Source organism: Cupressus sempervirens, chromosome 1 (assembly GCF_028749045.1).
Source record: "Cupressus sempervirens isolate cs-2001-9-10 chromosome 1, ASM2874904v1, whole genome shotgun sequence".
Taxonomy (NCBI): Eukaryota; Viridiplantae; Streptophyta; class Pinopsida; order Cupressales; family Cupressaceae; genus Cupressus; species Cupressus sempervirens.
The window spans coordinates 627,085,935-627,230,113 of NC_143118.1; the positions used below are offsets into that span (position 1 = coordinate 627,085,935).

Here is a 144,179-nt window from a genome sequence, read left to right on the forward strand (position 1 = left end):
TAGGGTATTTATTATCATTTATAATCTTGGGTTTAGAAATTAAATTTTAAGATTAAGGTTAGGGTTAGGGTTTGGATGTACATGTATGTTATATTCATACCTAGATATGCAAATTAATCTACATTCTTATATATGTATAAGTTAGGATCTCCCCTTAAGACATGTCATTGAATTATATAGTTAATTATATACTTCTAATTATTAAGACATTAAAAATAATAACATATGTACATTTAAACATGAATATTGAAAACATATGTATGCACGTCTATATCTAACACATGAACATATTTACATTTACATTTATGAAATAAAATATACATTTTAATCTACATTCTTATGTTTTTTAAAATGTTTTCTCTAATGTTTTTATAAATTTGTTTTCTAAATTTTATATTAAATTATAAATTTTCTAATATTTTTCTAATATTTTTTAAAATTTTTTTTCTAAAATTTATATTATTATAAATTTTCTAACATTTTTCTAATGTTTTTCCTAAATTTGTTTTCAAAAATTTATATTAAATTATAAATTTTCTAATGTTTTTGTAATGTTTTTTCTAAATTTGTTTTCTAAATTTTATATTAAATTATAAATTTTCTAATTTTTTTGTAATTTTTTTTTTTTTAAATTGTTTTCTAAATTTTATATTAAATTATAAATTTTCTAATATTTTTTCTAATGTTTTTCTAAATTTATTTCCTAATATTTTTTTAATATTTTTTCTAAATTTTATATTAAATTATAAATTCTCTAATATTTTTGTAATGTTTTTTCTAAATTTGTTTTCTAAATTTTCCAATGTTTTTGTAATATTTTTTTTCTAAATTTTCTAATTTGTATTAATGTTTTTTTCTAAATTTTCTAATTTTTAAAAATATTTTTTATAAATTTGTCTTCTAAGTTTTATATTAAACTATAAGTTTTCTAATGTTTTTGTAATGTTTTTTTCTAAGTTTTCTAATATTTTTCCTAAATTTTCTAATATTTATTTAATATTTTTTTACTTTTTTTTTTCAAAATTTCTTTTCTAAATTTTATATTAAATTATAAATTCTCTAATATTTTTGTAATGTTTTTTCTAAATTTGTTTTCTAATGTTTTTCCTAAATTTTCTATTATTTTTCCTAATGTTTTCTAAAATTGTTTTCTAATGTTTTCTATATAATATTTTTCTGTTTTCTAAATTAATATAAATAAACAATAAAAATATTAAATTAACATTTAAATATACTTTCAAAACCATTAAAAATGTAAATAACATTCAAAAATACTTTTAAAACATTAAAAAAATGAATAGAAAACATTAAAATCTACTTTAATAACATTAAAAAATGCTTTAAAAATATTAAATTAATACTATGTACACATACCTGATGATGAGAATGAGAAGAAAAATGATCGGATGACACTGAAAAAGGTACACAAAACACACGTTTGCCCCAACATTTTCCCGATCAACAACCGCCGTAAAAATGACTTCTAAAAGTCAAAAGAGGCAATTTAAGTGCTGAAAAGCGGCGCTAAACATGTTCACGCGAACATGTACACTGTGCATGTTCATGCGAACATACCTTTTTAGGTGTGTACATGTTCGCGCGAACATGTGCAAGACACATGTTTGTGCAAACAGGTCTTTTTTGTTCGCGCAAACAGTTACCAATTAGGAATCCAAAAATTTGGCAAATTTTCTAACTTTGTTCGTCCCACTAAAGTGGAACCCATTATTGTGGGTTCACCCATTGATGAAACATTGAATGCTATAGGATGATCATGCAAAAGCCTAAAATAATCTATCTATTTTTGAGAGATCAAATTCTATTTGTATTCTTTAGCACAACAATCTTGCTTGATGCCAAAATTCACAGTGTCCCTCAATTTATAGGTGCATGATAGTGTAACTTTGAACCTATTGATCTTGGCATTGGATTGTTAGTTTTGTTAGCTCTAGATGGGTAGATGACCCCTAGCAACACCCTTGAAATGACCATGGAGAGCCTCCATAATTCACAACCACCCCATACTGAAGAGTCTCCAAGGTGCTTTAAGTGTGTTTCGAGGTTGATCTTCCAAGGGCCATAACTCAGAGCTTGTGAGGGCTATCGATGAAATGTCAAATGCTACATGACAGTCATGCCAAGGCCTAAAATAATCAATCTTTTTTTCAAGGGATCTCATTCCATTTGGATTCAACACAGTGATCTCCCTCGATGCCAAAACTCGTAGTATGCCTCAATTTTTAGTGCATCACAATGTAACTTTGAAACCACTAATCTTAGCATCGAATCATTGGCACCATTAGCTCCAAATGGGTAGGAAAACCCTAGTGACTCTCTTTTCTGGCCATGGAGAGCCTCCATCATTCATGGCCACCCAGTATCAAAGAGTCTCCAAGGTGCTCTAAGTGCATTTCGAGGTCAATCTTTCAAGGGTCATAACTTGAAGCTCATGAGAGCTATTGATGAAATATCAAATGCTATAGGATGGTCATGTTGAAGCCTACAATAACCTATCTCATTTCAAAGGTTCTCTAAGTGTGTTTGGGTGGGTGAACCATAGTGACATCTTAAGGGATTGCAAAGATTATTTCAAATTAAACACTGCATCAAATTTTGATAATAAAGTTTGTCAAAATGTGATTCACAAATTTTTGCACTTGAATCAAATATAACAAGCATGATGAAAGTTAATGATATTCCATAAACATAAACAATACACATGATCCACAATAAATTGAAGAATACTATACTAAATTAATATGTATATCATTGTGCACATAAATGATAAAAATATATATTAAAATATATTTATCCATAGAAAAATTACTCAAATATATATATATATATATATATATATATATATATCAAAGTTCATGTATCCATAGATAATTTATGAAAATATATATCAAAATACATAGATCCATATACAAAATTTGGTTGATCATGCCATCAGAATGTGTATAATATCAATCTTTCTATATACAATGTGGCATATGCCATCTCAAAATGTCTCATGACATATCCTATGACAACTATACTATCCTATGTTATTTTTGGATGATCAAAATGTAGCCTCTTTGCTACACTAGGTGGATTAGGAAAACCCAAAGTTAGACTACTAAATTTATATGATTCTCTGTATCTAACATTGAATTACTCAAATGCATAATAATTATTTTTTAATGAAAATTTATAGTATTAAACTTTCAACATAAATATCTCTCTCATTGACCTCATGTGCTAGTCAAGAGTCCTCCCATATGTGTTTGAAAATGCTTGAACCTCATTGATTGTGGCCTATGTATGTTTAGTTGTGTTTGTCAGATGAATCTACAACTTAGACTATAACATTATAATTCATAAAATGTTAAATTTATAAAATATAATCAAGAATTCAAACTACAACTTATTGTGTCAACTCCTCCTCTAGATATAATGGTTGCATTAGCAAAGATACAAAACTCTGGCATCCAACCTTCTGTGACTAGGTGTTTCCTATGAGATACAAAATACTAGTTGTTAATATCATATAAATCTATTTTAAATTTATTTATGAAAATAAGGAAAATAAAAATAAATGATACTTATACATACAATGGGGCTCTCAATGTGAATGGAAATGCTAGAGGGTCTATGACGTGGAATCTGTCTAGACTCATCACTAGTAGCCATGCCCTATACAATAAAGAATGTAATTAAATTTCATTACCAAATTTTTTTTACAAGAATGCATTGATAATTAATCACTTTAAAAGCACCTAATCACCTTTCCCTTATCAATGGGTTGTGCCTCATCCCCCATGCTTTGCCCCCAACTGACAGGTGATACTTGAAAGAGAAAAGAAAGATAAGAAACCATATATGCACCAATATCAAATAGAAAAAAAATAATGAGAACACAACATAATATACTATAGATGGCTCAAGGCCAAATTAAATAGCAAGGAGCATGACATTATTAACCTATTTGAGCTCCTCCTAAGTCATCAACTAAACATGAGTGAAGATCACATAAATGTATAAGTTAGTATGGGTTAAAAATTAAAATTACTCTATTATAAAGATTATCTTTAAATTGCATATGTCACAATAAAAAATGCATACATGTACTAAAACAGAAGGATTCCATGCCTTTGCATGCCCCTCATCTCTCACACCAGGGTGTGTAGCCTCTATACGTGCATCTAGTGTATCCTTGTCAAATACAAACTAATACTTAAAATGATCACCTATCGGACCTAGACAAATATTCTCGCATGTTATGAAAGTATGGGACACACAAACATGTGATGAGCTCACCGATGATGAACTTGCACCAACATCATCAACACGGGGAGGCAATATTGACCTGGGCTAGGATATCAATAGGATACTCAATCTATGAATGATTGTAATAGTCTGAGAGCTACCCTCTGCAATGATATTAGGATGTTGTACTAGAGGAGGGGGGAGATATCAGTAGGGGACAAAAGTGCCACCTTTCTTCCACTTGGCAAAGGGTCTATTTTGAGGAGCTCCTCCTCCTACACCCATGTTGGGCCTCATGCTCCAATAGTTCACCTTGAGGTGGAACACAAATTTGGAATACAATTTTCTATTGAAATAAAATGGCATCTCTAAATTTATGTGTAGAGGGATGTCAAAAACCATCCACCAATGATTCCAAAAGTTCACATGCATAGCCTAATTTGTGCACCATTTAATTGATAGTTTGGGCTTTGTGTGTTCTACTTGTTTACTAGTTTTTAGGTCAACAAAAAGGCTAACTATATCATCTTTAGTAATATTTAGGGCCGTAACCTCATCATAGTCCAATCCATCATCAAACATGGCATGCATTTGGTCATGCCAATGAAGAGCAACATTTTGCTCATTGGTAAGTGTTTCAATATTATCCACTATGGTGTTTAACATGGATAACATGGGAGCTAATGTAGGTATAGTGTTATATGTGGTTTGCATAACCCTTAGTTCAGTGAGATTTTCAAATATCAAATCTTCAATTCGAGGAAGGTTTTAAGGGGTTAGGTGATTGTTTAGTGGATATTTTTGAGAGGGTACTAGATCATTTGGTGGAGAGTTACAAGGAACATTTTTTCCTGCCTCAGTATCATCATTTGGGTTTTCCATACCTATTAATTTCCAAAACATAATTTATATTAAAAATAATCTAACTTTCAATAATTTCTATTAGAAAACACCTAATTTTTAACAAATTCAACTTAAAATAACTAATTTATAATAATATTAATTCAAAACATTAAAAAAAAAATTACCTTATCTGATACCCATTCTAAAATTTGATACCCAAATGGACCTCCACGCTCAAACAAAAAAAAACACAATGTAAAAAGAGCTCTCGGGTTTTTTTTTTTCTAAATTCTATGTTATAGGTTTCAGGTATCCAATTTCATATTGATTATTTGATTTCGTATCAGATACCCGATTACTAATCAAATACCCAAAAAGGCTTGGTCCTAACTTTTTAACCCTAGTATCAGGATGGGTGGAAAAAAGTTAGAGGAGATTTTTTAACACTTTTAGACATTTTCAAACTACACTTTTTTCACATTGCCACTTTTTGGCACACCATGATCCTACACATACCTAGTTCTCACATCTAACAAAATTTCTTAAGATGCAATAATCAAAAAGAGTTCTCACATATAAGGAAATAATAGTCACTTTCCAAAAAAAGGATTTCTCACATGTAACAAGATATCTGTAGATGAAGTGGTGGTTAAACTTTGGGAATGTTTGCATGTTGATTAAAAAAAAAGGGGAAGGCACTAATTGCCTCCACCTTTTGTAGAATATAAAACAACCTTAGCTATCCTAACAATGAATTTTCAAACTTAAGAATAATCAAAACCCTTGGGATCTTTTAATTTGTCGAATATTTGGAGAGATTTTGCTTCTTGTTGCTCTCGATCATGAGAAAACTAGGCCACCTCCATTGTCTATAAAAATGTCATCTTGAAAGAAGAGGAAAATCATGGTGGAGCATTATGTAGATGTAAAGAGAGTGTTTTTGAAGATTTTGAATCTTTAGCTCATTATATTTGTTAAAAAAATGTAGATTTGTTAAAACAAGAACATTCATGTCAATGAATACTCTAAATAAACCAAAAGATATCTAATACCTAAACTAGAACTAGAATGAGCTGAATACCTAATAAACACAAAAAATGCCTAATGTAGTAGGCAAGGGCACATGAATAGAAAGGTAATGATAGAGCAAGGGCATGGAAAGACCTTCAAGGGCATGAGCATGGAAAATGGGGCATTGATCCAGCTTATCTCCACTCTTCACAGCTATCCAATATCACAATCGATCAAATGCATGATGATTTATGCTGTGTTTTTTTTTTAAATATTCACATGAGTATCACAATTGGGAAACCATCAGGGATAATTGCAAAAAAACATGAAAATTGTCCACAAATTACCCTGTCATTGCAATTTGACCCCAAATATTGTAGTGAGTTACGCCTAAGGGTTTTAGGTCCTTTTAGAGATAGACGCAACAATTGGAAGAACAAATACACAAAGGAGTACATCTTATTGTAAGGGTGTATGTGCAGGATCATGGTGTGCCAAAAAGTGGAAATCTAAAAAATCTGTAGTTTTGAAATATCTCAAACCATTTCAAAATCTATTCCAACTTTTATCCCACCCACCCTAATACTAAACGAAAACAACTAATATCTTTATAAGGTCTATTGTATCTTTTGATACCAAACCTATATGGTCAACTTTATCAACATCCTAAACATGTGCTTTTGGCCTATTTTTATGTGATTTTTACTTCAAACATGTAGCTAACAAATTTATTTTCACCAAAAATTGATGAAATTAAAAGGGTTTCTTAAGAATGTTCTTATCTTTCTATAAATTTAAAATTTGTCTAATTATGAGTTTAGTAACTATTAATTATTTTCTAATGGAGTTACATATAAAGTGCCAACAAACACACTTCTTGAAAAATAACTATAACTTTCAAATGGTAAAACATTTTTTAAATCCAAAAGATGCATCAAAATTTATGTTTCTTCTACTATAAGCATAAATTTTTTAAAAAAAATGAATTTTGTAGAGTTTTGAATTAGTTAAGGTGGTTACACACGAGAGTTTTTTTATTCTAAAAATAATAAAGTCAAAAATTAATTTATTATTATTTATTTACAATAAAAATACCCAAAAAATATGTGTCACATCCAGGCATGAGTCTACTACCTATATCTAGAATATTATTTAAAAATATTATCATTTCATTTTGATTAAGGTGGTTAGACATACGTCTACTTCTTATTTTTTATTTGAAAATTTGGTAATATTGCATTAAAATTCAAAATTTTGACCAATCAATTTTTTTTTTTTTGAGATAATTCCTAGTAATTTAGAAACTAGATTCAATTTGCTAGAGATTCTTTTCTCTCAACTTTTTGATATAAAGTTAATAACAAGTAGAAAATTTTAGAAATGCTTTAGAATAACTAAGAGGGTGGGGGGGGGGGGGGGGGGAGTTGAGTCAGTTATTCAAGGTCCAAATGTCATATTCAAACTTTTCACTAAGTGTAGTGAGCCCATTCAACTATTCATTCATCTAAGCTTTAACTTTCCTAATTAGCAAGTTACTATAAATCAAAGTACAAACATAACACATAAGAAATCAACACATAACACAGTGATTTATGTAGCAACCTAATTTGGGAAAAACCACCAGTAACATGCTACTCAATTCTCATTCTTCTGAAGTGATGCCCTGTGAAAGGCCTGCCCTATTAAAGGCTTACAACACACTGTCAAATGTGACCTTGTTAGAGGATTTAACCACTTGTAGGGTCCATTTGCCGTTGCACCAAAAGCCATGACTATTAGTGAACATGGAACACCACATAATTAGCCACGTGTGGGCAGGGGAGCGCATTGCATCACCCAACAATCTCCCCCTCGATGCGCATACCAGGTGCTTACGCGGGTCGGGAAGGCAGCGGGGAGATTTGAACCCATGACCAAGCCAAAACCAGGCTCTGATACCAATTGTTAGGATAAACCATGGACAGAAATAAAAACTACATGCAAATATAACTAATAACAGAAAAATAATAGAACACACAAAAATGAACACAAGGCACCAAGATTTAACGTGGTTCACCCAATCCCTGGGCTATGTCCACCAAACAGCAAGTCTGATCTTATTACAATCTAGTGATTACAACCTGATTACAATCCATAATCCCTTACAGCTCAATAATGCCGCAAGAACCAATTTCGCATCACAACACCACCCTGTTAGAATTGGGCTTGGTTAGAGGACTTTAGAACATTTTCTTGGAATGTCACCCTATTAAAGGATTTACAAATGGCTATTAGGCCAACCTAAGTCCATAGGATTTTTAGATCGAATAAAATTGCTAGAGAGTATTAGAAAATCTTTACCTAACTACAACATACAACTTATCCTACATATCTCAAATCACTTCTCAACTCATACCCTTGCAAGGCCTTCAATCACTACAACTCTAACAGCTTGTCCTCCTTTCAAACTTAGTCTCCTTGAGTCTCCATGCTCAATGTACTAGTGCAATCATCTCTTCATGACCACTTGTAGAAGTAGAGCCTCTATGCTCTTCCTTCTCCGAGATGTCACTTCCTTGACACCCTTCTAACTACTTCACAAATTTGGCTCTTCAGCAGCAACAATATCAGCAGCTCTTTGCTTCTTCATCTATGACTCCTTAAATAGAAGTCTTGGAGTTCCTTTCTCACTCGATTCTTCCATCCTTTAATTTCAATTTTCATGGATTAGGTAGGATTCATTGCATCTAATCCATATTTTGATTCCTCTAGAAACTTCTTGAATAACCCTTTAGAATTTACCCAAAAGTGGTTTACATAGAATTTTGTGCCACCAACTCATCATCATTATCTTCCAAATGATTCACAAAATTCAAGGTAACCACTTCATCAACTTAGATTTGGGGAATCTTCCTCATTTAAAATAATGTTGTAGCTCAACACTACTGAAATACTGGTGCTCGGCACATACTGTGTTACTCGACATCAACTATATTTTTCCTGATGCTTGGTACCTAAAGATCACTTGGCACCAACTAAGATTTTCTGATGCTCGGCACTTGAAGATCACTGAACACACACTAGAATTTTACTATTACTCAGCTCCTACTAAGAATTTTCTTGGCTTCAACTAACTTGCTCGACACCCACTAATGATCTTAGTTTAAGTTTTGCATTCCACCTTGTTACAACTTCTTCCTCCAATGTTTCTAAGTGTGACCAACCTCTATATCTTTGAGTATGTTATAAATACATCATTTGACCATTATCTCAACTGATCCTTGCACTTCATTTCAACACCATAACTCAACCTTTCCAACCTCTGTATCTTTGAGTATTTTATCAATACATCATTTGACCATTGTCTCAACTGATCCTTGCACTTCATTTCAACATCATAACTCAACCTTTCCCTTAGGCTCTCTTGTTACATCTTATTGATCAAATCCTCTTCTTCAATCAACTAAGTGATAGTACTTGGATCATAAAAGAAAATATCATTCCTACAAATAGCAGGTTTGACATCAATGGAAAAACAATGATTGAAAATAACAATCTTGTTTCTTTGCAACAATCTCCCTCTTTGATATTCAACAATGAGCTTTTCAATCAGATTTCTAATAGAAAATTTCACATCAAGTTGACATAACCCTAATTTTATAATTTTTTATTACCACTTAAGAGCATAGCTTGATTGACCATGATCCTACACATACCCAAGGGCTGAAAGTAAAGATGAAGAAAAAGAAGAAGAAAAGAGACTTTTAAAATTCAATTCCAAGATTGCAAAAATATCTAAGTTTGAGGTTCCCATGGTTTTAATAAATCTTAATCCTTAGGAGTTGATTGATTGGATCAATGAATTAGAGGAGTACTCTTAATATGAATATATTGTCAAAGATCTGGATAGGATCAAATTTGTAAAGTCCAAACTCAAGGGTCATGCAAAGATCTGGTTGTAGGAGATCTAGTTGGAGTGAAATAGGAGAGGAAAGGAAAAAATCATGAGATGGGATTGGATGATAGAAAAATTAAAGTGACAATTCACTCCTGTGTATTATGTGCTTGATATGCTGAAGAAAATGCAAGGTTTCAAGGAAGTAAGAAGATCGATTCAGGAGTACACCAAGGAGTTCTACCAAGCTCTCATCAAAACGAGTCATCCAAAACCTGACAAGGAGAAAGGTTTATGTTACCTTAATGGGTTGAAGTCAAGTATTGAAGATGAATTGAGTCTCGTTTGAATGAAGAACATTGAAGAGGCATGCCAATTTTCCCTAAGAGTTGAGGAAAAAATGAATAAGATTTTGATAACAAAAATAGCAAAAGAGGTCAAGGTAGAAGATCTGGAAAATGATCTTATAGAGGCCAAATTAATGGTCAAAAGAATAAGGATAAGACCAATAGTACTACCCAGAGGAGATGTAATTTCAATCATTTCCATGATCATAAAAATAGAGATTAGAGAGGAAGAGGGTAAGTAGCTTGAAGAGGAGGTTTCTATTGAAAATGTTTGGACAATGGACAAAAAGGGCATCAAGAATTTGAATGTTTACCAATGTCATATGTTTTTGGCTAAGCCATGGTAGATTGATAGGTGTGCAAATACCTACACTCTAACAAAAGATAGAGTGAAACACAAGTTGAAGCCATTGAAGGGCAAAGAAGAGAAGGAGAAAAGTGTTGCAAGAATATTTTTTGTTGATATAAAGGAGTCTCTCAAGGGCATAGGGCATGAACATTACTATTTTTTGTAATCCCAAAAGATTGTAAAGAAGATGTCAAGGAGGTTCCTCAAGAAATTACAAATTTTTTGGGAGAGTTTATTGATATTGTGTTAGATAATGTACCTAATGGGTTACCCCTAGTGAGGAAGATTAGTCATTAAATGGACTTGATTCTAGGAGATAATTGAATAAGACAACATATAGAATAACACCAGCCGAGAGTAAAGAGTTGAATAGACAAGTGCATGAGTTGTTGTAGAAGGGGTTAACTTGAGATAGTCTAAGTCCGTGTCATGTACTAGACTACTAATAGTATTGGTACCTAAGATAATGGAGAGTAGAGTATGTGTATAGATTCTACATCTCTCAACAAGATCACTATTAAGTACAGATTTCCATTACTGAGGATGGATGATATTATGAATCTGCGTAGAGTTGTATATTTCACAAAGATATATCTAAAAATGTTGGTACCATCAGATACACATCAAAGAATGAGATGAGTGGAAGACTTCCTTAAAGACATGAGAAGGATTGTATGAGTGGATAGTCATTCCTTTTGGGCTAACCAATGAACCAAGCACTTTTATGAGGTTCGTGAAAGAGGCATTGGAGGAATTTATGGGTAAGTTGGCATTGTTTACCTTCATGATATTTTTATCTTTAGTAACACATTGGAGGATCACTTGATGCACATTCATAAGGTCTTTGATAAGTTGATGGAGGAGAAATCACTGATAAATTTGAAGAAGTGCATTTTTGTGAAAAAGGAGCTAGTGTACTTACAGTTTGTGGTATTAACAAAAGGTATAGAAATGGACCCTGAGAAAGTGAAGGCTATCTTCAAATGGCCTACTCCAAGGAATGCAAGAGAGTAAAGATGTTTTCATGGACTAGCTAGTTTTTACTAAAATTTTATTAGAGGTTTAGTAGTATTTGTGGACCTTTGACTGAAATAATGAGAGGAGATAGGAAGAATTTAAGTGGACTATAGGAGCTAATAAGATTTTTAATCTATTGAAATGGAAACTTATAGAGCAGCCTGTATCAACACTTCTAGATTCTAATATGGTGTTTCAAGTAGATTATAATGTTAGTGGTATTGCATTAAGAGTTATTTTGAGCAAGAAGGTAAAACTCTTTCTTATTTTAGTGAGAAGTTGAAAGATTCCAAAAGGAAGTATTATTTTATGATTAAAAATATGACTGTATAGTTCAAGCATTTCAAACAAGTTGAGACACTATCTTCTTCCTAAGGAGTTTGTTTTCTATACTGATCATCAAGCTTTGTAATATATGAATAGTCAAGGAAAATTGAATCAAATTCATTTGAAATGGGTTGAATTTTTGTAGAGTTATACATTTATTTTGAAAAACACCAGTGGGAAGTCTAATAGAGTTGTAGATTATCTTAGTAGAAGACAAGTTTTACTGATAGAAATGTAGATTGAGGTGATTGGGTTCAAGGAACTTAAGAATTTTTATTTGGAGGATCCTAATTTTGGTGAGGCTTGGAAAGCTTGTCGAGAACCTCTAACACTTGATAAGAAAAAGTAGTTTGATTTCATAATCCAACATGTTATTTTGTTCAAGGGAATTCAGTTGCGCATTCCCTAAAGTTCCATGAGAGAGAATCTCATCAAGGAGAATCATAGTAGAGGATTGTATGGACACTTTAGTAGAGACAAATTCAATGCTTTAGTTGCTAAGAATTATTACTGGAAATAGTTGTAGAGAATGTCAAATGGTAAAAGGGGTGAAGTAGAATATGAGGCTGTATCATCCATTAATTGTACTTAAGAAACCATGAGAAGATGTTAGCATGAGTTTCATTCTTGGTCTACAAAGGAAATAGTGAGGGCATGATTCAATATTTTTGGTCGTTGATAGATTTTCCAAAATCGCACATTTCATTCCCTAGAAGAAGACAAGTGATTTTGTTAATGTGGAAGAGTTATTTTTCAAAGAAGTGGAGAGACTACCAAATAGTATAGTTTCTAATCAATATACCAAGTTTTTTAGATATTTCTAGTGTAGAGTATGGAAGAAATTAAAGACTACTTTGAAGTCCAATTCATCACATCATCAATAGACTAATGGAAAAATAGAAGTTGTGAATTAGAGTTTGGAGAATTTCCTAAGTTTCTTGGATAGAAATAAACAAAAAGGTGGGGATTTGATTTTACCATAGGCAGAATTTGCATACAATAATTTTATCAAGTGGAGTACTAGTAAATCACCACTCCAGATTGTGTATGGGAGTAGTCCCATAAAATTCTTCTAAATTGAGAAATTTGGAAAAAGGAGAGATAAGTACTACTTACAAAGATAATTTTGTTGAACATTTGGAGAAAATTCATGAGGAGGTGAGGAAGCACATTACAAAGACAAATACATAGTGTAAGAGTAAAGACAAATACATAGTGTAAGAGTAAGATATATGTGAAAAGGAGGTATAACCTGAATTTTAGATTGGTGATGAAGTTATGGTTCATTTGAGGAAGGACATATTTGCAATGGGTACATATAATAGGTTGTAAATTAAGAAGTTTGGACTATGCAAGATGGTGAAAATGCATGATTCTAAAAATGCATATGAAGTAGAGTCATTTGTTGAATTGAATATTTCACCAGTGTTTAATATTTTAAATTTGACAAAATATTATGAGGGAGGTGATGGAAATGAAGTTGCAAAAGCACAATGGATTATTCCAATGTCTACTTCAGCTACATGGGAGATTAAGGTGATATTAGATAATTGGGTGGTAAGAAGCACACAAAAGAGAACCTATGAGGAGTATTTGGTCAAATGGAAAGGGAGGCCAGTGGAAGATTCATCATGGCTAGCATGGTAGGAGGTTGATCATCTTGGTTTTAATTTGAGTACTTGAGATTTGATAGGGTGAGTTCACAAATTACTTTGTGTGTCTAATGTAGGAGCATCTTGGGTGTAAGGGCAATCTTGCATCGCCCAAAAATATTTCTATTTCCAATTTTCCAATTTTTTTACTAAAATTGTGTGTCACTAAAGAGAAGATAAATGCAAGGCTCAAGAAGAAAGATAATTAGCTTGACATTTTTGTGATAAAATAACAACATGATGCATTATAAGGCAGGAGCATCCCCAAAGGAGATGTCCTAGCCCCCAACAAATAAACACATAGCGGAAGCACAACAACAAGAAGCAATAAGGAAAGATCTGATATCAAATCACAATAATTTATCCATAAAATAATAGTTCCATTCAATGTGCTAAGTTGTAAGGCTTTCCCAATTATGGCCAAATATAAAGCAATTACAATAATAGTTCTACAAGATCCCTCAAGATCCAACCCAAACACTAGCTAGTCTAGATCCACACTCTGGTAGAAACCTCCAAGGAAGATCTCAACTTGTGTTCACAAGCCCACCAAGTAATGTCCTTGTTTTCCATGCCATATCTACTATCTCTACTCCAACTTCATCTAATATCCAAGAGTAAACTAGCTCACATTTGGTGCTCTATCCATACACTCGCAACTTCATCACAATCCTATTGTAAAATACCTCACATTTGGTGCTCTGTCCACATACTCAGGAAAACTCACTCTTCAACTGATCCCACACTCACTTCTCTTCCAAATGAATGATTCATCCCCTCGTGAATGAATAAAATACTCTACAAGACCCCTTAATTATACCCAACTAAGTCATGAGTCAACCACAACACAAAGTAAATAAACACACATAAATTAAATGCCAAAAGTTGACCTCCAACAACAATTAAATGCCCAAAATTGATACCAGAGAAAAAATGTGAGATCTCTTAGATCTCATTGAATTAGAATTCATTCTTTGAATTTTAGGTATTAAATTAAGTCTTGTACAATCCCTTAAAGTCACAAAGGCTAATTCCTTAACAATGTTTTCACATCCATCCTGAAAGTCATGTACAACAACCTATTGTGCAAACTACCAGAAATCGATACTCTAGGAGAATTACCATATCTCCCAACTTATAAGGAATTATGATTTGCACCTTGTTCCATAGATATTAATCTAGGCACTCTTCATTCATTGAAATTATTATCATCTAATTCATTTCAAAAAATAAGTTACATGGTCTACAACAGGCACCTAGAAACTAGAAAAATAGAGTTTCAACAACAAGGTAAAAGTAGTGTAAACTTCAACTCAATCCATCCAATCTCTATCAAATAATGAGGAAAGGTTCCCCAATATGTATCCAACACATCCCTAATGATGAAAATCACCACACCACAAAAATTCAATCTCGATGCTCCTACATCAGACTCCCTAGGTAAATAGAAAAGTATGTCCCATGCTTTGATGCCCAAAGAAAGATCTACAACCAACTTCATCTTCACCAAAGGCTTCCACTTCATCAAATTCAATAGAATAATTCCAAAAATCAACCATCTATGCTTCATCCATTGAAAAATAAGAATCACATACATATCATCAACCCTATCAGCATGCTGACACCTAAGAACAAACTAAACATAATGCTTCAACAACAAATCCTCATCCTAATTAGCAACTAGTGAATCCATACCAACAACAACAACCTCCATGTTAGTAGTAAGATGTAGATCTCCATCAACACATTCCAAATTGACAACACCAACAATCTCCTTGCTCATAAGAAGATGCTCTACAACATACAAGTTACCACCAATAACAACTAGATCTTCCACAACTGGGTGCTCTACAACATACAAGTCACCACCAACAACAATTAGATCATCCATGACCAAGTGCTCTCGTGTCAGACCTAACCAACTGATCATGAAAACCAATGTCCATTACAACATCAATAAGCTTAGGAATATCCTCAACAACAACCTCTATTTTCTCTACAAGTTCTATATCAGACTCCGCAAAAAGACCAACAAAACTAACCTCTTCCACCTCGACCTTGCTATGCCATCTTCTTTCACGAACAAGTCTCTTAACTAGCCAAACAACACTCTTCTAGATCGGTAGACTCCAACTTCATAAACATCTATAAAATTCCTTGTTTATCCTATCCTTAACTCGATCATTCAAACTAGTTTCAAACTAAGCAACCACCTCCTTAGCTCGATCAGCTAAAGTAGCTTCAAATTGAATAGACATCTCAAAAAACCTCCTCTCTAGCACATCATGAAGATTCATAATCATCTCAAGGTCCAATTCTCTAGGAGCCATCTCCCAAGACCTTCGTAAATCCTCTATAACAAATCATTTCTATGCTTCTTGTGACAACCTTGAATTATTTGAAAGTCGGATCGCAACATGCCACCTTCTATGAACAATCAAGAACCACATCACAAGTCCAAGACTAGGGATCTACAATCCACAAACTCTCTATGATCATGCCTCAACAAGATTATTCTTCCATCTTTGCATCCATTGATCCATCTGCAAGCCCTTTGTAATTGCAAGTCAAAACCACGATCTACCACCTTGCAACCAAGAGATCTAGGACTCTAGAAAGAAAATACACCATCAGATCAAGATTAGCTTAGATCTATTTCTCCAACTCAAGCCTTGGTGCAAATTTCCACAGCTTTGGTGATTTGTCTACACACTTAGTAACAACCTTTGTTCTGATACCACCTGATGCAATGTAGGGTAGGGAGAATCCCCAAAGGAGATTTCCTAGCCCCTAGCAAATAACCACATAGAAAAAATACAACAACAAGAAACAATAATGCAAGATCTGATATCAAATCACAATAATTTATCCATAAAATAACTATTACATGCAATGTGTTAAGTTTTAAGGCTTTCCCAGTTATGGCCAAATATAAAGAAATTACAATAATAGTTCTATAAGATCCCTCAAGATCCAACCCAAACACTAACTAGTCTAGATCCACACTCTAGTAGAAACCTCCAAGGAAGATCTTAACTTGTGCTCGCAAGCCCACAAAGAAATCTCCTTGTTTTCCAAGTCACACTACTAGCTCTACTCCAAATTCATCCAAGATCCAAGTGTAAACTACCTCATATTCGGTGCTCTATCGACACACTGACAACTTCATCACAATCCTTCTATAAATTGCCTCACATTCAGTGCTCTATCCAGAGACTTAAGAAAACTCACTCTTTAGCTGCTCCCACACTCACTCCTCTTCCAAATGAATGATTCATCCCCTCATGAATGAATAAAAGACTCCACAATACCCCTTACTTATACCCAACTAAGCCACAAGTTGGCCACAACACAAATTAAAAACACATACATAAATTATATGCCAAAAGTTGGCCTCCAACAATAATTATATTCCCAAAATTGATACCCAAGAAAAGCTATGATATCTCCAAGCTCTGATTGAATTAGAAATTATGCTTCAAATTTTAGGTATTAATTTAGGTCCTCTACAACCCCTTAAATGTGTAAATGCTGATTCCTTAATAATATTTGTCCATCTATCCTGAAAGTCACATACAACTACCTATTGTGCAAACTGCCAGAAATTGATACTCTGGGAAAATTGCCATATCTACCAACTTATAAGGAATTAGAATGTGAGGCTTATATCATAGATATTAATCTAGGCCCTCTTCAATCCATGAAGTGAGCATACTCTTATTTATTGTGCAAAATTAGTTACATAGTCTGTAGTAGGCACCCAGAAACTAGAAAAATATAGTTCCAACAACAAGGTAAAAATAGTTTGAACTTCAACTCAATCCATCCAATCTCTATGCAATCATGAGGAAAGGTTCCCCAATGTGTCTCCAACACATCCCTAATCATGAAAAGAATCACACCATGAAAATCCAATCTCAATGCTCCTGCATCACAACAATTGGTTCAACCTTTCTTTTAGTTTCTCTTTGATGCAAGCCTATTCTTTTGAGGTGAAGTAGAGTCTCTAGTATTCATTTGAAATAGTTGTATGTTATGAAAAGAAAATATTCTTACATTTCATTATGTAAAATATTGTAATTAATTTAGCTCCTTCAAAAAAAGAATCTCCTTTGTAACAAGCTTATACTCCAATCCCATGTAAAGTTTTGTGCAAGAATGCACAATAATAGCTAAACTAGGAAAATTGGATCTAGCTAGGAAAAATAAACCTTTAGATGCATAAATAAAAAAATTATAGAAAAAATAAAATGAAAGAACTTCTCATTAATTCAAAGTGAATGCACATTTATAAGATATAAACTTTGTAAAAATAAAAAATGAAACTGATAGCTTAAATAGCCATTCCATTATTAATCTCAATTGAAATTTCATACAATTGGTCTTAAAAGTAAAGATAATATACTTTCCTAATTATAAAACATATGTTAATTGATAAATAAGGTCCATAAGAATACCCTTAATTGCTTTATAAACACTATAACCTCAATGATATAAAGGGTTATAATAATCATTCATAAGAATCTCATGAAGTGAAACTATATCAATTAGCATAGAACAAGATGTTGAAACATTAGAGTGACGATTAAGCATGTACATAAAGTTTATTTTTTGAATCATAGAACTCTAATGGATATAATTGATCAAATTGATATCACTAAACACCTTTTCATACCAACATATTAGGCCATCGAATTAGTATATTAAGTCATACCTGAGTAGGATATTTGTGAGTTAAGTCATACTTAGTGGTATGAACATATGCCAAACCTATATAATTATACAAGAAGCCTAATAATAAACATAAACACAAAATTAAAAAAATATTAAGCAAATTTGCACCAAATTTTAGCAATATATTTTTATACAATAAAATATGTATAATGATGAGATTTAATATAAATCTATTATATTCTTGCATGAAGCATATTCCCTATGAATTTATATTATTTTAAACTACATACTTTACAAGAAAAATAAATAATTCATCATTTCAATGATCAATATTTTTTGTATAATCATAAGTATCATTTGAAAATATTTTTAATTTGAACAAATTATTAATACTCTTACAATCACGTACTTTAAGAAGATGTAAAATCAACCATATGTCATTGCAAATTTGTTAAAAAATAGTAATAACATCTATAGATTATGAAACAATCAAATATAATTATATAAGCTTAAAAATTATATATCATGATCACAACTTAAAGATACAATGAAACAAGTGTCACATAGTGACATGTATTTGCCATAATTTTTAATAGCTTAATTAGATATAGTGAAGTTAAAATTTTGATAAAATTTTATTAATATTATAAAATTTGATTAATTTCTAAATTTTTAAATTATACTTTTACATTGAAAATCTAATTTTTAATTTAGAAAAATTATACTTTTACTTCTCTTTTGTATTACATAATCATAAATTGAGCTTTGATGGCCATATCTACTTCTAACTAAACTTTTATATTTGGATAAATAGTATCTTACTAATATAATTCTTTAGTTATCCTAGCTAAATATTAGAACTTCAATTTTTTTTTAAAAAATATTTTATTAAAACTTTACTAATTAAGAAAATATTATTTCTATTTTTTTAAATAATAAAATATTTAATTATATTTGAATTCTTATAATAAAAATAAAATATTTTTTTTAAAATTTAACTATAATTTTCTTAAGAAAAGGGAAAAAAAAGAAGAAAACGTTGAGTGAACCTTTTCATTTATAAACCACTGCCCAAAAAAATCCCTATAATAAAATTAAAATCTCATACAAAACTATTGAATAGCATAATTTAGATAATAATATTATTGGAATAAAAAAAATGTTAAGTTGAAAATGTTAAAAAATAAAATAAAATGAGAACATACAAAACACTTATGCAATATGCAATGTCAAAAATAATAAGCATCTATTAGGAAAAGAATATTTGGATGTGCGGATTATGAGCTTTGATAGTACTGAAATCTTCTCCGCCTTCCTTTTAACTTCTCCTCCAACTCCCCACTTGCCTGCCCAACTTCTATGACCTTTAGTCTCCTCAACCGCTCCAATCCCTCCGCAACTTTCTTCACCCGCGGGCAGTTTTCTATACCTAGCACTTCCAGACTCTGCATCGCTCCCTCCTCCAATGCCGGCAACTCCTCCAAAAGAGGGAAGTCAGTAATAACCAGCCTCACCAGCTTTGGAAATCCCCCGCGCTCGCCAAAGTTCATTGACAGTTCTCTGCATCTCCTATCACTCTCTAACACCAATTTATGCAAGTTGAGCATGTTTTGCAGCGATGGATAATCACTGCACTCTGTCAATGTGAGTACTGTCAGATTTACCATACCACTGATCCAACTCGGCACCGAGAAACGCTTCAGACTAAGATGTTGAAGATCTTTCATAACATTCATTTTCTGTGGGAATGATGGAAGAATATCACCCTCCCTTGAAGAAATATTATTTCTAACTCCAAGAAGTCTCATTTTTACCAGCCGCTCAAGGACACCATCTTCTATAATTCTTAACCCACCTACATCTTCTACTGATAAAGCTATTTCCTGAAGATTGATCAAATTGCCGATGTCCTTAACATTCAACAATTCACTCTCTTCATCAGAGAGTGGGATGTAACCTGATCTCAGTGTTCTCAGACTCACCAGATCTGATATTCCCTTGGGCATATGTCTCTCAAGTATATCTGAGCAATTCCTTACATCGAGATGGGAAATAGAGATAAGCTCACCTAGCCAGCGAGGTAGACGTTTGAGGGCAATGCATCCAGAGACATCGAGGAACAGAAGAGACTTGAGTCTTCTCACACAATCCGGCACTTGTGTGATCTTTGTTTGAGACAAATTCAAAACCTTAAGCAGCTTCAATTTCCCAACACTGTTTGGCAATGCAGAGATGGCAGTGCGGCTAAAGTCGAGAACCCGGAGTAGTCTCAGACGATGAAACAGGTGTTGTGGAATGCAAGTAATATCTGGATTCTCAAAGAGGGAAACAGTTCAAAGAAATTGGTGACGATGAAGGGCTCCTTCTGGAAGTGCATCATCCGTTATACCTTTCTTCCCCAAAATTAACCGGCGGCAGCTGCTGTCTTGTAAGGGAAGATGAAATTCGTACTTGTGTTCTTTGCTTACATTAATAGCCAGGTCATGGAACAAGTCGTGCACTGTGTAACAGTAATAAATTTGGTTTACTTCCACCAAACATAGGTTTAGAAGTTGGTGCAAGTAATTCAACCCAACGTCCCACTGGTTATTCTCATTTTCTTGTGGAACGAAACCTTCTGCTATCCACAAATATATCAAATAGTCTTGCTGTATATATTCAGGGTGTTTGGATCTAATAAAACATACCCGCGTGTCCTCGGGAAAGAAAGAAAAGTAAGCAAAACAGCATTTCAGATGGGAAGGAAGAGATTTGTAACTGAGCTTGAGGATTTCCATCGTCTGATCCTCTGCCCCTACCACATCTTTTAATTGCCTCAGTTTTGATTCCCAATCCCCTGGGGCCACAGAACTTGACATTGATGCTGCGACCGTTTTAAGAGCGAGGGGTATTCCTTCACATTTTTTTACAATTTGAAGAGCTAAGCTCTCTAGGTCCTCCGGGGGCCTATTTTCAGCACTGGTTGGGAAGGCAAAAAGGCAAAACAGCGTCGAACTGTCTTCCTTCGAGAGCTGCTGCATCTCATAGATATGATCTCTAATGTTCGCAGCAACCTGTCTACTTCTGGTAGTAATTACAATTCTACACTGGTTATTTCTGCCGCTGGAAAGACCAAGCCTTTGTATAATGTTACCTTCTACACTGCTGTCCCACACATCATCTAGAACAATCAAGCAACTTTTCCCCTCTAAATGCCCATGAATCAAATCAGCCACAAGCACGTCACTTATACTAGACTCTACTTGCAAATTAATCTGCTTGGCTAGATCACATTGCAATGTTCTAAGTGAGCAATTTTGTGAGACAGAGACCCAGGCAGAATGGTCATACCTCTGTTTACTTCTCTTGTAGAGATGCTGCATCAGAAATGTCTTTCCAAGCCCGCCCATACCCACCACGGCTACAACACGGACTTCGGGCTGCTCTAACAATCTCTCTATTTCTTCCGCCTTCTCATCCAGGCCCACTGCTCGTGGATCTTCCTCCAAGATAACACCGCCTCTTCTGAACTGGGCTCCTCTCGGATCTGATGTACCACTTGTTGAGGGCTGATCTAAACGGGTCTGGTGGTTGCCAAAACCAGTTCTTAACTGTTTGGCTTTGTTTATAAATTCTCTACGAAATCCTTTGGAAGGGTATGATTGGAGATTTTTCTTTTCTGCGTGAAGGACTGAGATGAACAGATGAAATAAATATAATTGTAGTGCTTTCTTGCTACCTGGGTTTTGGTTTTTTTTTATTCACACTGCAAATTGATTAGGGATGCATATCATATCTGTTGTTTTCTGAATAAAATAGTAGTAGTAGCATTGTTTTCTTTTTGTAGAAGTTATCGTTGCAGGAAGCCAGACTCACACTAGAATCTCTGGAAATTAAATTGGGCAATAATACTTCTTACTCGCATAATCACCATGTGAAGTGGCCTGAGTGTGGTGGAGCGCTGGTAGGAGGAATATACATTACTTTCTTCATGGTCATTTGCAGGAATGGGCTACAGTTTGAAGAAACATGTGTTTGGTAAGGCAGCATCCCTATGTGCTTGCCATGAATGAACACATGCAACTTGTAAAGTGTTGTTCATATTTGATATTTCCCTATAGTTTTCTTAAATTTCTTCTTTCCATCCAATATTGAGCCTGTTATAGACTTTGTTATTGTTATCTCCTCATCAGATTCCTTAGAAGCTCTCGAGTGGAAAGAGAGTTAGTGGAGTACCTCTTTAATAAAAGGAGACGAATTGGGTTCTGAATGTTTTGCTCATGTTCCAAACCAGGTCCATCAAACATCTTTTCTCGTTTCTTTTAGGCTCTGTTTGGTTGCTGGAATATGAGTGGAATAGGAAAATGAAAGTAGAATATGTTTTATATTCGCTGTTTGGTAAGCTCAATTGGAATTGGGAATAGGAAGACATATTCCAATTTTTCCCCTAAATTGAGCATATGTCTATGCCAAAAAATATCTGTTATTGGAATAGGCCATTTCCATTCCCATTCCATTTTTCCATTAAAAAATATTTATTTTTTTTCTTAATTTTTTTATTTTAAAAAAAAAATTTTTTAAAAAATTGTTTTAAAATTTTTTTATTTTTTTTTTGAATTTTTTTTTTTTTTTTCGATTTTTTTTTTACACTTTTACTTTTTGAATTTTTTTTGTTAAATTTTTTTTGAATTTTTTTTTAATAACATTTTTTTAAGTTATATCTATTTGTTTAAAAAAATGAAAATGAAAATGAATTAACTAAAAAAATAATAAATTAAATTTTTTTTTTGGAAAAATGTTTTTAAAAATACAAAACTTAATCTTATTCCTATTCTATTTTTGTACAACCAAACAATAGATTAACATATTCTCAGTCAAATTCCAAGTGCACCAAACATGATTGGAATTGCCTATTTCTATTCCCATTCCTCATTTCCATTCCCATTCCATTTTTCTATTCTAATTTTCTATTCCTATGCCAGCAACCAAACGGGGCCTTAATAAAAGCAGATCAAGTGGGGTTTAATTGTGTTTCTCATATACCAATCCAAGGCTATGAAATATATCTTCATTATTTGCGTGTTAACCACTCTGACACCTTTATTCGTGACTTGATGGACACTTTGGACCACTTCTCAATTTCTGCGAATACTCTTCTCAAGCTAACAACGGCTTAAATTTCAAAGAGGATTGAATTTATGCTTTCTTCATGTGGGTGTAAGGTCTCATTCCTTTCTTCATACAAGAGCATATGGGAACCATACGATTATTTTCAGCTTCCTATACAATGCAGAAATCAGAAATCGAGTCCCTCTTTGGACAGGCTTTGCGAATTATTTTTCTTTTATCAATATCTTCTCTTTATAAATATTATACAATAATTTACAAATTTACAAGGTTAAATACTCATAAGAGATACAAAATTGTCATCTATTTTTAGTGTATAGAAATATTTACACTCTTTTCTTTGAATATAGGTCATAAGAGATATCAAATTATAATCTTTTTGATGAAAAACATTATTGGAGTGGCATATAGAGGGTTTGATGGATGTGAAGATCAAGAGGGACTTATGATAGTGAAGAAAAAAATATAAACTTATGTATTATCTAGGTTTACTTGTGTTTTGTTAAATTGTTTTAATAATTATAGAAGGGTAGTTATAATCAAGGATATGCATCAACATATTTTTTTTAAAAAGAGGGTGAAATCCATGCCAAATTTTGGGTTTGCAAAATTGCTTGTAGGGAATATATGGAATATCTCTCACATAGCTATAAAATTTGGACACTTGTACATGAGTGGAAGTTGTCAGTTTCAAGACCTATATGAAGTCAACAACTTAATCAAGTGTTCAAAACCCATTACCTCTGGTTTAGGAAAAATGCAAAGAGAGGATCAATGAAGATAAAATTTTGTACCCTCAAGAAACGAGAGTGAATCAAGTCCCTTTGAAATTGATTTTTATCTTCCTCTCAAATGCTTTTGATTTTTTATCATCACTTCAATTGATTATTGGAAATTTTGTTAAGGAAGTGTTATAGGACAATAAAATCCTCAAGGAAGTGCAACAATATGATTTTTGATAAGGGGAAGGTCAAATAAGAAGTTTATTTCCATACAATTTCATCTTGAATGGTCATGCATTCACATTAGTGTATGATTCCATTAAAACTACATTGAATATGCAAATTTTCTCACTTGCAACAATCTCTTAAGAGACATGTTGTTGTGGACAGTGAAGACCTTGTAAAAAAGGACATAGAGCAAACAAAAATATGTTTTTGGATCTTCTTGCACATGACTACACCCACTCTTATTCGTCAAAGTGACTTCTATTGGACAATGGTTCATGACACTAATGCTCTAGTTGTCCAAATTCCAGTCCTATGGAGAATGTTTGTGTCAATGTTAGTTTAGTTACACACCATGTTCAAGTTACTAATCTCAACTTCTTTATGAACTTTTAGAGTAATAGTGAGGGAATGAGATTCAAATTTCAAGTTGATGTGATGGAGAAGTAATTTATCCATAGTTTCAATATGTCCATTTTGTTAAAGGGGGTTAATGATTAAATCTTGTATATGACGTGTATAAAGATATAGGATTAACAAATAGGAGATTAGGAAGTGAAAGAAGCATGGGATGCAAAGTTTTGTTACTATTAAAAGTTCTATATTTCTATTTTTGGCTACTAAGAGCCATTTCTTTTAATTTTGTATACTTTATTTTTATATTGATTACGCTGAGAGGCATTCTATACAATCACAGCACAAATACCAGCACGAGGATATGCCAAAAAAGATTCTTTGTCAATAAAAAAGAATTAGGAGCGGTTACAAACTTCCAAATTAAATATAAAAAAATAATTCTCGAAATAATAGCTGGCCGAAATAATAGGAAGCCAAATGGAGGCTGAAATAATAGGGCTCGAAAAAGTAGGGCCCGAAAAAGTAGGGCCCAAAAAATAGGGCTTGAAAAAATAGGGGCAAAATAATTTCAATATGATTTTTTTTTGGTTAAATATAATTTTGCATGCACATTCATGCTTATTTTTTGTGGGGAGTGGGAGAATTTGAAACAAATTCATGGAATGTGAAGAGACGTCTATTGGGGGATATGAGGAGCCTCTCAAAAGTTATAAAACCAAGACTCGTCATTTCATTTTCATTTTATGATTTAGCAGGAAATAAGAGGTGGAGGTTATTGAAGGATTAGATTGGATTTTTTGAATAGGAGTAGATTAAGTTTTGGAATAACATTTTTGCAGGTCAGATTTCTATTTTTTATTTACATTTTCATTTAGATTTAGATGCAGATGTAAATTGAAATTCAAAATTAGTTATAATATTCTACTTTGATTTAGATTTCAATTTTAATTAATTTCATTTAGATTTAGAATTATGTTCATAACTATTTAGACTTGCATTTAATAGTTTAGTCTTGCATGTTTGATTTTGATTTTGATTTGTATTCAAAATCTATTTGATTTATATATTTTATAATACTTTTCATTTACACATTTTAAAAGTGCATGTTTCAAATTAGTTTTATATTTGTATGTTTCATATTAGTTTTAGATTTGCATATTTCAAAATAGTTTTGGTTTGTAGATTTGAATGTTTCACAATAGTTTTACATTTGCATGTTTCTAAGTATTTATATTTTCATGTTTCAAAGCATAATTTTATCATTAATCTGGATGAGAATGCCACCATATCAATACAATTTATATTTTATTAAAGTTAATGATTTATTTGAAGTAGATAAATCATATATTTAGTATATATTTTATCATTATTGAATTATAAAATAAAATAATTTTTTTGAAATAATAGCTAGCAAAAATAATATAAAGCCAAATGGATGCCAAAATAATAGGACCTGAAAAAATAAGGCCAAAAACATAGAACTCAAGGAAATAGGGCTAAAATAACTTAATTAAAATTTTAAATATAAAACATTTTCTTTTTGTTAAATATATTTTTGCATGCACATTCATGCTTTTTTTTGTGAGGAGTGGGGGAATTTGAAACAAATTTGTGGAATGTCAAAAGACATCTATTGGGGGATATGAGGGTTCTCTCATAAATTATAAAACAAATGCTCCTCATTTCATTTTCATTTTGTGTTTTTGCAAGGAGGAAGAGATGGAGATTATTGGAGCAATTAGAGTTTTTGAACAGGAGTAGATTAAAGTTCCATATAGTTTAGCCTTGTATGTTTGATTTAGATTTAAGATTCAAAAACCATTTTATTTAGATATTTGATAATACATTTCTTTTGCAGATTTTTAATGTGCATGTTTCAATTTAGTTTTACATTTCCATGTTTTACATTAGTTTTAGATTTGCATATTTCAAAATACTTTTGGTTTCTATGTTTTAGATTTGTATGTTTCATAATAGTTTTATATTTGCATGGTTCAAAATATTTGTATTTTTAATGTTTCATAATTAAAATTTAATCATTAATGTGGACAAGAAGGTCACCTTATCAATAAAATTTTGTATTTTATTAAAGTTAGTGATTAATTTAAAATAAATGAATCATATATTTAGTTTATATTTTTTCATTATTTTATTAGATTATATATGTGTTTTATTTAAATATTTTTCATATATATATATTTATTTATTTATTTATGTTTGTAATGTTTGAAAAGTGGAAAATAATGCCACCATATTTCAAACATTACAATCTAACTATTTCATTTGAAATAGTTTTGATTTTTATTTATGTTATTTTGAACATTATTCATTTGAAAGAATTTATGTTAACTATTAATACTTTTTCATTATGATTATTTCTATATGTTGATTTTTGTTTATAAGTTTGCAGGTTACTATTTGAGTTATGGATACCTCGAATAGAGAATCAAACATTATTGGATACTAGAGCCTAACTACTTCAATGATCTCAAATGATTTCTTCAATATTGATTTTGACAAATGCCTACAAATAATTAAAGAGGCACACACAACTATAATTAAAGTTGAAGAGAAGCAATATTTCCAATTGACTATGTTGAGGAAATGGAAGAAATGCATATGGAAGATGCATAAAAATTTCTATGTGACACGTCTACAAAAGTGGATGGGTTTCCCTCAATAATGAAAGAAGTATTTCACAATCATTGTTCAAATAAAGGTCACAAAAGAATCCTAATCATTGAATAATGTGACATGTATTTACACCATCACAGATTTTTTTTTTGTATATAGTTCATTCTTGTCTTTGGTTTCAAATTTTTACTTCTAATTAGTTGTATTGGCAATTTTATTTCCCCATTGTCCAATGTAACTTTCATGGAGAGGAGAACAGGAAAAAATAAATTTATTGTTGTACGAAAAATTTCTTCAATGGATGTGGCTACTAAATATATTAATTAAGAAAGAAAATCATAAGTCTAAATAGATTCCTTAATGATAGGGAGATATATTGATTACAATTCTTAATCATTGCAATAAAAATTGCATTAGCATTATTAAAAATTCAACAATATATAATGTTCTCACATCATCATGGAGAAATATTTTTTATAAAAATGACTCTTATATATTCTTTCACACTTTTAACATCATCTAAATTGTTGTGTTGGGACTTATAACTTCCCTTTCATGAATTCATTTTTCCACTATTTGAGTCATTTGTCTAACATATATCCCAAATTTGACCATAGTTGTAATCCAAATACTCCAACACTACACCTAAATCTCATACTTCCCTTAACCCTATCCCTTATTTTAGTGTAATTTCAGTTTGGTAGTCGGGTTCTTCGCCCATATTTCTCTTTAATGTTTACTCTTATTCGCCACGGAATTAATTGAGTGTCTCTTTCGACGATCATCATTCGCCAAATTCCCATTTTCCTATGTGAAATTTTTATTTGTCCTAGGACCCAATTCACCATGCATCACACACAATGAGGTCCCAAATTCCTGCCATATTCACCCACTCGATTACTTGAAATTAATCGGGCTTCACCGAATATTAGTTCTTATCATATGTAATGGTTGGCCCATTCGCCAAAATGAAAACAGTTTATTTGTAGTTGTCTATTTAAGACATGAGTTTCATTATTGAAACATTCTGAAAGGAGCCTTCTTCATAGTATTGCGATCAGTAGAGAACCAGAACAACTACGACTACGAGTCCATAGTATTTTATTGTAGCCTTAATTTGATGGAGATGTCACAGTCAAATTTAAATAGAAAGAGGAGTAGGACTAATGAAGGTGGAGATGCCCAAGAGAGGCCAACGAAATGCAAAAAAATATCTTCATACTTTGGCGGGGGTAGATGCAATAGTGTTGGTCAAAGTAAGGAAGGTACATCATTAGATGAGCCTGTACAATCTCAACCTACACAAGAGTCCATTCAACAAATTGAGGAGCCTAATAAATCTGGTGACAGAGTTGCAAAACCTGATATCTCTAATGAAGATGACCTGGAAGAAGAATATCCAGTAAATAACCAGCACCAGGACGAATCAATCGACTTCAGTGATGATTATGGTGCAATTAACAGTAACAAAGACACTAAAGGGAGAGAAAAATCGAAAGAAAAAATTTATCGTCAGTGGGAGATGGCCAGGAGATTTAAATTTGATTGGGCAACAAAGTATCCATTCATTGAGCCCATGGACAATCCAATTGTAGGTGAGCCACCAGTAGAATGTAGATGTACAATTTGTAGTTGGAAGTATAAAAAGGAAAAGCAGTTGCAACTTAAACTAGACACCATAGAGAAACATGTTGGTAAGATTTACGAAACCTCAACTGTAGATGGTGAGGAAATAAAAGTGATAAGATATAAAAAAAGGAGCAATGTCTACATAAAAGAAATGCTGAAGAATATTATATGTTTTAGAAATTTCAGATGAAGCCTAGTGAAGTTCAAGGTTCTATTAATGCTATTTTTGCAAAAGCAAGTGAAGTAGAAGAACATGGAAAAGCTGTTCAATTAAGTAATATTTTCTATATTTTGAGCAGAGGGTGTCCAATGATAGACTATCCAAAAATGAGTGGTTTTTTACACTTTCTAAAAGTTCCTAACTATCCTTTCAGTCATTGGTCGATAAGCAGTGGATGGGAATGGGCAAGTTGTATTGCGCCAGTTGAAATAGAGGATGTACAAAGAAAAATAAAAGAGTCAAGCTTTATTGCATTGTCCTTAGACAAAGTTATGGCAATAGATAATATGTCATGGGTATGCATGCATGTTTATACTATACAGAATAATGTCTGCCGACCACATCTACTATCTGTTGCTAAATTGAGAGACAATGCGACAGCAGAAACTTTATTTCAGTTAGTAAAGAGCAATTTAATTGAATATGGAGCTATGGATGAATTGATAATAGCGAAGAAGTTGGTCTGTGTTGGAGCAGATGGAGCTTCAGTAATGCAAGGTCAAAGGAATGGTCTTTGCACAAAGATGCAGGCTTCTTGTTCACCATATGTTGTTGCCATTCACTGTATGGCCCATAGGATGAATCTTGCTTTTAGAGTTGTGAAGAAGTTTCCTTCAGTAAACAAGGTTGAAGATTTAGTAAGAGAGTTGTATGCATATTTTTGTCAAAGTCCCAAGCGTTTAAGGGAATTTCAACACTTTGCTGATGGAATTACCAATGGAAACAAGCTTCTAAAAGATGTCGATACCAAATGGATCTCTTTGGATGGACTAGCGCATCAAGTATTTTTTGAATATCAATCTTTGATTGGACTGATGTACGAAAATTGGGACAATGCAGAAAATCAGAGATGTGGCGACCTGCTTCAAAGGTTAAGCAATATAGAGACACTTTTGACTTTGGCATCTCTTCTTCCCATGCTAGAAGAAATAAGGTTAATTATGAAAAAATCCCAGCAAAGAGCCATGTATATTGCAGAATATGCTCAGTTGCGTAAAATATCATGCGGAGCCCTCGATAGTCTCTATCGTATTGACCTAAATTTATTCGATGATAGATTTAATCACTGGCAGAAACTAACAGATTTGGATGATCCTGATAATTATTTAAAGATCATTGAAAATGGAGATTTATGTGTTTGTGTAAGGGGATTTCAGATACCAATGTACTATAGTGCCCCAAAGAAGCGAGCTACAAGAGTTACAAGGGAAGAGTTTACCAAGATCATCGAGTCTATAACATCTACTGCAAGGGACATAGCCTATAGAGTTTCCTCTGAAATAATATCACGATTCCCATATGATCAACTGCTTGAGGCCATGGCAATTGTGTTTTCTCAATATTGGTCCTTCAACAATAAGGAAGATTATCATAGAAGGCTGTTGATTTTGATAAAGGAATTTTGCAAATCTATAGAATTCAATGGAGTGACTATCAATAGAATATTAGATGAGGGTCTTCTTAGATAGCAATCAGGCACCTTTGCAAGGACCATGAAGCATCAATATCAATTAATGCATAACCCACATGAAGAGGGCTTGGAAACAAACCTTTGGACAGAACTAAAACAGAGCACATTGTTGCGTGAAGAAATTTCAGAGTACTTCAAGCTTGCTGATCTATGTCAAACCATGATATTGGGTTTAGTGGAGGATGAGAGAGTTTTTAGTGCTTTGGGCTTCCTAAAATCAAAGCTAAGAAACAAACTAGACAAGAATTTGGAATCATGCTTAAGGGTATACACATCTAGGTATACTTTTCCTTTTCAAAAAGCAATGGAAATATGGAAGAAAAGATGCAAAAGAAGAAGGGTGGGACTAGGCAACACCATTAACCAATCTCCTATAGTGACTCCAAGTGGGATAAGTACAGTTGGCAGTGGCATTGGCCATGGGATTGGGAGTCCGAGTCATAGAAGCGAAGGTCAGAGTGAACTTGAAGTTGAAGAAGACAAAAATGAAAATGAAGATAACAATGAAGCAACTGGACTACCAGAACTGGATGATGATGACGACATAGAGATGAATTGGAAAATATAGGAAATTTTTGCTAAATTAGCAGTGGCAACCAATAGGTATTTTTTGAACTTATTAACTACTATATGATATCCTATCATTCAATGTTCATTTTAGAAAAGCAAGAAATTAGAATGTATTATGTTTCATCATTAAAATTTGACAACAAAGAATATTATTACTGTAGAGTGTAGTTTATATCATGTCATCAATGATCATTCATATTTGAATTTGAAATTTCTAAATGAAATTTTGTTTTCTATTTTATTCATTTATTCAAAATTCATTGAATTGGAAAACATGAAAATTTGATAGAATCATAGATTCAATTCCACAATTAATAATTATTAATGGTTTTCATTTGCAATATTCAGCTAATATGGTACAATTCTTGTAAGCCAATGACCCTGAATTCCCTTTTATAGAAAAAAGGGAGCAACAACAACTTCAGGTCGATTTGCCTAATGTGAAGTCTCAAAATCTAAATCAGTAAGACATCTACAAGTCTAAAACATCTCTACAACTTTAGTTGTACATTTTTGCATTTGACAGGCCGATTTAGTAAATTAGCAATTTTAGCATAGGCAATAGCATATGCAAGACTACAACATTGATCCTGTTCAAAAAAAAAGGTTCAAACTTGTTACTTTAAACTCAATTCTAGAGTCTAGACTATAGTATGTAGGATAATATGAAAGATATTCATATATAGTAAAGATATAGAGATGATTGAAACTGAAAGTACTTTCACATACAGACTATAAGTTTCTGTAGTATGCTCCAATCTTCTTTGGTTGGAAGGGAAAATTTTTTGATGTTATGGTAAATGACCTACATTCTCGTCAGCATTCCATACTTGGAAGAGCGAGTTTCAAGCAATGTTCATTCCACAAGTGCATGCAAATTTGTGAATGTTTTGATGCACTTTGCAATGCATTCATGAGTTCTGTCCTAAGGAAGGTTGCCTAAATTAGAGGTTATTTGGTCCTCCAACTTTTTTTTGTAAACTTCTCTTCCAACGAAACCCGTTGTTGACAAATCAAGTCCAGGACTCGGTAAACCAAGAGATATCAATTTTGTTGTTTTATTGTTCATCTTGACGAGCTTTGGCCCAAATAAAGCAAGAACTTCTTCTGCTTTTGTTAGTTTTTGACATTTATGAAATACAGAGGTCACCTTTATTATTGAGCCAACGCGGTCCTGAATTCCCTTGCTTTCCAAATGCCTGTCAGCAATGTTGTTTATTTCTTCCATAATTCGCTTTGCAGTTTTCTGTCTCTGACCAAAACTTTTGTTCTCCTCAAGTTGCTCTTTTAGGTTCCCAAAAACATCTATAAGAGCTTCGTAGAGTTTGAACCAATCACACAACCTATCAGTAGAAGTCTTTATGTGCCCCCAGAAGTAATTCTTTATTTGCTTTACTGTATTATTTACATGGTCATTCAAGCTGTTTTCATATTTTTTAATAGTGTCATTTGCCTTCTTTAGGTCTTCTTTCATTTTTGAGTACTGGTGTTCACTATGTTTTCTTATTTGCTCTGCTTTATTTTCCCACCCTTTTGCTTTCTCTTCCCACTCTTTTGTTTTTACCCTCTCATTTTCCAATTTTTTATTTAACTTATTGTTTGCATTTGCAGCATTCTCCAAGTTTCTGTATAACTTTGTTGAAGATTCTTTTTCATCCTGGAGTTTTTTTCTCATTTTTTCCAAATTTTCCCTCAGAGTTTTCAGTTCTGCGTCCATTTGTTCTTGCTGTTCAATTGCTTCTTTAGAGCTAGAGGATGAATTTTTTATCCTTTTCTCTAATTCTTTGCATCTGTTTACTACTGCTTTCTCACTTGCCTTTACATTTGCCAGGTCTGCTTTTAACTTATCTATTGTGCCCTGAAGCTTTCCTTTCTCTCTCTCCAACTTCATCACTGAACTGTAGACCACTTGGTTGGTCATTTTGGACACATTTATTTTGTCCACATTTTTAATTTTGGATAAATCCATTTGGAGGGTGCTAACTTGAAATTTAGATGGATCTAACTGACTCTCTGGTGGATTGTTATCTCTAGCTGGGGGCATAACAACCATGAATTCCATCATATCTTTATCTGGGTCATATGTGGGAAATAGCCTGTTGGTTGTAGGTTCTACATCATGAGCTACAGCAATTGCTTCCATCTTCATTGTCTTACTATTTTGTCTATTTTTGTTTTTTGATTTTTCATAGTTAGTTACAAATTCATTGTAACAAAAATCAGGATTTTGTGAGACAATTGAATGTTTGAATGGTGAAATAGCAGTAGCACTTGCTCTGATGTATGAGCTTCCACCAATACCATGAGGATAACCAACACCTAGACCCATTAGTGGGGTTTTGTGGACTATTTTGAGGGTTTTGTCCTAAAGGATGGGCAATTGTTGGACTCACAGTCACCATTGGCATTGTTGTACTAGTAGTACTACTAATACTTGTCATAACCTTCTACTTCTTTACACTTTCTTGATCTCTGAGACCAATTTTTTTTGCATCTATATACAATGTCCTTTTTGGACCACTAGTTGTAGTTGTACCCATGATATCTACAACTGTGGGAGTGATAGTTGATTCAGATTGAATCTGAGTGCTTGGAAGTGGAACTGTAAATGAAGCAGGAACAAATTTAATTAACTAAGATGAATCCAATGTGGATGGAATTGACTAAGTTGATGATTGATCTCCATGCCCAAGGCTTGGTTTCTGACCATGTTTTGGTGCTACAGCTAGTGGTTGAGGTGGTAACCAAACCCCTTCTCCACTGGGACCCAGACCACCAAAACCTTGGTAGCCCATTTTTTCTACAATTTCTACCCCTTTGCTATATAGAAGTTTGGTGGATGCATCAACTCCTCTCTGAATTTGTGTACTGGATGAGGGATTCAAAGAATCTTGGTCATCGTAATCATCATCAGTATCACTGTGACGTGCTTCAATTGGATGCTCCTTATTCCACAATTCGTCAAATATTCTATCCTCTTCAGTCTCATCACGATCTAAAGAGGTCTTTGGCTCACTGAGATTCTTCCTCATTTCCCAAAATTGATAAATTTTGCTTCGACTCCATCCAGCATCTATACAATCATTCATTAGCTCTTTTGGAATAGGTTTTGTAGATGGTTTATTAGCTTTCTTGTAGAAATTGGACGATGTCATGCCCTGCACTTTTCCTTTCTGTTTGTGCAATGCAATTATTTGTGATGACAATTCCTGTATTGACATATTATTTTTAGCAGCATGTTTCTCCATCTTCTGCCACTTTGAATCCTCTTCTCTCAAATGCGAACCCTCCAAAGGAGAATGGCAAGGAGGGAAATATCATTTTCTTTTACTGACCATGAAAGAGTACATCTGTGCTCTCCATTTTTCATACATATTCCAATGCAAATACCCTCTTTGTTACATGTATTGGAAGTTTGTAGGTGTATATGAGCAATGTTAGTATGCTAATAGAAACCAAATTTAAATAAAGCTTCTACAAACTAAACAAAATTCATAAACTTCAAGATAGACTAAGATGAGTTCTCAATTGAGAATATGAACCATTAATGGACTCTCTCAATAAGAAGCTCTCTTGTTGAGTGGCTTTGTCTAAATAGATAGGATGTATGCTCAATCTTATGCTTCAAAAAGGGCTTCAAATGGAGTTGGAATTTGGATGTGAGTGTATGGTTTGGATGTAAAATGGCTTCTCAAAATGGCATTATGAATTTACTTCATGGATTGTGTTATTTTGTAAAGGGGAAGGATCCAATTTATAGGCAAGAGGCTTGAGGGTTTGAGGGCTAAGATGCAAGGATGGGAAAAAGCTTATGGAGGGCTCAGATTGCATGAGAGGAGAGCACATGGATTGTGCTTCCTTATAGCCAATCAAGGAGTGACACATGTCACATGGTGAGAGGATGGAGGAAAGGGCAAGGATGAGTCAACAAAGGAGGCTCAAGAGATAAAATCTTCATAAAGACCCTCATAATGACTTGTAAGAGCAATAAAAGGGCTTGTAAGAGTCATTTATGACCTAGTGGACTTCATAAAGTTTTATGGTTGAGATATTTTGAGGGTGATAAGATCAAATTCGACTTGGACTTGATTAGGAAGGTTTTAAGCTTGCTTAGGCTTGTGCAAATGATTAGAGGATGGATTAGGATGGTTTTGGATTAGCTTAAGGATAGGCAAGTGGATGGCATTTAATGAGGGTGAGTGAAGGAGGAGATATTTGTTAACTTTGGCTTGGGTTAGTAATTCTTAACCCATGTTTAGGGAATGTGACAAGGTTAGGAGGGGATTAGGATTAGGTTTAAAGACATCTTCTAGAAGAGTCTAGATTTTGGATGAGGATAAAGACTTTCTAGAATAGTCTAGAATTTCTTAGGATGAGGATGAAGACTTTCTAGAAGAGTCTAGAACTTCTTAGGATGAGGATAAATTAGATTTTTAGGAAATAAATAAAGTTTTATTTATTTCAAGGGTTTGGGTTGAGGAGATATTTATTAAAACTTTTTTAATAAACATGAGGATTAATATTTAATCTTAATTAAATGTTTTGAGTTGGGATTAGGGGTAGGAAATGATGGGATTAGCCTTTAATCAAAATTAAAGAAGGATTAGAAGATTTTGGAAGAGGTTATTGGTCATAAGGAAATTGGCCAACTTTTGGGAAAAAAATAAATTTTTATTTATTTTAGGATTTTTGGTCAATTTATTAATTAAATAATTAATAAATAAGGAAATAATGTTTAAATAAGATTTAAACATTTTTGGGAGGGATTCCTTAATTAAATATTTTTAATTAAGATAAAGGGATTTAATGGCATAAAAATTAATTAATTAATTAAATAATTAATTAATTAATAAATGATGATGTCATCAGGACTTTTTCAGAAAATAAAAATACTTTATTTTCTAAAGGATTTTTAGGTGTCTACATTTTGCCCCTCTTTGATGTGATGTCGCAAGTGGCATGACATCAAAGATAAGAAAATAAGATGCCCAAGGCTAGAGCAGAAGAGGAGAGAATGGACTATGAGATGCCCCCTCAAGAAGGCAGCGGGGAGAGAAAGCGAGGCTTGGTGGCTTCTTGAAAAATACAAGAATCTGGGATGAGCAAGGAGACTCAAATTGGCAAAGAGAAGGGGCTGAATTAGCTCAAACTCTCACTATGGGAGAATGATAAAGGAGAATCAGATGCACAAGAGGAAGCAAGCTTAAGATCTTAGGGAAGGTGGAGGATGAAGGAGCAGAGCGCTATAGAAAGGAATCCAGGATAGGGATATGGATGAGGGGATTATAAAGCTGATGCAACAGGATTTCAAAGAGTTAGATTGGCGGAAGATGGGTTTTGGAGATCCCTAGGACTAGGATTGTGGATCTCGAAAGATGAGGCTTGGTGGGTTGATTTGGATTGGTGGATTCCTAAGACTAGGATTGTGGATCCCTAAAGCTAAGAGTGATGAGTGATTCAAAGAGATACTGATGCATCAGCTAGGGTAGGAGAGACGGATGCTAGATATGGATGGGGATAATGGAGATGAAGGAAAACCATTGAAGCTTTTTGAGCGGGGGGATACTTCAAAGAGAAGTACCACCATGTAGTTGAGCACTAGATTTGCTATAGGACTATTGGTTAATTGCCAAGGTTACTAAGAACATCAAGGCCTTTTCACCAACTGTCCAAAGGACTGACAAACTAACTCAAAACAAACACACAAGGATTGCCCCAGCATCACACATGAATCCTAGAGGAAGCAGCGTGGAAACGACACTGGAGAACCCACAAGCAGAAAAGAAAAACAAACGAAAGACCTGATCAAGACCTTACGCTCTAATTGCCCCATTCACAGCATACCATGATATGGAAGATCGTGGCAACCTTGAGGAGGGAACAAGGAGATTGCTTGGAAAAGATATTTCAAGACCCAAAAGGGAAGATCTCGAATCAAAAGAAAGTGAAAATCCAAAAGAGAACCGTTTGCCAACGAGATGGGTAGGATGAGGTACTAACGGACCAAGATCAGACATGAGGAAAGCTATATCCTGCAAGGACCTATCGGAGAGCACCTAAGCTGGTGGATTTGGATGAGTGATGCGTCTAGAAAGCTGAACTAAGAAAGATAACACTTTGGTGATAGGAGATCTAGCTAAAGGATGCATTGGAATAGCTAACCAAGATGTGCGATGGGTGCAAGATGCTGATCAAGGATGAACTGACATGAACGCTGGATAGATGCAATGGTACTAAGCTAAAGAGGATGTACAAGCTGACAGACTAAGATATTTACAAGTGAGCTAATCAAGATATGGTACAAGCTAATAGACCAATGATATGTATGATACAGATGGATAAAAGCTCAGGATGAGAGGATAGCGGGATAGCTCAATTTTGTGTAAGATGCAGAAACTAAGGATGAGGTGATAGCATAAGATATGGATTTGGAAGGATGCATCCAATGATGATGATAGATGTGCGACCAAGGATGGGGACAATGCTAAGGTTGGTGGTAGCTGAGCTAATAGATAGTGCTAGAGTGAATCGCTAATGAGAGGATGACATTGGATTTGCATGAGGATAGCCTAGAGCTAGATACCAATGGCAAGGGAGGATGGAAAAGACAAGATCTCCAAGGAATATAGTGCCCCCAATCAGAAGATAACATGTGGAAGGAGGTCTTATGATGGATGTGATAGGATTGAAGCTAGGATGGAAAAAGCTGAAGGGGCTAGGGAGATGGATGATAGCTGAGATGATTGGCTGAAGCTGCATAAGATTAGTGGATGGTGTGAGATGGAAGCTAGAGGATGGAGGATAGGTGGCTAGATTGGAAGATGGATTTGGATGTCAAGAGATGACCAAAAGCATGAGGGTGATAGGCTAAGCTGGGGATGGCGAGATTACGCATGACGCTTGTTTGCCAAGTTTTCATCATGATACTTGTCCAAGGCGCTTGAATTCCCAAGTTTTCACCAGTGGACGCTTTATTTTTCTTTTCTTTTTTGACTTTTTGACTTTGGACTTAGTTGGAATGATTTTGGCTTTCTTCAGCTATTTTGGCTTTTTTGGGATTTTTCACTGGCTGTTGGAATGTTCAATTTTGTTGCTAGCTGTTGGTACACCAGATGTGTGATTTATGCAATAGATCGAATTAGATGGGATTGATGGTAGGAGATGGAGGGATGAAAATGTTGGAAAGGAGCATGAGATGGGGATGCTTGCAAGAGCAACATTGGCACATGTTGGAATGGGTGTGAAAAGAGCATATGGGGGATAGATGGTAGATGTGAGCGTGATGGAGGATTTTTGGAAGCGTGCTTGGGGATATAGGCACCCAAGATGGAGTTAGGAGATGGGGGACATGAGTCACTAGATGGGGGATTAACAATGGTGGATGCCATTATGCATTGGGTTTCAACTTTTTTCTTGGGGATCCACATGGTTTTGGATTTTCTTTTCATAGACTGTTGCATTGTTTTGCATTCTTTGATTGGATTTTGCCTTTTTGGAGTATGTCTTTTAGAATAGACATATGATTTCCTAGGATGTGGATTTTTAGCTTTATGCATTTTGAAGTTGGCATTCACATTGCTGTGGTAAGCTTTGGGAAGATGGTTAGGAGAAGCTTTGTGAGATGGAGAGGATATGAAAGAGCATGTAGGGGGATGATGATGGATGATGTGCCCTGATATGTGCCTTTGTTGATCTTGCATAAAAATGGATGGAATAGGATTTTTATGATGGATAATAGGAGGATGGAGGATGGTAGATTTTGGGACATAGGGACCCAAAATGGATTTAGCGGATGAAGGGGGGATATGGTAGGTTGTTTTGGGTTGCAAAGATGGTGGAGGGGGGATGACATAAGATTTCTTGAAGGAGTGATGGGAGGCTGGCATGGTGGGCTTGGAGATAGGCTTGGTTTGGGGGTGTGGTGTACCAACACCTTTAGATGGTGAGCCTTTGGGTACATATCCAAGACCATGAAATCCTAGATTTTTTTGTGCAATAATAGGCTCTCTGATTCCTTTCTCTTGTGGTCCTAAACCTTGACCTTGATAATGCCATCGATTGAGCATTTGAACAAGCTGAGGAAACTTTTTGCTTGCAGAAAATGGTAGAAGTGATTTATTAGGTGTATTGCAATGGGGAGATACTGTTCTTAATTCTTCTGCTGAGAGAGGGCCACCGTGGATGAATGTAAGTGAACCAAGAGGGTAGATTATAGATGGTGGAATAGCTTGGATAGGTGGTAAGATGGAAGCATGGAGCGGGGGAGATGGAAGGATAGGATCTTGATGTAGCTGGTGGATGACAAGATATCTTGTAGTGGAGGAGATATGGCTTGAGGTTTTGGAGATGGAGGAGATGGTGACTGCACTATGGATGGAAGAAATGGTACGATGATATCTTCATTTATGCTTTGGGGGATGTCAACATGCTTTTGGGCAGGATCTTGATAGGATTGGTTTGGAGTGGATGGTGTGATAGGAGGTGAAGGAATGGATTCTTCAAAGGCAGCGGATGGATAGATGGGAGATTCAGTAGTGGGGATGGGTGAGTAGAAGATGGATGCATAAGGGTCATTATGAGAGATTTGGGAAATGCTTGGAGGTGATGTGGATAGGATTTGGAGGGATTTGATAGGTGGTGGGATTTTGATGCTTGCGGGAAGTGGAAGGATTTTAAGCAATTTGATGGATGGTATAGGGATGATAGCTATGGGAGATGGAGGTGATATTATAGATGGGGAAGCTTCATCACTGACTACTTCACATGGTTGGATTAGATGACATGGCTTATCGACTGTTGGAGGCAACTTTTCTTGTATTTCCTCTAGGAGATTCCTTGGAGACTCATGTGTCGAAGGTGGAGGTGGATTGACAGGAATAGCTAGTGTGATGGGGGTGGAAGATTGGAAGCTTGGTTGATGGGGTGATGGAGGGGAATCTAGAATATCAGATGGCATGACTAGATAGTTTGGAATAACTCTTTGATTTTGGGGGATGCTTGGGGGAATGTTTCTAAGGCTTTCAATATACCCATCATAGTCAACAAGATTTTCATCATCATTGGAATAGGAGGTGGCGGGAGCAAGGACAATGCGACCAAACACATCATGATAGGATTGGTACTTCATGCTTTGATGATGAGTTTGATGGGGATGGGGTCTTGCATATGGATGAACACGGAAGCTCATGGTTGGATTTGGGTTAAGCACAGATTTTGGATTGGCTGATGAAAGATTTCCTAGGGAGAGTCAAAGCTGCATGACAGACCTAAGGAGGATTGACTGGAGATTTTTGGCTTTCTTGTGGATGGAAGACTTCAAGGGCATGCTGTCAAAAGGTGAGAGTTTTGCTTTCCTATGTGCTGGATTTGGTGGTGGCCGTGTCAACTTGAGGATAGACTAATGATCCTATGGGCATGACATGAGATTGACCACTTGTGGATCCCAACCTTTAGCTCAAGGTGATGAGGGATGCAAGTGACAAAGCTAGATTACCCTAGACAATTCTCTGTCAGAGGGATAACCTTGGTGAGATTGGTTGATTGGTAGGATAGATTGATTGGATAGAAAATTTTGGCAAAGTGACAACAACTCTTTAAAGGCTTGGGTGATTTTGGATTGGGTTGCTAGCTGGCTGGGGGGATGATTTAGATGGACTTTGGATTTGGGATTGTTCTTAAGGCAAAGAACTAGATAGATTCGGTTGCATCGGGGGATCTTGGATGATTTTCTGATAAGGCAGTGACTACGCTAAGTATGCCTTGAGTTGGGAGATTTTTGCTTTTCTGGGATTTTGACCAAAATTGGCAAACATCCATTCAAAAGCTATGAACAAACAAGTAGACAAAAGTTTTGAGCAAGCACGTCAAACACACCAACATCTTAGGAAGCTTTCTACAAGGATGAAATTTTTTATAGCTAGGGAGTCCTCGATATATGCAAGGTACGTGAGGCCCAAATCCGTAGATGAAACCAAAAAGATGTCACACAGCCGAGAGGAGCGGTAACCCACTTCTCCTCTTTCACTTCTCAAGGGTATAAAGTTCCTTGAGGCTTAGCCTGAGTGACAAAATTTTGATCCCAAGAGAGGTGTCTTTAGATTCACCTCTCGATCTTTATACTCCGCCGGAACGCTAGAGTTGAGGTCGTCCAAGGGGTGATGAAATCCCCAAGCAGGCCTCCTAAAACTAAAAACAAGGTTTTCGATCCTAGTCTTATGCACCCAAGATGGCCTGCAAAGGCGACAAGGGGAGAGAAGATTCAGATGACCTTGGGCTAAAAAGCAGAGTTCTTTTCCAATTGAGGATTTAGATTTTGTAAGCTATGATTGAAGACACTTGTGATTATGGCATACAATGTTTGTTCCAACTTGATAGCGTCGTCAGCATAATGGAAGTTGAGAGATCGTCAACATAAGAAATGCGAGCGCCATTGAAAATGCGTCAAGACCATGTGATGTTCATTGATTGTTAGGCATTCAAGATTGAGTGTGAGTTTGTTTTAAGCCCAAAATAAAGATGTGTGAGACTCGATTTGTCAAGCGCATGCCTGGAGGCTCTCCACGTCAGTTGTTGTTCAATTTTAGTGCCCAAACTTGAAGTGTGATCGATTTAATCTAGAGTTTTGATCATTTAAGAATTTTGATAAAGTTAAAGCAAACATTCAAAGACCAAGTGAGTGAGTTAGATTGTGGAACATTTAACACCTTTTTCAAGTAGACCCATCCCCATAAATGGCGCTGAGATTGCAACCAATGGTTAATATTTGATGGGTGATTAGAAAAGAAGTGAGTCCAAGGAACTACTCAAATTTATTTTTGCAAATTTGTATTTTAACTTAACAAGGTTTCTTAAATGTCCAAAAATCAAACTTTACCTAGATTGCATGTGGAAAAGAGATTTGTTTTGTTCAATTTTTAGAAGCTCCAAATGAAGTGTTTGATATTGCAATGGTTAATTGATCCTTAGAATTCAAGATTGGATTTTTTGTTTTAATCATGCATTCAAGAAAAATTTGATTTTAATCCATGGCATTTAAGAGTGATTTTAGCAACATGCATTCAAAGAAAAGTGGTTAAACTTTCAAGTGTTTTCTTTTGAGCATTCAAGATTGAGATTTTATGTGTTGTTTTAAGAACTTTGAAGTGCTTTGTTTTAACCTTAGATCATTCAAGATTGTTTTGGACTCAAAAGTGAAAATGACTCTTTGGAATTTGGTTTTCATTCAAGATTTTGTGTTCTAGTTTGCATATTTTAAGCCATAAAATGATATTCCTAGATTGTTTTGATGCATGAAAATCCTAAGAAACATTCAAGATTTTTCAATAAGACATTTGTTTGGAACAAATAACAAAGATTTTAGGACAATTTTTGGCAACCATTTAGGACTCTTAGTTTTCATGAGATTTTTTTAAAGAACTTTAGTGTGCACTTAGTGTTGATTTTGAACCTTTTGAAATGGAAACTTGAAGTTCTTTTTAAATTCCCAAAAATAAAGTGTTCCTAACTTTGCATGAATGCATCTAAAACCTTGATGTTGCAAGGGTGCAAATGATTAGATTGGTTTAGTTTCACTTGTTAAAAGATTTTTTCTTTTCTGCAAATTTTTAATTTTTCAATGGATTTAAGTATGATTTGGGGGTTCATTTTAAGCACTATAAAGAAGTGTGTATGATTTTGCTTCCTTAAAAAAAAAAATGGGCAAGATCTCCCACAAGAAGAAGAAGAAGAAGTAGATGGAATAAGAAGAATATAGACAAGAAGAGGAAGAAGAATTCCAAGTGCTTTGTCCACCTATAAGCTTGAAAAATCTGCAAACACTATGAGATAGATTATGAGTTCCTTTGTCTTCTTCATGCTCATGTGGACCTACAAAACCAATTTATACAATCCTACCAATCACAAAAACAAGCAAAATTAGCCAAGATCAGAAAATGACATACAAAACTTGACTAAAAAAGTTAATGAAGATGACCCATGCGGGGTCCCACCGGGCGTGCCAAAATGTATATGAACAATGTTAGTATGCTAATAGAAACCAAATTTAAATAAAGCTTCTGCAAACTAAACAAAATTCATAAACTTCAAGATAGACTAAGATGAGTTCTCAATTGAGAATATGAACCATTAATGGACTCTCTCAATAAGAAGCTCTCTTGTTGAGTGGCTTTGTCTAAATAGATAGGATGTATGCTCAAGCTTATGCTTCAAAAAGGGCTTCAAATGGAGTTGGAATTTGGATGTGAGTGTATGGTTTGGATGTAAAATGGCTTCGCAAAATGGCATTATGACTTTACTTCATGGATTGTGTTATTTTGTAAAGGGGAAGGATCCAATTTATAGGCAAGAGGCTTGAGGGTTTGAGGGCTAAGATGCAAGGATGGGAAAAAGCTTATGGAGGGCTCAGATTGCATGAGAGGAGAGCACATGGATTGTGCTTCCTTATAGCCAATCAAGGAGTGACACATGTCACATGGTGAGAGGATGGAGGAAAGGGCAAGGATGAGTCAACAAAGGAGGCTCAAGAGATAAAATCTTCATAAAGACCCTCATAATGACTTGTAAGAGCAATAAAAGGGCTTGTAAGAGTCATTTATGACCTAGTGGACTTCATAAAGTTTTATGGTTGAGATATTTTGAGGGTGATGAGAGCAAATTCGACTTGGACTTGATTAGGAAGGTTTTAAGCTTGCTTAGGCTTGTGCAAATGATTAGAGGATGGATTAGGATGGTTTAGGATTAGCTTAAGGATAGGAAAGTGGATGGCATTTAATGAGGGTGGGTGAAGGAGGAGATATTTGTTAACTTTGGCTTGGGTTAGTAATTCTTAACCCATGTTTAGGGAATGTGACAAGGTTAGGAGGGGATTAGGATTAGGTTTAAAGACATCTTCTAGAAGAGTCTAGATTTTGGATGAGGATAAAGACTTTCTAGAATAGTCTAGAATTTCCTAGGATGAGGATGAAGACTTTCTAGAAGAGTCTAGAACTTCTTAGGATGAGGATAAATTAGATTTTTAGGAAATAAATAAAGTTTTATTTATTTCAAGGGTTTGGGTTGAGGAGATATTTATTAAAACTTTTATAATAAACATGAGGATTAATATTTAATCTTAATTAAATATTTTGAGTTGGGATTAGGGGTAGGAAATGATGGGATTAGCCTTTAATCAAAATTAAGGAAGGATTAGAAGATTTTGGAAGAGGTTATTGGTCATAAGGAAATTGGCCAACTTTTGGGAAAAAAATAAATTTTTATTTATTTTAGGATTTTTGGTCAATTTATTAATTAAATAATTAATAAATAAGGAAATAATGTTTAAATAAGATTTAAACATTTTTGGGAGGGATTCCTTAATTAAATATTTTTAATTAAGATAAAGGGATTTAATGGCATAAAAATTAATTAATTAATTAAATAATTAATTAATTAATAAATGATGATGTCATCAGGACTTTTTCAGAAAATAAAAATACTTTATTTTCTAAAGGATTTTTAGGTGTCTACAGTAGGGTTCTACCCATGAACCGTAAAACCTTAACATAGTGTACTCTTCCATTAAGTACCAGTCAGCCAATTGTAGTTCACTTTCGAGTTGAATGCAATTTCTACAAGTAACAGGCAATCTAGGCATTGCAGTGCCTATAATTTTATGGTAAATTGGTGCCAAAAAGAAGTCTACAAAATTGTTGTAGTTCCTTTTGTTATCAATCATCCTTATATGAGGTGTCCACTCATATATTGGATTTTGGCCTTCAGTCTGACTACAAAGCTTGTTTGCCTCAAATAATGCACGATGCTTTGCTAGGAGAAGATAGCACAAGTAGGTTGTGAATCTAAATGTCTTCTCTGAACCTCTTTGAATCATTAGTAATTGATCTTGCATGCAACAAACAATGTGCTCAATAAAATGATATCTTACTGGTTCTTTTTAAAAATGAATATGATAAAGCATTTCAAGAATGCTAGCATCCACTTGTTTGTTACTATCCAATCCCAAACAAAATGCTAGCAAGGAAATACTGTCCTATGCCCATGGCACAAAAAATTCAAAATCATAAGGAGGCATGTGATTTGGACTCAGCTTACAACCACTTGTTATTCCTCTGATATAAGAATCTCTCTGTTCTGCATCTAATTTTTCATAATCATCTGCTAGCTTTCCTAGGTCAATATGTACGTTTGAATGTTGTTGTTGAAACCCTAGGTTCAACAGACTTGCAAATTCACTCTTAGTTATGGAAAAAATTTCCTCCTGAGTAATTTTATTCACAATTGCTTTTCTATTTTCATCATAATTTTTGGCGGAGAGCATAACAATTTCTGGGCAAGGGAATACTTGAGGTAATGCCATGTGTGCCGACCTAGCTAGCCACAGTGCAATTTTATTTGTAGTTGCATTTACACTAGGGTTAAATGAACAAAATTTTGAAGCCTTATTTGGATCGTTCCACTTGTTTTCAAGTGTGAATCTTATCTCCATTATACCCTTATTTCCATGAATAACAGGATCATGTATATCATGGAATAAATCACTGAAACATGGTGTTTTAAGCATATTGTGGAATTTTGTTATTTTGCCCATGTTATTCTTGGTATTTGTTTTTCCCATCATGGTAAATATTTAAACACAGCTACAAGCCTACAGGGGTGATTCAAAATTAAAACTTTACAAACTAAATTTTTTTATATAATATAAATAGTAAAGTTGTAAAATTTAAAATGCGGGATGTAATTTTTCAGGATTTTAGTAGTTACACTTACCCGTTCACGTTCACGTTGCCCTTAGTTTTGATTTTTGCAGAGAGCTAAGAGTCTAGAGATTGTAGTTTGTTGCTTTCCTCGGACCACAATCCTCAACCCAGAAATTAAGAATCCGTAACTTTGTTGTGCTGTAACTTTGTAAATTGTAATTTGTAACCCCTTTCTAATTTCTAAATCTGTAGACAATGTATAACTGCAAAATTAAAGAAACTTAACGTGCCAAAATTGTACAATCTGTACTCTATAGTCTATAGTCGATACACTTGTCACATAGTACACTTTTAGTATAAATGTGAGTGGAATCATGGACCACTAGTGTTACCTAACTCATCATAATGTATTAATGTCATTCATAACGTCACTGTTAACTGCAAGTGGAATGTGATTATGTCAATGTGTTAACTGAGCAGTGACACGTGTCATGTTTTTGAGACGCGTTTGAAATGACAAGATTTCTTTTTCATTTTCATCCTAAAATTCAACTTCGTTTGTTGATCTATTAACATCCAATAGCACCGATGAATGGTGTGGTGGCCCCATGGGTGGTGGGTCCCACTCCCATTAACTATGGTAGTCAGGTATCAGGATGACTCACATCACGAGTTAGACGTGTCAGTGTCACGTCATCACCAAATTGAAACTACATTGTTATTTGTTGGTCGACCGAGGAGTTTAGTGACGCGTGTCATGTTTTCGGGACATGTTTGAAATGACAGGGTTTCTTTTTTCTTTCATCCTGAAACTCAACTTCAGTCATTGATCTATAAACATCCAACGGCACCGGTGAATGGTGTGGTGGCCCCATGGGTCATGGGTCCCACTCCCATTAACTAAGGTAGTCAGGTATTAGGATGACTCACATCACGAGTTAGACGTGTCAGTGTCACGTCATCACCAAATTGAAACTACATTGTTATTTGTTGGTCGATCGAGGAGTTTAGTGACACGTGTCATGTTTTTGGGATGCGTTTGAAATGATAGGGTTTCTTTTTCATTTCATCCCGAAACTCAACTTCGGTCGTTGATCTATAAACATCCAACGGCACCGGTGAATGGTGTGGTGGCCCCGTGGGTCGTGGGTCCCACTCCCATTAAATTATGAGTATAGTTAGTATATTATTGTACTTGCCGGTAGGCTAGTACTATTGCATTCAATTTGCACAATAAGTGAATTAGTTTAGAATCAACCAACCAATGAAAATGAACTATTTTTCTTTTTATCAAATATTTCTAAAGTTTTTATATAAATTTATTATTCTCATATATTATCTATACTATTTATCTAAATGATAATTGGTTCTTTTTATTTAGTGTTATAAGACCTCTTTTCTCAGAGGCTGCCTCCATTTTCATTTATTTTCGGCTAGATTCTCGCATACTTTTTGACATAAATTTTCTTTTACATAGATTTCAATATCACAATTTGTAAATTGAATAAGAAATAATTATATTATTAAAAAAATTAATAATTCAAGAAAAAGAGTTTATTGGGTTAATCCTAAGCTAGGTGATTTTGATAACATTTTGATATGCAATAATCTATAAATTATACAATTTTAAATCTAGAGAAGGATTGGTTAGAACATTCTTCACTAACTTGGTTATTAAAAATTAAAATTAAATAATTTAGTAAACTATTTTAAATGTATATTTGTATAATTATATATATTCTAATAAAATATTTAAATTATTTTTTACCTAATTAGAATTTATTTAAATTGAAGTTAAAATTAGTAAATTTTTGGATTTATTTTAACCAATATTTGATATGCAAATTAATAAACCTTTTGCAAACATTGGTATATCAATGAAATTTTTAGATTATAGAACTAATATGGAACTAGGTGATTCCATTAGTTTACTAATAATATTTTATATTCACATAGGCTTTTATAAACAATTCAATAGAAAATTAAAAGATGCAAAATATTGCAATGTTGCATAAGTAAGCATAAGAAGTTAAAACAATGAAATACAATTTTATATGGAACCGAAACTCGAGAAATTTCATTGATATTTCTTAAAATTTACAAATTTACAAAATCAGGGGAAAACCCTAGACTCTAGAAGTACTGTACTATTCATTGTAGAAACCACTAGAATTGACCATGTTTGCGAATTCTTGTAGCCAGTTGTTGCCATCTTCCACTTCATCCAGGAAAAAACATTTTTGAAAAAAATTCAACCCAATTCTTGCGCATTTCCTATGGTGCTGCAATTGCCTAGCAGTCAAGCCCAGTAAAAATGGTTGTAGGACCACATTTTGGCTAGGTTCCAGAAGCTTGTGGACTTCACCCGCCCAAGGCATCCCCACTCCTGAAACTGGATGAGTGACAATTTCAATGTCATCACCCAAATATACTACTTTAAAAATCTTCCTCGGGAGCAGCAGAATTTTAGCCCTTGCTTCTCCGAGGTCAAGTAGGGAGGCTAGAAATTGTGACGTAATGTCACTGTTGACACGATACTGATTCTCATTCTTCAAAAACTCACACCCCATAACCATTTTGACAGCAGCAATAACAAACTTCACACCAGAGCATGGAACAACCTCATTGTAAATTGACAAGAGGTTTTCCTCAGGAACGCGACCTAGAAAGGCCTTCTGCTCCTCTTCCAAAATGCATCTCAGGTGAATAGGGTTGTCCATCTTTACTACAAAGTTTAAACTAACACCAAAAAATTAACAAACAATTAACAAAGTAGACCTATCAACTACCAAAAATGAGATGAGCAATGATGAAAGAATTAGCTCAAACGCCTATAAATAAGCTTGGTAGGCAGGGTGCCAAGGATTATTTGTTTGTTTTCGTTTGACTGCCAATTCAATTACATTAAATTAGCAAATATTCTCAAATATTGAACATAATTGCAAGTACGTGCCAAAAAGGCCAATTGTAATTAAACACTAATACTGTCCATTGTCCTGTAATGCGTGTGAAGCCACTTAACCGATGGAAAAGGCCAATCATAATTAAGAATAATAGTAATAGTACTATTGCTAGTGGACTGTGGCATGTCCTGTAATGCGTGCAAAGTGGCTTCACTGATGGAAAAGGCCAATTGTAAATTGTAATTAATAGTGACTTAAGTGATACATGCTGGATAGAAACGTGTCACCATTCCAAACACTTGAACAAGGTCGAGGCTTCACATACTAGCAAGAGAATGTCGCTATCACTGACATGGCATTTAATTCTTTCTGGGTGCACTGTACTCCGCATACAACTTACCTTTATACGTGTCAACATTCCAATGACTACCTCGATAATTCTTCTTCCTTCAAGAAATGTTGGCCAAAATTAAACCTCAGCCATTGATCTTGGATCATCAGACGGTCTCAGTTCTCAAATAATACATTTAACATAATTGCAGTGGTAGTGGCCAATAATTTATGTAAGTTGGTATGTTAGGTTAGGCTACTTATTTCCCATCTTTTGAAAATAGCCATACCAACTATAACTTTCTGAAAACCATTCGCTATAACAAATAAATTAATTCAATTATTTGAAAAATAATTTCGCCACCTTTTTATAAAAATGGTATCGGTTATTAAAATATTTGCCAACCAATATCCATATTTCAAAACATAATTCACCATCAATATTAATAATTTTATTTTAAAAATATATATATATAATTGCCATTATTTTATAAAAATTGTCTAAACTACTAAAAATATCGCCACCAAATATCCATCCATTGATGCATAATTCGCTAACACTATTAATTTTTTTTCACCCAAATGACATGTGATTTGCCAGAATTTTATAAATTTTGGGAGGGGAGGGGGGGGGTGTTCCTTAAAGTTATCCCTGGAGGGATTACATTATTAAAAAGGTTAATAACTTGTAACACAATAGCACTAATCATGGGCACTATAATAGAACTAACCCACATTGAAATTTAACCTGTCAGTTATCCTAACACCAAGGTAAAGTGTAATAATAGCACTAACATCAGCTATAATATGATTAGTAACCCAAAAATTATCTTAACCGCAATAATAACACAAACCGTAACTCTAACTCTAACTCTAACTAGATCATTCTAATTTTAACCCTAACCCTAACCCTAACTCTAACACTAACTCTATCTCTAACTTTAATTCTCCCCCTAACCCTAACCTTAACCCTTTATAATCCTAAATCTAATTCTAATTCTAACCCTAACCCTAAGCCTTACTATAACTCTAATCCTAACTCTAATTCTAACTCTAATGATAATTTTAACCCTAAATATAACCCTAATTTTAACCCATATTCTAACTCTAACTCTAACCCTAACTCTAACTCCAACTCTATTTCTAACCCTAACCCTACCCCTACCCCTAATTCTAACCCTAACTCTAACTCTAACTCTAACACTAACTATAATTATAACTCTAACTCTAATTGTAACCCTAACTCTAACCCTAACGCTAACCCTAATCCTATCCATAATCCTAATCCTAACACTATATATAATGCTAATCCTAACCCTAACACTATATGTAATTCTAACTCTAATCCTAACCCTAATTCTAATCATAAACCCAATCCTAATTCTAACCCTAACTCTAACTCTAAACCTAAATCTAACTCTAAATCTAACCCTAACTCTAGCCCTAACCCTAAATCTGACCCTAACCCCAACTCTATCTCCAACTTTAACTCTAACTTGATCCCTAACTCTAACTCTGATTCTAACCCTAACCCTAACCCTAACCCTAGCCTCAATTCTAGCCCTAATTCTAACCCTAACACTAACACTAACACTAACACTAACACTAAAACTAACACTAATTATAACCCTAACCCTAATGCTAACCCTAACTCTAACCATAACCCTTATGCTAACCATAATCCTAGCCCTATTTCTAACCCTACCTCTAACTCTAACTCTTGTTCTAATTCTAATTCTAACTCTAACTCTAGCTCAAATCCTACCTCTAAATCTAACCCTAACCCTAACCCTAACTTTATTTGTAATCCTAATTGTTACCCTTACCCTAACTCTAGCTCTAACTCAATCTGTAACCCTAATTATATTTGTAACCCTAATTCTAACCCTAGCCCTAATTCTAACTCTAACTCTAATTGTAACTCTAATTCTACCCCTAATCCTAACTCAAACGTATATAACCCTAACTCTAACCCTAATTCTAACCCTAACCCCAATTCTATCTCTAACCCTAACCTAATTCTAACCCTAACTATAACTCTATTCCTAACTTTAACCCTAACTATAACTCTAACTCTAATTCTCACCCTAACCCTAACCCTAGCCCTAATTCTAACCCTAACTCTAACTCTAATGCTAATTCTAATCCTAACCCTAATTCTAACCCTAATTCTTACCTTAAATCTAACTCTAACTCTAACTCTAACCCTAACTCCACCTCTAACTTTATCTCTAATTCTAACCCTACCCCTAATTCTAACCCTAACTCTAACTCTAAGTCTTTTTGTAACCCTAACCCCAATATTAACCCTAACCCTAACTTTGACTATAATCATACCCCTAATCCTAACCCTAACACTATATATAACTCTAACTCTAACACTAACCCTAATTCTAATCCTAATCCTAGCCCTAACTCTTACCCTAACCCTAAATCTAATCAAGTAATTTTAACCCTAACCCTAATCTAACCGTGATCACAACTCTATCTCTAACTTTAACTCTAACTCTAACTTGAACCCTAACTCTAACTCTAATTATAACTCCAACTCTTATACTAACACTAACACTGTTAGGATAAACCACGGACAGAAATAAAAACTACATGCAAATATAACCAATAACAAAAATAATAGAACACACAGAAATGAACACAAGGCACCAAGATTTAACGTGGTTCACCCAATCCCTGGGCTACGTCCACCAAACAACAAGTCCGATCTTATTACAATCTAGTGATTACAACCTGATTACAATCTGTAATCCCTTACAGCTCAATACCGCCGCAAGAACCAATTTCGTATCACCACACATAAAAAAATACCCAACCCTAAGCCCCTTTTATACAAGTATTAAACCGCTTTAGGGTTATAACATGTCAGTTATAACAAGTATGTACAGTACTTTCCTGATCAGTCACCACAATCTAACAAACACTAACACTACCTCTAATTTTAACTCTAACTCTAATTGTAACCCTAACCCTAATGCTAATCCTAACCATAAGCCTAACACTAACCCTAACCCTAACCCTAATCCTAACCCTAATGCTAACCCTAACCATAACCCTAACGCTAACCATAACCCTAACTCTAACACTAATTCTAATCCTAACCTTAATTCTAACCCTAAATATAACCATAACTCTAACTCCAACCCTTATTCTAACTCTAATTCTAACTCTATCTCTAACCCTAACCCTAACTCTTATTCTAACCCTAATACTAACCCTAACTATATTTGTAACCCTATTTCTAACCCTCACCCTAATTCTTACCCTTACCCTAACCCTAACTCTATCTCTAATCCTAACTATATTTCTAACCCTAATTCTAACCCTAACCCTAATCCCAACTCTAACTCTAATTTTAAACCAAACCCTAACTCTAACTCTAACCTTGACTAGAACTCTAACCCTGACACTAACTCTAGCTCAAATTATACACCTAACCCTAACAAGAACCCTAACTCTAATTCAAACCCTATCCCTTACCCTAATTTTCATCCTAATGCTAATGCTAACTTTAACTCTAACCGTGACCCTAATCTTAACACTAACCCTAACCTTAATTCTAACCTTAACCCTAAACTTAACTCTAACTCTAACCCTAACCCTAACCTTAACACTAACCTTAACCATAAACATTAATTTGTCCCTAACTCTAACCCTAAATCTAACTCTACCATAATTGGACTCTAACCATAACCATAACCCTAATTTTAATCTTGGCTCAAAACTTTTCCCTAACCATAGCTCTAGAACCTTAACCCTTACTCAAGCCCTAACCCTAACCCTAACCCTAACCTAATCATACTATAACCCTAACCCTAACCATAACCATAACTCTAACCCTAACCTTAACTATAAGCATAACTCTAACCCTAAACTTAACCATAAACATAACTCTATCCATAAATCTAACTCTACCATAACTAGACTCTAACTCTAACCCTAACCCTAACTTTAATCCTAACTAAAACCCTAACCCTAATCCTAAATCTAACCTTAACACTGACTCAAACCCTAACCCTATCCCTACAATAGCCTTAACTCGAGCCCTATAATAATCCCAACCCTAACCCTAATCTTAACCATGAGCATAACTCTAACCCTAAATCTAACTCTACCATAATTGGACTCTAACCCTAACCCTAACCCTTATTGTAATCCTAACTCAAACCCTAACCTTGACTCTAACCTTAACCTTGACTCAAACCCTAACCCTAGCCTTACTATAACACTAACGCTAACCATAACCATAACTCTAACCCTAACCTTAACTATGACCATAACTCTAACCCTAACCTTAACCATAAACATAACTCTAACCCAAACCTTAACCAAAACTCTAACAATAACTATAACTGTAACTCTAACCCTAACCTTAACCATAACTCAAACCCTAAGCCTAACTCCATCCCTAACCCTAATGATAACCCTAACCCTTATTCTATCCCTAAGGTTAACATTAACTATAATGGTAACTTTGTCCCTAACCATATATCTATGTTTGACTATAACATTTTACATTACAATATGCCAAAAAGAAAATTACTTTTTTTAAACCATAATCCTACCCCTAACTCTAACCCTAAATATAACCCTAACTATAAATCTAACTCTACCATAATTAGACTCTAATCCTAACCCTAATCCTTAGTTTAACCTTCACTAAAATTGTAACCTAACCCTAACTGTAACCTTAACCTTGACTCAAAACTCTAACTCTAACCTTAACCCTTACTTTAATCTAGACGAAAACCATAGCCCTAACCCTAACCCTAACCTTAACCCTGACTCAAACCCTTACCCTAACCTTAACCCTGATGTAACTCTGTACACAACCCTAACTCTAAATATAAACCTAACCTTAACCATCACCCTAAAACTAACCCTTTCTCTACCCCTTTCTCTCACTCTAACCATAAATCTAATTAAAACCCTAACCCTAATCCTAATTTTAGCCCTAATTATAACCCTAATTTCAACTCTAACTCTAGCCCTTATTCGAGCTCCAATTCTTACTCTACCTTTAACTCAAACCCTAACTCTAATTCTAATCCTAACCCTAACTATATTTTTAACCTAAACCCTTATTCTTACCCTCACCCTTACCTTAACCCTAACTCTAACTCTAATTCTAACCCTGACTATATTTGTAACCCTAATCCTAACATTAACTCTAACTCTAATTCTAAACCTAACCCTAGCAAGATTCATAATCCTAAAAATAACCCTAGCCCTAACCCTAATGCTAATCCTGACTCTAATTGTAACTCTAACCCTATCCATAACTCAAAACCCAACAATAGCCCCAACCCTAACACTAACCCTAACCCTAACTAAAACTCTACTCTTCAATATAAAATTTTATGTAACAATATGCTTAAAATAAAACTGAATTAAAGTGATGCAAATAAACACCATATATACAATTAAAAAAAATATATTCAAGAATAATTTTATAGTAAGTTTACACTATTACATTTTTATAGTAAGTTTATACAATTGTATTTAAAAAGAAATAAATAATTCAGCACTAACCTTTAAATAATAGAAATTAAAAAAAAAAAACTTTTCCTGTTGTGCCGCGATTGCCACTAGCTTATATATACCTCTATATATATTACGCTGAGAGTAATCATTCTCGAGGCGCCTATTTTCATTTTCATAAATCCCAACTGTGATTAAAATAACCTTGGGATTAAATAAAAATAGGCGCCTCGAGAAGGATTATTGTTGGCGTAATATATATAGAGGTATATATAAGCTAGTATATATTATACCTAAATGCCTTTCACCAAGAAAAAGAAAAAAGCTATAGTAGTACTTAATACCAATAAAGTCAATTGATCTTTCATCTATAGCTCTAATTGATATGTAGCTTAGACACAAATTAATTGTCAAAACATGCATAGTTGTACATTATTACATAATTAGATTTCTAATATTAAAATATATCTGGATTTTACCTTTAGTTTTCTATGAGATATCCCTTGAAATTTCTAGAGGTGGAAATGCTAGTTATATCTATATGTATAGTTGAGTTACCTTAATAGTTTTAAAAATATAAAGTTGATTGTTAGATTAAATTATAATATAGAAATTTTATATAACTAATACATTATTGTATATAAATTTTTATATTAGATAAATAAGATTTTATGTATTCATGTTTATTAGATAAATAATCAATATAGTATAGTTGTTGTATTCATTATTGATGTAACATTAGATCCATTATGAACAAAAAATGTTGTAATTTCAGAAAGCTAATTAAAATATCAAATATAAAACATGACTAGTTTGATAAAATAAATAATATTATTTAAACTAAAATTATAAATGTAATACATCAATTTCTTAAATCATTTCTTACAACACAACAATTAAAACTCAAGTATTTTATTATAATCTCATGTGCTTACAAATATGGTAAGTTTGTAAAAATACATAAATGAATTGTATTAAAATATAAGATAAACTCAACTACTATTTATGTCATTTTAATTAAATACACAATATCTTAACAATATACTTTTATATAAGTTTTGCAAAATCGATGCACGTGAGTGATGAAATTCAATGTCAGATATCTTCAAAATTGAAAATATTTTTAAATGAATTTTGGAAGAAATTTTAAAATTATTCTTGAGCAAGCTTTTGGATTAAGGTAAAAGAAGGTTATACAAAGACTTGAAAATCAATAGTATCAAATTACAACATATAATCATTTAAGTCAAAAAATAAAACTATGCTAGAAAAAAGGATAAGATTTTACAAACTCCAGCATCCTAAAGAGAAAAGACCAATACAAAACTAAAAAACTAGAAAAAAGACTAGATCAAAAATAAAAACACAAAAAGCTAATAGAGAACTAGAGCTATGAAAAATCCTTTAGGAGTTTGGTTGCCTAGATCTCAGTTGTCACTAGTTCCTCCGCTATGTTCTTCAGTGTAGCAGTCACTTTGTTCTTGTTCAGTTTGCCCCTTGTTATTTTACTAGGGCCTCCCATGGCCTCGTCTTGTTTCCCTTTATCCTTAATAGTAAATTCTACCCTAAGCTTATGCCTTTTATGTATGTTTTACCTTTACTAGCTATCAGCTTCTACACCCTCCCTTGGATTTTTATGTCACTGTCCCCAGTAACTTTCTTGAACTTTTGCATTTGTCTTGGGGTACCATCTTCCACTTCTATCCCAGAATCTTCACTCTCCACTTACTTTTTCTTCGTACTAGCAAATGCTATACTTTTACACTTCAATCAACTTTCAAATTTGATATTTGAGCTCACAAAATGAGTTCTATCTTTGTAGTACTCAATTAAAAGAAGGATGAGGCCTTCATGAAGGATAGGGAGATAATATTTTTCATATGGCTGACCACACTTCTATTCAATGAATATGGAATACAATAGGGAAACACAATTCTATCACCATAATGGAAATTGTTTAAGGAAAAAAAATTGAAGCAATGTACTCACTTCTTCCTACCACCTAGGGTAAGATAAGCCCTAACATAGCTAAAAACACATTTCCATAAAGGTTTTATTTTCTTGTTAGAGAAAGAACTAACCATCTTTACTAGATCCTTCTTCTTGAAACTTTATCCTTACGAAATTTTTTTAGCACATCTTTCATGGTCTTTCATTCCTTGAAGAACTTCTAACCATCATTTGATAAACCAAAAATCTTAGAGATAAATTGTGTGTTAAGAGGAAAGGAGACCCCATACATGGTGGCATTATACTCCTTCTAGCCCTTAAAGAATTCAATCATTAGCTATCGTTCAAAAATGTAGAGTCGTTCAAGATAAGGAATCACCCCTCCCTTTACTAGTTCAACATATACATGGGGTTCCTTGTTAAATTCATTACAAATTATTTCTTTATATCTCTTTCTAGCCCCAAATGATTATGATGATAATTTTTGTCTAAGGGTCAAATAACTTGTTATGTTGCCATTGATGTCAAGACTTAGTTGGTTAGATATTATGCTAATTTATTAGAATGAAATATCATTTGATTGATGAAGAGGATTTGAAGAAAGTATGATGATGTAAGTGTTGATAAGTGTATGATATCTAATGGGCACTTCAATGAGTTATACTTAGATAGTATAGTATTGGTATCATTGATTTACATTATCTTAAGAGAGATATATATGCAATACAGTTTGAATGGTGAATGAAGGAACACAATATTAACTGAGCTACTATAATTGTCACTAAGCACCTGAGAAAGAAGTGTTGTAGTTTAGTGTTAACCAAGTCAACTATTCCCAGAAAATTTATAATGATCATTAAGCATGAACATGAAGAACAAGTTTATAAGAGATTAATCAAAGGCTAAGAATTGATGAAATTAAGAATTTTTGAGAATTCTAAAGGATAAGGAAAAAGTTAGTTATGAGATCAACAGTTATAATGATTCAAAAGAAAATCTAATGAAGGAGAGTTATCAATTTGAAATGGATCACAAAGTTCAAGAAGGAAGTCCATTTTTACAAGCATCTAGATTTAATGAATGTGAAGTAGATGGAAATCTATGACTCTAATTGATTTTTAAAACTGGAAGAATTTAGAATGAAAAAAATTATATATTTAAGGGATTAAATGCAAAGTTTATTTATTTTTATTGATATTGATCTAGCTAGGTTCTAAGGAATTTGAAAAGAGAAAGACAAAAGGTGAACCAAGTAGAACAATAGTGTGAAGATCAAGCAGAGGAATTCCTAAGTGATAGTGTAAAGTGTGTGAATTAGCCAAGAAGGGATCAAATGGAAGAGATAGATCGAAGAAGAGATATGAACAAGAAAAGTAGTGCTAAAACTTAATGGATCATTTCACTATTACTTTCTTGCCATTGTAGTTGGAAAAACTCTAAACCAAGTGGATCTAATAGTCTATTGAAATCCTATATGGTAACATTCAATAGTAATGTTCATAAGTCCTTTAGAGAAGGCCACTCTTTATAAATTGCAAGTAGTGATAAAGTCTAGTTGATCTTTGGTGAAAACCTTTTAACAAGGTCACACTAAAATTGTGCATGTAACATTTAACAAGGTTGGCTCATAACAAAGCTCACATCATAAGAGTGAAAATAGTTTTTCTTTTTAGTTTCCAAGTATTTTTTCCTTATACAAGATGGCAATGGTAAATACTTGTGTCAAATGTGTGAATGCTTATTATACTAAAAGTTTGTTTTCATGTTAATAGTTTAATGTTGCAACTCAGTATATTGACAAGTAGTAAGATAAATAAAATTATGTGAAGTTAATATACATTTGAATTGTTGTGTTTTAATGTGGTCAACAAGTTATTGATATGAAATTAAAACAAGTTGAATTTGGTACAAAAAAGTTTTAAGGCATGTAGGATAACTGGTTACAATAGATTCACCTTCTCCTGCCCCCCTCAGTTATCCAATAATTGGTATTAATAATTAGAGTTGAATGCTTAAAGGAAGAATTTTGAAGGGACTTGAGCTAAAGATCCATAGATGTATAAGAGAGAGCTATCAAAATTGAACAAGGAGAATTTATCCACATGGAAAAGTAGGATGAATCTTTATCTATGAAGAATTTGAGGCAATGCACCATTCTATTAGAAAAACTAGTACACTACTCCTAATAGTCCTATTACATTTTTTGAGATGAACCAAAAGAGAGAACACAATAATCTCATGACTGGTATTTCTTCTACATTGAATAATGTTGAGTTTGATGATGTCAAAATGGTGCTACTACTAAAGAAATGTGGGACAAGTTGATACTTGTGCATGGTGGCGATGAGAATGTGTTTAGAGGAAAATAGAAAGCTTAAGAGGAAAATATGATGAGATGATGGTGACAATAGAAAAAAAATTGTGCAGTATGTCAAGGAAATCAAGCAAGTTATAGTTGAAATCAATTCTACTAGTGTGTGTGAAAAATGTAGACATACTTCTATAAACAATTATACTTGAGAATACCCATGAAAGAGGGGCATATAAAGAGGTTCCTTATAGCTTCCTATCTATGACGTGAAAGGATGAAAAAAAAATTACAATATGATAATGTCTCTTAAATTAACCCATTTAAGTAATCCTTGCAAGGTGCACCATAGAATGGAAGATTCAAATGAACTTCAAGATCTAAGATAAATAAGATCTAAGATCTAGCTATGGTGAAAGTAAAAGTGCAAAGCAATACAATGAAGAAATTAAGCTAATATAGGAATTGAAATGCAAGATGGATAGATGCTAAGATAGCCATGATGAACAAGATCCAAGATGCAAGATGAGGAAAATCTCTAAGAAACCAAGAATCCAATGATACTCCAAGGTACCAAGGCTTCAAACTAGTAGTGTGGCAATAGCTCAAATTCCTTCACCTGTATGCAAGAATGGGGAGAGACCCTCCTTTTAAATAAAAATAGATGCTTGAGATTAAGAGGAAAAAGAGGCATAATCAATGCAGAAGAATGCATCTTGAGTAATCCATGTGGACAAGCACTTCCACCAATCACAATCAATACTTGAATTTTGAGAGGGTTTGAAATGTGTGGAGGATAATTGAATTTATTTTAAAAATAAAATATTCATCTCACATAGAAAGTTGTGCATTCATGTGTAGACAAAAATACATTTTTCTTTTATTTTTAAAATAGGAATAATGTTTTATGTGTGCACACTTCTAGGACAAGTGGGAAATGGGGATTTTTACTTAATTAAAAGGGAGAAAGTTCTTTTAACTAAGTATGAGACTAGGGATAAAGTGGTCAAAACATAGGTTATAAATGAATAAAATAGATTTGATCAGGATAAATGAATTATAGTCTAGTATTGGAATAATTTAAAAGAGAAAAAGGGATCTTATAATTAACTAGACCATTTTTGGGTTATAACATTTCCTCCTCTTTGACTAATGTGTGATCAATGTAGGAACACATTAAGTCAAAGAACGATAATGTCAAAGAAAAAGATCTTTCCCTAGAACAGAACAAGTGGCTAAGTAATGAGGTCTAAGAAAAGACAAATCGAGGACTGAGAAAACTATGCAAGAACTAAGAAAACTAAGAGAGGACTGAGAAAAGATCAAAGATGATTGAAGACTGAGAAATACTAAACAAACTAAGTCAAAGACTAAGCAAGGACAATCAAAAAATAAGAAAGTTGAGAAAACTAAGAAAATTGAGTAAAGATCCTACACTAGGTTAAGAACAAGCATCAAGTGATAAATATTTTTGCCCACTCATGATCAAAATTAAAATGATAATAGAGAAGATGTACAAACCCAAATAGATATTTGATCAAATTGACAAAGAATTAATTCCAAGATAATAGATTAAGTGATGTAAATATGTGACCACTAGAAACTCATAGCATGCCCCAGTGTAATTAAGTTAAGAATGATAGAGTATTAAAATTCACTCAAGAACATAGAAAAAATGAGATAATGCCTCAAAATAATAGTGAACTATGTAGAGGAATAGAGATTTTGAAAAGATTAATTTGACAAGCAAGATGAACTCAAATTTTGATTTCAAGCCCAAAAATGGATCCATAATGTCAAAATTAGATAAGAGGTTCAAGCGGGAAGATAAATGTGATGATAAGATTAACCTTTTTCTTGACAATATAGAAATGAGGTGAATGAAAGATTAAAAAAATAAAAAGATATGATCGAGAAGAAAGTGAAGATGAATGTGGTCAACTAGAAGTCCATAAAAGATGAAGGAGGTTCTCTCGACACTCAAAATGAAAGTCTACTCCTAAGAATGAACCCTAAAAGGCAAGCTACATAATGCAAGGATTTTAAAAGTAGGTTCTTTTTAGTTTTATGTTCTTATCATTGAACCTTATTGGGGACATCAAAAGATCATACAACCATCACTAGGATGACCTATGAAGATATGAATATGATCTATATCAAATTGAATTCTAGGAACCCAACATATCCACCAAGAACATATAGGTCAAGATGACTATGCAATTAGATTCCCTAGTTTTAATATAGAAAGATTGTGCTTGCGTCAAGATACAAGAAAGTTGACATGATCATAAGTACACACTTGCATAATAAACAAAGATGAGGCCTTTGAATTGATCCTAAGTGTCAATTGGACCAAGAAAAATGCTTAAGACACCTAAGATAAAATCAAAGAGAACACATACATACAAAAATCAAAGGAAAACATGCCCCATGCCCCTACTCCTCTAGTCCATGACATCCTTGAGAGACTATTAAGGAGGGAACACTCAACAATGAAATCATCATAGACATGAAACAAAGAAAATAAATCCAATCAAGTCTTAGCAAGTTTAGAGTTTGTGTGTGTGTGTGTGTGTGTGTGTGTGAGTGAGTGTCACATGACTTTCTTCCTTAGGACATCAAATTTGTTAGTGAGAAGCATCACGACATCCTAGACTATAAAAATGGTATCCAAAAACTGTTGAGAAATACTCAATGTCAAGGGGAATATTAAAATATATTGTTTGCAAGAGTTTCCAAGGAACCACCAACACAATAAAGAGACCCTAGATAATAAGCTCAGAATGTAAAGTGATATGCTAATAGACATAAGTACAAGGGTTTCAAGTAGCACATGTTTCCAAGTTTTCACCACTTGACAAGATATTTTTTGTTTTTTGTTTTTTTTTTCAAGATTTTCTTTTTCTTTTTTTTTGTATTTTCAATATATTTGACTTTTTTGGATTTTTTGAGGAACATAAAATATGTATAAAATTCTCTAAATAGAAAGAGCACTAGGTGTAGAACCTTTCAGTTGAACAATGTTGATAAGTTCAGGGAGTTGTTCTCCCTTATGTGTAGACATTTGATAAGCACCAGATTCAAAAGTAGCAGTAACAATGTAAGGGACTAACCAATTAGGTTCAAATTTTCCTCTTTGGTCTTGATTTTGATTATTCTTTAGATTCTCTGTAAGCATAGTATGTTTTTGTTGCAATTATTTGTTCAAATATTGTTTGGTTTAAGAAATTGTTGAAAGGTATGCAAGAGAAAGTCATCAAGCCTCTCATTGTCGATTGTGATCACATGAGTGTAATAAACATATCAAATCAATTTGTGATGCATTCAAAAACCAAGCATATATCAATCAGATATCATTATTTGAGGAGGTAAGTACAAGAGAAGAAAGTGGGGCTAAAATATGTGAAGTCTAAGGATAAAATTGTAGACATATTTGCAAAGCCCCCGCCAAAGGATGGTTGTGAGTATCTAAGAGGTAATTTAGTGGTCATTCTCCTATCCAAGATTCAATAAGAAAGGATGCATGTTGCATTAAGTAATGGATAATTTTCTATATCTTTCTACAATTGATGCAAGAGTTCACACTTTAGGGATTGTTTCCTAGAGTATTGAAAATGACTATAATGAAATTGATGTAAATAGTACATGAAATATACAATTTATTAAAAGAAGGTTTTATAAGTTGCACATTGGAACTTATAGTTACCTTTGGCATTTTTTTCAAATTTGTGGAGAAGTATCAAAGAGTGAGAGAAGTATCAAAGGAGAAAATATTTAAAAGAGAATATTAGAAGATGAGATGTTGCTAAAAAGTAAACTACACCCAAAGGTGAATAATATCTCAAAGTAGGCACCAAGGTGTAACTAGTAAACTTGTTATATAGAAACTAAATAAAGTCAAAGAGCCATGTTTTTGTCAATACATACATTTGATTAGCTTATGATGAAATGTTTTGTAATGTAAGATCTTATGTTTAGGTATTTTCATTAATGTTGAAGGGGGAGATTGTTAGCCCCAATTGATAATGTTGATAATGTATGTGTAAGAGTCATATCAATTTTTTTGTTATCATTGATGTCAAGCCTTAGTTGGTTAAACATTACATTAATTCAAGAGAGTGTCATATCATTTGATTGATGAAGATGATTTGAATAAATTATCATGATGTAAGTGTTGATAAGTGTATGGTATTCAATGGAACTTAAACCGGTTTGACTCTAACACTATAATATTGTTTTGATTTCTTTACATGATCTTAAGAAAGATGTATATGCAAGATAGTTTGGATTTCTAACACTATAGTTGTCACCAAGCACTTGAGAAATAAGGGTTGTAGTTTATTGTTAACCAAGTAATCTTGATATTAAATGAGACAAGTATAGACCGAGGAAGTTCTAATAACCACCAGACATTAACATGAAGGAAAATTTTGGAAGAGAATAATATGAGGTCAATAATTGATGAAATTAAGAATGTTTGAGAAATCTAAAGCATAAGGAAGAAGTTAGTTATGAGATCAATGACTTTAATAATTCAAAAGAAGATCTAATGATGGAGAATTTTCAATTTGAAATAGAGCACAAATTTTAGGAGGAAATTCTATTTCCTTTGGGTCTATATTTAATGAATGTAAAGATGATAGAGATCTATGGTTGTAATTTAGAAAAGAAATCTAGAAGATTGTTGAACAAAATGAGTTATCTATAATTTGTAATAACTATTGTATTAGTTTGTTTTAGTCATCAAATTTGTTTAAATTTCTAACAAGGAAACTTATTTTGTTCTCATTAATATTTTAAATCAAAAGGTGATATTTTGTAAGACTATCTTTCCATATTATCTCCACATGTACTCCCAATTTGGCAACATAATCCACGCATAAATTGGTTTCTCTATAAAAATGAGAAATAATAACTTTTTAGAAAGTATTTAATACTGATCTTGCCTCTTTAATAATCAGCTATATAGTCCATGTGGACTAAGTTCTCCCATTTAGTAAATTTATTATGTTCTTCGAATCACCTTCAACCCATAGATATTTACACTTCATAGCTTTAGCAAGCTTAATTACAAGGAAAGCCTCGTTGATTTCTACCACTTGACTAGTCTAGGTGCAAGGAGACAAGGCCCAACCTCAATACAATTACCATTTGAAACCCTTAATATTCAACCACCTCCGACCTTCATAGGTTTTCTTGTGATCGCCCCATCAAATTTCGACTTGATCCAACCATCAAGAGGGAAAAGCCAAATAACATTCTCTCTTAAATTTTTCTTTGTACTCTTGGTATTAAAATTGTAAAGGAGTGGAGCATCATGTTAAAAATCATCATTGCTGAAATTTGAATTTTTCCTTATGGAGATAAGAAAATCCTCTATACCTCTAGTTGATTTCCTAGCTACATAACATTTTAGAGATTCATTTTCTCTCAAGATTTGATGATTTCTCCCTTTCCATATATTCCAACATATATGAGGACACATAATACAATATACCACATTAACATTATTATTCTTTCCCTAGAAATGTCATTGTTTGAAAAATTCTTCATAGTTTCCAAGAAAAAACTATTTAAGGTTCCAACCAACAAGATATTGGTTCCAGACTTCACGAGCATAAGTGCATTCAAAGAAAATATGATAACTAGTCTCCTCATCCTTTTTTAGAGATAACACCTATTAGTGATATAGAATCCTCTATTACAAAGATTGACTAGGGTAAGAATCTTATTTTGGATCATGATCCAGTAGAAAATTATCACTTTCATATATGATAGAGTCCTAAAATTCAAATTTTATATTTCAAGCATTAAGACTTAACTAGGTATTCCTAAGATTTGGAATAATTAACTGAAGACTAACCCAACTACCATTTATCCAGTAGTTAGAGACTTGGGAACCATAGATACTTCTACACTTGTAAATAATATCAATGTTATCAATGGTCCCACACAATGAGAGACATCCTTTTCCTATCTTCCACCCTATACCATAAGAAGTTCTTTTGTGTTCTTTCAATCAAATTTGTAAACTTTCATGGGATTTTGAAGCATGGCTAAGTGCATAGGTTGGAAGGTCTAGCAAGCATATTTTTAGCAAACTAACCTTTCCATCTTGGATAAGAAATTTTCCTTTCCAATCAGCCACTTTGAAGTTAAATTTATCCAAAAAACCTTTCCAAAGAGAATCTGATGTATTATGGGAGAGAGGAAGGCACAAGTAAGATCACAAAAGGGGAGAAATAGGAAAACCTAGTATTCAAAATATCCTATATGTTTTTGATTACATAAATAGGTTTTACAGGGATCCTAAAACCCAATAGTTAAAACATATAAGGCTGATAATAAGCATGAAAGCCCAACCAAAAAAGTATAAGTTCAAAGGTTGATAATAAGCATAAAGCCTAGCCAAAAAGTAGAGTTCTGAGAAAAGACTAGAAAAAAAGACAAGAAATACCATGGCCTAAAGCCGGAACAAAAGTCGAAAGACAAAGAAAAACAAAAGAATAGGTGAGATTTATTCCTCGCTCTATTGCTCCAACTCTTGCATAACCTGTGCAGCCTCGAAGGCCAGCTGATTCTCCTCTGCTTCCAGCTGTTGTGCCCTTTGGTCCCCCTAGTCATGATCAAGAATGGTGTTGTCCTCTGCAGAGTTGTCCTCCATTCTGGCTTCATCCTTGTCTTTTCCTTCCTCATCATCCTACATTTCTCTATCTTTGATCGAGCCCGTAATAGAGATGATGTTGTTCAATGAGAGTATTAATGAATAAAAGAGAGCAATTATCCCAATTGACCTATTCTTGAAGTATAAACATGAAAAGAAGATTTCATATATTTTTCTTCCTGAATGGTAACCTCCTCCATTATAATGGTATCATCCATAAATTGTTCATGGGTACAAGATTTAGGGTGATAAAAGGGATTAAGACTATGGATAGAACCTTGGAAACCCAAGTTGGATAAAATTATTCCCAAATAATAAAAAAGAATAGAGAAAAATGTAGGGGAGATGGGTTCCCCTGCCTTAAACCCCAAGATATTTGAAAAACCTTAGAAGAAGCACCATTCAAGAGAGATAGTGGATATTAGCTAGTAAATGGTCTAAATACATTGATTTCCAAATCCAAAGGCTTCAAGCACCTTTATGAGAAAATTCCAACCCTCCCTATCATAAGCTTTAGAAAGATTGAGCTCCATAAAGAAGACCTATTTCAGATATTTGATTAGGGTGTGCACATTTTCATGGACCAAAATAATAGAGTCCATAATATTTCTTCCTAGGACAAAGCCATCCTCCTAGATAGAGATAATCCCAAGAGTAATTATTAATGTCCTATAAGTTAGTACTTTAGAAAAAATCTTGTAAAAGGAGTTACAAAGATTGATAGGCCTAAACTAGTCAAACATGACTACACCCATAAATTATTAGGTATCAAAAAAAGGATGGTGGATTTTATCTCTTTTAGAAGTGATCTAGCTATAGAAAAATCCTAGACAACATTAGAGACATCTTTGCCCATGATATGCCAAAACTTTTGGAGCACAAAAATAGGGCATCCATCTATTCATGGCACTTTGTCACCTTCAAAAGATAAGATTGGTTACTTGATTTTAGAAGATGATGGAATGTCCACTAGGTCCTTATTTTGATTTTATGATATCAATCTTGGGATAACTAAAATAATTTACCTCTAATCATTATCCTTGAAAGTGATTGCACATTTCCAATGATATTTCCTCCTCTTTTCTTATTCTTTCTCTTTCAGTATTGAGTTGAGAAATATGATTGGAATCCTTATGTCTTAGGGTTGTTACATGGAAATATTTTCATTCTTTTCCACTTTTTCCAACTAGGTGGACTAAGATCTTTGTTTCCATTACATCTCCTCCCTAGCTATGATATCATGGTATTTGACCAAGAGATCATTTTCCTTCTTAAAAAATCATAAGAATAACCATCAATCTAGATCTTATTTTGATATACTTTTAAACTACCTTGAATGCCCTTCTTTCTTTTAGAAATGTCACCAAAATTGGCCTTATTCCAAACTTCAGTGCACATCTTCACATTACTTAGCTTTTTAACCACTCTATACATAGGAAATATGTCAACCTTAATGTCCCACCATTATTCAAAAAGGTTTTCAAAATATGGTTATTTCATCCACATATTTTCAAACCTAAAAGGGAAAAAAATTGTGAGAAATAGGATCTACAATTAAAAAAATAGGAAAATGGTATAATCCTATCTTAGGGACAGAGGAGATGGAGAAATATTACCTCTAAATCTAGCCATGAATCATGAGAGGACTATCCAAATTGACTTGAATGAGATCTACTCCTACCCTTCTATTAGACCAAGTAAATTTTTTTCCTTTGTATTCCATATCCATATGAGCTTCATTAGATATGAAATCTAGAAGATCTAGTGGGTCATCTTGAGAATTTAAGAACCCCCCAAATTTTCCTGTATCACTTAATACACTATTAAAATCTCCTTTAACAATCCATCTTGATTCCTTGAATGAGGATTTATCATTTGATATCCTATTCCTTAATTGCTTCCTCAAAGACTTATTATTCAAGGATGCATAGCTGTTAGAAATTATCCATGTGAAGTTATCCCTCAAACACTTACATCTTAAATTAGTAATATTACCATCATAAGAAAGAGGAAAGCTAGAAATAACATTTTGATTCTAAAATATTACAGTACCTCTAGAAGCTCCTTTAGTACTTCATCCCAACACTCCAAAAAAATTATTGAGTTTAATTTCTTCCACATAGTCTTTAGGCATCTTAGTTTCTTAAAGCCCCACCATATCTAGTTTGTAATCTCTAACAATGTTTCTTAATACATCAAGCTTGTGAGGGTTATTTAACCCTTAGATGCTTCAAGATAAAATCTTCATTTCTTGGGGGTGAAATCCTAGATGGTAGTTTTCTTACCATTCACTATATTCTACACACTTTCCATTTCTCTAGTCTATCTTATAGTCCTTCTCCCTATTGAGTGTTTTAGGGATCCCAATTCCACTTTCTGAGATCCACAATGGATCTTCTTACAGAGATGCATGACTTAATCTCCTTATCCATTTTTTCCTACTCCTTTGTTGAACATTCTCTACTTCCTTATTAACATTACATTAGGATTTGGCCTTCCTATCAATGGAAGATGAAAAGTCTTCTAAGAGTGTAGATTTTAAAGTCTACCTCTTCCCAAATCAAATGATAGGTTGATATTTATTTCTCGTAAAATAGGGAAATATTGAACATCATTGAAGAAAGGGATTCTATCAATACTGGTGAGAGAATTTCCACCCAAGGGGAGTAGAATTTATTTCTCCTTCTTCCTTATCTGACTCCTAGGAGATATGATAACCATCTACCACTTCCTTATTCAAGAACATGTCTTCTAATCTCCTTTTTTTATTCCTCTCGATCTAAAGGAGATGCACCCTTCTTTCCTCTTGAAAACCAATAGGCATATTTGGTTCAACATCTTTCTATTTTCCTTCCTCCTCTTTTTCCAATGGTCGTTCATTCTAGTTTTTTCCAACGTCGATATCCACTTCTAGATCAAGATTCTCAGAGGATCTATTCTTATCATTTTTCTAATTCTCCTAATGAGCATTATCCACCTATTTTCCATCCTCCTTGGTTAGGATGTTCTCCCCATTCATCATTTTAGGTTTGTTGACTTTCCATACTTTTTTTCTTCTCTATTTTTCTCTTTGATACAAGTTTTCTAGCCTCTTCCTTATGTTTATTTGGGTAATTTTTTTCCCAACTACCCATTTTATTACAAATTAAGAAAGAAAAGGAAAAAACTTCATAAAAAACTTCTTGCCCCCATTTTCCTCGCTTGGGCACTATATTAATCTTCTCTAGAAGATTTGAATGCATATTGATATTCACACAAATCCTAGCAAAGACCAACCTAGATTTGGGAGCAGTCATTGGGTTAATGGAAAAAAGACTCCCCAAAGGAGGAGGCGAGATCTTTAAAAACATCCTCATGTGAATACTGTAGAGGGAGACTAGGGAAAAGAATCCAGATGGAAGCCATATTAAAATAAGTGTCATAATGTCAAATTTTTGTTCCCATCTTTTTAAAGCTTATGAGCTTCTTCCAAACATCCATAGACCACCACAAAGAGCATACTCCAAATCTTCCTTGTTGGCGAAGCTAAAGGAAATTAAACCATAGAGAAGATCAACAATATCCACCAACCCCTTAAACCTCCATTTGTCTTTCACCATTATTTGAACTATGTCAATGTTTGGTCTAGGCCCCAAGAAGTTTCTTCATTGAGAAAATTGAGTGCTCCACCTGGGAGTCAAAGAAATGGACATCAAACTTGTCTTTTTGAAAATCTTCTTTAGAGGTTATGGGCAAGAAAGAGTACTTACTAGTAGGTTTAACCCTAGAAAGAGAAAATAATTTCTAGGTCACCCGAGGAGCTTCCTTTAAAATATTTATCTCTTGAATATCACATGATGGTCCATTCTGAGGATCTTCAAGCACCATGGGGGAGGGGGTCACCCTAGGCCCTATTTGATTCCTCATCTTCACTTGTGACACCTCTTAAATCTCTTACACTACTAGAATCTTTGTTGCCAGGCATCAACCTATCTAGTCTACCAGTAATCACCTACAAGGAAATAGTGCCAGTGCCCTCACTATCATTTTCCACATTCTTGCTTGTTGTGAAATTCAAATTTTCCATTCAAAGTTCATGATAATGCAATCAACTATTCTTGACCAAGTTTACAACATTAGCCATCAAGTAATAAACAAAACCCAACATTGTTTGAAGATTCAACAATGGACACAAAATAACATAATCTTTAAAATTTTGTAGCCTCAAATTTATGTGTAAGATTTATTTATTTTTCAATTCTTCTCTGATTTCCTTTCCAAGCCGCTTCAAATCCTACAATGTGATCAAAATGATTCAATATAAAGTAAATAAGTTTGCAAATCCATAGAAAGAATTTGAAAAATTCTTTATTCAAGTTTAATCTATTTCTCTCACATAAATTTATCCAAAACCTTTTTGATTTAAAAGGGCCATTTAAAATAAGTGTTTTCTAGTTATGTCAAAACATAAATCATAATAGTCAAATTTAGAGAGTCTAAAGGGAAAAAAAAAATATATATATATTTAAGGAGAAAACATTGAATAAAAAAATATTTAGCCTAGGTAGCATATATTAACCATGAAAGTTTCAAATTAGTAAAATCAGCATAAAGTTAGTACTGAAATATTCATAATTAATATGAAAAAAAAACAATTAATCATTCCATAGTATAGCAAAGGCAACTAAGGTCTAGAATCTTCACACAAGTAAGAACCAAAAAAATTATAAAATCATAGAAATAAGCCAAAAAGAAATCAACATCTAATAAACAATTCAACTTTCAAATTCATTATCAATTTTTAAGGTTCTTAAGGATGTTATATTCATTTTTATTGCAAACGCTATCTCATTCTCTCATTGGGAGAAGAAAAAATATGCATTCAATTCTACATAGAACAGGGTTAAAATTTCGAAACTTTAGAAATATTTATGTGAAAAAGTCAAAATTGTAGAAAAAGTTTGAAATAGATAATGTCAAATAATTTAATATTAATTACTTAAATTTTAATTTCAAGGTTCCACTAGATGATCTTAATTCATTAAAAATAAAAAGTTAAAGCTTATAGAAATTAGAAGTAAGAGAATTTAAAATAATAATTTATTTTAATATTTTAATAAAGATATAAAATATAAAATGTAATATAAATATATCTAATTTAAAAACTTTAACATAATTCTTGTCATTTGATTTAAAAATATTGTTGTAAAATGACAGATTGTTTAAAAAAATTGTATCTATATTTCTTAAATCTAATCTGTTGTTATAGTTCAGTTGTTTCAACCAATTAAATTATAGATAAATAAATTTATAAAGTGAAAAGCTTTTAACTAGTTTAATCACTATTTAAAAAACTGTGGTGTTGTAATTCAACAGGCACAATATCCGCAAGATCCATTAAATTTAAAAATAAAATAAAAATAGACAACTGATTTCCAAAAATTTACTAGCTAAAAAGATCACGCTTTTACAAAAGACACACATCAATTGCATATCTTTCTTCCGGATGTTGCAGATATTTTCATCTTTTAATAGAACATAGGGAACAGAGGCAGTAAATATATTGGTGCTACCGTGTGCATCTAGGATTTTTCATTTCACTAAGTAACGAATAGTATTCAGTTGCCCGTTTCAGTCTATTCGCTTTTTAAAAATTACAATTTTAGAATGAAAATTTCGTATCGGACTAATTTCGCCAAAGCTTTTAAAATAAGCCGATTACAAGAGGGAAGCCATTTCCATGAAACTACATTTTCCATTAGTTTTTATTAGAATATTTCCAAGGCCTTTAAATAGAAAATTTAATTAATGTAATTAGTAAATGTGAATTGAAGAATTAATATTTAAAACTTAAGTAATTTATTTTTAAAAATCTACGTTTAAGAAAATATATTAAAATAAGTATATTAATTAAATAGTACTAAGAACAAAGCCAACCCAATCCACCTATCTAATAACAAAAATGATATTTAAATATTTAGTTTTAAATAAAAATGTAATCTATCAAAAAATTTACAAATATATAATCTAATTTTATTAAAACATTAATTTCTAAGTCTTAAACTAAACTTACAACATATTTATTAAAAGAACTTATAAATAATAATAATAATTTTAAACTCTATTAATCTATTAGTTTTTAACTAAACTAAAGTAAAATATTTATTTTAAAATTATAAAAATGAAATTGAGCTTTTATTTCTCCCGAGTTCAGAATTGAAGTATAAAAAAATTAAAAAGCAGTGGTTGACGGAAATAAATTCCCCTTGGTAGATAGAGAAGACAAATTAAAAAATAATTTATTTTCTCACATTGCGTGTGAAATCTTCAGATGGGGCATTGAGTACAAGGGCAATTCGACACAAAATCCAATATTAAGATTTTCAGCAAGATGTGTCTTTAATTTTATTCTTCAATGCTACGGATTGATTCCGATTTGGTAGCTAAGCAGATGACATAAATAGTTGTTTATCCAATAAATCAACTGCATTAATAATCGTACCTCCTACCATTGGCTTACAATCTTGTCAGCTCTGCCTACGGATGTTGATTTTTGCTCAATAATAATATTCATAAAAATGAATAAAACCCCAGCAAAATAGCATCAGCCAATCATAAATTTATAATCAGTGTATAATAATTTCATTTTTAAAATATAACTCCTCAAACTTTGCAATATGACAGGCTGTTACCAAGAAAAAATTAATTAGAGGGGTGGGTAAAAGATTACATTAGTTCCCCGTCTTTTACAAAGGCAGGGACTAACAATGCAAACATGAGTCTCCTGCTTAAGCAGCGACTAATAAAAGTCATGTAGTACATACATAAAGAAAATAATATGATAATCTAGAATAATTAGTAAGTTGTGGTTTATTAATTTCATTGCTTATTTTACATTATTCTTGATCAGTTTAATATTGAAAAAAATTATAATAGTTATTTTTTTATGAAAGGAAATATATATATATATATATATATATATAGACACACACACACATTAATATAATAATTATTTAAACAAGTGCCACCTAGTGGCTTTGTATTTGTCAAACATTGTAACAGTTTAAGATTAAAAAATTAATAGTTAGAAAATAGTGAGTTGAGGTAAGTTATAATAATTTAAGAATAAAAATTTAATAGTGAGTTGTAATGATGTTAATTTAATATAATTTAATCAATTTTTTTTAAGATTAGAAAAAACTATCTTCATACATATTTAAATATTTGAAGAATAATAATTTCTAAAAAAAATTATAATTAAAAAAAAATATCATATAAGTGTAATCTTAGAATTCATTTATTCTCTTTAAATTGTTAAGATTAAAAAAAAATATCATTCAAACTATATATATCAAATAATAGTTTCTAACATAAAAATATTTTTGAATTTATAATATATAACTATTATAACCAAAAAAATATTTGATAAGTTTTAGGAGTTTGATATAAGTCTTATGTGTTTCATATTTTATATATTTCATCCTTAAATAGTGTAGTGGTTCCTAAAAATGTGTTCCTATAAACTCAAATAATATGAGTTAATCAAATTAAAGTATAATATTTTTCATTATTTTAGAAATTAAGATTTGACATATAAACATTAGAAAAAATTAAAAGATTAACTTAATTAAAAAAATACTTATGAAAGAGGAAGAATTAATCACTCGTTATGTTATGCACAAGTGATTGCAATAGTATGTACCTGCGACAAATACAAAAACTAAATCATTTAACATTTTATATAAAAAAACTAAAAATAAATTTTAAAAAAATTGCATAATAATTATTTTTAAAAGGAAAAAGAAAAATACAATAATTTAAAATTATTATTGAAACTGCTTAAATAATTATGTATATTAGTATCTCACTGAACATAACAAAATTGCACACTTCAAACGAATAATAATATAAATACCCTCCATTCAAACATAATAAATTTTTCTATATCTATGAACGATTTGAGTTTTCCTTGAAATATATTATTTTGAATTAAATTATATCTAAGACTTCAATGCTATTTATTGGACAGCGTAGACATCCCTCTTGCACCACTTATGGTGGATGATTTTATTTTATGTCTAGATTATTAATGTAACTTTACTTTATGAGGATTAATAATAGCTTTGACATAAGCCTATACTAAAGATAATAGTAAGGGTATACAAGTGTCACAAAAGTGAAAGAATTGAATTATTTATAATGGTTTTGATTTTATTTCAAATAAAAATAATATAATATTTTAATAAAATTTTATGTATAAATGTATGAATTAGTAAAATTTTTAAAAATTCAAATGAAGGTTCTAACTTTAAATTGTAGAATTATTATTTTTATATAATTGATATATTGTTGTGTCATTTTATTTATTTTAGCTCATTAAAGTTTTAATTTTTTTATGTTTATAGATAAATATTTAATTTGTTATAGTCAACAAACTAGTCTTTTATATAAGATTAAATCTTTTGTGTGAAGAATCAGTTTACCAGGCACACTGCAGTTTATAGGGGGGCCGTGTTGCACCGATTCCTACAGTCTTAAAAAAAAAAAAAAATCAATATTGTCATTCCACATAAATAGTTGATTTATTGCATATAATACATAACTATTATATTTACTATAATACATCAATTTCTATATCTTTTCTTCAATAAATCAAATAAAAAATAAATATTTCATTATGAATGTTCAATAATAACATTTTTTTATATATTTGTTACATTAAATATATAAATATAATAGAAAATAGATATAAATGAGTATCTTTCAATAGACCATAATAATATTACTAATATATAAATAAATTTTTGTAAATTTTTGTAAATTTTTTGTATACCTCCAATTCTTTTGTAAATTTTTGTAAGAAACATTGCATAAAGAAAGAGCTCACAGCTAGCTATACACCATAGTAGAATGGAGTGGCTAAAAGAATGAACAGGACCATTGTTGAAATGGCAAGGAGCATGATGAAAGAGAAAGGTCTCCCAACTAAATTTTGGGGAGCGGTTGTGGCAACAATAGTTTACCTAATTAATAGGTTTCCTACAAAGGTAGTCTGTGATAGAATTCCAATGGAAGCATGGTCATGAGGAAGATGGACATTTGAACACCTAAGGGTGTTTGGATGTGTTGAATATGTACATGTGCCTAAAGAGAAAAGGAAAAATTTGGATGACAAAGGTGTGAAGTACATCTTCACAGGGTACAACTTAGAATCAAAGACATACAGATTGTATGACCCATTGAACAACAAGATTATTCTCTCAAGAGATGTGAAATTTCTTGAAAATTAGTCATGGTATGGACCGACTAATGAATCACTAAGCACCTCAAGTAAAGTGACAATTATGAGTGAAGAGGATGCTAATGAACATCAAGGAGAAGGAGCAGATAGAAGAAAAGACAAGCAGCCTCAAACATTACCAAGCTCCTCTAGGCATGACTGAGTGTCAGTGCCAAGTAACAATGAAGACCGAGCTAGTTGGCAAAGTAGCAACAGTGAAGATTCTGATCCCACACTCTCCTCCCTCTTACCAAGAAAGATCAAGAATCTTAGGGAGATATACCAAGATGAAAGGTATGAAGATTATGATGAGAGTGTTAATTTTGCATTATTTTCTCATAGTGATCCAATATATTTTGAAGAAGTTGGTAAGGAGAAGAAATGGTGTAAGGCCATGGATGAGGAGATAGATGCTATAGAAAGGAATGAGACATGGGAGATAACTGAATAGCCTCCCAGAAAGCAAGTGATTGGAGTGAAATGGGTCTACAAGACCAAATGTAATGTTGAAGGCAAGATTGATAGGCATAAGGCAAGGCTGGTAGTCAAGGGCTACAAACAACAATATGGAAAAGATTATGATGAAACATATGCGCCAATTGCAAGAATGGAAACCGTCCGTGTTGTCATAGCAATTGGAACTCAACACAAATGGAAGGTATTTCAAATGGATGTGAAGTCCACTTTCTTGAATGGTGTATGGAAGGAAGAAGTCCATGTGGAGCAGCCACCTGGTTATGAAGTTACAGGTAAAGAACACAAAGTATATAGATTGAAGAGAGCTCTTTATGGGCTCAAGAAAGCTCCAAGGGCATGGTACAGTAGGATTGACTCATATTTGATGAGCAATGGCTTTAGCAAAAGAAATGGTGAGCCCACTCTCTACATCAAGGCAGCAAATGAAAATGTGTTGATTGTTTTCTTGTATGTAGATGATTTGATTTTACTGGTAATGACAAGGCTCTAATTGGTGAGTTCAAAGAGGCCATGAAAAATGAATTTGAGATGACATACCTTAGTCCCTTGAAGTACTTTCTAGGCATAGAAGTAAAACAAATGCATGATGGCATCTTCATCTCTCAAGAAAGATATGCAGGGCAGATCTTGGAAAGATTCAAAATGCAGAACAATAAGCTAGCCCCCACACCAATAGCAGTAGGCCTGAAGTTGAGCAAGGAAGATTGTAGCAAAATTGTGAATCCAACACTATACAAGAGTATGGTTGGAAGTTTAATGTATTTGACTACAACTCAGCTAGACTTGATGCATGTAGTAAGTTTGATTTTCAAATTTATGGAAACACCAAAGGACTCCCATTGGCAAGTGAGAACGAGGATCCTAAGGTATGTGAAAGGCACCAAGGGATTTGGAATTTTGTATACTGTAGCAAATGAATTTAAGTTGGTAGGTTATATCTGATAGTGATTGGGCTGGAAGTATAGATGATACAAAGAGAACTTTCGAATATCTATTTCATATGGGATCGGCTGCAATTTCATGGGCATCTAAGAAGCAACCTGTTGTTTCTCAATATATGGTAGAGGCTGAATACATAGCAGCAAATATAGTAACATGTCAAACTATTTGCTTAAGAAGGATCTTGACAAATTTGAATGAAAGGCAAGAGAATGGAACCACAATTTATTGTGACAACATCTCATCAATCGCATTGTCCAAGAATCCAATCTTCCATGGGAGAAGCAAGCATATTGAGATCAGATATCACTTCATCAGAGAGTTGGTGGAGAATGGGGATATCAAAATGGAATTTCGTAAGTCTAAGCAGTAGCTAGCAGACATCTTCACAAAGCCATTAGGAATTGGACCTTTTGTACACCTAAGAGAGTGTCTTGGTGTAGTTGATTTGGATCAGCAGTGATCCTTGCTTGTTTGGCTCGAGAAAAAGTGGGAGTGCTGGAATTTTAAATGCATATTATCATTTTTCCCTGGAGCCAAACACCCACCTACCATCCCCGTAACAATCAAAAATAATAAATGTGGTAGGTGAGTATTTCAAATCTAAAAAGAGGGGGAAAACATTTTTCCAATGAGACATAAAGGAATGTTTGATTCATTCGTTCAGTGACTTCAACAGAGTAGAGAGAGAAGATTTTGTAGAGCAGAGACAGAAGAAGGAAAGAAAGGGATTAGCAGATCCAATTGTTCAGAAGATAGAATGAAGTTTGTTCACATGTCTCTAGTTGCATGTGTTTCCTTTGGTCATTGAGTAAGTTTGTTATTTTTTGGATTTGTCCTATGAAGTAGTGATTGCTCTAGACACTATTATATGCAACCATTAGAGCTGCAAGTTTAAAGTTTTTGAAGTTTGAAGTTTTTCCAGTTTAAAGTCTTAGGGTTATTTTAGGGTTTTCTAGTTGAAGCTAAATGCTCCCAGATTTTGTAATGGTTTAATCAAAGTTGAATAGAAAGCAAGCAGGCATATTTGAATCCATTATTCTTCTTGTATTCATTTCATTTGAGAGATTTATTTGGAAGCTTAATACTTGGGCTCTTTGGTTTTAATGGTAAAAATATTAATTTTGTGATTCGGCACACTCGACATCCTCTTCTGCTGAGCATCACATTATAGTGACTACCGAGCTCACTCGGCATCCATTTGTGTCGAATTACCTTTCACTTGCCAAGCTCACTTGACATCCATTGGTGCAGAGCACTTTTTCACTAAACATCTATTGGTGCCAATCAAACTGACACTTGGCACCTTCATGTGTCGAGAAAAATTGGCACTCGACACCTTCATCTGCTAAGCAAATTTTTAGGGTTGTGAATTAATTTTTCATACACTTGCCATCTCACCCCGTGTGTAGAAGAAGATATCAAGATAGTTGTGCTCTAAAATATTTTTCAAAAGTCAATAAAATTTTGTATAAGTAAAATAATTTCTAAAACCAATTAAGTCTTTCAAATTATTAACATAAGTGATTAAAATCATAAACAAGTACATGTGTAAAACAAAATTCTATGCAACTTTTATCTTTTGGAGAGTTGCATGCCAATAAAGTATCATGTACTGCATGTGGAAGAGTTATTGTATTATCAAAATTAAAAATAATAATAGTGCATATTTATAAAAACAATAATAGATGATATGGTAAAACAATAAGGGGTCATGTTCATGTGACAAACACTCTTCCTCCGAGTGGAATAATTGAAAGATTGGAAACTTTTTCAAAGATTTTAGAATAAAAAGAATAATAATACTCATTATAATAGTAATAAAATATAATAACATAATAGTATGATATTATTTAAAAGAAAATAAAGATATATGTGAATAGACGGATATATCCCTTAATTTATTATCAGGAGCTGCTAAACACATGAACAAATTTGAAGAATTTTTCTGAAGATATATGCCACATACCCTAGTAAGTCATAGAGAAACCAAAAAAAATTTAATAGAAACTTTGAAATGTGAGAAACCTAAAAAAATTCTAATGGGAAAATAGGTTTTGAATGGTCAAGTCGACCATATCGTCCAAAGTGACACATCATGTATTGCTAATCACATATACATCAAAATTCACGGTGGTGTATTGCTAATGCTCAACATCTACACACTCTTTTCTTAATTTTTTTTGGTAAAATTAAAGAATTTTGAAGATCTAAATTTATGGAGCTAACAAATTCTAAGTACTTGTTTGTCAAAGTTAAAGAAGGAATATGATGTAAATCAAGCTACTATGATTGTCACCAAGCACTTGAGAAATAAGGGTTGCAGTTTAGTGTTAACCAAGTAATCTTGGTATTAAATGAGTCAAGCAGAGATTGAGGAAGTTGTAATGACCACCAAACATTAAAATGAGAGAAAAATTTAGAAGAGAATAATATAAGGTCAATAATTGATGAAATAAAGAATGTTCAAGAAGTTTAAAGCATAAAGAAGTTAATTATGAGATGAATGATTCTTATAATTCAAAAGAAGATCTAATGATGCAGAATTGTCAATTTGAAATAGAGCACAAAGTTTAAGAAAAAATTCTATTTCTTGAGGGTCCAAATTCAATGAATGCAAAGATGATGGAGATCTATACTTGTAATTTAGCAAAGAAATTTGGAAGATTCTTGAACAAAAAAAGTTATCAATAATTTGTAATAACCATTGTATTGGCTTGTTTTATTCATCAAATTTGTTTAACTTTCTAATGAGGAAACCTATCTTGTTCTCATTAATCTCTTAAATCAAAAGGTGATATTTTGTAAGACTATCTTGCCATAGTATCTTTCTCTCTCCATGTACTCCCAATTTGGCAAATAATCCACATGTAAATTGGTTTCTCTATAAAAATGATAAATAATAACTTTTTAGAAAGTATTTAATACTGATCTTTCCTCTTTAATAATCAATTCTATAGTCCACGTGGACTAAGTTCTCCCATTTAGGAAATTTATTATGTTCTCTGAATCACTTCAACCCATAGATATTTACACTTCATGGCTTTAGCAAGTTTAATTGCAAGGAGAGCCTCATTGGCTTCTATCACATGGAGCCTAGTCTAGGTGCAAGGAGACAAGGCCCCTCCTCAATAAAATTACCATTTGAAACCCTTAATATTCAAACACCTCCAACCTTTATAGGTTTTCTTGTGATTGCCCCATCAAATTTGGGCTTGATCCAACCATCAAGAGGCAAAAAAAAATAACATTCTCTCTTAAATTTTTCTTTTTACTCTTGGCATTAAAATTTCAAAGGAGTGGAGCATCATGTTAAAAATTATCATTGCTAAAATTTGAGTTTTTCCTGATAAGAAAATATTTTATACCTCTAGTTGATTTCCTAGCTACAACACATTCTCGCAATTCACTTTCCCTAAATATTTGATGATATCTCTCTTTCCATTTATTCCAACATATATGAGGATTCATAATAGTCCATAGTAAATTAACATTATCATTCTTTTCCTAGTAGTGTCATTGTTTGAAAAATTCTTCCAAGTTTCGAAGAAAAGCCTAGTTAAGGTTCTAGCCAGCAAGATATTGGTTTCAGACTTCACAGGCATAAGGGCATTCAAAGAAAATATGGTAACTAGTCTCCTCATCCTTTTTTAGAGATAACACCTATTATTGATATAGAATTCTCTCTTACAAAGATTGACTAGGGTAAGAATCTTATTTTGGATCATAGACCCAGTAGAAAATTATCACTTTCATAATGATATCCTTAATCTAGAAGGAAGCCCAAAGATGAGTAGCACTACTCAGAGTCATAATAAATAGACTAGAGACCACCAAATAATCCCCATTTAGATTCTTACCCCATATGATAGAGTCCTAAAATTCAAATTTTATATTCCAAGAATTAAGGCTTAACTAGATATTCCTAAGATTTGGACTGATTAACTGAAGACTAACCCAACTGCCATTTATCCAGTAGTCAGAGACCTGGGAACCATAGACACTTTAACCCTTTTTTATAATATCAATTTTATCAATGGTCCCACACAATGAGAGACATCCTTTTCCTATCTTCCACCCCAGACCATAAGAAGTTCTTTTGTGTTCTTTCAATCAAATTTGTAAACTTTCATCCGATTTTGAAGTGGCTAAGAGCATAGGTTGGAAAGTCTGGCAAGCATATTTTTAGCAAAGTAACCTTTCCATCTTGCATAAGAATATTTCCTTTCCAACCAGCCACTTTGAAGTTAAATTTATCCAAAAAAAACCTTTCCAAAGAGAATCTAATATATTAAGGCATAGAGGAAGGCATAAGTAAGATCCTAGAAAGGGAGAAATGGGACAACCTAGTATTCTCGAGATCCTATATGTTGATCAATGAGAGCAATAAGGAATAAAAGAAAGAAATTATCCCAATTGACCTATTGTTGAAGAATAAACATGGAAAGAAGATTTCATATATTTTTCTTCCTAAATTGTAACGTCCCCCATTATAATGGTATCATCCATAAATTATTCATGGGTACAAGATTTAGGGTTATAAAAGGGATTAAGACTATGGATAGAACCTTGGAAACCCAAGTTGGATAAAATTATTCCCAAACAATAAGAATGAATAGAGAAAAATGTAGGGGAGATGGGATTCCCTACCTTAAACCCCAAGATATTTGAAAAAACTTAGAAGTAGCACCATTTAAGAGAGATAGTGGATATTAGCTAGTAAATGGTCTAAATACATTGATTTCCAAATACAAAGGCTTCAAGCACCTTTATGAGAAAATTCCAATCTTCTCTATCATAAGCTTTGGAAAGATTGAGCTCCATAAAGAAGCCCTATTTCAGAGATTTGATTAGGGTGTGCACATTTTCATGGACCAAAATAATAGAGTCCATAATATTTCTTCCTAGGACAAAGCCATCCTCCTAGATAGAGATAATCCCAAGAATAATTATTAACATTCTATAAGTTAGTAGTTTAGAAAAAATCTTGTGAAAGGAGTTACAAAGATTGATAGGCCTGAACTAGTCAACCATGTCTACATCCATAAATTCTTAGGTATCAAAATAAGGATGGTGGATTTTATCTCGTTTAGAAGTGATCTAGCTCTAGAAAACTCCTAGACAACATTAGAGACATCTTTGCCCATGATATGCCAAAACTTTTGGAACACAAAAATAGGGCATCCATCTATTCATGGCACTTTGTCACCTTCAAAAGATAAGATTGCTTAGTTGATTTTAGAAGATGATGGAATGATCACTAGTTCTTTATTTTGATTTTATGATATCAATATTGGGATAACTAAAATAATTTATCTCTAATCATTATCCTTGAAAGTGTTTTCAATTATAAGGAAAGATGCAAAGTGATTGCACATTTCAAGTGATATTTCTTCCTCTTTTCTTATTCTTTCTCCTTCAGTGTTGAGATGAGAAATATAATTGGAATCATTATGTCTTAGAGTTGTTACATGGAAATATTCTTCATAACATCTCCTCCCTTGCTATGATCTCATGGTAGTTGACCAATAGACCATTTTCCTTATTAAAAAGATCATAAGAATAACCATCAATCTAGATCTTGTTTTGATAGAATTTTAAACGGCGTTGAATATCCTTCTTTCTTTTAGAAATGTCACAAAAAATTGGCCTTATTCCAAACTCCAACATACTTCTTCACATTACTTAGCATTTTAGCCACTCTATACATAGAAAATATGTCAACTTTAATGTCTCACTACTCTCCAAAAAGGTTTTCAAAACTGGGTTATTTCATATACATATTCTCAACCCTAAAACGGAAAAAATTTACAAGAAATAGGATTTGCAGTTTTAAAAATATGAAAATGCTATAATCCTATCTTAGGGAAAGAAGAGATAGAGAAATATTACCTCTGAATCCAGCCATGAATTGTGAGAGCACTATCCAAATTGACTTGAATGAGATATGCTCCTACCCTTCTATTAAACCAAGTAAAATTTTGTGTTTCTATTCCATATCCATAAGAGCTTCATTAGATATAAAATCTAGAAGATCTAGTTAGTCATCTTGAGAATTCAAGAACCACCCAAATTTACATGTATCACTTAATACACTATTAAAATCTTCTTTAACAATCCATCTTGATTTCTTGAATGAGGATCTATCATTTGATATCCTATTCCTCAATAGCTTCCTCAAAGACTTATTATTTAGGGCATAGCTATTAGAAATTATCCATGTGAAGTTATCCCTCAAGTACTTACATCTTAAATTAATAATATTACCATCATAAAAAAGAAGAAAGCTAGAAATAGCATTTTGATTCCAAAATATTACAGTACCTCTAGAAGCTCCTTCAGTACCTCTAGAAGCTCCTTCAGTACTTCATCCCAGCACTCCACAAATTTTATTAAGTTTAATTTATTCCACATAATCTTTGGGCATCTTAGTCTCCTAAAGCCCCACCATATGTAGTTTGTGATCTCTAACAATGTTTCTTAATACATCTAGCTTGTGAGGGTTATTTAACCCTTAGATGCTCCAAGATAAAATCTTCATTTCTTGGGGGTGAAATCCTAGATGGTAGTTTTCTTACCATTCATTATATTCTATACACTTTCCATTTCTCTAGTCTATCTTATAGTCCTTCTCCCTATTGAGTGTTTTAGGGATCCCAATTCCACTTTGTGATATTGAGGGGTGGATCTTCTTATAAAGATGGAGGACTTAATCTCCTTATCCATTTTTTTCCTACTCCTTTGTTGAACATTATCTACTTCCTTATTAAAATTACATTAGGATTTTTCCTTCCTATCATTGGAAGATGAAAAGTCTTCTAAGAATGTAGATTTTATAAAGTCAACCTCTTCACAAATCAACTGATAGGTTGATATTTATTTTTCCTTAAATAAGACATATTGAACATCTTCGAAGAAAGGGATTCTATCCATACTAGTGAGAGAATCTTCCACCCAATGGGGATAAAATTTATTTCTCCTTCTTCCTTAGCTAACTTCTAGGAGATATGATAACCATCCACCACTTCCTTATTCAAGAACACATCTTCTAATAACTTTTGTTATTCCTCTTGATCTAAAGGAGAGGCACCCTTCCTCTTGAAAACCAATAGGCATATTTGGTTCAACATCTTTCTCCTTTCCTTCCTCCTCTATTTCCAATGGTAGTTCAGTCTAGTTTTTTTGAACAACGATATTCACTTCTAGGTCAAGATTATTAGAGGAGCTATCCTTATCATTTGTCTAATTCTCTTAATGAGCATTATCTGCCTCTTTTCCATCCTCCTTGGTAAGGATATTCTCCCCATTCATCATTTTGGGCTTGCTGAATTTCCATACTTTTTTCTCCATTATTTTTCTCTTTGATACAAGTTTTCTATCCTCTTTCTTATGTTTATTTGTGCAATTTTTTTCCCAACGAGCCATTTTATTAAAAATTAAGAAAGAAAAGGAAAAAACTTCATAAAAAACTTCTTGCCCCCATTTTCCTAGCTTGGGCACTATATTAATCTTCTCTGGAAGATTTGGATGCATATGGATATTCACACAAATCATGGCAAAGACCAACCTAGGAGCTTCCAAATGCATATCCAGATGGAGGCCATATTAAAATAAGTGTCATAAATGTCCATTTTTTTGTTCCTATTTTTTAGAGCCTATGAGTTCCTTCCAAACATCCATAGACCACCACAAAGAGAATATTCCAAATATTCCTTTTTGGCGAAGCTAAATGAAATTAAACCATAGAAAAGACCAACAGTATCCACCTACCTCTTAAACCTCCATTTCTCTTTCACCATTGTTTGAACCATTTCAATGTTTGGTCTATGCCCCAAGAAGTTTCCCACAAGCATCAACTTCATTGAGAAAATTTATTGCTCCACCTAGGAGTCAGGGACATGGATATCAAACTTGTGTTTCTAAAAATCTTTTTTAGAGGTTATGGGCAGGAAAGAGTACTTACTAGTAGGTTTAACCTCAGAAAGAGAAAATAATTTCTAGGTCACCTAAGGAGCTTCTTTAAAATATTTATCTCTTGAATATCACATGATGGTCCATTTTGAGGATCTCTAGGCACAATGGGGGGAGGGGGTCACCTGCGCCCTATTTTCTTCCTCATCTTCACTTGTGACACCTCCTAAATCTTTTGTACTACTAGAATCCTTGTTGCCAGGCTTCAACCTATCTAGTCTACTAGTATTCACCTACAAGGAAACAATGCCAATGCCCTCACTATCATTTCCCACATTCCTGCTTGTTGCAAAATTCAAATTTGCCATTCAAAATTCATGATAATGCAATCAACTATTCTTGACCAAGTTTACAACATTAGTTGTCAAGTAATAAACAAAACCCAACATTGTTTGAAGATTCAACAATGAGCATGAAATAACATAATCTTTAAAATTTTGTAGCCTCAAATTTATGGGTGAGACTTATTTATTTTTTAATTCTTCTGTGAGTTCCTTTGCAAACCATTTCAAATCATACAACATGATCAAAATGATTCAACATAAAATAAATAAGTTTGCACATCCATAGAAAGAATTTGAAAAATTCTTTATTCAAGTTTAATTTATTTCTCTCAGTCTAAAGGAAAAAAAACATATGAGGGAAAAACATTGAATAATTTGTTTTTAAGCCTAGGTAGCATATATTAACCATCAAAGTTTCAAATTAATAATTTCATAGTATAGCAAAGGCAACTAAGGTCTAGAATCTTCACACAAGTAAGAACCCAACAAATTCAAAAATCATAGAAATAAACCAAAAAAATCAACATCCAATTAACAATTCAATTTTCAAATTCATTATCAAATTTTAAGGTTCATAAAGATGTTAAATTCATTTTTATTGCAAACAATATCTCATTTTCTAATTGGGAGAAGAAAAAATATGCATTCAATTCTACATAGAACAAGGTTGCATAGCAACAAAATTCCTTTCATAATTATGTTAGCATTGGTTGTAATTTGAAAACTTTTGAAATATTTATGCGAAGAAAGTCAAAATTGTAGAAAAAGTTTGAAGTAGATAATGTTAAATAATTTAATATTAATTACTTAAATTTTAATTTCAAAGTTTCAATAGATGAAAATGATGATATTATCTTAATTTATTAAAAATAAAAAGTTAAGGCTTATAGAAGCTAGAAGTAAGAGAATTTAAAATAATAATATCAAATTATTTGATTATTATATATATATATATATATATATATATATATATGTATATAATATAAAATGTAACATAAGTATATCTAATTTAAAAACTTTAACACAATGTTCTTGTTGTTTGATCTAAAAATATTATTGTAAAATGATAGATTGTTTTAAAAAATTGTATCTATATTCCCTAAATCTAATCAGCTATTATAGCTCAGTTGTTTCAACCAATTAAATTATAGATAAATAAATTTATAAAGTAAAAAAATTTTAACTAATAAATAGGAGATAATTTCCACATTAACTCAAATTGTGATATTGCTATAAGGATTTAACTGTGTGATTTTGAGTCAAACACATTGACCCATGCTTCATGAGTAGTGATTCAACATGAATCTATCTCTCATGAGAATAAATGGAACACTTGGCACTCATTGGATCTAGGTGATCTAGGCTGGAGTGGTACTGGGATGGGTGACCTCCGGGAAGTCCCGGTGCTTCACCCTTGTGAGCATCACCTAGATTCAATGAGCGCTAAGTGTTCCATTTATTCTCATGAGAAATGGATTTATGTTGAATCACTACTCATGAAACATGGATCAATGAGTTTGACTCAAAATCACATAGTTAAATCCTGATAGCAATGACTTAAAATCACATAGTTAAATCCTGATAGCAATATCACAACTTTTAACTAGTTTAATCACTAGTTTAAAAATGCCGTGCATATAATTCTGCAGGAACTAAACCCACAAGATCAATTAAATTTAAAAATAAAATAAAAATAGAAAACTGATTTCCAAAAATTTACTAGCTAAAAAGGTCATGCTTTTACAAAAGACACACATCAATTGCATATCTTTCTTCCGGATGTTGCAGATATTTTCATCTTTTAATAAAACATAGGAAAGAGAGGCAGTAAATATATTGGTGCTACCGTGTGCATTTAGGATTTTTCATTTCACTAAGTAATGAATAGTATTCAGTTGCCCATTTTAATCTATTCGCCTTTTAAAAATTACAATTTTAGAATGAAAATTTCGTAGCGGACTAATTTCACCAAAGCTTTTAAAATTAGCCGATTACAAGAGGGAAGCCATTTCCATGAAACTACATTTTCCATTGGTTTTTATTAGAATATTTCCAAGGTCTTTAAAACGAACCAAAAAAATCTCTGGTTTTTTCATTACGCCGAGAGGCGTTCTATACAATGGCAGCACAAATTCCCAGCACGGGAATATGCCAAGATTCCTTGTCAATAAAAAAGATTTGGGAGCAGTTACAAACTTCCAAATTAAAAATCAAAAAATAATTCTCGAAATAATAGTTGGCCGAAATAATAGGAAGCCAAATGGAGGCCGAAATAATAGGCCTGAAAAAGTAGGGCCCGAAAAAGTAGGACCCGAAAAATAGGGCCCGAAAAAATAGGGGCGAAATAATTTCAATATGATTTTTTTTTTTGTTAAATATAATTTTGCATGCACATTCATGCTTATTTTTTGCGGGGAGTGGGGGAATTTGAAACAAATTCATGGAATGTGAAGAGACATCTGTTGGGGGATATGAGGAGCCTCTCAGAAGTTATAAAACCAAGGCTCCTCATTTCATTTTCATTTTATGTTTTTGCAAGAAGGAAGAGGTGGAGGTTATTGGAGGATTAGATTGGAGTTTTTGAATAGGAGTAAATTGAAGTTTTGGAGTAACATTTTTGCAGGTGAGATTTCTATTTTTTATTTTCATTTTCATTTAGATTTAGATGTAGATGTAAATTAAAATTCAAAATTAGTTATAATATTCTACTTTGATTTAGATTTCAATTTTAATTAATTTCATTTAGATTTAGAATTATGTTCATAACTATTTAGGCTTGCATTTAATAGTTTAGTCTTGCATGTTTGATTTAGATTTAGATTTGTATTCAAAATCTATTTGATATATATATTTTATAATACTTTTCATTGTTAATGGTGCTTGATGGGAGTGTTTTAGGGGTGTCTTCTTTTCTATTTTTGAAATATTTTGCTCCAATATGTACTTTCCTAACCAGATCTATCCATTTTCTTCTGATTCATGCATGGAGCTTCCTGACACTATTAGCGCATTGCTGGGACTGAATGGGAATGGATTAAAGATAAATGACTGACTCTGGATCTGGATATGCATTTGGAATTGGCTCTGTTGCGGCTCCAATTTATAGGTTCCTTCTAGTCTATGAGCGCACTAAAATCTTTGCAAAATTCAGAAGATCCATGACAAATTGAAACATTGAATTTTCGGAGCCTTTTGATTTCAATTTCTATTTGACTTTGATTTGGGTCATTGTATTTGGACAAAATTCCAGAGTTGCTCGGTCTTCTCAGATTTAATCAATAAAATACACTTCAACATAGTTTATTTTTGCCTTGCATCCTGAGCATTTGATATTTTAGTCATTCATTTTAATATTTTCAACTTTGATATTTTATATCTTGATATTGCTTACTCATCTTTGGAAGATGCAATGCCAAGATGAGACAAAGTTCATTCAAAACCATTAGATAAATGAAAAAAAATAATGCATTTAGTGCACAAAATAAAGAATGCATATGCAATCAATTTTTTTATCAATCTTTATGATATCTTTTTTTTTTTAAATAGAAAATAAAAAATAGAAAATAGAAATTATTCTTTTATGTATGTAGAAAAAAATTAGAAAGATTTTATGTATGTAAAAAATTAAAAGAATTCTATATACATCTAGATTTTTTGAACAGAATTCTATTTACATCTAGATATTTTGATTGAAATAACCATAATGTAAAAACAAAATATAAAATAGAAATGTTAATATATGTATGTAGAAAAAATTAGAAAGATTGCATGCATCTAAAAAAATTCTATTTACATCTAAATTTTTTTAGAATGGAAAAAAATGGATAATAGAAATATCAGTTGCATGTTTGTAGAAATAAATTAGAAAAACATGTATCTAGAAATTAAAAAGATTCTATATGTGTCTAATTTTTAGATTTTACTTTATTCTAAACTAATTATTGATGGATATATATTTTAAAAATATTTATGTAGTTTAAAGTTTAAATTTTAATTAATTTGTATGCAAATAGGAAAAAGAATAAATATTTTATATATATGTAGATTAATTTCTATTTTTGAAATTTACAAGTAAATGAGTACTTTACTCATTTAAAGTAAACAAGTTTTTAAGTAATATATTTTTATTTTAGAAATATATTAATCATAATGTTCATTTATTATTACTTATTTAATATGCTTACTCTCAAATCTAAGACAATAGAAATGATATTTTATTAACTTTGAAATAGGGAAGTGTTAAGCAAGTTCGTTTACAAAAATACCAAAAATATATTTGGTCTTTGATCAAATTGGAGTTAATATTAGAAATATAAATATGATCATTAACAATTAAGCTAAATTCAGTTCAAAACAATAATATTATTTAAATTTAAATAAAATAAGCCATGTTTACTTTGAAACATCAAACAACTAATTACCTAATACAATAATTAAAATAAATGAATCTATTATGACATAGAAAAATATTTTCGAAGTATAATTTCTTTGCTTTTCAATCAATATGAGTTTTTTTTTCTACTTGAAAAGATAAACCATCCTAATTGTCATCCTTAGTTAACCCTAACAGCAACCCCTACCTTAGCCCTAGCCCCAAAAATGATGTACAATCTAACTATAATCCAACATTAAACTATAATTATAGCACTAAAACATATCCCTATTGATATTCTAAACTCTAATCATAACGAAAATCTCAACCCAAACCATAATCTAAACCAAAAACCTACACACTAATATTGGTTATAGTCCTAACCCTAAAATCTAACCCTTAACCATAATGTAAAAACAAACTCCAGAATATTGATCAAAATCCTAAACCTAACTATAGGGATAACCATGATATTAAACTCTAAATCCAGTCCCAAGGTCCTAACCATGGTGTAAACCTATAACCAAACTCTTAAAAAATTTACTAATCCCTGATCCTAATCACATTCCCAACTTTAAACTTGAACCATAAACCATAGTTGTAACCATAATCATAAACTTAAACAAAACCCTAACCCTAAAGGTACAATCATAAAATTAATCATAGCTTAGACCCTAATCCTAGCACAAACCACAATCATGATCAAATATAAATCTTCACCTTACCCCTAATCATAATTTCAATGTTAACCCTAACATTAGTTTCAATCCTACCATGATATGAACCCTAATATAGACTTCACCTTGATCCTCACCCTAATCTTAAGTCTAATTAAACCCTGACTAAAACCTAATCTAAATGATATATCTAACTATAATCCTAACTGTAACTATCATACAACCCAATGCTAACACTCATGCATATTTAATCCCTAATCTTAACTCTAAATATTCTATAAACTCTAGAATTGACCTTGATTCTAACCATAACCCTAAAATCTAAATTGTAACCATAGCACAAAAGGTCGAGACCCCCGCTACGTGGCACAATTCTGGGTCTTGGAGCCTCGCGAAAGCACTACAGAGTGAAGAAATGTCAAAAAGGTGACATGTGGTAGCATGACGCAATTCTAGGCTTTAGAGCATTGAAGAAATAATGCAGCGTAAGGAGGCGCTAGAATGGAGACTCATGGAAAGAAGAGGAAAGACTTTCATGTCGCTGGCAGAAAACTACGAAAAGAGATAACATGATGTGTTGACCTCCCACAAAAAATGCAAGGTTGACCACAAGGGGGAATTTGGTTTCCCCAAAAATGAATGATGGTCATCGATGAAGGTCTTCCTCTCAAAATAGACGACATAGATGCATCGTGAATCCTCACCAATGAAGGATTAAGTCGCAATCGTCGATGTAGATTCTCCCCTCAAAAAGGATGACTGAGATGCAACGAGGAAACTACTCCCAATGAAGGATTAAGTCACATTCATCGATCAAGATTGGCTTTATTTCCAATGGATGACTAAGATGTAGTGAAGAGATTCCTCCCAACGAACGAAGCAGATAGCACAAAAGGTGCGAACCCCCTCCATGTGGCACAATTTTGGGTCTCAAAGACTCATGAAAGCATTGTGGAGTGATGAAATGTTGGAAAGGCAATGTTTGGTAGCATGATGCAATTCTGGGCTTCAGAGAATTGAAGAAACAATGTAGCATGACGATGCATCAGAATGGAGATGCATGGCAGCATCTTGTGCAATTCTAGGCTTTAGAGTGTTTCGAAGACACTAGTGTATAAAGAAACGTTAGAATGGGAATGCATGGCAACATCTTGCACTTTTGGGAAGATGGGAAGACAGCTCGCGAAGAAATAAGAGTTATCGAATCTCGCAGCATGAATCAACCTAACCAAGAAAAAATCATCCAACGTGGTCAATGAAGAAACCGAGCCAACACAAAATGTTAGCCGCCAACTTTAGTGATGTTAACCCTTTGCAAAGAACCTATCCCGTTTAAGGTCTCTCAGATTAGACATCAGTGATGGGTTGAATAAGGGGAAAAAATAGCACACAATGCCCTCCTAAATGAAATTCTAAATGTAACACTAATAACCATGGTCCTACTTATTTCCCTAACCTTATCCATGAGCGTGGGAATATACATATTATTATATAGGGCACCTTATATAATAATAAATATAATCTAAAATCCCAACCCTTACTCCCCTCCTAACTATAACTATGACCATAAGAAAACTTCTAAATATAACCCTTCCTCTAACTCTAACCCTAACCCTAACCCTAACTATAACTGTAACCATATCCCTACCACTAACGGTAACCCTGAATCTAACTCTACCATAATTGGACTTTAACCCTAATTATAATTGTAACCCTAAACCTAACTCTAACCTTAACCGTAACCATAACCGTAACCCAAAACCTAACCCTAATCGTAGCTAGAATTCTAATACGCTGTCTACCCCTAACTCAAACTATAGCCCTAACTATAACTCTAACTCTAACCCTAACTCATATTCTAACCCTAAACCTAACCCTAACCTTGACCCTAAGCCTAACCCTAAGCCTAAGCCTAACCCTTTGTCTACCCCTATCTCTAACCCTAACCCTAACCCTAACCCTAACCCTAACCCTACCCCTAACTCTAACCCTAAATCTAACTCTTGCTGTAAATCTAACTCTACCATAATTAGACTCCAACCCTAAGCCTAACTTTAATCCTGACTGAAACCCTAACCCTAACCCTAACTCTAACCTTAACCCTAACTCAATCCCCTTACCCTAACCTTAACATTGATATAACTCTCTCTATATATAACCCTAACTCTAAATATAAACCTAACCCTAACCCTAACCCTAACCCTAACCCTAAATCTAACTCTAACCCTAATTGTAATCGTAACCCTACCCCTACCCATAACTCTAACTGTAAATCTAACTCGACCATAATTGGATTTAAATTTTAACCCTAACCCTAACTCTAACCTTAACCTTGACTCAAAACTCTAACCCTAACCCTAACTCTAACATTAACGCAACTGTAAAATTAATTCTATTGGTAACTCAAACCCTAAACCTAACCCTAATTCTAACCCTAACTCTAACTCTAGCTCTAGCTCTAACCCTAACTCTAACCATAACTCAAACTCAAACCCTAAACCTAACCCTAATCCTAACCCAAATTATAATGCTCTGTCTACCTCTAACTCAAACTATAACGCTATCCCTAACTCAAACTCTAACCCTAACTCATACTCTAACCCTAAACCTGACCCTAGCCCTAACCCTAACCCAAAACCTTACCCTAACCCTAACCCTAACCCTATCTATAACCCTAACCCTAACCCTAACTCTAATCCTAATCTTAACCCTAATTCTAATCCTAACACTAACCTTAACCCTACCCCTAACTCTAACCATAAATCTAACTCTACCATAATTAGAATCTAACCCTAACCCTAACCTTAACCCTAGCTCAAACCCTTACCCTAACTTTGTCCCTAACCATATATCTACGTATGACTATAACATTTTACATTACAATATCCCAAAAATAAAATATATATTTTTATCTAAATTAAACTCCTTATATTAGATTTAAAATAATATTTGACTCAAACCTTAACCGTAACCCTAACCTTAACCATGAGCATTACTCTAACCCTAACCTTAACCATAAACATAACTCTATGCCTAACTCTAACCCTAATTCTAACTCTAGCATAATTGGACTCTAATCCTATTCCTAACCCTAACTATAAGCATAACTCTAACCCTAGCCTTACCCATGAGCGTAACTCTAACTCTAGATTTGACTCTACCATAATTGGACACTAACCCTAACCCTAACCTTAATTTTGATCCTAACTCAAACCCTAACCCTAACTTTAACCTTAAGCTTAATTCAAACCTTAACCCTAACCCTAACCCTAGCCTTACTATAACCCTAACCCTAATCATAACCATAACCATAACTCTAACCCTAACCTTAACCATGACCATAAATCTAACCCTAACCTTAACCATAAACATAGCTCTAATTTGAACCTTAACCATAACTCTAATGATAACCATAACCATAATTCTATCCTTGACCTTAACCATAGCTCAAACCCTAACCCTAACCCTAATGCTAACCCTAACCCTAATGCTATCCCTAAGGTTAACATTAACTGTAATATTAACTTTGTCCCTAACCATATATCTATGTATGACTATAACATTTTACATTACAATATCCCAAAAATAAAAAATATTTTTTTAATCTATATTAAACTCCTTATATTAAATTTTTTAAAATATTTTGAAGCATAATTTTATAGTAACTTCATACAACTCTAATTAAAAATTAATTAACAATTTTATAGTAACCTTATCAAAATAAAAAATAAAAAGTAAATATTTTTCCTATTGCGCCGCGACTGCCACTAGCTTATAAATACCTCTATATATATTACGCCGAGAGTAATCGTTCTCGAGGCGCCTATTTTTATTTTCATTAATCCCAACTTTGATTAAAATAACTTTGGGATTAAATAAAAATAGGCGCCTCCAGAACGATTACTCTTGGCGTAATATATATAGAGGTATATATAAGCTAGTTTTAGAGCAATTTGATGATGAATTTTTTTTTTTTTAAAACTTTAGAAAAAATATCCGCCCAATGGAAAAATTTGAAAATATAGTAATTTTTTAACATACTATAAAAAATAATATGATAATCTCGAATAATTAGTAAATTGTGGTTTATTAATTTCATTGTTTATTTTACATTATTCTTGATCAGTTTAATATTGAAAAAAAATATAATAGTTATTTTTTTGATAGAATGAAATATAAATAAAATACTTTAATATAATAACTATTTTAAAATTGTAAATCATTTAACATTTTATATAAAAATTAAAAAATAATTTTTAAAACAATTGCATAATAATTATTTCTTAAAAAGAATAAGAAAAAATACAATAATTTAAAATTATTATTGAAACTTCTTAAATAATCATGTATATTAGTATCTCACTAACATAACATAACAAAATTGCACACTTCAAACGAATAATAATATAAATACCCTCCATTCAAACATAATAAATTTTTCTATACTTATGAACGATTTGAGCTTTCCTTGAAATTTATTATTTTCAATTTAATTATATCTAAGACTTCAATGCTCTTTTTTGGACAGCATCAACATCCCTTTTCCACCATTTATGGTGGATGATTTTATTTTATGTCTCGATTATTGATGTAACTTTACTTTATGAGGATTAATGATAGCTTTGACATAAGCCTATACTAAAGATAATAGCGTCACAAAAGTAAGAATTAAATTATTTATAATGGTTTTGATTTTATTTCAAATAAAAATAATATAATATTTAAATAAATTTTATGTATAAATGGATGAATTAGTAAAATACTTAAAAATTCAAATGAAGGTTCTAAGTTTAAATTATAGAAATATTTTTTTATATAATTGATATATTGTTGTGTCATTTTATTTATTTTAGATCATTAAAATTTTAATTTTTCATGTTTATAGATAAATGTTTAATTTGTTATAGTCAATAAATTAAATTTTTGTATAAGATTAAATCTTTTGTGTGAAGAATCAATGTTGTCATTCCACATAAATAGTTGATTTATTGCATTTAATACATAACTATTATATTTACTATAATACATCAATTTCTATATCTTTTCTTCAAAAAATCAAATAAAAATTAAATATTTCATTATGAATGTCCAGTGATAACATTTTTTTATATATTTGTTACACTAAATATATAAATATAAGAGAAAAGAGATATAAATGGATATCTTTCAATAGAATATAACAATATTACTCATGTAAAAATAAAAATAAATTTACAGATGTAGGATTTATGTGTATTTATATGATTGCATTAACAAGATATATGAAAACATTAAGTCCACTCACAAAGAAGAACATGCAGATAATTTTGAGCAAGAAACATGTATAAATAGCTTCATCAACAATGAAAATACAGAGCAAACCATCTGATATAAGTGTTGAGATATTGAAAAGGGAGAGCAACAAGAAAACAAACATAATTGGTAACTGCATTAGCCCATTTCCTCAATTTTTTCTTCATAGAATATTTTACTTCTTCCTTATGTTCTTCACAATAAAAATAGTCATCTTCCTCATCACAATCAAAATAGTCTTTACCATCATTAAGATAATAATCTAGCACCTTCCTCGTTCTCATGGCCAAGTACATATCATCATCCTTTTCCTTACACACCTTCTCCACCCTTTTAATGTTGGGCCCGTAATCTCTTGACTGAATTGAGCAGTGAGTATATTTTACCATGAGATGTTCAAGCATGAGAATATCTTCTTCAAATCCATCCTTAAGTAGATGCAATGGGATCTCATCTTCATCTGGCAATTCTACACTATTGCAATCCACACCTACCATTGCTAATGCCTCTAAAGATACCATTTTGAGAAAACCTGCAAATAAACCTTTTCCATGAAATAATTTTAATAAATTTGTATAAATGTCACCAAAGAGAAACCTTTATATTAAGAGTAAACATAAGTTTTATTTTACAAGTTACACTAAACTGATTATTTTTTTAATTCAAAAGCATGGTTTGATTTAATCTATATGTAAAAAGATTAAAAGAAAAATCAAATCTTTTAAACTGGAGTTCATTTGGCATGAGCTATGGATCACTTATGAAAACAGTAAAAAAAAACTAGTTGGAAATGAAATATTCTGGTGCGCTTGCCGTGTCACCCCATGCGTAGAAGGAGATACCAAGATAGTTGTGCTCTAAAATATTTTTAAAAAATCAATAAAAGTTTGTATAAGTAAAATAATTTATAAAACCAATCAAGTCTTTCAAATTATTAAAATAAGTAATTAAAATCGTAAACAAGTACATGCGTGAAAACAAAATTCTATGCAACTTTTATCTTTTGGAGAGTTGCATGCCAATGAAGTATCATGTACTGCATGTAGAAGAGTTATTGTATTATCGAAATTAAAAATAATAATAGTGTATATTTATAAAAACAAAAAAAGATGATATTTTAAAACAGTAAGGAGTCATGTTCATGTAACAAACACTTTGCCTCAGAGTGGAATAATTGAAAGATTGGAAACCTTTTCAAATATTTTAGAATAAAAAGAATAATAATACTCACCATAACAGTAATAAAATGTAATAACATGATAGTATGATATTATTCACAAGAAAATAAAGATATATGTGAATAGACGGATATATCCCTTAATTTATTATCAGGAGCTGCTAAACACATGAACAAATTTGAAGAATTTCTGTGTAGATATATACGACGTACCCTAGTAAGTCATAGAGAAACCAAACAACATTTAATAGAAGCTTTGAAATTTGAAAAACCTAAACAAATTCTAATGGTAAAATAGGTTTTGAATGGTCAAGTTGACAGTATCGTCCAAAGTGACACGTCATGTATTACTAATCAAATATACATAAAAATTCACGGTGGCGTATTGCTAATGCTCAACATCTACAAGCTCTTTTTAAAATACTCATCCGCAAACATTATCTCTATGGATGATAGAGTGGACTAATGATAAACATTCATCTATAGTAACACAAAGGTGGCCGTCATGCAGATGATTTATTTTTCTATAAAATCAAGAATTAATAAATTGTGGTTGACATGGTAAAGGTTATAATATATTGATGTCTTATTTTGAGAAGTTATTATTGGGAATTTTATTATTGAGGTGACTCAATCATTGAGCTTGTTATGTTGGTAGAAAAAGAATTATTATGTGTTTTTTTTGTGTTTTTTAGTCTTTAAGTTATATAAACATTATAATTACAATTCTTTCAAAAATTGCTTATGGAAGAGTTGTCAAATGAGTTTGGTAGTGGAAATTTGAGTTTCTAAGAGGCAAAAATATTGAGAGTTTGGATTATAATTGGAGACCATATGTGATCTTTGAAAATTTTGATGATGAATATGATCATTGTTCACTGAATGAGTAAGATACAAATAAGGCCTCGAATAGCTTTCTACCTCTTCATGTGGCCTCAAATGTCTCATGCTCATCTTGAGAGGATGATGTGTAGGAGGCCCCAGTAGCTCAATTTTTTAACGAGTGGATCCTAAATGGTTGACCACAACCAAAAATGGTTAGGACAATTTGGATCTCACCTTAAAGGTAAGATTTCTAACCATGTTTCTCACGCTATTGATCTTATCTCTGGCTCCTTTTCTATTTTTGTTCCAAACTATATTGTTAATAATGTGATTTCTTTTATGCAATGCTCTCTTGTTAGTAAGTTTGGAAAATTATGATCTAGATTGATGTTTGATTTTAGTTTTTCCCCTCAATTTAAGCCATCTTGTAATGACCCCTTTCAACAGTATGATATATTTAATTTCTATTTTAGATTTTTCCCTTAAGACATCCTAGTAGGACCCCTTTATGCACGCACGTACATGATATGTGTATGTTCATTTCATGTTTAGGTTTAGGACTTATATGTGTATGTTCATTCTATGTAGGTATAGGACTTATAATATTTGTATGTTCATTTCATGTATGTATAGGAATTATATGTACATATGTTCATTTAATTTTCATATAAATCATCTATGTGTATGTTCATTTCAAGTTTAAGAAGTTTATGTACATGCAAACATATCCATTCATTCAATGTTTAGAACTTATATGTGCATGCTCATTTCATGTTTAAATATAAATTTAATATGTGTGTATTCATTTACATATCCTAATTTAAACATGTGTATGTTCATTTTATGTTTATAGGAAAGTTTATAATTGTGTGTTCATTTCATGTTTAGGACTTAAATAGATACACACAGATGTTGTTAACTAGTTATTTAAATGTCATTTAAATAAATTTTAGGTAGACACATACACATGCACATAGATACATCTACATAATAGACCTCAACACATGGAAGATCAAATATTCTACCTCAACAACCTATCCCCCCATAGTACCCTATGCCCCCCCTCCCTCCAACAGACTCTTATTCTACCTCAACAACCTATCCCTGCCCCTTGACACCCCCCCCCCCCGCCCCCCCAAAAAAGAAAAGATCCTATTCCACCCCAGCAATAATGTATTATTCCTTAGGAGCTATGTAATCACACTAATCAAGAGATTCAGAGACTTTAAGAATCCCTTACTAGTGGTACATTCTTTAGTGTATAGAGTAGTACATGCCAAAGTATGTTCCATGGCCTAACTTACATTGAAGATGAGATTCATGGTGCTTCTCCATGTGCATACCATACACACGGTCCTTGAGAGTAACATATGAGAGGTTTCTTTAGATCTTTCTTTGTAAGAGGTATGGGGCTTAGTGCCCAAAGAGACCCTGAAGAGGGAATGTTTCCCTCATTATGTGGATCAAAGGTTTGTGAGTTATCAAGTTTAAAGATCCACTTATGGTTTCCTTGATCCAAGTATGTTTCCTTGTTGCTCATGGTCACTGTCCAAATAATTATAAGATTCTCCTCTATTTTGTACAATATCTTTTTTCCAAGTATCGCTTAGGCATGGTAGTGAATTACAATGATTTACTAGGGCATTTAGGATAGGGGTGTGGTAGATTGGATAATAGGAATGCTTATGGAAAGGCGGGTCATCATCCATTGCCACATACAATGATTGTTAGAGAGAGGACATTTGTCATTGCCCCTATATTGGGTCCCTCGACTGATGATGCTATGCATAGCACCCAATTATGAGGGGTGATTCAAAGAGTTGGGGAGATTCTCACAACTATCATATCCATATCGAGTTAGGAGGTTGTTCATTACTTGATGTCTCACTAACATTCTAGATCATTATATGGTTTATCTTTAGCAGACATGTACAGTGCAATAGGCATCCCTTGACTAGCTAGCTTAGAGGGTTTGATTGGAGTGTTGGTACAAGACACATTGACCAACCTGGCTAAGGATCTGCTGAATTCATATACATTTATAGAAAAAAAACTTGGTATACCCATATTAGATTTTTGAGCTCATGTTGGTAGTTCTAGGTCACATCCCAACCACATTCTTCTCATGGCTCATGTGTTGGTTATAGTGGTAGTGCACATCATGAGCCTTCTACTAACCACTAATTTTCTATAGAGCAATAGGCATATACTACAAACCCTTTAGCCAATGTAGGGCATGGTTAGAGTTTAGATATGTTCCTTGATGATGTTGATTCCATCCTTTCGGCCATGGGATGGATGGAATTGTTGATGCATGAGGTTTCTACTTCTATACCACCTCATATGGTTAGTCTACATGGGTATTTATTATTAGGATATTTTTCGATCACCAATCATATTGTAGATGCAAATGTGGGGCTAGATGAAACCAAAAAAAATCTAGATATACTAGTAGACATGATCAATGCTAAGAAGTCTAAGTATTGTTAGATGTCAACGTCTACATGGGTAAATCTTATTTATTTTGTAACTTAAATTTTTATTTTTTACAATAATTTATGTCTAGACCAACATGTAAGTATACATTTTTTATTTGATTTGTTACACATATGTTTTGTAGAGGGGAGTGGCATCGCTCTTATTGCTCTATATTTGATGCATGACTGTGTACACCATTGAGACTCGTTGGATGATATGTCATCAATGGATAATTTAATTTTAATTGTTTCAATAGACACACATATATGTATAAAATACACAAGTTGTACATATTTATTTTATTTATGATCAGACATTGATATCTCTTTCAATTTAATATATAAGGGTCAACATATCCTTCAAATCATCTTGATAGTCACTCTTCAGACCACGTTGTATGGAGACATCACAATAAGACTCATTTATCGGCAATCCATAGTTTTTTAATAGACTATTTGATCTACTTGCATCTAGAGATACATTCATATGTTAGATAGAAGTTTGATTTGATCTATAAATGTATATGCACACTATTTAGATTTGATATTATCTTTTGAGATCCATATGTACTTTTTTTCATATGTATATTTATGATGATTGATGTATACATATGTGATTAATTTTATTCTATGCAAGTGATATTTAGATATGATTAAATGACATTTGATCTATAATTTATAATAAGTGTACATGTGTATGTATGATGGTATTTGTTGTGAAACATGTTCAAGATGATCTTTAAAAATTAGATACGTTTGATTTAATTCAAGTTAAATGAAAGAGTAAACATATAGTTCATCCCCTTAAGACACGTCCTAGAATTTCATACACTTATGATAAATGAACTCTAATTTATCCCCCTTAATACACATGTCCTAATTAGTTACATATTCTAATTTGAATAATTAGAAACAAAATACAATTTGAATTTGAGTCATTAAATGAAAGAGTAAGCATTTAGCTCATCCCCTTAAGACACATCCTAGAATTTCATCTCCTTAAGACAAATGTTCTAATTTCTTCCCCTTAATACAAATTTCCTAATTTGAATAGTTAGATACAAAACATAATTTGAATTTGAGTAGTTAAATGAAATAATAATTATATATAGTTCATCCCCTTAAGAAAAATGTTCTAATTTCTTCCCCTTAATATGCATATCCTAATTAGTTACATATGTTAATTTGAATACTTACATACAAAACATAACTTGAAATTGAGTAGTTAAATGAAAGAGTAAATATATAGTTTATCCTCTTAAGACGTGTCCTAGAATTTCATCCCCTGAAGAAAAATGTTCTAATTTCTTCCCTTTGATACACATGTCCTAATTAGTTACAAATCATAATTTTAATAATTAGTTTCAAATCAAAATTTTATCATCAGTAGTTAAATGAAAGAGTAAAAATAGTATTGTAATATTGTTCACCCCCCTTAAAACACATGTTTCAATTTCAAATAGTTAACCAAATTTCAAATTGTTCAACCAAATTATGTGCATATTTCAAGAAAATATGTAATATATATTACAAATTATTTCTATCTCATATCAAGTAGGTCAACTTATTTTTGGATAACATGTAATATTCTCTCATGATCATCAATATTGAGCCTCCACAAACGTATTCTAGGTCCTTTGGCTAGATGAAGAGATAGAGTAGTGATAATTACATGGTTGCTATAGTGATAAACCTTGTTGTTAGGTTGATATTCAGTTAAATGAATCTCATTCTTAAGTACTCTTCTTTTCTCCAAATATGTTCCATGTACAACAACAGAACCTGCATACACATTAAAAATATATCATAGATTAATTATTTACTAAATATATGGACACATCCATGTACATCAATGATGTAAGTCAATAAATTTAAATTCCTGAAAAACATAGATGTATGTTCAACTATACTAATTTATGTGAAACATAATTCCATCACTTATTTCAATCTTTGTTAGATTCTCTCCTTTCATGGTCCAACAACATAAATAATAGCTAACACCTTCTACATTCTCAGATTCTACCATGACTACAAAAGCATTGCGTACACAAAGTATCTGTATAAATTTCATGTACATGAGTATTTATGTACACATTAATGTACATTATCACTAATAAATTAAAAAAAAATATGAAACAAAAATTTATATCTATATATCAACTCTAATCAATCTTGAAATATGCTCTTAATTAGTAGAAATCAATGGAAAGTCATCAATTTTTTCATCCTCAAGTAAACTCATATTAATAGCATCTAGTGGCACTAGAGTCCATTCACCCACATATCCACATTCTTGATTAATGAAACCACCATAGTTTTGATCAATGTAATTAGGAAAAAAGCATGTGTAATCTCTAGTGTAAAATGACCACACATTAATATTTGTGCTCATAACTTAATGCAAAGATTGTGTCTTGTCTACCCTATTGCATGCATGCATTGATCTTTTACTAACACCTAAATGTAAAGTCCAAATATATAAAAATATGAGTTAAACATGTATATATAATATATATGGATATTCAAAATAATTTATTCACCTAACATATCATTTAATAAAAAGTTGATTCAATTTATTTTGAATCAATTTAGCAGCACTACATATATACATGCATGTGCTACATCTTTACATGATACCTCCCAAAACACTTTGAATGGTATAACTCAATCCACTTGTGATGACATGTTATCTATAATTTTCATTGTAAAGTGTGTTTTGCACCACTCAACTACATCATGAGAATTATTAATGTGTTATATCCTTGATAGTCCATTTGACACTTTCTTAAGATGTATTTGATACAATCTCCTACACCATCATGCTCACGCTTTCCATGTCCACTCTAAAAGAAACTCCAAATGTGTGGTACATTTTGGTATCAATGACATCTACATAGTACATAAAATGGTCTGGCTGATGTAAATTGTGTTGCAAATCCATTTGGCCATAGAAAATGTTTTTTTCTATTTTCATGCCCTTGTTTTCCAAATATTCAAAAAAATCTTAAAATAATGTTTCACAAAATGTGTATCGTTCTCTTTATCATCACTAATGTAAAATTCATACTCATTTTTTATGAATTGTGCTTGATTTGTACTTTCCACACCATCCAGATCAATTTATGAATTTCAATAAGACACTTAGACCATAATAGTGACCTTCTCTGTAAAGTAGTATTCCGCTTGAAGTTGTTATTGAGAAATGAAAGAGTAATTATCTATAAAATCAACAACCAATAAAGTTGTTCCAACTGGGAAAATTTCTCTTAGTTTTTGAAAAAAAATCTTTCCACTTAGAAAAAAAGACATGACATATATATGCTTGAATAAATTTACAAAAAATGGACATAAATTCTCCAATAGATGTCTCATCCTCTACATATTCCAACCTTGTTGATTCTTTCCCAATTTTTGTTTTAGACTTTATATACTCCTGTCTCTTTCATTTTCATCTCTCAAAGTAAAATTATTTAGATTACCACATGTTTTAAAAGTTCCTCTTGTGAAATCTATTTCACCTATTGAATGATCATTAAATTTGCCACATAAGATTGATGTTATGAATTCACTTGGTCTTTTAGAAATTGGGTTTTTCAAACCACTACTTCCTTCTATCATCTTGTAGAACCATTGATAGTACAAATTAAATTCAACATAATATTGACAAATAAATGTTTTAAAGAATTTATTTATTTTTGAACAAAATAGGACTTCAAATTTTCAAACATTGTTTATCCTATCTTTATGTCAAGATTTAAATTACAAAATGAGCTCGATACAATTCATTTTGTGTGACACCCAACCAATGTTTTACATATTGAAAATGTTCCTTAGGCCCAAACTTTTGCTTAATGATATCTCTTCTATTTGGTTAGTGATGAGCATTATCAATCCAAATTATGAATATTCAAGTTCTTAATCATTTCCCCAGTCCTATTAGATTGAGAAGCTCTACAGATTAGTGCCCAATTTCCTTCTAATGTACTATCATCCAAATTGTTTCTCCTTTTTGAAAATAATGTGATGTTTTCTTCTAGCTATTCTAGATATGAGATGAAAGTAATGAGATCCATGTATTTTTTGGGAATTTTTTTTTTTTTGAAATAGATGTTAGTATCACTCTTTGTGAATTGGATCTATATACCAATCTAGTAGTTTTCCAAATGAAGTGTAATGCTTCTTTAACACTTCAGTGATATATTTTTGTAGGTTATAAGTCCTCCACTTTTTCGTACTTGTATATATACCTAACAATTTTAACGTCTCTTATAATTCATCTTTAAGAAGTGAAATTGATAATAATTGAGTTCTATCCATAGTATCAAGATTCTCAAATTGTGCAATTTTTCCTTAAAATTTTATTCACTATCATGTTCTTAGTATGTGTAGATCGACTAGCATATTCTCTCAATTTTTCCATATTCATTTCAATTAAATGATCTATGTTTGTATGATTAATTTTTTTTCTTCATTCTTTGAGCTAGATTAACATTCTCATTTTTTTCTTGATGAATATACATGTTGATGAATGCACCAAGTTGTGGTGCCAAAAAGATGACACCCATCTTCATTTTTCAAAATTTTCTATAGTATGTGCATACACTATGGCCTGGGCACCAGAAGCCTTAGGCTTGTGGAGTCTAGGCCATAGCATGCATGCTCATTTTGTTTACATTTTGTTTTCACATAGTGTGTGTGTGTTATAGCATGTGTGTACTATTTGAGAACATATTTAGAGACTGCAACCCACAGCTCATTCCTTTTTTTCTATTTCTTTTGTTGATTTCCTTCTCTACCCCTAACAATGTGCACATGTTTTCTAGAAGATGGAATATTTTCTCACTCTCCTCCTCAAAATGCCTCCTCATCACCAGAGATCAATATTAGGTTCATCAAGTATATTTTATAACCATGTTTTTACATTGTTTTGTATGTTTTAAGCATTATTTTGTATTTTCCTTTTTTTAATTTTGCTTCAAGTTTATTTAATTTTTTAAAATAAAATTAGTTTCTTATCAGGAAATATGAATAATCAACCACCAAATCCCCAACCCAATCAACAAAATCCTCCACAAAATCAAAATGAAAACCCTCCACAAGATCAAAATGAAAACCCTCATGAGGAAGAGCAAGAACCTTTGCAATCTCCACCAATTGAAGGACCACTTGCTGGAACCCAAGATAATATAATGAATAAAATAAAAAGAGGGAAAAATCAATTAGAAGAAATCATTGGTAGGTTAAAAATCTTGCAGGAAAACTAATCCTATGAGAGCATAATTGGCATTCTCCCTTGAGTCCATTATGAGCCAGGTAGCTTTTGTTATTGATCAGTTAGATATATGGCATGTTAAAAGAGAAGAACAAAGAAGATATTATGAAAATAAATTATCCTATGAAGATGTTGAAAAAATGACATATTTAAAGGTAACATATGTGCATTGTTTAAAAAATTAGGAGAACAAGAAACTATTAAAATTATAACAAAGAGGTTCCCCATCCATTGGTGCATCCAATGTGATATTAGAAATAACTTTTGGGATAGATGGTGGATGGTCTTTGATGCCCTTCCCTACAGTAACCATGAGGTTCCAATATATTTCTTAAAGAAATTATATTGTGAATTTGTCCTCGAAGAGATCCCCAATTATTCTGACATGTTAGATTCAAAGGGTAGAAGAGGGGGTTCATCATTAGGACACCTATCGTCAAGCCATGAGCTAAGCATGTCATTGTTCCTTCAATTGTGAAGGAACGTGTAGAGACCAATACTCTAGGGACTATCAATGCTTTAATTGACACAAACCATCATTCATTGCACTAGTCCATTAGTTGAGGAGGAGCCTTCTTTACATCAAAATCATAGGTGTACATCATGTGGATCCTTATGCATGTTTGGCAGTCATGTTGGAGACACTATGGATGATGGGATAGTCATTGATGATTTCCTGAGTGAGACATTTGGCATTGACACACAAGTAAATTACAATTATAATAAACTAATCTAATCACATTTCATATGTATAATGAATAACTAATAAATTAGCATGTTTTGACATTGTTTAAAATTGAAGGTAAGAGTGTTGATGACCCTAGTATAGATTCCCCAACCCCATTTTACCTCTCATTGATGAGTCGACAAGAATGTATGAATTTAATAATTTCAATAATACATATATTTATTAAGTAATCATATGAAGGAGTGATAGATTTCTTTTATATAGGTGCATTAGTTCTCTATTGGACCATTGAGCTTCATAGAGGTACATTTGTTTTAATTTAATTCATTTGATTATATTATATTCTATAGAAAAACATGTAGATTGTATTATATTATTTGCACTTGTTGATGTCAAAGACTCCTCCTCATCTTTTGTGGTTTATCATTCATGGAGTTGCTATTGCAATGGCTAGTTCAGAGCCATTGACTAAGGTATGAAAGAGTTTTCATAGTTTTAGTTTTTATTTATAATAGTTAGTATTGAAATTTCAAATGGTATTTATAATTATGATCAAGTGATTATATTGACTGAATTTTTGTAGGTCCTTGTTACTCCCAATTGTATACAAACCGTTGAGGTGGATGTATAGAGTGACTTTTTGATGGTGATATGAAAATAATTAATTTTTTTTATACATATATTTGATTTTAATGTATAATAATCATTTATTCATAAATACTTTGTTTGTATCAACTCCAGTTAGAGAGGAGCCTAAACAAGAGGATGAGTGAGCATGTGAGGAAGTCCCCATCATACCCATCATCTCCCTTCATGTAATGACTAAGGACCTCTAGGGATTTTTTTCCTTCCCCTTGTAGGAAGGAGAAGATATAGGGATGGACACACGTATAGGCACATCTCCCTCCACGTAATGACCGAGGACCTCTAGGGATTTGTTTCCAAAACCTTGTGGAAAGGAGAAGATATAGGAATGGACACACATATAGGCATTAGTGGACATATATCTTGGATTTTATGTTAGTGGACCCTCTCCCATCTCTCTCTCTCTCTCTCTCTCTCTCTCTCTCTCTCTCTCTATGTATATGTATATATATATATCCCTCTCTCTCCCCTTATCCCACCCTCTCTCATCCATTATTCCCACCCTCCCTCCCTCCCCCACTCTCTCTCCATTTCTCCCTCTCTCTCTCTCTCTCTCTCTCTCTCTCTCTCTCTCTCTCTCTCTCTCTCTCTCTCTCTCTCCCTCTCCCTACTCTCTTGAGCTATATCTCTATTTATCTCATTCTCCTCGGGTAAAAGCACAGATCTGTGTCACCGTTTGTGATACCAAAACTTGTTTTGGTCAAATCTCATTTCTCTATCAAAACTCAATTTTTTTCAAAAACTAAAAATACCCTTTTATAGATCTCAGATTCAATATCATCATTATATAAATTTTTGAGTGTTTTGATTAGTTATAATATGTTATAATCTCAAAGTATTATAAGTCAATATTTCAACATTTCAGAAGATGTTCCCTCAAAAAAGGAAAAAAAATTTGTAAATCATATGAAAAAAATTTAAAAATTATATTTATCTCTAGAGGAGAGAATCCATTTTACGAATATGTAATTTTTTTTCAAGAAGGTATAGATTTGGTAGGAAAGTGTTGACGGGAGGAAAAAAACTATTGGATTCTGATAAGATCAAACTTGAATACTTATAACAAAGAAAATATACATCAAAAATAATTATTTCTTTTTTTGTGCACTAGCTATACATGTCATTTATAAGATATTTTCAAATCAGAACAAAAAAAGATGATTTGCATATACTTGTTTGACGGGAACTACACCCTATATTTTTTACAGTTAAGAAAGGGAATTCAAAATAAAATAAAATGAATAAATTCCTACTCAAAAAAATTATAAAAATTATACACATAAGATTCATCCAATTCTACACATTACATTAGTTTACATCATCTTCATATTTTAAATATGAATACCATTTTTTTTGTCACTAATGTTAAACTATCACATTCTGATATCATGTTTCTTTATAAAAGGTGACACAGGTTTGTGCTTTTACCCCCTCCCTTTCTCCCTCTCCATTCCCTACTATCTCTTACTTTCTCACTCTACCTTAATCCATTTCTCTCTCTCTACATCCTATCCCATGTTCTTTCCCCATTCCCTTCTCTCTCCATCCTCTATCTCACTCTACATCCTATCCCCTACTCTCTCCCCATCCTCTACTATCTCTCACTCTCTACCCTCTCTTCCTTTCTACCTCTCTCCTTCCCTCTCTCCCTATCCATCATCTATTGAGATTTGATTGAAAAGATCATCGCCAAAAGAGATTATTGAAAGAGGGAGATTGTTGAAGAAAAAAGTATGTTTTAATCATTGTTTTGTCACTAGTATCAAACCTACTATTTTACTACTAAGACAATTGCTTATAAGATTTAAGTACTATCACTTAGTTGATTTGATGAAGAGGATTTGATCAATAAGATGTAACACTAGCTCTTAGAAGAAAGGTTGAGTTATGATTATGTAATGAAGTACAAGGATTAGTTGACATGATGTATTGATAATCTACTTGAGGTTACAAAGGCTGGTTACACTTAGAAACTTTAGAAGGACAAGTTACACAAAGAATGTCTGCCAAGCTTGACTGAGTTGATAATAGGTGCCAAGAAAACTTAGTGCAAGCCAAGTAGAAAATCAATTGAAGCTGAGTAAAAGAAAATTCTAGTGTATGTCAAGTAAAATAGTTGATGCCAAGCAACATAGTATGTGTCAAGAATCAGTAAAATTTAGTTGATGCCAACTAAATTTGCAGTTGATGCCAAGCAATGCAGTATGTGTTGAGCATCATAAGATTGATAATGTTGAGCTGCTACATTATTAGAAAGATCTAAGATTCACTAAATCTGAGCTAACAAATTTTTTTCTTGAAGTTTGTGAACTAGGTGGAAGATAAGGTTGATGAGCTGGTGGCACAAATTTTGAGGTAAACTATTTATATTCAAATTCAAATGGATTCTAGGAAAAGTCTCTAGAAGAAAGATGGAATATGAGGTAGATACATTGTATCCTACCTAATCCCTTCAAACCTTAAAATTGATGATGGAAAATGGAAAAGCATCTTAATTTCCTATTTACAAGAATGTGTGGTCATGAAGTAGTGGAGAGGAGAAGGCTAGAGAAGACAAGGAAAAGAATAGATAAAAGAAGAACGACATGAAGTCAAGAACTCTACTTCATCAAGTGACCCAAAAGATGACTACAATAGCATTATAAGCTAGAAGGATCAAGGAGATATATATGGTTGAAGGGTGAACAAGCTTTCAGAACTACAAAGTATGAAAGCCAAGAAAAATTGAGGACTAAATAGCGATCTATAATCTACAAGGGAAGTTGTAAGTTGTATCAGATCAAAGCTCTACTATTACTCTCTAACAATTGTATCAATTTAGGGTAAATCCTTTGGATTAAAGTTTACCTAACAGTCATTTAAAAATCTTTTAACTGGGTGGCATTCCAATTGAATGGCCTAAAGTCCTCTAACAAGGCTCACTTCTAAAAGGGTGATTGAAATCTCTTAGCTGGGTCACATTTAACAATGTGTGTAGTAACCTTTAACAGTGTTGGCCTTTCACGAGGCATCACTTCAGAAGAGTGAAAATGAGTAGCATGTTACTAGTGATTTTTCTCAAATTGGTTTTCCATGTTAAATCATTATGTCAAGTGAGTTGATGAATCTTTTATATTTCATGTTTACATTTTTGCAAGTTGATTTAATAGTAACCTGCAAGTTTTAGTGATAAGCTTGGATGCATGCATAGATATGAATGTTTTATGATTTCACTAAGCCAAGTGAAAAGTTTTATTTGTAGATCTAAACCTTGAATAATTGATTCACCCCCCTCTTTCTTATTCTAAAGATTTCTAACAATTGATATCAAAGCCATCTACTAAAGAGGACTAGTTTGAAGGTACTAGAAGAACAAAGATCAAGATGTCAAAAAGAGAAGTACCCAAACTTAATAGAGACAACTTTCTTGCATGGAAAAGTCTAATGAAGCTGCATCTTGGAGCAATAGGAGATCATGCACAATCCATCATCTTAGTGGAACATGCTGATCCTACTAGCAGTTCCAATTGTTGAAAATTTGAAGAAGAAGAAAGAACATAATCAGGCAATGCTGGAGATTACCTTCGCCCTAAGCTATGTAGAATTTGATGATATCAAAGGGTGCGATAGTGTAAAGCAAATGTGGGATGTCTTGCACACCATCTATGGAGGAGATAAAAATGTTTAAAGAGCCAAATCTAAGAGCCTCAGAGGTAAATTTGATGACATGACAATGGAAGAAGGTAAGAATAATGCTCAATATGTTGCTAGGATAAAAGAAGTTGTTAGTGCAATAAGAGGAGCTACTAGTCATATAAATGATCTGATATTGTTTCAAGCAAAGTCTTAAGAGAACTACTAACTGTCTATGCTATTAGAGTTTTTGCAATCTAATAATTGAGATGTATTCTAGGAAATAATCTAACTCTTGAAGGTTTGGTAAGTAGACTCATTTCTTTTGAGCTATCTAACTTTGACAGTTACAAACTAGAGATTTTTAAATATGCTTTCAAGGCTAATTTGTTATTGAAATATTCTAATGAGAACAAGCAGAAGAAGAAAAGAAAGATAGAACATGTGTCTAGTGATAGTGATACAGATGAAGAAGATGTTGAACAACTAGAAGTACTACTGGCAAGAAGATTCCATAGAGGAAAAGGAAAGTTCAAAAGTAAGTTACCTATCATTTTTTTAAATTGCAATGAGATTGGTCATATTGCTGCTAGATGTCTAGAGAAGAAAAACTACAGAGAAAGTGATAAATACAAAGCTAGATGAAATGAAGATAGAAACGATTATGAAGACAAAGGAAAGAAGTGCTACATTGCTGAAGAGGATGATTCTGATGAACATGATGATGAAGTAGTTTATGTTGCAATGAAAGATGAATCTAATGAAGATGAGGCAACTACACTTGTGACTTGTGTGAACAAAAATGATAGATGGATCATTAATAGTGGGTGCTCACATCACATGATAGGAGATAAAAGTAAGTTTATTACCTTAAACTATTATGATAGAAATAGTGTAAGATTTGGTAATGATGCTCCATGTTTGATAAAAAGAAAAGGTTCCATCAAACTAATGGAGAAGATCTCATGTGACAATGCTTACTATGTTGAAGGACTAAATTATAATCTATTGAGTGTGTCACAACTAAACAATTTGGGTTGCAAAGTTGAATTTGGAAACTAGACTACTAAGATATATGACATAAATGGAAAATTGATTGGAAAGGGTGATCAAACTAGAAGAAATCTATTTTACCTTGATATAGAGGATTCTACTTGTCTTGTGAAATTTTATTATGTATGGATATGTCACAAAAGTTTATGTCATGTTAACTTTGATAACTTGATTTGTATTAGTAACATGAAGAAAGTTAGAGGTTTTCCCAAGTCAAAAAAGCCTAATAATGTTATATGTAAACAATGTTAGCTAGGCAAAATGAAAAAGTCAAGTTTCAAAAGCAAAAATTATACCTCTAAAGAGATACTAGAGATTGTTCATACTGACTTGTGTGGACCAATTGAAGTGAAAAGCTACAAGGGAGACAATTACATAATTATATTTGTAGATGAGTATTCTAGAATGATGACACTCATGTTTCTAAAAAAAAAATCTAATGCTTTTCAAATGTTTAAGTGGTTCTTGGCAAGAGTTGAGAAAGAAAGAGGTAAAAGTATAAAATATTTGAGATCAAACAAAGGAGGAGAATTTGCATCAAAAAAGTTTGAAATGTTCTAAAATGATAGAGGAACCAAAAGATAGACATCTGCACCTAGAACCCCTCCACAAAATAGAATCGCTAAAAGAAGAAATAGGTCAATAATGGACCGTTCTAGGACACTTATGATGGAAAAGAATGTTGCTCTGAAATATTGGAGAGAAGCTATAAGAATAATTGTCTATACCTTGAATCATGTGCAAATCAAGAAAGGTACTCATTCAACACCTTTTGAACTATGGTATGGATACTCACCCAATGTAAAATACTTTAAGTTATTTGGGAGAAAATGTTACATTCTTAAAGATGTTAGAAATGGTAAGCTTGATGGAAAAGGTGAAGAAGGTATATTCCTTGGCTACTCCACAAGAAGTAAAGCATACAAGTGTTTGAATACTAACACTAAAAAAATTGTGGAAAGTGCAAATGTGAATTTTGATGAATATCTAGAAGTACATGATGTTGAACCTATGAAAAAGATGGAAGAATATAAATCACTTGTATACTTTTATGAAGGAATGCCTACTGAAGAAGAAGTTGTAAATGAAGTTGGAAACCGACATCAAGTTTCAATAACTATCGAGTCACATCCTATGAATGCCAAATTGAATTCTAAAACTGAGTAGCATTCAGAAGCAAAGTTATAGAATAAAGGAATTGCACATTCTGATTCCAAGGTTAGTATACATGAAATAGATGCTAAGATACCTAAAAAAAAAACACATAGTGACTCTGAAGCTGAAAGAAAAAATGATGAAACAAGAGCTAAGCCAAGATTGTCCAAATATGCCAAAAGACATCATCTTGCTAATCAAATCATTGGAAACAAAGATGCTAGACCAATTAAAAGAAATAGATTGAGAAGTGAATCATGTTTATGAGCATGAAAGAACCCAAGACAATAAAAGATGCATTAGAAGATGTAGACTGGTGCAAAGCCATGGAAGAAGATATTGAAAAAATAAAGAATAAAAAAACATGGAGTCTAGTTCCTAGACCAAAAGACAAAAATGTGATTGGCACCAAGGGGGTATTTATAAATGAGCTAGATGAAAATGGTGAGATCACAAGGATCAAAGCAACACTGGTTTCAAGAGGATATGCACAAGAGGAAGGAATTGACTATGGAGAGACATTTGCCCCAATTGCAAGATTGGAAGGAGTAAGAACTCTACTTTCTTATGCTGCATACAAAGGATTCAAAGTCTATCAAATGGATGTTAAATCTACATTTATGAATGGCATACTAGAAGAAGAAGTTTACATGGAATAGCGAGAAGGATTTGTTGATGATAACAATAAGAATGTGGTATGTAGACTGCACAAAGCTCTTTATGGTTTCGAACAAGCACCAAGAGCATGGTATGAAAGACTTCATAAGTATATTGTGAAAATTAGATTTGAAAGAAATAATGATAACAAAAATCTACACATAAAGACAGAAAAAGGTAAAGGTATTCTGTTATCTAAATTTTATTTTGATGATATAATATTTAGAGGACAAGACGCTTTATGTAAAGATTTTGCAAATTAGATGAAACATGAATTTTAAATATCAATGTTTGGAGAGATCAAATTCTTTGTGGGATTACAAGTATATCTGCTGAAGTGAATCAAACATTATACATGTCTATGATTGGCAAGTTACAATATGTTGTACATAGAAAACTTGATATTGCATTATTTGTAGGGATAGTTGCAAGATTCTCTACAAATCCCAAGGAGAATTATTTAATGGCTATGAAAAGAATAATGAGATACTTGAAAGGAACATAAGAGTTTGGCCTATACTACAAGAAGAACAAGATGTTTGATTTGAGAGCTTACACTGATGTTGACTAGGCTGGCAACATAGATGATAGAAAGAGCACCGGTGGAGGAGCACTTTTTTTAGGCAAGAGACTAGTTAAATGGACTATTAAGAAACAAAGTTGTACCTCACAGTCTACTATTGAAGCTGAATATGTTGATGCTTCTATAAACTACACAAACATTGTATGGATCAAATCGTTACTCAAAGGAATAAAGGAAGAAATAATAGAACCAATGATACTTTATTGTTATAACACAAGTGTTATTATTATATCAAAGAACCTAGTGATGTACACTAAGACAAAGCTCATTGCAATCAAGTATCATTACTTGAGAGAGCTAGTTTAAGATAAAGAGGTGAAGATGGAGTATGTTAACACAAAGGAACAAATTGTTGATATCTTCACAAAACCATTACTTAAGGATGCACACGAATATCTAAGAGGTAAAATAGGGGTGATACCCCTATCAAAGGCTATCTAAATAACATGAGGAATGCCCTGCATCAAACAAGTTGATTGCCAAATGTCACAAATTAATGTAAAGGATCTTACTTTAGGTGTTGTCTAAATAATCAAACTGTTGAAACTCCAAAATAGTCACAAGCAAGGTGACAGAGGGAGAAACTAGAGATGCTGCAAAATTCTACATTTGCATGTTAAGATGAAAAAATGATATGTATTTGGCATTGTTGTCAAAGGAGGAGAAAGATTATTAAACTGATCATCATCAAAGGAAGTTACAAGAGCTATTCTACTAATTAGAAGGGAGAAAGTATATTAGAGGAAGATATCAAGAGATTGCTATCCTAGAGGGAGTTAATTGCTAATGTTGTTGAAGAGGGATAACTCTTAATCTACCCAGTAAGAGGGAATTACAAGAAGAAACTTAGAGGGATTCATAAGAAAGAATTTTGTAACCCAATTAGAAGATGGAAGTTGCTGATAGAGGGAGAAATTTTGATACAAGTTTTCTTTTTGGTATTGCCTTACTATTTTAACTTAGTTAGTTTGGTCAAACAAAGTAATTTACCACTAAGGTGACTTGGTTGATCAATTTGGTTTGCCATCAATGCCAAAGAGGGAGATTGTTGAGATCTGATTAAAAAGATCATTGCTAAAAGAGATTATTGAAAGAGGGAGATTGTTAAAGAAGAAAATATGTTTCAATCATTATTTTGTTACTAATGTCAAACCTTCTATTTTACTGGTAAGACAATTTCTTATAAGATTCAAGTACTATCACCTAGTTGATTGATGAACAGGATTTGATCAATAAGATGTAACAATCACACCTAGAGGAAAGGTTGAGTTATGATTATGTAATGAAGTACAAGGATCAGTTAAGACAATGATGATATGATGTATTGATAATCTACTTGAGGTTATAAAGGCTGGCTACACATAGAAACAATAGAAGGACAAGTTATACAAAGACTATCTTCCAAACTTGACCGAGTTGACAATAGGTGCTGAGAAAAGTTAGTGCAAGCTAAAGAGAAAAATCAGTTGAAGTTGAGTAAAAGCGAATTCTAGTGTATGTCGAGAAAAATTTTTTATGCCAAGCAACATAGCATGTGTTGAGCATCAGTAAACTTTAGTTGATGCCGAGTAAATTCATAATTGATGCCAAGCAATGTAGTATGTGTCGAGCATTATAAGATTGATAATGCTGAGCTGGTACATTATTAGGAAGATCTATGATTTGCCAAATTTGAGTTGAGAAGTTTGTTTTCTTGAAGTTTATGAACTAGGTGGAAGATAAGGTTGATGAGCTGGTGGCACAAAATTTGCGGTAAACTATTTATGGGCAAATTCAAATGGATTTTAGGAGAAGTCTCTAGAAGAAAGATGGAGTATGAGATAGATACATTGTATCCTACCTAATCTATCCAAACCCTAAAATGGATGATGGAAAAAAATAAAGTAGCTCAATTTCCTATTTATAGGAATGTTTGGTCATGAAGTAGTGGAGAGGAGAAGGTCAGAGAAGACAAGGAAAAGAACAAAGAAAAGAAGGATGATAGGAAGTCAAGGACTCTACTTCAAAAAGTGACCTAAAAGATGACTACATTGGCAGCTAATAAAGAAGGCTCAAGGAGATATATATGCTTGAAGGGTGAACAAGTTGTTAGAACCACAAAGTATGAAAGCCAAGCAAAATTGAGGACTAAACAGTGATGTATAATCTACAAGAGAAGTTGTATGTTGTATCACATCAAAGCTCTTACTCTCTAACAATTATATCAGTTTAGGGTAAATCATTTGGATTAAGGTTGACCTAATAGTCATTTGAAAATCCTTTAACTAGGTGTCATTCCAAGTGAATAGCCTAAAGTCCTCTAACAAGGCTCACTTCTAATAGGGTGATTGAAATCCCTTAATCAGATCACATTTAATAGTGTGTGTTGTAACATTTAACATGGTTGGCCTTTCATGGGGCATCACTTCAAAAGAGTGAAAAGGAGTAGCATGTTACTGGTGGTTTTTTCAAACTTAGGTTTCCATGTTAAATCATTGTGTCAAGTGAGTTGATGAATCTTTTATGTTTCATGTTCATATTTCTACAAGTTGATTTAATAGTAACCTACAAGTTTTAGTGATAAGCTTTGATGCATGCATAGATATGAATATTTTATGAATTCACTAATCCAAGTGAAAAGTTTTATTTGTACATCTGGACCTTGAATAAATAATTGAAATACAAGGCTTACAATGTGTGTACCCACTATGGTACAACCTTAAAATGCTTTAAATAATGTGCATGCACTATTGGGTGCACATGTTATATAATGAATTGGATACCACCAAGCCTAAGGCTTGGATTTTCCTTGGGGATCCAACCCAAAGGTTTTGAGCCTCTAAACTAGTCTAAGACGTGTTTTGAAGCAAGCATACAAAAAATGCTTGATTTTTCTTATGTGCTCTCCTTCAAGTTTGCTTGTAGTTTGGCATTGCTAAAATCAAGTTACATGATATTGTATATCTTTGTGATAGCTATTTAAGCATATAATTTATTTTGAAATCATACTATTTCAAGCCTTTCAACTATAATTTATTCAGAATGTATGTTGACATTTTCTTTCAAAATCAACATGTACTAATTAGGGTGTATATTCTAGCTTTTTAGAAACTAGACTTCATTCTACACACTTTGAAAAAAAGAAGTTTTGATTTTAGATTAGTTTTCAATAATTTCTAGGGGGAGCACATAGATATTCCACATGTTTAGGATGTGTCCGGTTATAAAATTCATTAAAAAAAAAAAACACACTATAAAATTACCTGAAAAATCTGCACAGATAAACTACATGATGTTAGGTAACTTTTGACAAGAGTAATTAAAGAATTTCAGAAAAAAAAAGTTTAATTTTAGTGGGGGCACACTTTGCACTATGTTATATTTTTTTCTTAAAAAATAGTACCACTTTCTATGGCCCCCTTTTTTGAGGACCTAAAACTAAACTATTTTGAAAAAAAACTTAGTAGTTTAGAAACTAGATTCAAAGGACTGCTACTACATTTTTTGTCATATCTTAAAATTTTGAACATAACTATCTTCATATTATTGTCAAAGTTCAGAGATTATTGATTTCAGAAAGAAAGAAAAATGCCACTTATACCCCCCTTTTGGCACCACAACTTGGTGCACTTACCCATGTAAGATGAAATATTGGGTATGTACAAGATCATGGTCAACCAAACTATGCTCTTAAGTGGCAATAAAAAATTAGAAAATTGGGGTTATGTCAACTTGATGTGCAATTTTCTACTTGTTATTAACTTTATATCAAAAAGTTGAGAGCAAAGAATCTCTAGCAAATTCAATCTAGTTTCTAAACTACTAGAATTATCAAAAAAAAAAAATTATTGATTGGTCAAAATTTTGAATTTTAATCGAATATTACAAAAATTTTAGAACAAAAAAAGAAGCAGATGTATGTCTGACCACCTTAATCAAAATCAAATGATAATTTTTTAAATAATATTCTAGATATAAGTAGTAGACTCATGCCTAGATGTGACACATATTTTTGGGTATTTTTATTCTAATAGATAATAAATAATTAATTTTTGACTTTAGTATTTTTGGAATAAAAAAAACTCTCGTGTCTAACCACCTTAACTAATTCATAACTCTAGAAAATTTAATTTTTCATTTCTTTTTCTTATAGTAGAAGAAACATAGAATCTGATGCATCTTTTGAATTTAAAAAATGTTGTAACATTTGAAAGTTCTAGTTATTTTCCAAGTAGTGTGTCAGTCAGCACTTTATACATAACTCTATTAGAAAATAAGTAATAATTACTTATTAAACTCATAATTTGAAAAAGCTTACATTTATGGAAAGATAAGAACATTCTTAAGAAACCCTTTTCATTTCATCAAATTTTGGTGAAAAAAAGTTTTTAGCTACATGTTTGATGTAAAAATCACATAAAAATAGGCCAAAATTACATTTTAAGGATTTTTTAAAAAGTTGACCATATAGGTTTCCTATCAAAAGATATAGTAGACCTTATAAAGAGATTAATTGTTTTCATTTAGTATTAGGGTGGGTGGGAGAAAAGTTAGAATAGATTTTGAAACGGTTTGAGATATTTCAAAACTATAGATTTTTCAGATCGCCACTTTTTGGCACACAATGATCCTGCACATACTCTATTATATAATTTGATCAAGATCCCAACATGTAAATATTATAAATTTAACTTTAATAAACTGAAGAGCTTAATGCACATACTTGTTTGACCTTGTGATGAACCTTTGTCAATATCCATTTCTTCAACTTCAATTTCCTCTTTTCCAACATTTCTATCATTAGCTATTGCACACACAATAACAAATGAAATCAAGTACTTCTAAGGGGAAAGGTCTGTAAAATAGGTTTTAAAGTTACAAATCTTGCCTAAATATGGAGAGAGAGAAATTGTACTTGCGAGAGATGTGTGTACCAATTTGAGCTTTAGATGACCCTTCTCCTACCTTAGGAAGTTGTCCTTGTTGAGTAAGTTCTGAACATATACGTGTACATGAGTATTATAGTCATTAAACCACTTTGAATCTCACCTTTATATACTAAATTAGACCCTAAACTTAAAATTTTTAACCAAATTAGACCTCACAAAAATTAAATGGACCCCTAACCATAACTCTAAAATAGGTTAAACTAAACATATATTTAAAATGTTAAACCCTATCAACTTTAACACTAATCGATTCCCTAATCCATAATGTTAAGACCTTAACCTAATATTAACTATAATCCAAACCCCTAAAACATACAACAACTTTGAAATTTAGCTCTATACTAAATTGAACCCTTATAAAGACACTAAAGAAAACTAAACCCTTGTGCATATATAAAAATATATTTAAACCATAACCCAAACTTTAAATATAAAAAATTGATCCAAACATAGAAATAAATTATACTCCAGAAATTGTAAACCCTATCTCTAACCCTTATTGATGCCCTCATCCTAAATGTTTACACTTAATCTTAAAATGCTAATGCTTATATATAAACTTGTAAACCTAACTTTAATTTCTAATTCTCATCATAATTGTAAACCATCATAAGGTAGTCATAAATGCAAAACCCTAACTCCAAATGGTGATACCTTCAATAGTAACCTCAATTACTAAACCATATTCCTAATTTAATAAACTCCACATTAGTATAAATTATAAACCCTAGATCCTAGATAGATTAAGTTAAATGATAATCTTAATTGAAAACCCCAATATTAAATGGTTCACACCCTCTAAATTTTAAACCCTAATGGTAACCTTAATTTAGTTAATTTGACCACAAATGATAAACCCTAATCCTAAATATATAAAACTCTACACATATTGTGTTATAGAAAAGACAAGTACTAGGAAAAAGATTGCGCATGTGTGCCTTGCTTCCTTCTATAGTATCATGCTAAACTTTTTCAACGATTTTCTTCTTCTTGTCCCTTCATTCTATTTTGTGTAGACATACTTGCTCTTTTATTTTTTTGTTTGAATGCAAATTCCTTTGCAAAATTTGAAAAAAGAAAAACTAAATATATTTCCTTCCAATTGAACTATGAATTTTTTATTAATTATGATTGTAAAATGAAATCATTGATTATTTATTTATATGGGAACTAAAAAAATTGGAAAAAAAAAACTCAAATAGGCCAACATTAGTTTCAATCATAAGTACCTAAGTACTTTCGATTGAAAGTAACTAGGTACTTTTGATCGAAATTGCCTAGGTAAGCTTTAACCCATGGTTAATTGAGCTTTATAGTTTTGATTAAAACTTCCTAAAAGGTGTTTTGATCAAAACTAGAAAGATAATTTCAATAGAAATTAGGTTTCTATCAAAAATCCAAAATGGGTAAGTGCACAAAGTTGTGGTACCAAAAGGGAGGCATAATATACCACTTTTTCCTAAAATCAATGATTTTTGAACTTTGATGAGAATTTGAAGATAGTTACACTAAAAATTTCAAGATATGACTAAAATAAAAATTGTAGTTCTCTCAATCTAGTTTCTAAACTACTAATTTTTTTTAAATCATGGAGTTTAAGGTGCTCAAAAAAGGTGGTCATAGAAACCAGTACTACTTTTTTACTAAAAACAAAACATAGTGTGAAGTGGGGTCCCCGTAAAATCCAATTTTTTTTTTGGAAATTATTTAATCACTTTTGTCAAAAATTAGCTAACACCTGTAGTTTATCCCATTTTTTTGTGTAATTTTAAAATTTATATAGAATATTTTACAGATTTTGTAAGTGTGTATATATATATATATATATATATATATATATATATATATATATATATAGAGAGAGAGAGAGAGAGAGAGAGAGAGAGAGAGAGAGAGAGAGAGAGAGAGAGAGAGAGAGAGAGAGAGAGAGAGAGAGAGAGAGAGTCCGCACGTGCATGCACATTTGTATAATCTTTAGAATTATTAGGTAGTCACATAGATTAGGATGTAGGCATAGGTTAGATTGGCAAGGTTAGATTCTAGGATAGTAATAAGATAGTATTAGGTTGGGGTTTATGGAAATTATGGAAACTAATAAAGTAAGGTAAATGGGATTTAGGGAATTAATAAAATAAGGATAGTGTTATGTTAAACTAAATAAGTGTCAATTCAATATAGGTGGGTTTTTAGAAAAAAAGAAAAATGTATTATTTGTTTATGACTTATTTTTATTATAATTGGATTTTAGTTTATTTTGATTTTAGAATATGGGTTAGATGGAAACTTAAAGAATATATATATAATGAAATTGATGATAGATTTATTTGATGATTAATCAAATATTATATGCAATGTAATAATATTGGTTCATTTTATGTAATAGTAATGTTAACTATGAAATAAGGAGTGCATACTTAAATAGTAGGTATGGGTGTATTCAAATTATAATAATAATTGAATATTAATAAAAAGGAAAATATTAAAACATAGGTTAACTAAATATTAATGGAAATAAAATGATTAAAGGATAAAACTCCTTTGCATTACATCCCTAGATCTTCACCATTACTCTGACAAGTTGGGTTATACTCACACATCATAGTGCTTCACTTTAAGGTTCTTACCCATAGCATTTCAACATAGTTTTGCATCCAATAGTTGGCAACTGTGTATCCTCTAATAGAGAACCTAAATCCAAATTCTGAGTGGGATAACTTCATTCCTTTAGCTTACTTCATCAATTCAAGGTTAAAAATAGATTAAGTATTTTTCTTTACCTTCAGTTCTTGTAGATGATAATAAATTTTTTTTAAAAAAAAATAGTTGTGTTTTGTTTCATAGAATTATGGGCGTGACATTTTTGAGAAAAAATGGATATACATTCAAAATAAATTATAGTTGAAAGGCTTAAATAGTCTAAAATCAAAATAAATTATATGGTTATATAAATAACATGGAGATATACAATGTCATATAGCTTGATTTTATCGATCTTCAACCATAAATAAACCTAATGGAGATCACACAAGAAAAGCTGTCCATTTTTTATATGCTTGCTAGAAAACATGTCTCAGACTTGTTTGAAGCCACCAAGCCTTTGGGTTGGATATCTAAGGAAAATTTAAGCCTTGGGCTTAGTGAATCATTAAAAAGTGCACTTGTACAATAGCACTATAATGTGAGTGGGCTACAAAAATATAGTGGTTTTTGAATAGCGGTAGTGCATTATAGCATAAGCATGCTATTACATTATAGTAGGATAGATAAAACACACAAACTATAGTGTGTACTCCCATAACAATAAATAAAGACTATAAAACTCTTTCAAATAGGGCACACTAATGTCAATTTGAGAACTAGGATCATATACATAAATATAAGATTTATGTATATGTAAAATATAAAACTATGGGAACACTCATGCCAATTTTACCTCTCTCTCTCACCCCCCTTGTCCTTAGACATATTATATGATAAAATGGGTCAAAAGGGATCATACGATATCTTGTGATTTCTTTTGACCCATTGAAAGCATTATATATGTGCTAAGGTGTCCTTGGACTCCTTCAAAAAAAAAATATTCAATTGAATCTTGGGTCAAAATAGGTCATAGAGTAACCTATGACAACTTTTTGTTGACATATTAGTCAAGTTTGTTATTAGTTACACACACTTATTCAGATTTTGTATGGTTGCCAAGCTCATTGAATAGTTTACAATGTTTTCCATGTAATTCAATAGCCACTGAGCTCTACAATTGCTACTGAGTCTTTTGGACTAATCTGAGTGGTTACTGACTAGATTCAAACAGTGTGAAGTCCAATAGTTCAAACTGAGAATTATAGTGTCTACCAAGCTCGCAATTTAGGCAATGCAAAGCTAGTGTTAATTGAGCTTATGGTGATAGTATTTACCAAGTTTAGCCATGGTAAACAAGTGATTTAGTTTATGCCGAGTTGCATAGTATCTACTGAGTCACTAGTGCAGACTGAGTTCAAGACTACTTTGAAGCAATCAGTATAGACCAAGCCTCTATGTCTAATGAGTGTATGATGATGCCGAGAAATGATAATGGATGTCATTATCAAAACCTCACCGAGTCAGTCTTCAGAACCAGAGTGTCTTCATGTGGGCCGACTTTGTAATATTGGTGTTAACTTGTATAATGGTTGACTTTGTAATTATGTAATTTGGATTGGTATATATATGTAATGTATTATATCATACCTAGTTTGTAAGTAAGAAGAATATAATATGAATGTGATTGTATAAGTAATATAGAAGAAGAAGAGTGAATTGTAAAGGCCATATCAACATAAAGTGCAATAGAGTCATATCTATGACAGAAAGGTGATCAATACACAAAAGAAATATCACTCAGCAAATCTAGTTGTAGATCAGAGATCTACTATTTCATTCTAACAGGTGAACCAGTCAAAATCCTTTAACAAGGTATGCTTAACAGCCTCTTGATAAATCTCTTCACCAAGTCCATACTTCATTGTATGTTTGTAAAACCTCTAACAAGGTGGACCTAGTAGTCCTATGTGCTCCTAACAGGGAAAATCATCAAAAGTGATCAATGTAAGCCTTAACAAGCCAAGTTTATGCTATAGTATTGAAGGTTGTGGGTATCATCCCCACCCTAGTTTTACTTTCTATTTGGAAGGTTTCTGGGTCACCAAATCTTTCTGCTCAAGTGTTATGAATGCTTTCATGTTTTCTAATTCTCATGTATGCAATTAGATCAGATGTGATGAATTAAGTGCTAATTGATTTAATGGATTAATGGTTAAATTGTTAAAGATTTAGAAGATACTGATTCACCCCTCCCCTCTCAATAACTTAGCATAGTCTTGAATATTTCCAATAATTGGTATCAGATATTTGTGGTTCTTAGGAGAAAGCTTAATAGCTTGAGCAAGAATGAAGGATTATGGAGATATTCATACTTGACAAAGCCATTGACAATGAAAATCTAGATCTTGAAATGGCCATTTCCCAACTCAAGAAAGCAAAGGAACAACTTTCTCACTCCCTGAAAAGAAGGAAGGAACTTGTAAATCAAATGAATGATCATCTTTATATTGAAGCAAAAACTAAAGACCTTCATCCTTCAAGTAGTTCAGATGAAGAAAATGATGCAATCAAAGAACTCCTAAAAAAGAATGGTCCCCTAGAAGAAGTAAGAAAGTTGAAAAGAGAACAAAAAATTCAGTTAGTAAGATTATGTGAAGTCTTGGAACAAAGAAACAAGATAAAAGAAGAGATGGATGGAATGAACAATGAAATCTGGAACCAATTCCCTTGTCAAGAAAACCTTATTGATTAGCTCTCCAATGAAAATGAGGAAATCATAAGCTTAAGATCTAAAAATGATAGAATAAAAAATGATCTAAGATTTGAAAGACAAATCAATGAAAGATTGAGAAATGACCTAAGCACTAAGAAGCAAATCGATGAATGAATCATGAAATCTCAAATAGACATGGATCAACTAAATGAGAAAAACCTCAATAGGAAAAAAGGCAAAGCATGAATTGGATAAAAAGAAGAAGGTGAATCCTCCAAACAAGGTGCTCAAAAGAATCAAAGACCTACTTGCAATCATTGTGGTAAGATAGGTCACACTTCAAACAAATGTTGGAGAAATGGAAAGAAAAAGTCTAATGAAAAATGCTACAATTGTAATTAGCATGGTCATAGGGCTAATGAATGAAAAGAGAAACCAAAATTTGAAAACAAGTGTCACAAGTACAAAAAACAAGGACAGAAGGCATCAGAATGCAAATCAAAGACATTCAATTTAGTAGAGCAAATTGTGAAAGCAATATTTGGTTAGGACTATAATACCTAGTGTAGATGTCATTACTATGGAGAATTTGGACACATTGGAATGAATTGTGTTAAACATCATTTGAGGAAAAGAGATACTACCAAAAGATGTTTCATTTATACAGAACTTGGTCATCTTGCCAAGAACTACATGAATACTAGTAGAATTGAAGATGAGAAGAAGTAAAAAACTGATAACATTTGAAAACAAATGAGATAACAATGGGTTCCAAAGTCTACCAAGAATACTAGTCTAAGTAATGATGGTCAAGTCACTTAAGAATTAGGTGAATCCACCACTTCTAATTAAGTTCTCAAAGGAGAACTAGAACTAGGTCATCAAGATGACATTTGAATTAGTTCCAGTTGAAAAGTGACAAAAGATCCAAATCTATATGCAAGATACATAGGGATCACTAAGCAAGATTGGTTTTAGTTATTACCAAGTTACCTTCTCTACTATGTAAGGTTGGCTCATAGACTCTACCAAGCAAGGTCGAGAGTAACAAGATTACCAAGTCACGAAGTCCTCGCTGAGTGATCAATGCAAAATAGTGGATGACAATCTCAAGCATTATGTCAACCCATCTACCTTTGTACTAAGCATCAATGATGAAGTTTTAACAAAAGACATGAAAACAAATTCATTTCTTACCATGAATTTTCAAGAGCTATTGCAAAGAAGCAATTTTCAGTGCGATCAATCGACTTGAGTGAATTTCCTTAAAAAAATTTGAAGTTTTCTCAAGCTACCAAGTGAAGATGGCATCAAGTAGTAGCAAGGTCAAGAAAGGGTTTGAGATGTTGATTTGAGGAGTTGAATGGAAAGTGTTGGATTTCAAGGTTGAGCCCACAATTATTGAAACCCTAGACCCAAGAAGTGCTCAATCTCAAATCCCTCATAAGGTACTTCTTGTTAATGACATTCACACTAATTTCAAATGTGCTATTCAAGATATAGGTACACTAGAGATGGATGATGCCCTAGGTCAGCTATGTGTGAATGGTGTTTTAAAACCTGAGCATAAACATCTAGAAGCTAAAGGGTTGACTCATATCCCTCATATGCCCTAAGAATTTCAAATTAAGCAGATTAGGTTTATCCTTAGCTGGGTGCATAATGGACAACTATGGTTAGAACAACCAATTTTGATAACCAAAAAGATGATTCATCAAATCACTAGCCTCCCTATGCTAGCCAAAGCCAAAATGACAAAAACCCTAAGTCAAGTAGAGTTAGAAAAGAAAATCCTAGCTGAATGGGATGGTAGGGGAATGAAAATAGGTAGCATGTCTGAGATGGAATTGAGATTTGACATTCACATCATTGTACATAAAATATACAGTTCAAGTAGGTTGAACAGTGTGTCATGTGAATCCGTGGACCTAGAATATAAGGAAGTAAAAAACAAGTTATCATATGACCTTGTTGAGTTGTTTTTGAAACAATTCAACAAGAATATGGAAAGCATCAGGACATCCAAGAACAACCCATACAAGTTTAGTTCATTGTTAACTTGTCTATTCTTTTATATTTAGAAGTTCTTCCCTTCCAAAGGCATTGTAGTGTAGAGAAATGATGTGCATGTACCTTATCAAATAAATGAATATATTGTAGACATGGGTGAGCACTATGTCAGAATAATGGACAACTACTTCGATGTGTTCAAGGAAAAAATGAACAATAGGTTTAGAATTCTTAAGAAGTCGGTTGAAGATTACAAGGATGATGTGTGCTTTATGGTAGACAGTGATAAGGTGTATATCCAAGTAGTTAATCCTAGAGTTGTGTGAGTCAAACCTCTTCCTTATGAGGTAAATATTGATGAAACAAAGAACATAATTGAAGCCCTTATCAATGAACTTGTTGACCCAAAGGCCCCTTATTTTGGAACCTATGATGAAGCCAAGGAAAGAATTGAGCTAGAAATAAAGCTTCCTCAAGTGGTGAACAAAGGAAAGAGGAGGATAGAAAAAATGAAAACTAATACATCTCTCTTGTTATCCAAGGGTAAGGGTGAGGATGAAGAAGAAGTAGGGGACATGGAAGAATCTGAGGAAGAAGAAGAACCTTTGAAGAAGAAAGGCAAGGTGATTATCACCAAGCCACCCAAGCCATCCACTATAGTATTTACAAGAAGGTCAAGGAAGAAGGCTGAAAAAGAAGGTGGTGATATCATATTTAGCTGACCTCCACCCATCATCCAAGATAGAATAAATGAACTAAGAGATGGACCTAGTATAACCAACTTCAAAGAATTAAAATATGAAACTAGGACTGAGGCTAAGTAGAAATAGATTGAAGATTTGGTCATGGACAAAATGGGTCAATGGAAGTATTCACCTAACCATCTAGCCTCTTAAATTCCTAGTGTACTATTAGAGAAAATCAAGCCAAGATGGGAGTTTTCCAAGAAAATTGTAAAAGACATATATGCACAAACCCTGAGGTAGCTACTACCAAGCATAGTAGATGCTGAGGTAAATAAGTCATTAAAAGAAAATGAAAATAAAAGGACTCTGAAATTCAATTCTTGTCTAATTTTGATGAAAGACATTGAATATGTTGTGAGGAATGCAAAAAATACATGGAAAAATATCTATCATCTTCACAAGCCAAGTGATCATCTAGTTGAAGTAAAGGATGATGATGATGATGAAGATAAGGATGAAGAGCATGATGAAGAATCAACTCAATTTGTCACAGTTGATTATGAAGAATTCAAGGAGCAAGAATATACCAAGGAAGACAAGGAAGATGATGAGGAAATTGACACAGTCAAGATAGCTATGGTAGTCATTGCCTCACTTCCTCACTCCCTGAGCATATTATTAACTACATCAAGTGTGGAGACAACTTCAACAAGTTTTCTTGTGACTACCACTGATGCATCAAATGTCTAATCACTCTTTACCCCACTTAGCTTAGTAGCAAAAGTGACTTCCACTTCATCTATTGAGATGTAGACTCCTTAATCTACCAAGTTGAGTTCTTAAATCTTCACCTCTCTAATTTTGATTTCTATAGTTTTGAGTACGTCAGTGGTAAGCTCTCAAATTTTTTCTACTTCAATTTTAGATTCTACAGTTTTGGATTCTTCAAGCATCTTTGTAAGTATTACGTTAGTAAGTACAATATTATTTTTTATTGCTAGTCCAAGTATATCTACTATTGTTTCCATTCCAGACACAAAGGAAATAAGTACAAGGATAGTTGAGCCTAAGGCTCAACTGAGTACACAATTTTTAGGAAAAGGAAAAGAGATAGAAGATGACATTGATTTAGATGAGTAGATAGTTATCCCCAATTGGGATATCTACAAGCTTACTCCAGATCAAATGCATATATTTGGTGAACTCCTTTAGAAAAAGGAAAAATAGCAAAGACTTAGAGAAGAGAGAGATGAGTATAAGATTATTGATGATGCCAAGAACATTTTATCAAAGGAAATAGGAATTGAGGTTGATTCTTCTCAACCTATTTTGTATCAGCTAGGAGAAGTAGTCCAAAAATTCAATGATGAGTCAGATGGACAAGATAATCTAATTGAAAAAGCTGAAAAGAAATTTAACAATAAAGTTCTAGCGCACATTGTATAGAAAATAGGTATTTATCAAGTTGAGCTTTCCACAATTTTGGTCAATCCTGAGGCATCCTATTCAAATGTGTCATCACTTTTTGGGAAGCTATGTGATATCACTGAGTTCACAAAGGAAATAAAGGACAAATTGTCCAAAATTGATATTTATCTAAAGGCAAGTGCCCAACAGTGGCAACTGGACTCTAGTTCAAGCTATGCACATTATAAGAAGATCAGATTTTTGTCAGACATGTAGGCTAAATTATTAAGAGAAGAAGCAAGGATCCAATCAATATTGATTGACATTTAGAATATGATCTTTCTAAACATGGATATAATATAAAAACATATTGTATATTCAAAAACATCGATTCATGACAATAACTTCTCTATTGTGGATCACATGATAGAGTTATCTGAAGAGGTACAAATTGCACTTCATACATGCAAGATCCTACAAGAGAATTTGGATAACACCTTGGCAGTTATTCTCAAGGCAAACTCTAAATTCTTATCTCATTTTGGTGTTTCAATGTACAAAAAGTGGGAGAGACACATAGTATGTTGTATATTATATTATTTTGAGAAAGACACATAGTATAGGGGAGAAACATGCTATGGGGGAGAATGTATATAATAGAGAAGAATTTGTAGATATAATCTATATAGTGAAAGTTGTGTAGTATACCTTAAAAAATCAGTTTTGAAAAACCTCAAAATAGTATACTCTACCAAGCCAATATCATGCGGTGACAAATATATGATATTGAATTTTGGATTAACAAGTATTTTTGTCACTAATGCCAAAGGGAGAGATTGTTGACATATCAGTCAAGTTTATTATTAGTGACACATAGTTATGTAGATTTTGTATGGCTATCAAGTTCATTTAACAATTTACAGTGTTTGCAATGTAATTCAGTAGTCACCAATCTCTACAGATGCTACCAAGTCTTTTGGACTAAACCCAGTGGTTACCGAGTAGATTTAGATAGTGTGAAGTCTAGTAGTTCAAACTGAGCATTACAGTGTCTACTAAGCTCGTAGTTTTGGTAATGCAAGGCTATTTTTAACCAAGCTTATGGTGATAGTGATTATTGAGTTCAGCCATGGTAAACAAGTGATTCAATTTATGCTAAGTTGCACAGTATCTACCAAGTGACCAGTGCAGATTGAGTTCAAGACTACTTTGAAGTGATCAGTATGGACCGAGCCTCTATGTCTACCGAGTGCATGATGATGTCAAGCAATGTCAATGGATGTTGTGTATCAGAACCTCACTGAGTTAGTCTTCAAAACCTGAGTGTCTTCATGTGGGCTAACTTTATAATATTGGTGTTAACTTGTATAATGGTTAAATTTGTAATTATGTAATTTGGATTGGTATATATATGTAATACATGTTTTATATCATATCCAGTGTGTAAGTAAGAAGAATAGTAATATGAATGCAATTGTGCAAGTATTATAGCAAAACAAGAGTGAATTATAAAGGCCATATCAGCATAAGGTGCAATAGAGTCATGTCTATCATAGAAAGGTGATCAATACACAAAATGAATCTCACTCAGAAAATCTAGTTGTAGATCAAAGATCTACTATTTCATTCTAACAAGTGAACTAGTCAAAATACTTTAACAAGGTAGACCTAACAGTCTCTTGAAAAATCTCTTTACTGAGTGTATACTTCATTGTATGTTTGTAAAACCTCTAACAAGGTGGACCTAGCAATGCTATTTTCTCCTAACAAGGTAGGTCATCAGAAGTGATCAATGTAAGCCTTAATAGGCCAACTTTATGCTATAGTATTGAAGTTTGTGGGTATCATCCCCACCCCAATTTTACTTTCTATTTGGAAGGTTTCTAGGTCACCAAATCTTTATGTTCAAGTGTTATGAATGCTTTAATGTTTTCAATTTCTCATGCATGCAACTAGATTAAATGTGATGAATTAAGTGCTAATTGATTTAATGGATTAAGAGTTAATTTGTTAAATTTTTAGAAGTTACTGATTTACCCCTCCCCTTTTAGTAACTTAGCATAATCTTGAATTTTTCCAACACTTTTGACCCAATTGACCCATTGTGTGTTTGTTAAATGACCCCTCGGCCACTCAAGACACACATTATGTGATTAAATGAGTCAAAAAAGGTTATAGAGTACTCTATGACCATTTTATCCCACTATAATATTAAGATGTTCTTTAAGGGGTCCTTAGACCCTTTCAAACACACCTTACAAGATGATATTGGTCAAAAGGGATCATTCGATACCCTATGATGCCTTTTCATTTGTTTGAACAACGATAGATGTATTAAGAGATCCTTAGATCCCTTAAGATAAAATTTATATGATCAAATGGATTGAATGGGTGATAGAGTACCCTAAGACCCTTTTTGACCCATTCAAACCATTATATGTGTGCTAAGGGGTCCTTATATGCCCTTTTAACCCATTCAAACCATTATATGTGTGCTAAGGGGTCCTTATATCCCCTTTTAACCCATTCAATCTTATTATATGTGTTAATGGATCCTTAAACCCTTTTAGACACACATTTTTTGGAAACTTCAATTGTAGTATTAACTAAGTGGTTAGGCATCAAAGGACTCATAGTGTTGACCAAGTGTTCAATCTCAGTATTGACCAAGTGACAACATAATGTATTTATCCAATATTTAATTGATTAAGGTTAACAATTTTGATGTTAATCAATTATTTGGAAGGGTATTCAAGCCATCTTTTCCTAGCTTATGATATTTAAGAAAGGTTAAGTTGTGAGGATATTTAATTAAGAAGTGGAATCTCAAATAAGATAGATATGTGAGTGAATGAAAAGGCAAAGAAGGAAAGTGTTGAATATAAGCTGCAAAGAACATCTTATCAGTAAGTATTGAGAGATCAAGCTAGAATAGAGATTTGAATTTTCGAAGATATTTGTTTCATAAATTAGGTCAAAATTGTTGTTACCTTCTAAACATTGTAGCAGTAAAGAGATCTATTAACAGAGTTGACTTAATAGTCATATTGTAAATCATCTAATAAGTTGACATTTCAAGATTGAAGTGTTTGAATACCTCTAACTAGGCCACTCCTAACAAGGTTATTGAAATCCTCTAACAAGGTCATACATAACAGTATTTTTTAAACCTTTAACAAGGTTGGTTCCTAATATGGCTCACTTTAGAAGAGTGAAAAATATTGTAACTAGTCACATGGTGGTTTTTCCAAAATTGGGTTTCCACATTAAATCATGGTGTCATATTTTTCATTTTATTTTCTTTATGCTTTAATTTTCTATAACTAAGTTACTAAAGGCTAAAAAAATTTAATAATCATAATATTGCTTTGTTAACCAAGTCAAGGTAATATTCTAGTGTTAACCAAGTTGGGCAGTATTGCGTGATCAGTGGAAAGTTTGCATTGAGATCTAGGTGTAGGGGGTTGTTTTTGTGGTAACTGATTCACCTCTCTCCTCTCACTTACACTCTTCATTTCCAAAAATTGGTATCAAATCATTTTTTTCTCACACAAAAGGTTTAAGGACCTAAGATAAAGATCAATATGTTTTATAGAAGGGGGTTTCCTCAGCTTAATAGAGATAAATTTTTAGCATGGAAAGAATCGATGAAGTTTTATCTATCAAGCATCAACGATATTGGTATGCTCTACTTGGAAACCTATGACTATGGAGCAGATGAAAGAGGCAAAGGATCATGATATAATAATGATTGATATAGCTTCCTCTTTGAACTATTCAAAATTTGATGACATTAAAGATTGTCCTATTACATTCAATATGTGGGAAAAGTTGTAGAAAGTCTATGAAGGTGATAAAAATGTGCAAAGAGCATAAAGTTTAAGTGGAAAGTTTGATCAAATGAAAATGAAAGAAGGTGAGAATATTATCCAATATAGTGAAAGAATCAAAGAAAGTGTGAGTGCAATAAAAGTTGCAGGAGGAGATAAACTGATGAGATGATGGTCAACAAGGTACTAAGAACTCTTATTCCTATTTATGCAATTAGAGTTTCAAAAATTCAAAAGATGAGATGCAATCCAAAAGAAAGTATGACCTTTGATGCACTTGTGGGAAGATTAATTACTTTTGAGTTGGATAACTTTGATAACTATGCTCCTACTTCTAGTAATCTTGAATTTGCATTCAAAGCCAAATTGACTCTTAGTAGAAAAAGGAGGAAAGTCAAAAGGAAAACATGTTGATAGTAATCAAGGAGATGATTCAAATGAAGACCTTGAATTTATGGAAGCCCTTCTTGCAAAAATAGTATCAAAAGGGAAACAAAGATTTAGAGGAAAGATTTCAACTATTTGTTTCTAATGTGAAGAGGTTGCTCATATTATTACAAGATGACCAAAAAAAGAAGATAAAGAAGAGAAAAGAAATAATAGGTTCAAAGGCAAGAAAGACTTCAAAATCTACAAGGACTACAAAGACAAAGGTATGAAATATTGTTATATTGCTAAATATTTTGATAGTGATGGTAATGAAGAAGAAGTAGTTTACATTGATGTTAAGGATGAATTTGATAATGAGGAAAATGAAAAGATGGCACTTATCTCTCATGTTAGAAAAAATGATACATGGATCATAGATAGTTGTTGTTACCATCACATGACTAGTGAAAAATCTAAGTTTGAACATCTAGAACACTATGATGGTGGAAGTGTTAGATTTGGAAATAATGAAGCATGTTATGCTAAGGAAAATGAATCACAACATTAACTAAAGGAATAAAATGTGAAAATGCCTATTTGGTTGAAGGATTAAGACATAATCTACTTAGTGTAGCACAACTTAAAAAATATAGGATACAAGGTAGAATTCATGAATGGAAAAGATAAACCATTAGATGGAAAAGGAAACCTAGTTGGGACTAGCAATCAAATAAAAGGTAACTTTATTTACCTAGATCTCACTCAACTACATATTTTTTAGCTTGGATAGAGGAAATTTGGCTATGGCATAAAAGGATGTCTTTTTGATAAGGAAAATAGGTTTTAAAGGGTGCCTAAAACCCTTTACAAATGAGAAGATATTCAATAAAGCCCAAAAAAAATAAAACATCACAAGGTGAAATAGGTCACCAAACAAAAGGTGACCATGATGGCATCACAAATAATATAGAACACTACACCCACAAAAATAGGTTTTGACTAGGCTCCTGAAACCTCGTGGTGAGAAGGGGAAAAGACGTCCCCAAACAAGACACAAATAGATCACCATACAAAAGCTGACCATGGTGGCATCACGATCCACAAAAATAGGTTTTGACTAGGCTCCTAAAACCCAATGAATAAAAAGGGAAAAGAAGTCCCCAATCATGAAACGCTACAAAGAACAACAGGCCAAAAGAGCTAAGGGACACTACAAGAACTACAAGCCTAAAGAGCTAGGAGAGAAGGACAATCATATCAAGCTTTCCCTTTTGAACCCTTCTTTTGAGAATGTAATGGCATAATAGAGGGAGTGGAGGGCTTGACCTTTTTTCATTTTACTGGTTCATCCATGCTCCACCAAACTAGCATCCTTCTACTACTGTAAATTAGCAACACCACAACCAGTCCCTGAAACTCCAAAAACTAGGGAAAAGGCCACAATAGAGGAAGAGATAGTAGAAACCTAAGATGAAACATTAGCAACCTGACATGGAGCCATAGGAGGAGCCACCATTGAATCACCAATGGAGGGCTTGACCTTGTTTCCTTTTACTGTGGTCCTTCCATCCTCCACCAAACCAACATGCTTCTGCCACTATAAATCAGCAACATCATAGCCAAACCTTGAAACCCCCAAAGCAATCGAAAAAAATGTAGTAGTGGAGGTGACAGTAGAAACCTAAGATGAAACTATAGAAACCTTAGAAAGAGCCACAAGAGGAGCTACCATCAAATCACTAGAAGTTGGGGTAGTAAAATCTAGAGACAGACCAACTACAACCATATAAGGAGCCAAAGGAGGATCCTCTATCAAATCACCAAGATTAGATGGACAATCAATAGCTATATCCACCAACACAAAATCCTAAGGAGAGTCACCATCCTCTGCAAAGGGGACCTTGTGGACTGTATAGTGATCTTCTAAGACCCCCTTCCACCAAGAAGGGGGCATTTTTAGTCTAGATTTACTAGAGAAGCAACTTGCAGCCAAGTGGCCAGTCGTGTGGCATTTCCTACAACAGAAGGGGATATCTTCATAGTCAAGAAGTAGATTCCAAGATCCAAGAGGAGAATCCAACAAAATCATTTCAAGGAGTCCCATAGAAATGTCAATCTCTACTAGAATGTGAGCATACATCATTCAAAAGACATTGAATAAATCCTTATCAACCATTAAAAAGTCACCAAGGGCATTCCCCACCTCTTGTAGGATAGGATCCGGCCAAAGGTGAAGGGGAATATTCAACAACCTAACCCACAAAGGGAACTTAATAAAAAAAATTGTGAATGGGTTTAAATCTTTATGTTAAGGCTTAGCCATCAAGGGAAAATTCTCTCCCTAAGAGAAGAAATGTTAGAGGATGGAATTTCTATCTTTAGTAGATATAAATTTCACAATAAAAAAACCCCTAGCCAAAGGGTAAATATGGGTAGTCTTTGAAATGATGGGCTCCCAAACATGAGAAATCCATGCATGCAAATTTGATAGAGAAGGCCAAAAATCCTTAAAACAAAAAATAGCAGCCTTGGTTGAGAAATTATCCATATAGTTGGAGATCAAATCAACAATAGCAAGTTTTAAATCAATCATATTAGGTTACCTACTGCAATTGACACCCTCAAACACAAGGTATCATGAAACCCTAGATGCATAAACTAACCACCAATACTAGCCTCATAGGTAGCCACATTAGCATAGGAAATGGTTGAACCACCCACAACACTAGGAAAACAAATATTCCCACCAAAAAAAACCCTAGCCTAAAAAGTAGAAGCCAAAAGTGACTACCATAAAGCCATACATAGGAATAGAAGCCAGATGCAGAAGACAAGAGTCAAAGCTAAAGCTAGGTACATGAGCCAAAGTCAAAGCTAGGATAGGAGCTTAAGCCAAAGCCAGACTTAGGAGCCTATTAACCCTGAATCTATATGCATAAAGGGATGTGTTATGTTAAATTTGATAACCTAATTACCATAAGAAAGAACAAAAGAGTAAGAGGCATGCCTTATCTAAAGAAACTTAAGATGGGAATGTGTAAACAATGTCAATTTGGAAAGATGAGTAAAAGGACTTTCAAAAGTACGTCCTACAGTTTTGAAAAAGTTTTGGAACTAGTTCATATAGACCTTTGTTAGCCAATAGGTGAAGAAAGATACCGTGGAGACATATAATTCATTCTATTTGTCAACGATTATTCTAGGATGATGACTGTAATATTTTTTAAAGATATATCTGATGCCTTTCAAAAGTTCAAATGGTATTGGGCTAGATTTGAGGAAGAAACATGGAAGAATCTGAAACAGCTAAGATCATATAGAGGAGGAGAACTCATTTCAAATGAATTCAATGAGTTCTATAATGAAAGAGGAGTCAAAAGATAGGTATCAACACCTAGAAATCCAGAGTAAAATGGTATAGTAGAAAGAAGGAATAGATCTGTCATGAAGTGTGCAAGGACACTAATAATTGAGAAGAATGTTGCGCCAAAATACTAGAGAGAAGAAATCAGCACAGGAGTTCACACAATTACTCAAGTGCAACTGAAGAAAAGTACAAAAAAATTACCTTATGAATTATGCTATGGATACAAGCCTAATGTTTGTTATTTTAGAGTATTTGGAAGAAAACATTATATCTTACAATATGTAAGGAAAGGAAAGCTTGATATAAAATGTGATGAAGGTACATTCCTAGGTTACTCCAATAAAAGAAAGGCATACAAATGTTTGAATCTTACTACTCTCAAAGTCATTGAAAGCACACATGTGAAGATTGATGAGTTTGCATAAAGAAGTCAAGAACAAAGTAGCAAGGACCTCGAAGAAAACATAATGTTTATTTATTATGAGGAAGAACATGAGAATTTACCTCAAAAAGTTGAAGCCAATTAGCAACTAAGTGTAACTAGCAATTCACTGGTAGTACAGCTTGAATCACATATAGTTTAATTTGAGTTGCAGCCATATGTAATGCAACTTAAAGATAGAAGAACATGGAGAACCAACTGAACAAAGTTTAGAGTCAAGAAAGAAAGATCCAAGACTTGAAAAATATGTCAGAAGACATCATGCACCTGAACAAATAATTGAAGGAGAGATAGAAGGCATATTGACAAGGACCAAACTAAAAGGTACATGTTTCTTGGTGAATTTGAGCCTAGATCAATAAAAGATGCATTAGAAAATGAATTTTGGATAGAGGAAATGAATGAGAAATTGAGCGAATAGAAAAGAATAAAACTCGGTCTCTTGTTCCTAGACCTAAGGATAAGAATGTGATTGGTACAAAATGGATATTCAAAAATAACTTGAATGAGAAAGGAGAAGTAACAAGGAATAAGGAAATGCTTGTATGCAAAGGTTATGCTCAAGAAGAAGGTATAGACTATGGGGAAACATTTTTCCCTATTGCAAGACTTGAAGGATTTAGAATACTTCTAGCATATGCAACACAAAAGGGATTCAAATTATATCAGATGGATGTTAAATCAGCTTTCTTGAAAGGAATCTTGGAAGAAGAAGTCTACATTAAATAGCTTGAAGCTTTCATTAATCCAAGAAAAAGAGACATGGTATGTAAACTTCACAAAACTTAATATGGATTGAAGAAAGCCCTTGGAGCATGGAATGAAAGGCTACATGGATATCTAGTAACAATTGGTTTTGAAAAGACAAATGATAATAGTAATTTGTATATTAAGGAACAACCACAGAACAAGATATTGCTTACAAAAATACTTGTAGATATCATATTTGGAGGACATGATATATTATGTAAGTCATTTTCTAAAGAAATGAGGAGAGAATTTGAAATGTCTATGTTTGGAGAGATTAAATTCTTTTTGGATCTACAAGTTCATCAGATGAAGGATGGTATATTCATCACTCAATCAAAGTATATTAGGGAAAAATTAAAATTATATGGAATGGAATATTCCAAGCCACTTGGAACACCTATGTCTATTAGACATAAACTTTCAAAGAATAATGATTCATATTAGGTAAATTAGACTACTTATAGATCAATGCTTGGGAAACTTGTAGTATGTGGTACACACCAAAGTTGATATTGCATTGGTAGTTAGCATAGTTGCAAGGTTTTTTGCTAATCCTAAAGAAAACCGCATGATGTTAGTAAAGAAATTTTGAGGTACCTAAAAAGAACTAGAGAATATAGTTTATGGTATAAGAAAGGAGGAAACCTTGAATTAAGATCCTTCACTAATGCAGATTGGGAAGAATGCATTCTTTCTTGGAAATAGATTAGCATCTTGGAAAAGCAAGAAGAAGAATTGTATTTCTCAATCCATATCAGAGGCAAAGTATGTTGTTGCAACAGTCAATTATTCTAACATAATATGGACCAATCAATTATTATTAGGAATGAAGGAAGAAATCAAGGAACTAGTGGTTATCTACTATGATAACACAAGTGCAATCTACTGTGGTTTTTTGTATCCTCTTCTTTCCCTTGGTTCTTCTTTAACTAATTCTACAATGTAATCTCACTTCATAACACCTTAGCCACCATGAATGTTTTTTTTCTTGCATGCAAACTACTCTCTTCCCTCCTTCATACTACTTACACATGCTTGAGAGTTTAGGGTTTGTCCTCCTTAAGAAGACTTGGTGACTTAGGGTTAGGTATGTATCAATGGTTGCGATTCATCCATTTTGCCACTTAATCCTTCCCTTTTTCTGATTTGCTACATGTAATTGCATTGGCAATCCAACATAAGATTCATCCTTATCTTGAAAATGTTGTAATTCATCCTTAAGTTGTCTCAAAAATGATTTACATAATTGTTTGTGCCAGTAAAAACAAATATGTCAAAATTGTGTCACTCGACATCTGAAGTCTTTGATGTTGGGCATATACTATTCTCTATGTTGTGACTTAGCATCTGTATCACTTGGCATGCACTGCTTACTTGCCTCCTGTATCACTTGGCATACACTGTCTACTTGACACTTGAGTGACTTGGCACATGAGTGGCTCCACACTCACTATTGACTTGGCATTCTCTAATATATACATGTTGTGCTTAGCATGTACTACTTTTTTGGCATGAACTAAGTAAATAACTTAAGTGTGTTGACACTCACTTTCAAAATGAATTTGAGATCAACAACTCCCCCTTTGACATGAGTGTCAAAAACACTTGATGATGCATTAATATCCTTAATCTCGCGAGCATAACATATCTCTAACTTAGCTTATGAACAAAACTTCAAAATTTTGTAACAACTTAAATAACTTAAAATTCAATAACTCCCATTGAGTTGATAGGTTTGTTTTGTAGCCAAAATTTTGTACTCCTATTGAGTCAATATGCATCAATTGATACTCTTTAGACTTCATGCTATTTGTTCTATTGTTCTGTGCTTGCTCCTGCTTAGCTTATTCTGACTTTTCTTTGTCCCTTTTCTTACTCTCCCTCTTGTTTTTTTATCTTTATTTGTTCTATTTTGCTCTTTTTCTTACTCTCCCACATGTTTCATTTTTCTTACTCTCCCCCATTTTAATTCTCCTTATATCTCCCACAAAATCTGTATCTTTTTTCTCTCCCCCTTTTACTTATTCTCCCCATTTTTGACACTTATGTCAATGGGCTATACACTTATAGTGTGTTTGTCCAAAAAAATTTATGGACATCTAGGATTATCTTGAATGCTACATCCTAGTTTTCACATGCTACATCCAAAGACTTTATTTGGATAACAAGCTCAGCAACAAGGTGGAGTAGACCATCTAGTGTAAAAAGATTTGGGTCTTTCTTCATTAGCGTCTTGGCATAGCCTAGTTCCTTGTGCAGAATTTCCATATGAGGGGTTAAAGTTGTTTGGATGCTAATTAGTTTGGCCCTTATATTGGCCTCATCTACTAATAATGTAGCTAATTAACTTTGGGTTTGTAGCAATGTTCTAAAGTGATTTTCACTCTGAGCTAGTGTCATAGGTAGTTTTGCACCTGATGAACTTATCTGACTTTCCAAGCTCAAAATGTGACTTCTAGTCTCTTGTTTGAAGAGTGTTGGATTGCATAATTTTTTGTACAATGAGAAGATATTCTCAAGTACATTCTTTACACTTTCTACTTTTGTTGCCAATGCAACTTATGTCAATGCTATGTCACTTGATATCTTTTCATTTACATTGCTCTAAAATTTATTTTTTGACAATTCTAACAATTTAGCATTTGTATCTAGGTTACCATCACTCACCTTTTCCACTATATTTGTCAATTATTCAATTAGTGACTTGGTCTCATCTGGAGTTAGTAGGCTGAATGCATTGAAAAATATGTCTTTGATGTCCTGCAATGCTTGCTTCTACTTGTGCTCCCTTCTAAGCATTTCCTGATGCTTCTTCCTTGTTAGGGCTTACTAAAGTATACCCATCTATTCTATAGTCATTTTATGATAATCATACTTTGGTATAAAATTTTCTTCATCAAGGCTCACATCTCCGTATTGCATTGCTTTTTTAGCCTTTGATGAGCTAGGACATGGTACTAAGATCTGCAATATTGTTGCATTTGTGCTCAGCTTCTAAAAAGTTTGACTTGAAGGTGTGCTAGATATTGGTAAAGTTATGAGGGCTTGAATAGCTACTTTCTCCTTCAACTTTGGAGTCAACCTGGTCTCTTTAGGCTTGTCCTTGTGTTCCACAATGCCTTGTGATGCACCTTTTTCTTGTGTTGTAGATCTAGATAAGTCTATCTAACCTATTTCATTCTATGTTTCTACAGTGCCTTGTGCTTCCACTATGCCCTTTTCAATTGTAACAACCTTTATTGATGTGGCTTTTGATGTGTTTTTCAAGTTTGTTCACTAGTGACTTGAGGGATGATAGCCAGTGGTTCTTGTCTTTTCACCTCTTCCTTGGTTGTGGACTGATCAAGTATCACAAAGTTTTACCTATAGTGTCGACTGATTAAGTATCTTCTTGAGATTTTCCTCTAAAAGGGGATTAATTTTCTAAGTTGTGTCATCAGAAAAATCCTTCATTATTACTATTTTAGTGTTCTCATCTCTTACATGTTGGGGGCTAACATTAAGAAATTGTGTGTCTTGCACACTATATTCTTCTTGCTGCTTTTCTTTAGCTGTTGCCTTTTCATCTATGTTCATTTCAATTTTTCCCTCAATAGTGTTTTCATTTTCTTCTTCTTCATCATCATCCTTTACCTCTATGGGATCTTCCTCACCTTCCTTCACTATAGTTAACCCATATGTAAGCTTCCACATTTGTGTGGATTTCTTAACTACATCTTCAATATTGTTTTGCAAAATGCTAAAGGCTTTGTATTTAGGTACAAACCTAACAACATATTTCTGTATATCCTTAGCAATTTGTACCTTACCAAGTTCAAGAATCACTTCTGTAAGGGATGACTCTCTTAACTATCTCTCCAAATTTAGACAATAGTACCATTTCTACTAAAATCTATCATATAAGCTTTTGGGAATCAAGTTAACAATCTGTAGTGGGGTAGTCTTGAATTTTTTCATCATGGCATATATAGCCTCCTCCACTTGATTCTTCTGTGCTTTAGCAAGATTATCAAAGTCAACATGTGTAAATCCTAATAAGTCTGCACTATTTTTGAGATTTTCACAAAGGTTCTCAAGATCTAATAGAGGACTCTGACTTACCACTTTGAATTGGCTAATGTCATCTAATTTTGTTTTCTCCTCATCTAATTTAGCTTGTGCAACATATTTTCTCCTAAGTCTTTTCTTCACTTGTCCTCCTTTCTCTATAGGTTTTGTCTTCTCTTTAGCCTTTTGTGTAGTTTCATGTGCACTAGCCCTTGTAGTAGGTGTAATTGGTTTGGGCTAACTTAGCATGGCTACCTTCTTGCCTTTTGTTACAAGTTGAGCCTTAGCCTTCCTCTTCTTTTGTTCTATGGGAGTAGGTGCTTCCTTGGTTTTTTCTCCCTTGGTACCTTTAGAAACTTTAGTATCCTCTTCCTCCTAGTCTTCTCCCATACCCTAAGTTAGTGTGAGAGGTTCTTGTGCTTGGATGTCTTCTTCCTCTTCATCATCTTCTTTTTGCTCAACACCCTTTCCAAATTTGGCTTTCAACTTCTTCACCAATTTATCCTTCTTCTTTATTATAGAAGCAGTCTTAAGTTCCATGGTAATTTTGGATTTGGCCAATTCATAGTTTTCAAATGCCTTAGAAATTTTATCAACCTCTTTTTCCAATAAAGTTGTAATGGCTGTAGAGTGCTCATCCACATTTATTTCATACCCAAGTGGTCTTAACCATCTCACCCTTGGTGTAGCAGCTTGTACAAATGTATAATCAAAATCTTCTAGAAAATAGACATCATGATAGTTTTTTTCTACTAGAGATACTGGTATTCTCAATCTTTTCTTCATAGACTGCTTAAAGTCCTCAAAATAGCTTGTCATCATAAATTCAAAATTCTCACCCAATTGTTCAATATACTCACCAATCTGTGTTGTCACTGACCTTTTGGTTTTCCATGCAACTGTGCCAAATGTAGGAAAAGTGTTTTGCACATAAAAAAAATGCATATTATAATAGAACCAAATTTGCATTGTGTACTCTTTGTCTTTCTAATTGCTCCTAAATTCTCCACTAGCTATTGTAGTTATGTAGTGCCTGCCCCTGGTTCACATTTTGTTATCATTACTGAACTCTTTTAGAGCTAGTTTTATATTGTTGGTTAGCAGCACTCTTTTGAGATTATCAGATATTGTACTATGGATTCAGTTTATTATGTGATGAGATTACTTAGATTTTTCATTTTATGTATGCATGATGATTATTTTTAGTGTTTGCAGTTATTAATGATGATTGGTAAGATGATTTATTATCATATGTGTTTTCTTATGGATACTTACACCATGCTTGCATGTGTATGGTGTGTGTGTTTGCTTTGCGTGTTTGCTTTTGTATGGCGTGCCTGATGTGGTTAAGGAAGGGAGTCGTAGTCACTTGCTAGTCGGGATCTACACGATGCACCACTTCCTGCCATTGCCTGTTTAGTTTAGTATATATTGTGTTTGTACATGTGTGGTTTTTATTTAGGTTGCAGGTACCGAGTATCGACTTCCCTGAATTGCCAGGATGAGCGTACCCTATCACATTATCTCAATGATAAGAGAGGGGAGATAAATTCTCAAGTCCAAATCCCAACCCTTTAAACCATTTGTTCTAATTGGAAAATTAGGACAAGTATCTGAGCTGAGTACCCTCCGAATACATTGGATAACATAATTCATGATTTAAACTCTTGATTTGATTTTGTATGTATTTTGGCTATGATGGGTTTTCATATTTTTACCTTGCGAGTCTTTGATGTATTTTCTATTAATTAAGCCTAATTAAAAGATTTAATTAATGGTTTAATTTAATGGAGAATTAATATGGTATTTTAATATTTATTTTATTTAATTAATTAGAAAATTAATTAAATAAAATAATTAAATTTGAAAATAAAAAAAGGTTAAAAGTTTAAATTTGGAATGTGACAATATTTATTATAATAATAATATATTTGGAGCTCATTTTTAAATAAATGACTAAATAATAATATTATTAAAGCTAATAAATATTTTAGCAATTAAGTTTTAGAAAATAAAATTTAAAAGTGAAAAATATATTTAAATTAATAAAAGATTCTAAATCTTATGTGATTAAAATATAAATATATTAAGATTGAAAAGTGGAATTATTAAAGTAAGTGCATGAGATTTAATAAATTAATTAATTAAATTGGAAAGAGTAAAGTAAATATTAAATTAATGATTGTGCATTATTTTAATATTTGCTCACATAAGAGTTGGCAAATTCTTGAAAGTTGTCATGTAGACAACACAGGAGTTTGCACTCTAAGAATGCACTAGTTGTCTACACTTAGGAGTTAGCATTTTTATTTGAGTACATGGTATCTACAACCTTAAGACTCATCTAGAAGGTTGGAGAAGACCCATGCTTGGTTATCATGCTTATCTTCTAGTTGTTTCTAGAGACACTCTAGATGCATCTTAGAGGCCTTTAAATAGAGGCTCTCTTAGTGTGTTTGGACAAGCTTAATGGAAGCTACAAGCTACAAGCTACAAGCTTCAAAGCTTACATGCATTGGAGAAGCTCATATGCTCATATGTTTTTACTTACTTCTATGCTCCTTCTAGCACTTCTAGTCACTTGGAGGTTTTTAGTTGGCTTGGATCTTGGAGGAATTGTGAATGATGGAGAAAGAAGGGATTTTATATCGATTTCTAAGGCATGGAAAAATTAGCATCAGTGTCCAGGTGCACTTGTGATATTCACATATTCTCTTTGCACTATTTCTCTTCTTGTCTTCATCGTATCTATTTTATGTGTCTGATTATATTCCATGAATGAATTTGCAATTTAAATTGGAACCTAGATGTTTTATTTGGTTGAAAAGAAAATAATAGAAAAAACTAGATCCAATTGAGGAAGAAATTAGATATTAATCGAGTTTGGGTTCGAATTTATATTGTGAAATTAGACAGACAAGATTTGAAATTAAAATAGAAATTCTAAGTTGAAAATTTGAATAGTTAGATGTAATCTTTCTATCAAATTATATTTTTAGATGCGTATGGACAAACCTATTAGATGGATGAATGGGTAAATTTAGAGAACAATTACCTTTTAGGAAAAATTCTTAATTCATCACAAACTGCCCTGTCGCTACCCCTTGGATAGACCTGAACTCAATCATTCGTAACTTTTTATCGTGATCAAATTTATTCGATCTCTCTAGTCATAAGTGCAACAACTTGGCCCTTTCCAACATATTTCAATTTCAGCCCGATACAACAATTCATTAGGGAGATATGGACCTCGTACTGGGACTATTTTATTCAAGGATAGATATTTTTTCATTTCCCATAAGCAAGAGTTCTTTATACTTAAACTTCACAAAAATAATATATCAAAGTATGGAATGAATTAAAGATATTATTGCAATCTTCCCTTAGTAGAATCTTATTTTTATGCATTAGTTTTATATGATTTATTAACTAATCTAATTTAATTAAGATTAGTTAATAGTAGAAGAAGTATAATTTATCTATTTATCAACCAACATAAGAGGTATTTAGTTGAGATATTAATATTGGAGATTTATTATAATTTTTATTAGTAAAGTAATAATTTGAACATTGATGGAATGATACATAGTTGACTCTTAATGAACAGAACTATTATCAGCTGATAATCATGTAGTTATTGACATAGCTACTAGTTAATTTAATAAAATTAATTAGATTTAATTGATAATAGAGTTTTAATTGTTTTATCAATTGAATATTAGTATTCATTGAAAGAATGACGAATGTGGTCATTATAGATTTATTAATAAGATTCTTAATATAACTTGTTATTAAATATTAATAAGTTATTATTATTGAACTATGAATGTGAATATTTGTGTATTAGATTATAGTTGACTTTTAACTTACAAAATTATAGTTAGTTATTAGTCAACTGATATTAATTGGAACGTTGCCATGGATATGTAATTATTAATTAAATTAATTAGAGTTAATTAAATTTAATTAATAATTAAGTTATGTAATAAAGTTTTAATTGATATGCTAATATCAATTCCTC

General features: G+C 32.5%; 2 protein-coding genes across 2 annotated transcripts; both read right to left on the reverse strand.

The window, feature by feature from the left end:
• Positions 1–19,619: 19,619 nt before the first annotated feature.
• LOC149579484 (putative disease resistance protein At1g59620) lies at positions 19,620–20,348 on the reverse strand. Its single transcript, XM_089801900.1, has one exon. The coding sequence runs from the start codon at positions 20,346–20,348 to the stop codon at positions 19,620–19,622; it is 729 nt and encodes a 242-aa protein (XP_089658026.1).
• Positions 20,349–20,427: 79 nt separating this feature from the next.
• Positions 20,428–95,382, reverse strand: LOC149579485 (disease resistance RPP13-like protein 4). The gene is made up of 2 exons (XM_089801910.1): positions 95,130–95,382; positions 20,428–22,012 (listed from the first exon to the last, which is right to left on the reverse strand). The coding sequence occupies exons 1-2, from the start codon at positions 95,380–95,382 to the stop codon at positions 20,676–20,678; spliced, it is 1,590 nt and encodes a 529-aa protein (XP_089658036.1). The 3' UTR covers positions 20,428–20,675.
• Positions 95,383–144,179: the final 48,797 nt, after the last annotated feature.

What these genes read in the sequence shown, in the direction of transcription:
- LOC149579485 (XM_089801910.1), bottom strand. Translation starts at nt 95,382, where the DNA reads ATGGTAGGTGTGGATTGCAATAGTGTAGAATTGCCAGATGAAGATGAG. An exon ending in AGATTATTATCTTAATGATG is followed by an intron (nt 22,013 to 95,129) that starts GTAAAGACTATT and finishes TGTTCATCTCAG; the next exon opens with TCCTTCACGCAGAAAAGAAA.
- LOC149579484 (XM_089801900.1), bottom strand. Translation starts at nt 20,348, where the DNA reads ATGCCCAAGGGAATATCAGATCTGGTGAGTCTGAGAACACTGAGATCA.